General features: G+C 41.5%; 1 protein-coding gene and 1 long non-coding RNA gene across 4 annotated transcripts; one reads left to right on the top strand and one right to left on the bottom strand.

The window, feature by feature from the left end:
- The first annotated feature begins 36,142 nt into the window (after window positions 1-36,142).
- Window positions 36,143-136,350, top strand: LOC128791632 (uncharacterized). 2 transcript variants are annotated; one of them, XR_008432098.1, is made up of 3 exons: window positions 36,143-36,222; window positions 134,515-134,636; window positions 136,214-136,350. It is a non-coding gene; the product is annotated as an uncharacterized LOC128791632 (long non-coding RNA). The 2 variants fall into 2 exon arrangements; XR_008432097.1 differs by lacking the exon at window positions 36,143-36,222 and adding an exon at window positions 36,318-36,694.
- Window positions 84,195-85,602, bottom strand: LOC128791631 (uncharacterized). Of its 2 annotated transcripts, none has more exons than XM_053949425.1 (3): window positions 85,581-85,602; window positions 85,042-85,470; window positions 84,195-84,960 (listed from the first exon to the last, which is right to left on the bottom strand). In XM_053949425.1, the coding sequence occupies exons 1-3, from the start codon at window positions 85,585-85,587 to the stop codon at window positions 84,314-84,316; spliced, it is 1,083 nt and encodes a 360-aa protein (XP_053805400.1). In that variant the 5' UTR covers window positions 85,588-85,602; the 3' UTR covers window positions 84,195-84,313. The 2 variants fall into 2 exon arrangements, with proteins under 2 accessions (XP_053805400.1, XP_053805401.1); XM_053949426.1 differs by having other exon boundaries at window positions 84,195-84,957.
- Window positions 136,351-144,179: the final 7,829 nt, after the last annotated feature.

The raw sequence follows: 144,179 nt of genomic DNA, 5'->3' as shown, positions 1-144,179 counted from the left end.
TAGTCTTCATTGTGTAAGGACTAAAAAAAAGTTTAAATCTTTCTGGAAGAGAGAAGGGTAGAATGCAATGGTAAAACAGCTTAGTCAGAAGATGGATGAGGCAACAGTAGCTTGATATTGATCTCTGTCCTTGACTTAGATAGGCACTGGCTGATAAAATATCCCTATTTTTCTAGGTGTCATCACATATTTCCAAAATACCCTACTTACCTGCTGGCTGCTCAGCCTTGGAAGCAAGGCCTGTTCTGCCTCTCAATGAGGCCTCTTTATCAGGCAGTACAATGGAGATGTTAAGCTAAACAAATGCAGCAGCATGACACTGCAGGCAAGTAAAAGGTTCTGTTTAACATACCAAGTATGAGTTTCCATTTCAGGGAAATGTGCCTTTTCAGATGACATAGTCTCAGCATTAAATACCACAGGTATCAATGATGCAGAAACATCATATCATTGTGGCCTTGCTGCAATCTGATACATCTATTCTGAGAAAATTTGCACAACATGTGAATGCAAATGCAGCTCCTGGGCCAAAAGAGGGAAAGGAGGAGGAAGAAGCCCCACTTCATGGTCATGTCTCATGCAACTCTTTGCCAAAACTTGGCTCCTTGGGTGCTGGCTATGCCTGCCAGAGCTGTCCCTAACCTATGGCCTCCCAGCCCTTGAGTGGGATGGGAGACTGCAGAGCCTCTGTACCTCATTCAGCACCCCAGTTCTCATGGTGAAGGGAAATTCAACAAACCCTCTCCAGGAAAAAAATGGTGCCTTCATGTAATGTGTTTGAAAGATCTTCAGTGACACTGTTACCTAGGTAGTGCAGCAAATAAATTAGCAATATTGCTGTAAGACAACCTGACAAACAAGACCCTACTTAAAATTCTAATGGGTGTAAATATGAACGCAAAGGAAATTAGTTCTTTAGGATGTCTGTCTCTATTTCCTAGAAATCAGTAATACATGGCCCATCATGGAAAGCATTAATCTGTGTTTGACCTTGCCTCTCCCCAGAACTGGTTCTGCATCTGCAGACAGGAATTGAAGTGTGAACAAGAGTTCACACACATGGTCACTGTTTGGCAGATCCTTTATCTTACTGTTCTGTCACTAAGGTAAAGTTGCCTTAATTTATGGATATAATTTTGTAGTACTGGTAATTTTAGTTGGTTGCAGCAAGAGAAAGTCTTTATCTTCTGTAATTTTTCATATTTTTGGCTTTTTAAGAAATGCTGTTTCTGATTAGCATGATTTATGTCAATGAAGTTAGTAATTTGATTAACTTGGGTGGTTGGAAGGCTCTTAAAAGTACAGGACCTTCAGGAATTCTAAACCTAATCATTGTCTACACTCAGAACATTCTTTGTATTTAATACCACACTTGCTAGGTAGTTTGTTTTCTGTATCAGCATGCCAAGATTGCAGGCCTTCAATCTTTATGATATGGACAATCTCCCCTTTACTTCAATGCACCCTTGTCCCCTGGAAACAACATGGTACTATTCAGTGCTGGGGCATTGGTTCCTCAGCAGTGTGTTGTAAGGAGCTTCAGTGGGATCTCAGTGGTATCGCATCACTAGTGACAAAAAATCACTGCCAGAAGGTTGCCAGGTATTTAGCTAAAAAATACCCCACCTTCCTTTGATTCCTTAATGTGCCTTGATACTGAAAGACCGCATAAAATGACTAAGTTTATATTTAAGTATTGTTACATTTTTCATTTGTTGGTAGGCACAGAAGGTAAAACATATCAGCTTTGGCAATCTTATTTTAATGTATTTTCTTCAGCTGTTTTAAATGCTAACTCTTTACTAAGGAAAGAGCTGTTCCTTACAAGTCTAGGCAGAATGGAAGCTTAGCAGTAATTTAATATTTTCTTTTGATTTTTGTGCAAACCTTTAAATGGGTTTTCACTGCTCCCATTGTGAATGCTCCCAAAAGTTTATTTCCAGTAGCATTAAGACTGTTGTTACCTTTCATTATTTATAGGCAGATAATTTTTGCTTATCTGGTTATGAAATTAAGCTGGGCTCAAAGCACAACAGTTTGGTTTCTTCTGTTTCAAAGACACTCTCAGGTAACTTTTTTAATGCCAATTACACAATCTGTGCAGATATAAAACTTGATGGTGCAGTTCTTGATGCAGTAGAAGTGAACAGAAACTTCCTTTCCTTGGAGGCTTCTATAAAAAACTCCCCAGAAAACAGATCAATATCTACATTCCCATCTTTTTCTTGTATCGCTAGAGGTTGTGTTAAGAGTGAAAATTACGTCTGAAAGTAAACATATCAAAATGCACAGCCTAGCATTTTATACCTGGAAATACCTTTTTAGACAATTACGTTAATAAACGACCCCTTATTTTGCCTTTACTGCTCTTTTTTCTGATTAAACTGCACATGGAAGTTTGGTCTTCTTTATTTCTTGGATTGCCACAAGTGGCAGGTTACAAAGATGGATATTCTCTCCAATGGAAATTCTTTATTTTAGTTTCCTCAGCAAACATGTATGTCAACAAACTGACTGGGAAAGGTGCTGTTCTTTCCTTCCTGGCTTGCTAATAGTTTGCAAGACCAAATTTCTTTTTCTGGGCAAGAAATTTCCCAGTGGGAGTCTATTCTCCTACCACTTACCAGGTAGAAGTGATATATTTTTAATTCTTCTATAATAATTTACACTAGCACATGCATTGCAGTTTGTTGGAAATCTCTCTGGTAGGGCCATGGCTTTGCCTTACCTCAGAGACATTCCGGCTGGTGTTCCTTAAATTACTCTTCTTGAAATTCCAGATGTTTTTAGTTATTTTGAAATATATTCCATCTTATTTTTTTTTTGAAAGACCAAGCCATTCACTTGCATTGTTTGCACAATACCACTTCCAATGGACATTGGACTTTTCCTACCACTTGCATCTTAATTAAATACTAGGAATTTATGAAGGATGATGTTTTTATCCAGTGAAATTATTCAAACTGTTGATGGTGATTATTTATGAAGCCACCTTTGAATTAATCTGATTTTTTGAGCATCAACAATTGTTTTAGTAATAAAAAAATATTAACTCCTGCTCATATAAATAAATCTTTAAAAGACACTTATTTGGAAATCTGTGATATAGGAGAAAATGTTCTTACATGAAACATTTTCTGAAAAATAGATATGTACTGCCTCTGTTCTGATAACAATTTCCCTCTGCTGCTGATTCAGATCTGCAAAGGCTTGATGCAGCACTGCAGGCTATGAAATTACTTTGTCTTACAACAAATTATTCAGAAACTTTGTATTAGGTGGAAGACAGCCAAGTCTGTTCTGGCTTGAGTCTATTCTGTGAGCTTCTTGTATGTTAGAGCTGCGAGGAAATAAACTCCTTTTCTTGGCATTTTAGCTTCTGCCTACACTGAATTTCTCAGTGTGACTCCATGAGTACTTTTTGGCAGGGGAATGCACCTACATGGGACAGGAGAGCATCTTAAGGTGTTGTCTCTTCTCCTCCTGTTCCTCATCCTGGTCAGGATGCAGGAAGTGGCACAGCACAGACAACAGTCCCTCATATCTCCCGTGCTGGACTGCTGCAGTATTCTCATGCTCTAGTTCCTTCAACTAAATCAACCTTTCAAACATATGCTTCTTACACTAGCTGTAGCTAATCTTGACCTGCCGTTGTCAGGGCTTCCATTACTGTGGAAAGGACCATGTCCACCAGGAATGTTGTGTTTGCCAGTGATTGGTGCCTTTGTGCTGGAAGGCGCAGCGGAGCCTGTGTAGACAGAGCTTTCTGTGCTGGACACTGCTCTAGTCCAGCCCATGGCAAAAGACAAAGTTGGCCTGGCAGATCCGAGCCAGCTCCTCACTGGTTTGGAAACTGCTGGACCAGCCAGCTGGCTGCTGTAGTCAAAAAGTTTCTGTTAGGTTTCCCCCGCACATCTTTTTTGTCCTCAGACTATGAAGCCAGTACTACTCAGATTAGTTCATTGCAACAGGATCTTGTTCACTTACTGGGGCTTACTCCTGGCAGAAGCTTCCTCTAGTTTTGATCCAGTTAGCTAAGCTCAAGGCAAGATATTTAGGACATTTCTGAGTGTTTGTGGCATTTTCTGAGTGTTTTCTGATGTTTCATCCTGGATTTATGGAGACTACACTAATGCATTTAATGGCTTAGGGTAAGATTGCCACCATCCTGACCCAGCAGTCAAGTGTGGAAATGAGCCTGGCTCATGTCTCAACCAGGGTGACACTGTTATCTGAGTGTTATGCTGGGATGACAGTGGTTTAGATCTTCTCTGTTTCAGTGTGACTGGTTACCTTATGAATTCAGAGCAAGTCCACTCGGCCAGTGAGCTGAAAGACAGCTGGGATGTACTTCCTGTGCAGAGACCTGTCCCTGTTTCCTTACTGTGACTGCCCCAGGATAGCATCTGCTTCATTGACAATCTCAAATATTTGATACCACCTGCCTTTGATCTAGACATTGTGATGAACATTCTTACCTGATCTTCATTCACTCTGTTCTTTTTCTTGGGACAAGAGAGGGGCTCAGAAAGTCTTCTGCAGCAAAGATTTTCTTCCCCCAGAGAGGTAAGCAGGTCTGCTAGTTCAGTGAAGCTTGTGTATGGCCAGGATCCATGCAGTGGAACTGTCACTGTCATTCTGGGTGGCCTCACTCTCCATAGCTGACTTTTGGAGCTGTCCAGTGCTGTTTCTAGGCCAGTGTTATACCCCTAACCCATTAGATCACCACTCCATGCTCCACCCTGTAATCCCTGCAACCTTCTGTCTTCAGCTGGGCACTTATTGCTGAGCAGCGGCATCGTGAGTTTTGTGAACATGTAAGTGACATTTTTTGGTTTGGATCTGTCCAGTTCCCTCATCTAGAGACCAGCAAGGCCTGTGACTTTAGATTAGCAAATAGGGAGCAGACCCAGAAAGGTGATTAAGGTCACAGATGACTGATACCAACCCATGGGGGTTTTGCACCAAAACAAAACTTGCAGAGCACTCAAAGTTTCAGATCCACACTGAAGCACTAAAATAGGTGAGATTTTTTTTTTTTCAAGTGGTGACAATCTTTTCTTACTCCTTGTATGAACAACAGTTGCACAACTTCTCAAAACTTAGGTCAGCTCTTTAGGTTTTGGAATACCAATAGGAACAACAACAGGGCTGCAGGCTGGGGACAGTGTAGCTGGACAGTGCCCAGGCAGAAAGGGACCTGGGGGTACTGGTCCACAGCTGGCTGAACACGAGCCAGCAGTGTGCTCTGGTGGCCAAGAAGGCCAATGTCACCTGGCCTGGATCAGGAATGGTGTGGCCAGCAGGAGCAGGGAGGTCATTCTTCCCCTGTACTGGGCACTGGCGAGGCCAAACCCTGAGTGCTGTGTCCAGCTCTGGCCCCTCAGTTTGGGAGGGACGTTGAGATGCTGGAGCGCATCCAGAGGAGGCAGCGAGGCTGGAGAGGGGCTGGGAACACAAACCCTGTGAGGAATGGCTGAGGGAGCTGGGGGTGTTCAGCCTGGAGAAAAGGAGACTCAGAGGTGACCTTGTCACTCTCTACAACTTCCTGAAAGGCAGTTGTGGTCAGGTGAGGGGTTGGCCTCTTTCTCCAGGCAACCACTGACAGAACAAGAGGACACAGTCTTAAGCTGTGCCAGGGGAAGTTTAGGCTAGATTCTAGAAAAAAAATTCTTCACAGCAAGAGTGATTTGGCACTGGAATCATCTGCCCAGAGAGGTGGTGGTGTCCGTCTTCCTGGATGTGTTTAAAAAAACAATTGATGAAGAATTTAGTGCCATAGTTTAGGTGATAAAAATATGTTAGGTTACAGGTTGGACTTGATGATCTCAAAGATCTTTTCCAGTCTAGTTTCTTCTGTGATTCTGTGATTTTTTAATTTTTAATTTTTTAAAAATCTTCTCCAATGTTTTTTTTTAAATTTTATTTTTCCATAACTAATGGGATTTGAATGACATGTTCTGTAGCTTCCTTGATGTTCTTTAGAGGACAATTCAAAGAGGAGGAAAGTGGGAATGGCTCTACTGTTTCATTTACTGATCACTATTACAGGGAACTGGAAAATGAGAATGGGCGCCTGCAATACAATGAGCAAGTCAAAATACTAACAGAAACAACCAGCTATTATTACGTAAAGTAATTGTCATTCACTCCAGCGCTTGCACAGTGAATGCAAAATAAATCCATCTTTGACATCCCATCAGTATTGCTGCATAGACAATTTGTCAGATTATTAAAAATAGTGCTACCTTCAAGCTGGCATTGGGGTATCCCCATAGAGAGGGTTAATGCTTAATCAAATGCTTTCACATTAGAGAAGGTCTCTGTTAATCAGTAATGAAATGGTTTATAAAATTGATTGGTTGTTTTTAACCCAGTGTTTTTTTGTTTTTTTTTTAATGGCAAATAAAACACCGTATAGTATATTCTTACACTAATTTACTGCAGTTCTGCCATGGTGTGGTAAAATGGAACAGGATTAGCAATGTTATATTGGGAATTAGCAAATGCATTATTGTAACTGGTTTCCATTGCTCCAGAAGGAAGACGTCCACATTGCTAATTCCAGTAATTTCTAAAGTCAGTAACGCCAGGAGTGGAATGCAAAGGAATCTTCCTGTGTAGATGATCTGAGCTGTACTTCCTTTCCCAGAAAGCTCTAAGAATTCACAGATTATGAGACAGTTCCATATAAAACCAATCTCCAACCCTCAAATCCTCCAGTGTTCCTTAGCAGCACTGAAATTATTAGGAAGCCCTTCAATCTTTTATCTCAGTTTAAGGCCAAATGAAAATCCAGGACAGGGGTTTGGAGTTTTTCTGTAGATCCATGCTAGTGGCTGGTGTGGGTACCCCAAAGATGAGCTGTCTGCTTTGTGCCTGGGATATGCTTGTGGCTCACCAGCTCCTCTTGTGACACAATAATTCAGCATGGTATTTTGTTTGAGACTGGCAAGCACAGCTGGGATTCAGCAATCCTGGAGAATCCTACAAAACAAATACTTTTGTGCATATAGTGGTTGGCTTTGTTCTGCTCTCACAAATGAACCTGAGGGACTCCAGTAATGTCAAGAAGTGTAGTGAAAACAGAATTAAATCATAACTGCATAGATTATGTTCAGTTCACAATGGGAATTACACTGGCAATTGTGCAGAGTTAATGAAGAAAGATGAACTATCATGGGACCCCTGGGGCAGGAGGGAGTTGTCCATGGGAAAGCTGCAGGAAATGGCAGGATAGGGGCTGGAAAAGAGAACAATGAAGCAAGGACTGATGGATGGAAAAAGCTAATCTTGAAAAGTTGTTTGGGAAAGCAAACAACTACACAGTTGGGAAAACTACACAGAAGCTGTTCCTCATACCGGGAACATACCAACAGTTGAATGTCTCTGTGGTCTTGTGTTTGCACACTTGGTGTTGCAGTTCAGAACTTGAAAAAAATTAAGGCTTCAGGCTCATATGAAAAGGTGGTATTTCATGGCTTCATTTCCATAGCCAGGGAACAAAATCCTGACACATCATTTTGCCTAGATGTCTGTTGTTGTCACAATGAAAGGCAAGATCTACTTTACGAGAAATCCAAGAAAAGTTAATCTGTGGAATGAAGTGTGTGTGTAGAAAGAGAGATGTGTGTCTAAGCCAGGCTACATGTATATAAAATATCATATGTGTGTTTATACAAATCTGATTTCACCATTTTCTACAGCTTTTATCTAAATTGGAATTTGATTGTATTTTCCTTTGCCATAAAGATCCAAGCTGTTGTTTGTTTGGCCATACAGATTCTTCAACACACTGGCTGGCAGTATCCCTGTATGCTTCACAGAAATGTCTCTGCTTCTCTACATGATGCAGATTGTCAAGTCTAGTAAAGTTTCTTGGGAATCATTGAGTTTATCTGTGCCTTGCAACCATCTTTGGTGTCTGGTCTTTCCTGACTACCTCTCTGCAATAAAAACAACCCAGTTTGTGCACTTGCCAGCACATGGCTCCCCTTCCTCTGTTTTCTTTACCAGAGTGAAATGCAGTTGGTTATTTTTTTTTTTTTTCTGGATACAGGTGATCCTTTCATCTGCACTGTTTGAGCAGATATTTGCTTTTCACTAAAATGTAGATGTTCTTTACAAGAATAATTATTCCTTCCTTATATTCCCAGTAAACAGTAAACCTTGAGTTAGCGACAAATGAAAGTGTTGAGGTGAGCACTGTCCGGGAGTGCATGGGAAATGTGACACTCAACACGTGCAGGAGTCCAAGTACGCTCAGTTTAAAATTCCTCATTGATGTTTCTTAGGGAAACTGAAGAAAAGCAGAACAAAGCTTTCATGAGATTTATTTCCTAGCCAGCTTTACTGCTATTTCTGTACTTCCAGAAGTAGTTGGAATTTGGCTCAGCAGTAGGAATTAAGTTTTGGTTGCAGAGAAAAAATTCCCACCTGAAATGAGTGTACCATAAAAAGCCTGATGGGATAATGTAATTGATTGTGTTAAAAGTTGCATAACTTTTGGGTTAAGAGTATATATGCACCCCCATAACACAAGCCTTTTACGCTCATTCATGCTTGGGTAAGGGAAGCTGTAGACTACATCTTGCAAGAGACCCCTCTTTCCCTCATTTCCCTTTTTTTTTTTTTTTTTTTTTTTTTTTTTTCCCAATGTCCTTGTACAGCCATATCATAGAATCCCAGAATCCCAAACTGGTTTGGGTGGGAAGGGACCTTAAAGCCCATCCAGTCCCACCCCCTGCCATGGGCAGGGACACCTCCCATTATCCCAGGCTGCTCCAAGCCTTGTCCAACCTGGCCTTGGACACTGCCAGGGATCCAGGGGCAACCACAGCCAGGGCCCGTGCCAGGGCCTGCCCATCCTTCCAGGGAGCAATTCCTTCCCAAAATTCCATCCGTCCCTGCCCTCTGGCAGTGGAAGCCATTCCCTGTATCCTGTCCCTCCACCCCTTGTCCCAAGTCCCTCTCCAGCTCTCCTGGAGCCCCTTTAGGCTCTGAGGTCTCCCTGGAGCCTTCTCTTCTCTGCTGAGCACCCCCAGCTCTCCCAGCCTGGCTCCAGAGCAGAGGGGCTCCAGCCCTTGGAGCAACTCCATGACCTCCTCTGGACTCACTCCCACAGCTCCATGTCCTTCCACTGCTGAGGACCCCAGACCTGGCTGCTGTATGCACTCCCAAAATTCATCTCATGTTTTGATTCAGAAATCCTTTTAAACAAAATATCTGTTTTAAAAACTATTAAAAAGTTGTTCTAATTAATGGAAAGGGGGGACTTGTAGGCAAAACCCCACCAAGAATCCCTTTTTCTGCAATTTTCTTATTTCTTTCTTATTCCAAATGAGAGTAAGTTATGTCATTGAACAAGATTCCTACCTTAAATATATTTTTTATAGAAACCCCTAATTGTTCTACAATGTAAACTGGTCTCCAACATTTTATCAGCATTTAATGAAAAAATAGTTGTAGGGTTTTGTGATGTGAGGAATAAGTTAATAAAAAATGCCCCTTCAGTCCAAAATAGCAATTAATTTGAATTAAAACATTGCATATAAACACTTCTCACACTGATGCTTTTTGTAGTCTGTTATTAGGGCATTTTGAGACTGAAATAATTAATTTTGCCTTCTTCTTTAGCGGCAATGATTGTCAAAATAATTACCTACAAATTATTTTACTATTTCATTTAATGAAAATCAGATTTTTTCTTTTTACCAAGACAAACAAACTTTCATAATTTAATTTCCTGCAATACACAAATTTTGGTTTTCAGCATCTCTGCTCACTAGGCTTTAAATATATGAGCTTCTCAAGTTATAGAAGCTGGTATTTATCCTTCCCAAAGTCTGGATCCGGAGCAAGGTGCCTGCTCCTGATTCATGGTTAGAGACTAACTTTCATGGGAATTTGATTAGTCTGTGTGTGAAACCCATTTTCCTAGCTGTGAATCTGCTGGTTGAGCTAAAGCTGGTCCTGAGTCACCTGTTGCTGGTTGTGGGGTTTGAGGTAGTGACCAGGTAACAGCTCTGATATTTCTGAATAAAAGAGCATAAATGCATTTCCTTCACAAACTCCTGAGAGCTGGGGACTCTTCCTTTTTATTCTCATAGCGTATGGGAATGGCTCATTTTTGACTGGGGCTTATGCCAATATAAGAAATATCAAGATCTGTGGTGGCCAAGGTGGAAATCAACTGAAATTACTATTTAAGAAAGCAAAGTAAAAATCCTACATTTGGAAAGAACTTCTGATCCTCAACAGTTGAATTTTAAGAGACATGAAATACAGTTTTGTTTGAGCCAGCAAAGCAAAGCAACATGAGAGCACATTTCAACGTCTATTTTCTACGCTGATCTAAGTGAAAACTGCTGATTGCCATGTTTGTTCCAAGCAGGGATGTGCCACAGTTGCCTTAAATTTTCTTGCAAACAATGAATTGCTACTGATGGCATTGCTGGTACTACTACAGCTATTACCATATATTTAGACAAACTCATTATCAGCATTATGGATGATAACACTCAGTAAGAGCTATCAGCCTACCCAGAGAACAAAGGGAAATAGTTAAGCACACAGAAGTTATTTTTATGGAGAGTAGTTTTAAAAAGCAGTCATGCATATTGCACTGTTTGCATGCAGGTCCTGAGCCAGTGGGATGGAGCCACATCTGAAGAGTGTATTTGCCTATATGGAATAATTCCAGATAAGAAAAAAGTAACCTGTGAAAGGACATGGTTAATTTCAGTGTCTTATCTCTGATCAGTTCTTGCTACTAGATTCTATCCATGTATTTAAATTTCCTTAAGTTCATCACATAGAGTACAATTTATGTCTTAAAGAAGTTCTTAGCTGTCACTGAGAAGTGGGTGAGCAGTGAAGGGAAGATTTTCCTGTTTGGCAGCAGGAGAGTTACATCTGTTTTAAGGCTGCCACAGAGCTCGTGTGTGTAGAGCTACAGCTGGAGACCAGATGGGAAAGGCTTGAAGTCAAGGATTTCCACCTTTGTAGGGGAACATCTCTGTGGGCAGCAAGATGTGGTCACCCATCCTGATCTACAAAAACCATGACTGGGTTTTGTAGTCAAACACTCAGCCAGGGAACAGGAAGGAGGGATCTATCCCCATGAGAAACTGTGTGTTTGGGCGTGCCTTTACATAAATATGTCCTGGTTTAAACTTTTCCCTCTGTGTCAATGTGCCCCTTTTTGCTTTGGGGCACACCTGAGCCATTGAGCTGTACATTGGTCATCTCTCTGAGTTCTTCAGCAGTTTTTGAGTTTGGTGAGAGATGTCCTTAAAAGACAACCAACCCCAAATATCTGAAGCTAGGGGACTGATAACATGCCTAAAGTGGAGTATGGAGCCCTCCACCTCCCCTGGCAGTTCTCAGGTAGCACTCTTGGGAGCTCCTTGGTCTGAAGGGTCATGAGACCATCCTGTCAAGGGCCTGGTGCTGCCTGGCACAAAGCCAGCTTTGACTGTCTGTGTCACCTCTGTGCCAGCCCTTGTCCTTGTGCTGGAGGGGACTGAGTCAGCTTTCTGTCTGTTTTGGCTAACTTGGCTCCTAGCCCAGCCCTGCCTGGCTGTTGTGGCAGCAGCACCAGCTCAACCCTGAGCTTGTGGTAAGTACAGCAGAGTAATGATTACAGGCATATAGAAAGAGTCCTGCTGCTGTCACTCTGAGTACTACTGGGGAAACTGAACTGCCTCTTCAAGGGCCTCCAGTGCTGCACTGGGCTCTTGGCAGTACTGAGCAACCCAGCCCCTCTCTTACACAGCTCACACACGTTTGAATGTGACACAATAGTGCAAAGAGCCATAACTCCAGCTTGGCACAAAATGGAAAAACTTAACTTTAAAAGGAGTTTTCCAAACCCTGCAGAACTTGTAAACCTCTTTGTTCACTTGTTCACATTTGCTTTGGCCTCCTTGTTTTATTTAATTTAGGGGCAGCTGCAGAATGCAATTAAGAAAGACACCATAAAGGCTGCCTTTATTGCTGCCTTTTGATTTTTCAGAACTCCCGGCAGGCAAGTGGGGCATCCAGATGGGTGAAATCTGCAGGGAACATTCTGAAAATCTCATATGACAGGGAATAAGTGTGAATTTCAGGAAGCAAAATGGTCAGAATAAATATGCAGCTATATAAGCTCTTATTTGAGGGCAATTTTATAGTGCTGTACTTTCAATTTTGCCTGGAATTTTTCTGGAATGGTTTTCAACATCAAAAGTATAGGGAAGCACATGGTTATCTCTTTCAAGGAGAAGCCTCCACCCTTCAAAAGGAGGCTCAGCCTTCAGTAATTTGATCCTAAATAAGCATGTAATTATAGATTTCAATATTAAACTCTTTCACAAAAGCCCCCTTTTCCATGAGAAGGCTGCAGAGCTGGGCTTTGACATCCATGGCTCAGTGACTGTAGGACAACCAGCATTTTCAATTAACCCCAGAGCTTTCAGCAGAACTGGCTTCTTATATTATTCCTGTCCCAGCTAGCACAAGTTTTTCTGAGAAACTTAAATGGTATCTCAAGTACTGCAGAAAGGGTTTGCTTGCAGACCTTTGAAAACAGTAACAAAATCTTCATTGAAGATACTTGTTTCCTCTCTGGGTCAGAAGCAGGAGCAGCTTCATCTGTGTAAAAGAAGAAAGAGTCAGTACCACGTCATCAGGCTGCAGCTTTCAGGTATATACCCTATCTGAAATATAGACAAAAAATTGCCTTCCCCCCCACCCCCCATTATCCTCTACCTGATGCCATGACAGGCAGCACCATAGCCACCTTCTGGGGGGTCCCTCACTGCCACGGCTACACTGAACACAGCCCGGGAGGCTCTGTGAGGAGGGATTTATTGCAGTGTGCTCAAGTTTCAATTGTCCTGCACTGCACCTGGCTTCTGCTCACTTGCATCTAGGGGTACCCAAAAATAGCAAGCTGTTTGAAAAGCACAAGCTATGCCCCTCAGGATGAATTGCTTTTAAATTTGGGTGTATTTAATTGTATGTCAAGTGTTTTATTACATAATATTGCATTTTTGCAGAGCAGGAAAAAATGTAGGGAAAATCCTTAAACTTCCTAAGTTGTTGCATTTTGATGCAGTCATGCAGAGTTCAGTATCTTGAGCAGATTTGCTTTTTCCTGTATGCTGTATTTATATTTTAATTATCCTAATGAAATTATCCTCCATGCTTTTATTTTGATTTTATCCTTTAAAAAGACAGGCTATATATTCAACTGGTATAAAGTGGTGGATGGTGCTTCACAGCACCAGAACACTTTGCCCACAGTGTGCTGATGTAGGCAGCTGCTCTTCTGAATTTGAACACTCTTTTTGAATAGAAGCTTGGCAAAAATGACAAAGTAAGGCTGAAAGGAGTTAAGGATCATCAAGACCTAATCAAAGAGAAACTGGAGGGAGAGGGAAAATAACCCCAGAAGGATGATCACTGTGACAAGCTCTCTATCCATCTGTACTGGCTTTTTCTCTGAGCACATCCCAGCAGAAGCTCCCACAAAACTTCCTCTGACATCTGCAGTCTGTGGTGCTGATCAGGGCTCAAAGCAAGAGCTCCTGTTGGGCTCATAGCTGTGGGAGCAGCAGCAGGGTAAGATCCCTTCACAGCATGGCCCCACATGGAAAAAGCATGGTGTCTTAGGTTACAATGCAAGATATAACCAAAATTCTATCACCATCTTCATAAGGTGTTAAAAACAGGTGGGCCAGTGTTCTTTATCTCTTCTATGACACATCCCTCGTAACTCTTTTTAGGGGGATAGCTTCTCTTAATGGGCCATCGAGTCTTACTGCGTGAGTCATAAATTACATCATCCCATTGTGAGCTGCTGTGCCCAGGGGGAGGAGCCAAGCATTCCTTTTTGGATATAATCTGAGGTTTGGAACCACATGGGCAGCCTTACCCACTGGATTCCCACAGGACAAGAGCTACACAACCACCACTGGACCTTCAGAGGAGACCAGACCCTTCTACAGGATCACTGCTTCAACAGAACTACGTCTATCACTTCCATAGGACTGCCACCATTTAATGGGCCTGCTACCACCACCCTGACCAACAGGGTGTCAGGTTGTATCCTGACTGTCAGTTTAAGCCAGTGTTTCCTGTCTCTGTTTTAATTTTCCTATTAAGTTGTGGATCTGACTTGGAATGTCTCACTGGTTTGCTTTCAAACTAGTACACATGGGAACACAGCTTGTGTATTTAATATGTGACAGACAAACCAGCAATCTAGAACTTGGAGTCCTTGCAGGAGGCAACTGGGGCTTCTTTTCTGTCCCTTCCCTCTATGTGTGAAAAAAACCATATACTTACAATGTTTTCCTCTTTTGAAGATGGAAATTATCATTGACTAGATAAATTCAAAGGGAATTCCTCCCTTGACTGAAGTGTTTACAGCCTAATTGCCAGAAGAATTTGAAGAAGCAGTTCAGCTGTGTTTTGGACTGATGACTAAGTAATGGAAGTGGGATTAAGGCAATTTTACTAGATGGAGACAGCAGTCCCCAGCAGTTCAGTGAGCAGAGAAGGGCAGTTTCAGCACTGAAGCACACTGAAGGCTGGCTGCTCTGTACAATTTGAGTGCTGAAAGCAGAGAATTTTCATTATTTTCATCTTTTACTTTCATTGAGGGAAATTCACAATATTTAACATTTTTCTAGGAGATTTCTGTTGAAGGCCATGTCTTTGCTTCTTGTTATTGTCAATAGGCCTCTAAGTGGGGGTTTGATGAAGGCATCTGAAGTGGGATAGAGGTGCTAGAGGGGGAAATGAGTGTAAGGAGAGACACGAGAATACAGCTGAGGGATTAGATGGTCTCTTGGAGCAGGAGCAGGCTTTGGAAGGGTTTAGCCTCAGGCCACCCAGCAGAGGGGATGCTGTCCTCACAATAAGACACAGGACAACAGATGGGACTTCAGGAATATAACCCCAAAATTTTGCTGTGGTAAAGTTTCTCCCTGTGTTAGAACCTTCAGAAGTGGCGAGGATAAGCACACACGTCAGTGCATCCCAAAAGACTGTTCTGCAGAATGGATGCTGGTGCTCAGGATGCTATGTGGTGCAAAACTGGGTACCCTTGCACAAGAGAGAAGGGGGAATAGTAGGAGGGAATGATTGAGACAGTGAGTGATAGAAACACCAGGATGGGATGTTCTCAGTGGCCTTCCAAAATTCAGGTTGTCATTGTACTAAGTAATGGCATGTTTTTGTGCAGTGATAAATATTGCTCTTCTGAATGCTATGCTCTCTTCACTGATTTATTACAAGTTGTATCAATGACCTGTCTTTCATAATTAAGTTGACATGTTCTTCAGTGCCCTTGGCAAGGGTTACTCAAAATAATGCAACCTAAAATAGCATATCTCAGTCTCCAGGGCTGAAATTTGCCTGCTAATGCTCTCCCAGTGATGTCCTTGAGTGGTGACTGGAGGTAAAATGCTGTGGGAAGAAATGGCAGTGTGTTGGTTGGAAATAGCTCTGCATTTCTGTAGTTAAAGTTCCAGGGCATAGCTATAGTTTTGTTTCTTTTTCCAACCAAAAACTGCAGCAGATTGTTGGAGATAAAATAATGACAAGGTAGTAAAATCCCAGCAAAGTAATTGGTGAGGGATAGCTTGCCATTAACAAATAATGTTGTAGCATATAGCTGCAAACCTCCTCATGTTCAGCAGGGAGAAATAAAAAAGAACACAAAAAGTAAAAGGGATCATTAATTGAGTGAAGAGAAACAAAAGTGTTCACAAACATTACAGGGGAGGAAAGAATAGAAAGTTAAGGAAAGGAAAATAATTATATGAGAAATCTATAGACAAATTTTGGGTTGTGTCGGATCAGTCCCATATCTATTCATGTTTCCTGAAGAAAGCCCAATCCTACACTGAAAGAAACATGAACACAGAGTTGTTCACAACAGCCCTCTAAAAGAGAAAAGATGTTTTTCACTAAGCTGCTGTTTCAGTACCCAAAGGAGCTGAACCCAGTTTCTGACCTCTTAAAATTTCCCAAGTCACCTTGAGCCAAGGCTTGAACCCCTCTTGTCGGAGGGTTTAATGACACATTCCTGTGCAGAAGGGGCTGTGAGTGGATTGATGGTGAGCACTGGCTGGGAATTTTTTAGGAGCTTGTTTGCATGGCAGGAGCAGGGCTGTGAGCCTCAGCTTCCCCAGTGACAGACTCCTGGCCTGGTACAGCCGGGACATTGCTGCTCTTGGCCTTCGTCCCTGCCAGACCTATTAACTACACAGTGATCAGCCAGGTTACTAATTAGGGGCCAGCTGGTTGGGCAGTTTGGGCTGGTGACAGCAAAGGCAGCAGAGCTCATTGAAGGCTCATTCCCAGGGAGAGAGGAGCTGTGTCCTGCCCTGTGCCTCCCTCTTCCCCCTGCCTATTGTCCCCTGCGTTACACTGACCCTAGGTCCCTTTCACCCTGCCATGAGCCAGTTCAGTGACATACAAGAAAGTTATTTGTGGTTTTTTTTCCTCTTTTGCCTGATTGTTGTTTTCCATCATGTTAGTGCATCCAGGCAGAGCTTTGCTCTGAGCTAGAGCCAACAGAAGGCAGCAGCAACAGCAAGCAGGCAGGAGGAGAGACTGGGAAGGAGGGACGCCCTTTTTGGCAGCAAAGCTGATACCTTCTCATCATGTCCTGTGGAGCCAAACTCTGCCAATCATTCAATTAAATGGTTCTACTACAAAGGATGTGGGTGAAAGGCAGAAGAATAATACTGTGAGCGAGAACAAAATGAGATAAAATACTATCCTGGAAGCATTCCAGCTCTGTGCTATGTAAACGTCACACTTTGCAACCCTGGCATCACCTTCCTGGTGCATGAATAATGAACTGCTTGCCATTTGCACAGTCTGTCCCAGATTTGGCTCACCTCACAGTAGCTAACGAAAAGTCAAGCCTCTAGTGCCAAGGTTGTACTACTGGCTTCCTTTAGAGATAGAAAAAAGGGTCAGGCACACCTAGGCAGTGATTTATGCAGCCTGGCTGGAGAGGGGATTTGTCCCTCTCTGGAGGTGCCAGAGGAGCCTGTCCATTGCCCTTTTTCGGGGGGAGGCTCCTCTCATTTAATGCACTCTTGCATCCAACTGGGATCACCGTCAGCTGGGCTCTCTTGCTTGGAGAAAAACTGCCAAGCATGCTGCTCATCATCCCCATCCCTTGGTGAAGGCTGCAGTGCCTCCTCTGCTCCCAGGGAGGACCAGGGCTCCAGACACTGAGTTGTTGAGAAACTTGTTCAGGAACTTGTCATCTCTCCTGGCAGGGGTAAGCAGTCCTCCCACATGGATGAATCACACCTCGAGGGAGTGATGATGAGTAAAGTCTGGTGTTATTCCAGGGAGTGTGGGTGTCCTGGGGCACCTGTGTCACCAATTCCAGCCTTACGTGGGTGTCTCCGAAATCCAAAGGGCACAGACCACACATGTGCTGAGGCTGGGGAGGCACCTGTGGCCCTCCTGGCAGCTTCAGTCTGATGGAATGAGTCATCTCCTCTTAGTGTGTTTTCAGCATGGGGCAGGGAGGGTTTACTCCATACTCCTTATTTTCACAGTATTGATCTTGTCTGTTCTGGGACACTCCTGCCCCGCTTTCCTTATGTGTCCCCAAAAAGGAGGATGCTGTGGGATCCCCCCCCAAAAAGGGGGATGTCCTGCTGGGAGGATTAGGGAGCGTCTGGGGCCACAGCCCCTGCACAGAACATTGCCCCCCATTAGGGTCTGGTGGTGTCCTTGGAAAGTACAAGTGGTGGAGTTTGGGGGAGGGCTGAATGGGTAATATTGGTCAATAAAAGATAAAAATTTGGGTTATAAGTTTTATTTCTGTGCCACTTAAAATTGCAAATGTACTTTTCTGTAATGATTATTTTAAGATAGCCCCACTGCTCCAGGGATCTCCTCATTATCTGAGTGTATTTTATCCAAATCCATCCCCAGGATGGCTGGTGCAAGGGCTCACAACAGAAAAAGTAATGAGAATATAAATGGAGATGTGAAATATCCACATGAGAAATCCAGATGCAATTGAGTTCTCAACAGCATACAGGTTATTTATTCTGGCATGTGAACAATGACCTGATCTGCTATAGGGTAAAGTTCTAAATTATAATCTGTTACCAGAATGCTCTAAAAGCTTAGGGTTGGTAGCACACACATAACTTACTATGAGGAGGAGGTATTGCCACATGGAAATGGAAATAAAAATGGGCAGGGCAGGAAATGTGGATGAAATCAGGAACTTGACAAAAAAGCAAACCAAACCTTTGGTTACAAGACAGTACATTTCTGAGATACCATATAGGGAACCATTCTTTTGAGCCATGATTTGGATACCAGACAAGTTAGAACTAACTTTTATTTTGGCAGTGGATATGATGATAAAATATTTTAGGGTTTGAATTATATTTAAAATTTAATTGTGTAGAGGATTCAGAACACAACAAATAGTAAATAATTCTAGATGGTATGAGGATTTTCGTTATCAAGGCTGAAAATTATTCAGAAAGCAATTCTTTCCTTCTCAGATTATTTCCCCAAAAATCACAGAGTGAACCTGGCAAGGCTTGATATAGGAAAACAGAAAATTACCAAGAGGCATTAGTACAGTTGATGTGAATAAATAATTCTGTTTGCATTTTGGGGATATAATATTCTTGACTGAACTATCGGAGCTTGAGATATTTGGGCCTTTCATATGTATATTCGCATGTGTCATTCTGTTGTTGCAGATAAACAAGCCTGGAGTTCTTTGCATGTACAATGATGTTATTATCAGTTCTGTGATAAGACCAAATGAAAGCACTTTCTTTCTTTCCTCTTGATACAGCTTGGCAGCCAAAACGTCCTTGGGATTAGCAAACCTGAAAATAGGTTCCTGCAATTTTGTGCAAAGGAAAAGAAGAGACGAAGGTTAAAGGATGAAATGAGCTTTCTGGTGTGAGGGGTTAGCAAAACCCCAGGTCCAGCTGCGGAGGGGAGGAAAAATGATGAATTCGTTTATCAAGTGTTGGTAATTGATGCTCAAATTCACAGAATCACAGAATGACGTAGGTTGGAAAAGACCTTTGTGGGAGGGGTTCCTGCTCTCCCTTGGGAGGCAGCAACAGTTTAGAAAAGGTTGCCAATCAACTGCTGCCCTCCACCCCAGTTGAGCTGTCCATCAATGTTTAGCATACTCCCCGGTTCCAGAAAGTTCAGTTATTCTGTTGTCCCCATTGGCCCCTGTTAGAATACCACTCCTCCTCTGTACCCCAATTGGTTCTCTGTATGTCACCCCACTCTGTCTCCCCCCTTTACCCGTTGCCCATTGGTTATTTTGTACCCTAACCACTCCTACTCCTTTGCCCTTAATACCCAGCCCCGCCTTCCCTCGGGGCTTCTGGAGCTTGCTCCCTCCTAGAGAGCTTGTGTCCCTTCCCTCCTTCTCCTGTTCCTGCGCCTCTCCTGAAATAAAGCCTCTAGGAATACAGCCTCTCCAGAGTCCTCCTGTCCTTCCGGTGGAGCTATCCGGGTCCCGCCACCTCCCCCCCACGGACCAGTCCTCTGAGGGTTTTCCCCCGGACTGGCTGGGCACCCGGGTGAAGCCCAGAGGATTTATAATTTAATACAGACCTTTAAGATCATCTAGTCCAACCTATGACCTCCTCATCAACTAAACCATGGCACTGGGTGCCATGTTCAGGTTCAGTGAGTCTGCAACCTCCCTGAGCAGATGATTCAAGTGTTCAATTGCTCTTTCTGTGAAGAATTTTCTCATGATGTCTAACCTAAACTTCTCCTGGTGCACCTTAAGACAGTCCTCTCATTCTGTCAGTGGTTGCCTGAGAGAAGAGACTACACTTGATTACAACTGCCTTTCAGGAAGTTGTAGAGAGTGATAAGACCACCTCTGAGTCTCCTTTTCTCCAGGCTGAACACCCCCAGCTCCCTCAGCTGTTCCTCACAGGGTTCATGTTTCCAGCCCCTCACCAGCCTCCTTGCCTCTTCTGTGTCTTCCAGTGTCTCAACATCCCTCCCAAACTGAGGGGCCAGACCTGGACACAGTACTCAAGGTGTGCCCTCACCAGTGCCCAGTACAGGTGAGGGATGACCTTCCTGCTCCTGCTGGCCACACCATTCCCGATCCAGGCCAGGTGACATTGGCCTTCTTGGCCACTTGGGCACACTGAAGGGAGGGAACAGAACACCACCTGTGCTCCTTGACCCAAAGCCCTGAAGTGCCTTTTAATTGCCCTGGTGCTCATCTTTTCAGTCTCATCACTGCCAGCCTGGAGTATCAGCAGTGGGTGATGATCAGAGGGCTGAATCAGCCCAGGGAGTCTCCTGGTGACATCCCATACCCGGGCCCCAGGGAGGCAGCAGACCTCCCTGTAGGATGGGTCTGGTTGATGTATGGGGCCCTCTGTTCCCCTCAGAAGAGAGTCACCCACTATGATTACCCTTCTTTTCTTTTTAATGTCAGAAGTGGTGATCTGTCTGACAGATAAAGCGTAATTGGGAGGCTCACTGGGCAGATGATTTTCTTCTGTGTCATCTGGCTGACCCTCTAGATCCAGCGGCTCACACCTGTTTTGAAGTGGCACCTGGGTGGGTGATGGGGGTTGGGAGGAATTTTTATTACCTCCCCGAGGAGGGGCCCATTTCCACTCCCCTTCATCAGCTAGGTCTCCTCCTTCAGCCTGGTGGTAGGAGGCATGGGAGTCCTCTGACACTTGTTGGGCTTCTCTCAGGGATGGAAGGGTGAAACTCCACCAGTCTATTTCCCTCTCACTTTCTCTAATACTCCTTAATCTTTCTACTTCCTCCTTAAGCTTGGCTACCAGACAGAGGAGATTATTCACCTGTTCTCACCACACACAGGCGTCTTTTGCACCATCCCCTGGTACTACTGAGAGGTTCAGAGACTCCTTGCAGGAAGGGGTCTGGACAGACGTGTCCTCCTTGGAGAGTTCTGTTTGGCTTGGTACACTTTTACTAGCTATAGCTTTTGATCATTTAGAGACCACTGCCGGAAAGAAAAAAAAGAAACCTCCAACCAAAATCCCAAAATCAAACTAAATAAAATAAAAACACCACTAGCAGGAGGATGCCTACAACCCTGCCTGCACAAACTGCTGGGCCATGCTCCTGTTTACTCACTCCCTAAAGCCTTCTTGGAATCACACCTCTGACGGCTGGAGGAAGCCCCACCCTACACCTGAACAGCTAGCGAGAACAAGGGAAGCACCTGCTCCAGCAGAAAGAATAACCTCCATGTGCTTGCCAAGTGCTGTGCTGCTGCAGGGTCCTTTAAGGATTCAGCTGAAATTTCCTTGCAGCGCAGTGCAGAAATCATGAGCTGAAAAAGCAGCCAGAGTGTCTGATGCTCAATGCTGGACCGTTAATAGCTGTGATGGAGATCAGGATCTTTAGGACTCAGTTTGGGTGCAGATACCTCTGACAGTACTCTGCCAGCTTATAAAATCAATCTGGATAAGGACAGTCTCCACACAAGAAGCCATGTATTTGGAAGAACATTAGCAGATAAAACACCTTTTTTTCAGCACCTGTGAGAGCTAGCAAGGATGCCAACATCTTTGCTAAGCCTCCTGCCCCTGCTTATGGCTGTACAACCTCTTTCTCAGGCCCCCTTACTTTTCCTCTGGCTTAGATAAAGATTGAGATTTATGGAAAAAATCTATTTATCTCCAGTGCTCAGTGAAGGGAATGACTTTTAGTTTAGTTTAGTTTGGTGGGTTTTTTCATTTGTTTGTGGGGGTTTTCTTGTGTGGGTCTTTTTTTATTTTATTTTATTTTTTTGTTTTAATTGTTGTTTTGAGTCCATGATAAAAATTCTGGAAATGCAAAGATCAGGTTGGATCATCAAGTTTGAAACCTTAAGCCCTGAGAAGAGATCTTGGAAACAAGGAGAAGTAGATGGAGCCAAGGAACGACAGCACTTAAATTAAGCAGATATTGATTTCACTGAAATGAACATCAAGTTTTAATGATCTGAGAGATAAATATTGACTGAAGCATCCTCATGTGTTCCCTAACCTGTGCTGTTGTTTTTCCCCTGAAACAGGTTTCCTTCTTTGCCCTTGTCCCTTCCCAGAGAATATCTTACTTCAGTTGCTCTAAACTGTGCTGTTTTTGCAAAGCCAGCATTGTTTTCCACCTTGCTGTTGTAAACATCAGAGACAGGAAAAATGGCTGTGACTTAATAAAACAATAAAGCCCTGTGCCCAAACAGCTATTAACAAACAAAAAAGGTGCTTGGAAATCTAAACAACCTGTTACAAAGTAATAACAAAAGGCTCTGCAGCACAGCCAAATTCTTGGCTCCTCTTACAGAGAAAATCTTTTTAAGAAATGTGAAATTGCACTTTGAGGAAGTGACAGTTTCTGATTTTTTTGAGTAAAAAATTATTACCTAATTCCTAATGCTGTCTAAAATATTTTATTGAACTGATCCTTTATTACTTTGATGTAAATGCCAGTTTACAAGGGCACAGAAGCTTTGCAAGTAGTGGAGAAATGAAAATTTGGAGGGAAGGAGCAAAACAGCCAATATGGGCCAATAGTGAAACAATTTTGAACTATAAGGGTACGCCTCTGTGTTAAAGGGATGAAATTCAAACATTTCAAAGCTCAAAGAGCAGCTTCGTGATTGCAGCATGTTCATCTGGGTCAAGTGCAAGCTCCAGGTGAGGAAAGAGGGCTTTTGCTATGGATCTTGTATGTAATTTAGACTGAAATATTTAGACTTGTACAAATTTCTGAAATACTTCTCAGAATTTATAATGCTTAAGGTTCTGCATGCTGCACACGAAAAACTGCCCAGGAAGGCAAATGAGTGAGGATCATATGGTAACACAAATGGAAGGAGGAAGAGACAAGTGGCTACAAATCCTCTCCAGGCAAGTTCTTGGCTTTTGAAACACTAAATCATTTTATTTCCCACTGAAAACAACCTCACATTGGATTTAAGCAATCATGCAATGTGGAGACAGAGAGCCCCCAATGATTTTCTCCCTGTGGATCAGAGGTAAGTCTGATCCTTGTGTGTCTGAAATTGCCAGTTTGGGTAGCTAAGGAGAAAAGCCAAGTGGAATTTAGACCTACATTATGATAACTTAGAGAGATTTCACAGTGACCTAATTCTGAAATTGCTTATCAGTTAATTTCACCCTGAGGAAGTGAAGACAAATGGCCCAGAGGGAAAGCAGTGGTTCACAGCAAGCTCCTGTCAGCAGCAGATTGCCAAGGAAGAATGAGTTTGGGTTCATTGGCTCTTTCAGATTGAAACACAAGTTTTGAGTAGAAAGTCCAGAATAACAGAACCACTTGAATGTGGGGTAAAAATGCCTGCCAGCAAGAGGAATCAAACTGGGTTTGGAAAGAGCCTGAGGTGGGAAGGGCCCAGTGAGGTGTCAGAGAAGCTCTGTCCATCAGGAAATAGGGAATAGGTGTGTTTTTAATGGCTAACCAGCTATTTGTACAGAGCTTTTCAAAATCAGCTTTTTGAAAACCTGAGATTGTTTGGGAAGAAAAATTGTGACAAATAAACATTCTGCTTTCAACTCCCCCAATTACCAATTGCTGTCTTTCAGCACTGTAGTCATCCCTGATGTGAAAGCCCCACAACAATTTTCTTTTAATATCATTTTTGTCAGAAATATTTTCTTTATGTAAAGGAAAAAAAAATCTGCTTTTCTATATTGTTCAGAGAGCATCCAGTATGTTCCTGTGTTCACCATGAGCACTTTTTCTGGTATAATTATTGTGATGATGCACAGCTCTGTGTGTTCTTTTGGAAAAGGCTTATCAGAAAATGCTATTCAAGCAAAGGGAAGGAATCCTACTTAAAACTCACTGGGATTTTCCAGGCAGTTTTTTTGTTTGATTGGCATATTTAATGTCCCCAGGTACAGCATTGGCCTTGTAAATGAGAAGCCTGCATTAATAGAAATGACCTAACAACCTGGGGACTGGGGAAGCATTCAGGCTGGCAGCAAATGTGGTAAAAGAGCTACAGTTTTAGAAGAACCATGACATCCTAAGATTATGAGATTCCTGAAACAGACAGTATTCTTAAGCATGGTCACACTATGATGAGCTGGGAATCATTCCCATTACCTTCTCAAAATTCCTTTGCCAGATGTAAGAATGGCTGGGTTCTGTGTATCTTGCAGAATTGAACGAACATTTTTCTTATCACCAGGTATTTGTACTGTATTTTCCCCTTAGATTTCATAAAAATAGCCCTGAAGGACAAGTTTTTATTCCTCTCAAAATTATCCAGATTCTTGGAGTTTCCCAAGCTTCTAAAAAATCTTCAAGGATTTTCTCCCTCTCCTCTCAACATTCACTTAGAATTCCACCTGCTGAAAAAAATCCCAATCAGTGCACAGGGCAGTGCCAGCAGACAGAGCCAAGCTGCTGCAGCTCCTCTCCAAGGATACAGGATCAGGCCAGGCCAAGCTGAAAGTCATTGCCAGTGACTTTGAGTTGCAGATATTTTTCTTTCTCCTGGCTAAAAAACGTGTGGTGATTGCTTGAGGCCCTCTGTGCAGGTAGGGTTTCTCTCCTTGTGGAAAGCTCTGTGTGTGTGTGTGCAATTGCCTTGAGATGGGGACACTTGAGATGGAGCCCGCCTGGCATAGGACCTGTGGTGATACAGCCTGAAGAGCACACAATCATTGCCTTCTTTCCTTCTTCTGACTTTGTCCTTACTGGCTATTTTTTTCTATTCTCAAGCTCTCCATTTTCTGTGGAGATAAACAGAGGTTTTCACCTGAGGTGGTCTTCCAGTCAACTGGAGAGAAAAACTACAAGAACAGACTGGAGGCCCAGGTGATCCCAAAAATCATAGGGTTTATCTTCATTTGTGATGACTGCATACATGCAGTGCTCAGAAAATTAAGGGCTCCCAGCAAATTTATATCATAGCTGTTTATTTTATTGTGCTTGTTCTTCAGCTGTCTAAAGCTGCATTGTTTAAACAATTCAATAATTTAATTTGCTTTTCCTTCAGCTTCCTGCTTCTTCCTTGCAGCACATTTCTGGATAGGGAAAGGACAAAAGGAAAAGTGCTACGGAGGAACATGTGACTGAACAAATTGACAGCCCAGGGAAACAGCAATAAGATGGGAGTAGACGTGGATCTCGAGGAAAGAGAGAATATTGTGAGTAGATTATTATGGAGACTATGACAAATTTCTCAGCAAGTCAGTAGACATTTATAAGTTGTTAATTAGTGATTAAATAATTATTTTAAAGCAGAATGTAAATTGAATTGGTTTCTTTGCAAGTAGCAAAATTTAGAAGATGAAATACTTTTAAATGAGGCATTAAAGCTACAACACTGATTCTGCCCATCACCTTGGGATCCTGGGTATTAGATTCTGCCTTTCTTTCACAAACTGCTGGGTTGTGTCAGATGCGGTTTTGGCTCTGTTTTGATGTAGGACAACACAGATGCTTTGAATACACAGTCATAAATAGGATATGAAAGTAATGGAAGGACTAATTTGTAACTTGATATTGCAAGGGAATACCTCGTGATATACTATAACCCTGTTAGTAAGTTAAATGAAATTTGACTCATGAAAATTGCTGTGTAAATCAATAGAGAAAATTAAAATCAAACCTCACTTTGAAAGTTTGAAATATCACATTTATTTCTCACTTCCTCTTGGTGTTATTCACAATCTCATACTATCCTGAGAGAAAATAAAACAACTCAGAAAGAGAGGAGTTCTTCCGCAATTCTGGTTCTCCAGAACAACAGGAATCTTTCAAAGAAATCCTCTTCCTATGAGAATTTGAATACAATTTGCAGCCCTTCAAAGAGAGAGGTATTTTGAAAAAGATTTCAGTTAGAACCTGGGCAGCCAGGCACTTTTCTGCTTGGCAGCTCTCTTGTGACTGATCTCTGCAAAACGTCAGAAGTACAGATGTAATAAGATTTATTTCAGGAAATGTATCTGTTTGTATTCATTCTGGCTCTTTAGGGGATCCCAGCAAATGTTACAGGTAAGGATATTATTGGAGGGAAAGGACCTTGTGGCTGCACAGTATGCTCTAAGATCTAGCATGTTTTAATAACATTTGCATAAAAAATATCCACAGCCAAAATCAATGTCCACATTTTTAAACAGTGATCCACCTGCATCCCAACTTAATTGTTTTATACAAGTAGATGCTATGGTTTTTTTTTAGTCATCCAAGCCAGTAATATTTGCAAGCTAGTTTTGCTATTGGTTTTATTGACTGTTCTTCCAGAATTTTTCCCTTGGTAAGTTTATTATTGTTCCTTATGTGCTTATCTATTAAAATAGTGCATGAACTTAGAGCATGAGGATATGGCTTTGCTTTATGTTTTCTGGAGGTGACAGCAGCCTGTGCACTGGGATTTACTGAGCACACATGCATGGAGTGTCCCTGGGGAGCTCCACCACGATGGCTGTGCACAGGTTGGCTCAGCAGTTTCAGTTTTTCCAGGAGTCCAGAGGCAGAGTTGCATTTTTTGGCTTTATAGCACAACTTCTGCTGTTACAGACAGCAAAAAGAGAAAAGGCAATTGTGTTATTTGTCTGGAAAAAGTGGCTGAGCTACATCTTCTCTGTGCCCTTATGCTGACAAAATTTTGTGAGATCTATCTTGAAATTAAGATGGGTCTGAATACACTCTTGAATTTTAACTTATTGTTTGATACTCTACTATAAAAAGATATATTGGAGCTACCAAGTCATCATACTGCAGTTATCTCTTGTATTGTAGGAGTTTTCAGCTGAAACTCTCAGGAAGAACAAACTGTATTTGAAGCTAATGGCTCTTTTTATCACTGTAAGTCACATACAGCTGAACGTCAGCTGCTTGGATAAGACCACACAGCTCACAGGTCTGCTCTTACAAATGGAAGAACTAAAGAGCAATCTCATATCTCATTCTTTGAACCTCTGGTACCATGCTTATAATTTTGTTAAAAGTTTTATAACAGTATTTCTCTCTTGCCTATGTCTTCTTCCAAAGGAAATGCTCTCTGAGGTGCTGCAGTGCTAATCCTCATCACACAATCTGTCCAAGATGATTTCTGGTGCTTAAACACAACCCTGGAAAACCAAGTTAAATTAGTTCAAGTAAATATAACTAAACAGTGCTATTTCAGAATATTGAGATCTATGAATGGAATACTGACATTAAATCCTGACAATTAAAACACTCACATGCAAGCTGTAAGGAATTTGTAAGACTGCTACAGCTTGAAAAAAAGAGGAGATGGTCTCTTTGGAACAGTGAAATCTCTGCTTTAGCTGAGGATTATAAGTGGACCAGGCTTACGTTTCCTTTTAATATCAGTAAAGGACTGTTTAGCCATAGTTCTTTATTCCACTAATGTTTTCACTGTAGGAATATTTGAGATTTCCTCATTCTTGCATATGTATGAATCTAGTGTCAGTCAAATCTCCAACAATACCAGACACAAAACATTTCAGATACGCTGACATGAATCATTAACCTGTTTAGTAATTTTAAAAAGGTCTTTTGAGTTTCTTAATCCAGCTGTATCATTCATTGTTACTAGCTCCACCTAGTATATATATGTGCATGAAGCTCTTTTTATGAAAAAATTCCAAAAGAATTTGCAATTTTAGATGACCTAAAGGTAGAGTTTTCTTAATTTGAATTTCCTAAATAGAGGGAATTCGGTTGCTTTCTAATATGGAATTCCTTGCTGTTGCAATGCCAAAATTGGAGGCACCAGATGACTTTTAGACTGTAGAAGTTAATGAAGAACAAGTTTTGTTATCTGTTGAAAATAAATAGATCTTAAAAGTTTTCTTTATTTCTACTTGAATGGAAACTCTGGAATCAGAATAGAAAAGGAATTAAACCAGAAATTACATTACTTGCACGGTTCTGTGAGAATCGGTGTTGAATTAGGCTAGTCTTTTGATTTGTTTAATTCCTGGCTCTGTTAGCAGGAAAAGGACTTTCCTCTTGGTGTAGGTGATGCCCACTGCCAATTTCCATAGTCTAATTCCTTCCTTGCAGCATATCTGGGAGTCCCCTGCTTCTGTTGTGTGGCTGATGAGGCCAGTGTTACAGAAGGGGACACACAGTGCTCCCTGGAAAAGCTGAATTTTGGGAGGGGCACTGTTCCAGGCTCTTCCTCAGAGCTGCCTTTGGGAGGGGAAGATGGAGTACAGAGGAGTTTAAGGACAGCGGTGTGAGGAGAAGCTGATATTCTGTCAATTGACTTAATAAAAATGATATTAAATATTACCAGAGGAGAAAGTGAAAAAGTGTCGTGTAGTTTAGTAGGAATAAGCGTTTACTCTGTGCAATCATTACTTAATGAGCAGATATAGGAAAATGCCCATTTTGTGTATGCAGCTGTAGTTCCACCCACAAAGTGAAGTGAAGGAGCTGTAGGCTTTGAAATGTCAATTAAAGTTTTCAATTAGTGTGTGTAGATGGGAAATGGATGTTTATTAGTCATAAAATAACACATTAATGATTCTCTGGTGATACTGAAAAATCTCTTCGTATCAGAGTGTGTAATATTCCAGTCACTAATTCTACCTTATAGGGCTCAGAAATACAATGTGTCTTTCTGGAGGCTCTTGTCCCTGTCCATTGACAATTTAGGAAGCCAAAGTATGTGCCTCAGTCTTACTGGTTCATTTCAGGATGGTGAAACTTAGGGAGCTCAGGGAGGTAAGTCCTTGCTCTCCATGATGCAGATCCTTAGATGCTGTCAAGCTACCAAATAGATTTTAAAGTGAAGATTGAGGCCAAACTTCTTGTTAGTGTGTCTACCATGGCAAATCTGGATCTCCTGTTAAGCAGCCTGCTCACTGCTTGGGTATGGAGTTAAGCAGCCCCTACACTTTAGAATCATTTGTAGTTTTACTGGGCTCAGTTTAAAGCTTTTCCTTTTTGCTTTCTCTCTGTTTTTTTCTTTGCTTTCAACTTCTGTTTCCCTCATTTCTTGATGATGGAGTTGTGCCACATCATTAACTGTAAGAAGTATGTCTGCAAATGTTCAAAGAATGATGGTTTTTATTAGGCTGTCACCCCAGCCATGTTGAGGAGGCCATCTTTAATATATTATTGATGCTCCAAACCATTATTTTTAATAGCATGGTGCACTAGGAGAATGCTGCCAGTGGAATGGAAGCACAGATGAAGAAGAGTTCTGGAGCAATAATCCAGTAGGAAGTCAGTCTCAGAAGCATCTCTGGTTGAACATGTGCACTCTTTTACTTTGAGCCATTGACTGTGGAGGAAGGATTTACTGCTGGAAATGTAGGATAATTTGACAACTTGTAATTAATTTTTGTATTGGTAAATATCACATGGATAGAACTTGACATGATAAATGTTTGCTCTTTGTCAGACTTAGCTAAATGAATTCCCTGTGGCAGTCTGGCATCAGACATGGTAGGCACATGGCTTTGTAAGTATTTCATGCATTATTTCCTCCTTTGGCAGCATTTTTGGTTTGGATTTTAGTTTGTTTTTCTTTTTCCTCACCCATAAGTCTGAAAAGTTAGTGCTTACAGTTCCTGTAGGTAATTCCAAATCTAGAGTTACATTATGCCACCAAATAACTAAGCTTTATCTCCTAGGAATGAACCAATTTTTGGTACTTGAAAGCATAAATTTCCAAACATCTTCCTTGGCAGCATAAAGGTTGGAGTGGTCTCTGCCCTATGGGGGATTCATGATGTGCTGCTTCCACACTGACATCTCAAAACCTGCCAGAGGCCCAAAGGGGAGGCAGATAATCCCCTGAGATGGTGAAAATATCATAAAAGAGATGTGCTGAAATTTGCATCTTCGTGCCCAAATTAAGGCTTCTGTGGTCTTATTTAGCTCACCTCTTGCAAGGTGAAAACAGTGTTGAACATGGTTATTTACATTCATGTGTTGTAAGTACAGTCAAAGAAACTCTGCAGCCTGACATTACCCAGAGGAAATGAATCTGTTTCTCTCTTGTTTTGTGTTTTCAAGGAGAAATTCAGTGTTCTGCCTTGAGCTTTTCCTCAAGATCTCTCCCAAAGGGCCCCCAGCTGTCTGGGGCTCTGTGTCTGCACGTGAAAGGCGAAGTGAATGGGATATGACAGACTCCGATGCTTGAGCTAAAAAAACCCAAAGACATAGCAAATTCCAGCATTAAGAAAGGATGCCAGAGGACAATTTTAGGCCAGGCTGGAGAATTTTGCATATCATGGTCTCTAATAACTCCTACAAAGAGAGCAAGAGGGAATTCCTGAAAGAACATGACAAAATAAGCAGGTGAATGTCAATGTTGATGTTGCTTTTCTGTCAAATTGGCAGGGCAGAAGACAGGTGTTAGCACAGGGGTGGGTTATTCAGCTCAGGCTCAGGATGTGATTGCTTTAGGCCTTTGTTTCTTGGGCTGCCTTGTGATTCCACCTGACTCTTTCCAAAGCCTCAGCACAAACCAGTGCCCTCCCTCAGAGCTCCCTTTGTGCCAGCTCTTCCTCCAGTCAGGGACGTACCAGCTCTGCCCCCTGGTTCCAGCCCACCTTTCTCCACATTGGATTAATGGCTTGGTCAAGGCTGGGATTTTTTGTCTTGTGGGACAGATCAAGGACTTAGTGCAGAACTCACTTGATTTCCAAAATAAAAATATAAGTATTTTTTCTGCTGGTCACTGCAGCTGAAAGGCTAATTTTACCTCTGAAAGTCTTACCATTCACCTGTAAATCTGCTGTGGTCCCCTGGACTCTGTTCAGTTGTTAGTAGTATTTATATTATATATTATACCCAATTATTTAAAATGTCTTTTTTACCTTGTCACAGCAAAACCAAAACAAAGCCAAAAAAAAAAAAAACCTAAAAACCAAAAAAGAAAAACCAGCAAGAAAATATTTCATAGGTATTTTATATATAAAATACAGAGTTCTAAATCATGCTGTTACTTTTTTTTTCTTTTTCATGCTTGTCAATAAGCATGATATTTGTAACTTCTTTCCTTTTATTTCCCATCCTTAAACTCAGTCCCAGCAGCTTGTTGTAGATGAGAAGTGAAATTAGAGCAAAGTTCTTGGTGGCTGAAAAAGAGCAGAAAATCCTGTAAATAATAGCTCTTCATTGACTGAAGTCAAGAGGCAATTTCAAGAAGTCTCTGATGTTCCTAATTAACTGTGTCCTTTACGAACCTGGAAGCTAAAGGCAAATAATGTAAAAGGAAAACAGCTGAAAATCCTTGTGAGTCTCCAGTCCTCAAAAAGAAAGCAGCCTTCACTCCCTCACCACTGCACATCCTGACCCACTGCTCTCATTTTCTTTGGGCTTCTATATAAAATTATGGAATATTAATTATAACTGTTATCCACTGAGAGAGTGACTTCTTGCCAGGGTGGTGAAGGAAAGCATCCTTACCAAAAGAGCAAAGCATTTCTTGCTGATTGTTCTACTGGTTTAAACTTAGTGCTCTGTAAAAATGGCAAGAGTATGCCAAAGCAAATCTGGAAATGGCAGGTTTTTTCATAGAATAGACATTCTCTCCTATGACAAGCTCTGGTCCTGAGATACAGAATCCTTACAGGTAAATAAATGAGAAGGGGAAAAAAACATGGAAAGAAAAACATGGATTGTATGGCATTTATTGCAGGTCTCAGGGCTTTTCTTAATGTACTGAATTATAGGCAAATGAAGTTTTGGATTGCATTGCTTTCTCATATGGTATATGTATCACTTGCATGAAAGATGCTCTGCGAATGTATCATCAACTTTGGCCTTTACTTTTGCTGAAAACTAAAATCATCTTTAATTGTGTACGCACATATGCTTGTCAGCATGTATTGGGAGCAGTTCTCAAACTGCAGCATATGACATGCTGTAGGAGATTCTTCATGGAAACTAACCCAAAATGACCCAAATACTTGTGGGAGCCACTTCTCCTTCCCTTGCCCATGGAGTCCATAGCACACAGGAGGCTGGTCCAGTTCCATGGCACATCAGCAGTCCCTGCCCTTAAATCTGACCCAGCTGAAATGACCTCCTTTAATGAGGGTGCCAGGGCTGAAACTTGAGGAATTATCTAGCAGAAGGTTGAAAAATCAGAGAGAAAAATTGGATCTTTCCTAACAAACTGCTTCCAGTTGCAGCACTGCTGCTTTCCTGCATTTGTATGGCCCATTGATCTTACAGGGGATTGATGTTTTAATTGCTGTGTATTCATTTTCCTGTCTTCCCCTCCAAAGGAAGCTGCTGCTGCTTTGCCTAAGGAATTTCAGTCTTTCAGCAGAGGCACTTGGTTGTGCTGTCAGAGTTCCTTACCTGCTCTGTCTCTGGTGCCCGAGCTGCAGGAAACCAGCTCAAGCATTTGCATCTATGGCATGGTTAATCTGAAAATATTAATTTAGATAAGAAGGGAAATGTTTACATGGAGAATGCATCAGCTGCCACATGTGAAGTGATTTTGGTGAAATGTCAGGGAAGGGGCAGTATTTTTGATTTCTTTGAAGTGATCTAAATCTTTAAGTGAGGGTCTTCCAGTTTTACCTTCTTCACTCTTACCCTTGAGAAAGTCAACACGGAATTTCTGATAGATGAACCAGAAAGTCACAATAAAATGATGTTGGACTTTTTTTTTTTTTTTTTTTTTTTTTTTTTTTTGTTAGGATGATGACTTGCACTGAAAGTATCAGCCAAGTTGTAGGGGTTTGAATGGGTGACATCAGTTACAAAATTTCTCTTTTTCATGTTTCTAATTCTGAAATGTTTAATTTTTTCCACAATTACTCTGTTTTTCTTTTCCCCCATTATTTTCTCTTTTTATCCATGGCATGAAGTGTTACTGGTTACCTTTTCACTTGTAAGCTCTGCTAGTACAGAGCTGTACATTGAAACTGGTACTGTAGCTGCAAGACTGTGGTGGATTTATATCTGTCATCTTGCCTGAACTGTCTGGGTCAGGAAGAAACAACTTGAGAGGTGTAGATAAAGTTTACTACTTTTTCCTTCAGAGCAGTGTCATTCCAGGGACTTCTCTGGACCTTACTGACAGAAGATTTGCCTGAGAGGTTGTGTGGTCTTGAAACATGGTTCTTGATTCATACCTGGAGCTAGCAATACATAAATTCTGAATACTAAAATTCTTTTTTTTTTTTTTTTCCTTTAAAAAGGGCTTTAATTTTGGAAAAGTACTGTTGGTGGTTGGGCAGAACTGCTTCTCCTTCCACCAATTCTTTGACATGTGTAAGACAACAAATGGACAGAATATAGCCTAGGAAGAAGCTGCTCCTGTCACTTATTGTCTATCACAGCTTTTGCCTTTTTTCCTTGTATTTTATTTTTAGTAATTTCCTATGAAAAATGGCTTAGTATAGCCTATATAGCCCTTCCTCAGATTCATAACACTTAAGAACTATTTGAAAGCATACTGAATATCACCTTTGTTTGACTGCATTAAAGAGCTGCTTTAAAGCCAAAAGTCTTTTGATAGTAAGACAGGAAAGTAAAGCACATCTGTTTTGGGAAAAACACCATATTTATGTAACTGTCATTAATCATGCAGGAAATAATGGGCTGTGAGGAACTAATGAAAAATGTTTTGGAGATGCTTTGTATACAAATGAAAAGGTTTGCATGATAACACAAAGATAAAGCGAATTTCATAAAACATCTCACAGTCTGAATAAATAGTCATAAATCAACTGCAGTGCTAAGCAAAGGTAATAACTACACTAATCCTTCTCATCACATACTGAGAACTGATTTCTTTATTTGACTTTTAGAATTTTAACATATGTAATAATTTTGTGCACTCATGGAAAATATGTATGGAAAGGATTACCAGGTGACTAGTCAATTAACTTGGGGCTTGTGGTCAGATAATTAAATGTTGTTTTGAAAAGTAGTAATAAAACCAAATCTAAGGAGAACAGGAAAAACTTTGGGACGCAGTGTGTCTGAGGTGACCTTTCAAATCAAGGGAAGAGAGGAGGAAAAGCCACCATCAAGCAAAGCACAAACATCCTGCTGTTCTGCCAGTTGTTGGGGGTGATTTAGAGAACACAGACACCAATGGAAAGAATGGTCTTATTTTGCTATGAGTATAAAGGCAACTCAAAATTAAAATGATACATTGAATAAAACTACCTGCTTGGCTTTAGCAACAAGGAAAAATAAGCAAGGTAATGCACGTAATTATTGCTATGTGAGAAAAAGAATAGTGATTAAGAAATCACCAATTGCCCAAATACTCCACCATGATCCAGAGTCCATGTTCTCTGGGGAGCCCTGTTTTGCAGCGAGGACCTGGAGAACTCTTCCCAGCAACTGGGAAAATCTTGCACATTGTGTTCATCCATAGGTGAGGTCTCCTAATTCATCCTGAAAGTGGGTCCAGCTTTTATAGGCCAAAATTAGGAAGTTGAAGTGACCTGATTATATTTTTAGCACAGAAATTCCTGTATCTGATGGCACACTTCCCAACCAGCCTGGGCCCAGGCCTTGGCTCGGAGGGTTTTCTCCTAAAATACCCTACAAACAAGCCTCTATTCTTGTTAGTTTGGAAAGATTCTTAAAATTATACCTTTCTTGCAGATAACTACACAAGGTTATACAGAGCTAGCATAAGCATCTTTGTCATCTCATTTTAGCTAAATAATACTTATGGTGTTAATCACACAGTGCCCAGGACTCATCTTGTAAGTCAACTCTGGATGAGGCCATCACTGCACAGTGTGGTGATCAAAAAAGAGGAGATAAAAATCAGTGATCAAAACAGTTATTCCTTCCCACCCACTGCCTTTGGACAAAGGGAATTCTTCTGCTTTTCTTAATGTTAGAAATTTTGTTGGGGTTTTGTTGTCATAAGATTAGGGACGGCAGAAGCAACAACACTTGACTCCATGTTCAGAAGGCACAAGAACGAACTTTATTAGAACTTCACATTTTTATAGGCAAGATAGTTCACCCAGAACCTGATTGATTCTTAACATCTGTCACACCATTTGTTAATTAGGGACACCATCTTTCCATAACATCACATAGAACACGTTCCACATGTTCACAAACACCAGCTGCAGAGACTTAAGATAAGAATTGTTTTAATTCCTTCTCTGAGCATTTCCAGCACTTTCCCCAGGATGATGCCTGGGAAAGCTATTTGTTTCTCTCTCTGACTAAACTGTTGCATCCACAGTGTTTTATTTCTTTTGCTTTGCATCTGTCTTAATTCTTGTGCAGCTGTACGTGTGGCCCTTCCCTGCTCGTGTGCCGTCCATCCTGGGCACAGAGAGCTGCTCATTCCTGCAGCCTGTCACCTAACAGAGCTGGGGCAGTGTCCTCTCCTCCTGCTGCTCCTCAGGCTCAGCAGGCCCAATTCTGCCATCTCTCTGACCTCCCCAACCCTCTGTACATGCCTGCATGGGGACATTTCCTTCCCACCAGGAATTAAAATTGCAATTTTAATTTCTGTTCTGAGGATATTAATTGCACCTGGAGCTGCATCCAACACTGAGTTTTTATGTGCTCATAAATATTCTGCAACTGCCAATGTTGCTGAGATCTTGCTGGAACCTTCTCAAGAGTACCCATCTAATAAGTTTCCTTGGATGGAAGTACTTTCAGAAGCCTGCCAGAGTCTGTTTAATGGGAAAGATTTAATAACATGGAGCAATTTGTGAGGCAGACAAATTAACAATGTGCATTAATTTCTATTTGCATGCCAAGTATGTGCCAACATTAAAATCCCTTAACAATAAGGTTGTTTTTCCACCTCCATAAAGGCAATTATTACCCACATTATGTTGCACTGAACTCTCAGTACCCAGACAACTTTACACTTGTGGAATGCTTCTGTTACTTAAAGGTCTAAAAATTTCTGATAATTTGTGCTGGGGAAAAAAAAAGGGAAATATCTGATCATATACAAAACTTTTGAGCTTATGGTGTAGTAACATTGTGTAATACATGGAAACAGTGTCTGACAACTCTAAACAAAAACAGTGTTGCTGTGATCTTAACCAGGAGTAAAATTTTATCACAGCAACAAATTTTCCTAAGAAGAAGTGAAGCAAGTTCATAATTGTAAATTAAATTGTTTAAACTTGTTTGGCTGCTAAAATCTTTGGATTAGCAATCAAGGGAGAACATGTAGAGCACTAGGAAAGTAAGCTCCTTTGAGCTGTTTGCCATGAGATTAGAAGAGAGGCCATGGAACCGGGGAAGGTAAGCATACAGAGTAGTGCTGTGCTACCTTATAAAGCTGATGTTTTCAAAACCCAGCAATTGCTTCCATCTACATGTGTATGGTGTTTGTCGTGGGGACAGGACATTTTCATGCTTATTATCCCAATCGTGGTTTCTGTTCCCTGCTCTCAGTTTGTTTTGTCTATAGCTTCGTACTTCCCGCCCCCCCCCGGCTCGCTTTTTGGGCTTGCTGCTTGGCTTTTGCTTGCTGCTTTTGCTCGCTGCTGGCTGCCTGCTTTGCTAGCTCTGTTTTCCTTTCTTTTTTCTTTGCTTTTCGCTTGCTTGTTTTTTTCGCCATTTTTTTCCTTTTTCCCCGGTTTCTGTTGTTCCCTTTCCCCCCCCCACCCCGAAGATATCGGACTTACTCTGGGCAGGAGCTCCCCTGGGCTCTGCGAGAGAAGCTGCGTACCCTCTGCGGCAAAGAGAGATACAGCTCAACCCCCTTGGACTGGTGAAAACATCTGTGGTCATCTCGGGCTATTTCTCTTGTGCTGGGGAGTGTTTTTTGTTGTTCCTTAATAAACAAGTTTTTTCCACTTCCCCTCTGAAGAAATTCCTCCCGAACCCGGTGGTGGGGGAAGTTGCGGAGGGTTTTGTTTCCTATAAGGGGCTCCTTTGGAGATGTTTTCCTCTAATTTGTCCTAAACCAGGGCAGTATTTTAATTTAGATAACAAATTTGCTTGTAGCTTCTAAGGGTCCTTTACAGAAGTTTTGTATTACTAAGAATGCTCTTGATTTTCAGGGTTTTCTTCCTACTGAGCTATGTATTGTTTCCACAAAAGTAAATTATTTAGCAGCTTATCTTCAGGGCAGGTGAAATGGCAAAGAGGTAAGTTCATCCATCACGCACAGTGATGCTTTGCAGGTATATGTAAACACCCTTGTCGGCATTTCTGTGGCTCAGGGTTTCCTGGCACAGCTGTACTGTAGCAGGAGTGTTGCTCTGCTGGCCAGGAGCAACATGGGGCATTGAACCACCTCTCATTCCCAAGCACCACTGAAGCTTTTCTGGGTGCCCTGGAGCAGAGCACTCCCTGTAGTGCCAGATTTTAGGGAAGTCTTTACCTGTCTTTTTTCAGGGCTGCTGTTGACAGAGCACCTCAAAGCAGCTCTCTCTCTGCATTTTCTGCCTTGTGCTTAGGGCTGTGGCCACTGAGGGTCTTTGGGGATTCTCCTGCCAGGAACAGGCATAGTTCAGACATATCCCTGGAGGCTTGGCTTGTCCCCTGTCATGGTGTACTGGGAATAAAGTCCTGCTTTTTGCTTTTGAATATTACAAGAAATGCTGGACCTCGTGGTATCCAGGGCACATCAGCCTCCTTCCTTCCGTGCAGGGCTGCTCTGGGTGTTGGAGCATCTCTGTCTGTGTGCAGTGGGGCCAGACTGGCCCCCAAGCAAGCCTCAGGGCAGGGCTTGTGCTTCACCTTTTCAGATGTCCCCCTTGGCTTGGCAGAGAGCCCGTGTTTGTGTGCTGAGCACAGCCAAGATGTGGTGGGGCATCCTCAGAACCCAGCCCCTTCTGCCTGACCTTTTGTTTAAATGTTTGGCTCCAGACACTTCAGCAGCTGATATAATTTCAAACTAAAACTGGCAACTGGCATCCAGCTCCTCATTTCTGTCCTTTTCAGGAACTCTCTGCCTGTTACAGCTACAAGTGCTGATGTTGTATTTACCTGCTCCTCATTAAATGCTTCTAGGAGGAAGCAATCGCCAAAGCCCACTTTTCTTCTCTACACTATAATTGGATTACAAATTTAGGCAAAGTATCCTCCCTCAGCCTTTTCCCCCAGTGGATGCAAAACTCAGACCCTGGTGAATCCTTGCTGATGATTCTGCACCTTAGAGCAGTGGTTTTTCATATTTCTTTACAGTTTCCTCTAGAATACTAACTTAATTCTTTTGCCTTCTGCAGGAACTTCTGGTTATGCATTTGAACTCCACAGGTCTTTTAACATTCACCCTATGGAAATAGTTCAGCCCTACAGTTAAGAATTATTTCTCCTTGAAATTTTGTTCACAAGGTGTTTTCACTTTTTTGGACATTCTGTTTCTTGTTTCATAGGTGTCAGTGATATATCTCCTATTTTTTCTTTTGCAAAAAAAAATTACATCTTTAAAAAAAAGATTTGTAGGGAGATATTTTTTGGAAGAAGTTTGTATGTGTTCAGCCATCTTATTCAGTGTATTTTATCAGCTGAGATAAGGAGGTTTTTGCTGTGGCAAATCCAAACTGGTTGGGAACTTCTGTGTTCAGAATCAGTATGTTCAGTGGTAAAGTAACTGAAGGAAATCCTAAAGGATGTTATGGATTTTGTGGTACTGAATGTGTAGCCAGAATCTAATCTGCTCTTCTAAAGGTGTCATCAGTAGATAAGGGCAAAGTGGAACAATACTGAGTTGATTAATCATATTTGAAACTGAAATAAAGCTGAAATATCAGCTTTATACACACCCCCCCACCTTCACATATACAAAAATGCTTTAACTGAGAAGAACATCCAGGTGTTTGCTCCTATTGCCAGAGAAAAGTAGTTCAGGACTGATCTGTGTCAGATCAGCCTGAGCCAAAGACCGTGCTCAAGATCTTTCACGCTTGAGCATTTCTATTGCCCCTATAATTTTCAATATACATTTATTCCTTTATCTTTCTACAACATTAATAATTATATTATATCTCCTATGATGCTCTAAGAACAAAAATTATCCTTCTCTGGCTGACTTGGGAAGCTTATTTTCTCTCCAAGGGTTCTTGAAACTCAAAGCCAGAGGTTTGCTCTCCAGCAGTTTTAATGAGGGATTGTGGAGAACAACACATTGTCAGGCTTTGCAGCCACATTTAGTTTACTCCTCTCCCTAAGTTTGGATAAATGGGCAGATGTTCAGCTGCAGTGAATTGGCACAGTTTTGTTTCAATGGATGCATTTACCCCGTGTGAATGTTGAGCTCCAATAATTAGCTTAAACCATGTTTAACTGTTAGGGTAACCTTGGATTTGCTTTCCTTGCAAAAAATTGAATTTCTGTTAGGTGAAATATTAGTGGCAAATGTGCTCCGAAGAGTATAAATATGAATTTGAGTCTGCTCATATAGACCTTACGTACATTCATTATGTAAATTACATCTATCTGCTAAGGGAATAGATAAAGTGCTGTGTGACCCTGAAGACAGTGCAGATGGCACGTAAAAGACAGCAACTAATTGAAATATCAGTTCTGGTCAAAAAAATTGCAGGCAGAACATATGCTGAGCTATGTTCCAGTAAAATTCTGGGTAACAAGCCTAGGGAGAAAGTTTGCAAGGAGCCAAGAGGCATAGCATTTCTCCAGAAGAGTGAGATCATTCATTCATCTGAATTGGGAATGTGCCTGGGAACATTTCTTCAGGGGATAGTGCAAGCAGAGGTTCTGCCCATGAAGGATGCTTCACATCCTGCCAACACTGGAACAGACTGGGGGAAGGAAGGAGCAGTCTCTAGGCCCTGGCTTAGTGTGCTGGACTGGGACAGGCGGTTGGAAATATAGGACTCCCCTGGACACAGGAATACATGTAGCTTAGCAGACTAGATATAATATCCTCTTTATTGTCTGAAGAATTAATAGTCTACAGCATGTCACATCATTTCCTCAACTTGGGAAAGTCTGCCCAGAGAAATTGCTGATGTTTTCTCATCCCCTTACAGCAGCAAGGTAAAAATCAAACCCATTTGCTCAAACTGCAGCCCTTAAAAATTACAATTCCAAATGATACAGGTTAATGGGCAGTAGAAAGCCATTGAGAATACCAAGAATTTCAAAACCAGCTTATAAAAAGCACAAGAAAATGTAGTCCAGGATAGGGAAGGATGAATGGGTATGCTAGCAACCCACAAAGAGAACTGCAACCTGGGCTGATCCCACATTGTAGGCAGCAGGTTGAGAGGGCATTCTGCCCCTCTACTCCACTCAGGTGAGATCCTACCTGCTCTGAGGCCCCAGCACAGGAGGACCTGGAGCTGCTGGAGCAAGTCCAGAGGAGGTCATGGAGTTGCTCCAAGGGCTGCAGCACCTCTGCTCTGGAGCCAGGCTGGGAGATCTGGGGCTGCTCACCTGGAGAGGAGAAGGCTCCAGGGAGTGCTCAGAGCCCCTGCCAGAGCCTAAAGGGGCTCCAGGAGAGCTGGAGAGGGACTGGGGACAAGGGATGGAGGGACAGGACACAGGGAATGGCTCCAAGTGCCAGAGGGCAGGGATGGATGGGGATATTGGGAAGGAATTGTTCCCTGGGAGGGTGGGCAGGCCCTGGCACAGGGTGCCCAGAGCAGCTGTGGCTGCCCCTGGATCCCTGGCAGTGCCCAAGGTCAGGTTGGACTTTAGGGCTTGGAGCAACCTGGGATGGTGGAAGGTGTCCCTGCCCATGGCAGAGCAGAGGAACTGGATGGGTTTAAGGTCCCTTCCAGCCTAAACTGTCTATGATTCTGCGATATTGCCGACCTCAATTTGGATTTGCTTGTCCCCCCAGGAAAACTGTCAGAGCTAAGCAGCTGTCTGAGGGGAGTTACTAACAGGGTTCTCTTTGGGCAGCTTTAGCACAGACAAAATTTGGGAATGCAGCCCAAGCTTCAAGAGCCTGTAGACAAAAAGGAACATCTGTGCACGTCTGCCTGGCTGGAAAGCTGAGGTTTGTGTGCTACTGTTGCCCTACCACCAGGCAGGCCAAACATGGGTGCTCTCTGTAATGATTTTAAGGAGAACAGGTATTTTCATGTGGCTGCTGTGTTAAAACTGTCTCATAATATAGATGTTGGATCCTGTCTTGAATCTTCTAAAAATCAAAGAATCAAACCACTCACATAATGTGGTTTTTCCAGTGTTTAATTTTAATCCTCATGAAGAAAAAAATCTTCCTGATTGCAGGTAGTTTCAGCCTCCCGCAGTTTCAACTTTTACTGCTATTTTTGACTGGAAAGCTACCTAATCTGATGTTATTTTCCCATGGAATCTGTCATTATGTGTTTTAAGCTGTTGTAAACCATAACAAGGTAACCTCTGTGGCTCCGTTCTTGAATAAGCCAAACAGCTTGAGCTTCCCAGAAGTTTCAGTGTGATGATTTCCAGAGTGTTTCACACATCTTTTAAAATTATTAGTATTATTTTTTTTTCTAAAACACACACTGAAAAAGGAGCTGCAGGACTTCATAATATCTTTTGCAGAAGTAATATACTTCTTTTACCAATCTGCTGCTGCTCTGGTTATATTTTAAATAAAATCAGTTTGAGTGTTATTCTGCAAGGTAATTACTGATTCACATCTGGCAAGGATCCTAAAGAGTCCTCAGGGTATGGAGTCTGTTTTATGGGGTGGAGGATCTTTCTTTTATTAGCACGAAATGATGTTAATCACTTCCTAATACTCATTTAAGTATTGACATTAGTCCTCTCACTTCTCCTCATGACTGATTTCTGTTTTGTAAGACTTCCTTTTTAGAGGGTTATGGTCCAGATTAATGACAACATCGAAATTAGGAAGGTGAGATCTTTGTAGCTCTAGGTTTCAGAGTGCAGGAGACCAATAGAATGTGTTGTTGCTGGGTCAGAACGTGCTGGGGTATCTAATAGACACAGTTAGGAAATACAGGCAAGAAGGGATCATGCACAGAATAAGTACCAAAAAAGAAAGAAAGAACAGCTGCTTCCACAGTCCTTCTAGAGAGGATACTGCTGGCATTTCTGCAAAAGGAGATGCAGGAGATGAATTACAACAAGTGTGAGATGGGCAGGAGGAGGAGGCTTAGGGAGCAAAAAAGGGCAACTGCTTGGGTTTTGGGGAGTTCTTTTTGCTGTAGGCCAGGGAGCTGAGTACCACAGGGCTTCTGAGAGGTAGGGAAAGGATGCTGGGGGCTGTGCATCAACAATCAAGGCTGAAGAAAATGAAGAAGGTTATGGCAGCACAGGTTCTTCTCAAGTTGTTTGAATAATTTCATGCTTGCACTGGAGAAGTTCATATGCAAGTCTTTCCTAGGAGAAAAGGACCCATTTACTCATAGGTTACAAAAAGACACGAGCACAAATGTGTCTTTTTTTTTTTTTTTTTTGTTAAAATATTCAAAATGTTTTATATTTCATAAGAGTTTTATTTTTTTAGTGAGGGCATTTAGTATTTGGAGGAAATTAGTATTTGAAAGTAAAGGCAAGTTAAGAAGTTTCAGCTAAAAATTGGTTTTGACAGATTTTTTTTGAATAGTAAATAATTCTTTCATATAATCATTGGCTTCTCAGAACAAAGATTAAGTACTAGAAAAGGCTTGTGGAAGCATAACTTTTTCTCTCCTTTTTGGGGGCAGATTTTTTGCTAGCAAGAGTCCCTGGAATGATCAACTTCTCTGCCCTGAGGTGAATTCTTACACAAAGGAGTCAGCAGGATTGGGTAGACTCAGTGGTCCAGAAAAGCTATTAGCCGGAGAAGATAGCTTGATTATGTTTTTCAGCTTCAGTACACTTCTGAAAAGTGTTGGAAATGGCAGAAAATGGGATGTTTAGATTCTTTGCAAACAAGGATGCCAGGAGCCGTTGCTGGGTGTTATCTGCAGAGATGGTTGGGAGAGAATGTCTGAAAAAAGGAATCTTTGAGACTTCCTGGAGCAGCGTTTGCCAACTAAAAAGAGTTTTCATGTTGGATGTCCCATGTGAAATAACTCTCCAGAGGGTATTAATTGGAAATCATGTTAGCAATCACAGGCAGGGTGAGCTGGATGTGTCCCAGTGCCCCAGGCCAAGACATGGAGGGCTCAGCCTTCAAGCAGAAAACAGGAGACACTTTCTCTGTGTGCTGGCACCTGCATATCCCAGTGGTATCTGTGATAGTAACACACAGTGTCCAGGTGTTGTGGCAGTCATTTACTCACAGAGTGAGGGTTTCTGTGTTCATAAACAAGAAAAGCAAGAAGGCAGTAGGCTGGGGGAGAGGGTTGGGGGAAGAAGTGACCTTGTGCATTAGTCTCCAAAGCAGAGCCCCAGCAGCCTGTGCCTGGGCAGGTCACTTCAGCCCAGGGAAGGCAGCTGGCTCCAGCCCAGAGCTCAAGTAACTTTGTGCTGCCCCAAACTGCCTGCACAGTCCTTGAGCAAGTTTTCATCATTGCCCCTAAACCCAATTTTTCTTCTTTGATCTCATTCAGCTCTTGGCACCTGGCCATTGGTGTGCAGTTCTCCTGGGTCTCCTGTATTATCCTGCATCCCACTTTTAAGGCCATATTTATAATCTTGTTCATTTATGTCTGCTCTGCATCCTTGCCCTGGTTTTCCTGGTCTCAGCACTATTCCCTGCTCCCGTTTCTCTGCACCACATCGTTAGGCTGGCACTGTTAATGGTCCTTCTGCACAGTATAACTACTCACTATCACTGTCCATTTCAAAGTTATGGTTGCACCACATGATTATACAATGCAAGCAAAGCATAAAAAGCTACTTAGTCATTTAAAAATTGCTGTTACAGCTAAAGGAACTGAAATTCCAGGCAGGCCTGGAAAAACCTGGAGAAAGCAAGTTTCTGTCATCAGGCTTTGCAGTGACCCTGTGGCTGGGGACTGCTGATGGCATTACTGTATGTGGGGTAAGGGGCTCCCTTGCCTCTGGGCATCTCCATCAGGAACCATTCCCATGGCTGTTGGTGTTTAAAAAAGAGAAGCTCTTTCCCCTTTGCTAAGTCCCTTCCCTCTGACTGCTGGGGCAGCTTGCATCTCTCCAGGTTTGCAACAAGAGATCTTCCCAGTTTTTGTGCGTCATATAAAACGGGGACTCTTACAGTGTTTTTGGTAAAGAAAGATCAACCTTTTGCCACTGATCTTTTTTATATTCAAAATGGGGAGCATCACTCCATTAAACCTCACAAAACAGGAGCAGCTTTTATAAGCTGCCTGCTATGTACTCAGTGAATTGGACAACAAAATATTTCCTCCTTCAGCTCTTTCCTCCTATTTTCCCACATCTATCACTGATACACTTTCCCCTGGTCCTGGGACCATGCTGGACACTTCTCTGGTTGCACAAGAGTTTTACAGATCCTAGAGCAGTGCAGAGGTTTGTTTTGTTGTAGCATTACCTATGTGTGTGCTTACAGTGCACACCCACTAAACCAATGATTTGCTGTCACTGATTTTTTAGAGGGAAGTGCTTGTAAATCCCACAGGCCTGTGAGTGTCCACAGCCCCCAGGGTAAGTGTGTTGCATCCTGGGGTTTGGGTTTAGATTAGGGTTTATTATTTATGTTAGATAGGTCAAGTTCTGTAATCCTGCACACCTCCCGTGTTTCCCCTCCCCGCAGTTGTTTGCTCCTAGCTGTGTGCTATTGGAGCTTACCCCAATCACTCAGGCGGACACTCCCCATCCTTGCCAGAGAGTTCCCTGCCAATCTCCCTTATGCCGCATCCCCACTAGCCCTGGGACCCAGGAACCGCCCCAGCGCCCTCTTGGTTGGTCGCTGTTGCTGGCGTCACCGCCACGGCAGCCGCCCCTATTGGCCGGCAGGCCGTGGATCCTCTCGCCCCACCCCTCCATAAAATCCTACCCCGCCGGCAGCCAGGTGCCATTTTCTCTCATGCGAGTGCCTTGAGCGGTTGTGTCTTTCAGCTAACTGTGCCATGTGACCAATAAACCGTTCCTGCCAAGCACAGAGTAAATGGACAATTCCTTACTTCTTTGCCGGATCCCTAGCGCACGGTAACAGAGACTGGCCAGCCCACGCGCCCGAGACACGGAGCCGTGTCCGGGAACCTGCGGCAGCAAACCCCGGCAGCACGTGGAAGCTACGCCACAGCCGGGCTCCCAAGAGCCGTGTGCAGCTGGGGAAAACAAAAGCAAACGCCGCATAAGTGAGAAGTTTTCTTGTGTGGAAGTTCAGTGTCCTGCACAGAGTAAGGAGTTTTGGGTTCCAAACTTGGCCAATCTTTCAAAAGCTCCTGCCCCTTCGGCAGAACATGAGTAAATTTATATATTTATAATTTATATATATATATATATATATTACATCCTGTTAGCCTGAATAAGATCAGAATGAGCTCAACAAGATGCACAGCTACAGAAACCAGCAACCACCTGCAAACATTTTTGTCCATCCAGAATGAGTCAAAATTTACTTGCAAGTTCTTTGTTTTGGGAAATGCATTTGTTTTTCCTCAGCAGAAAAGGATGTCTTAAATCAATTTGATGCTTTAATTCTACTGTGAGTCTAACTGGAGATTTGATGTCAAGATCTCCCTTAAAATGCAAGTTAGTTGGAGACAGCTTTAGTTACCAATAGCTAGCAGGTAGGAAATTATGAACTTGGATGCCAGTATAATGATGTGGTCAAAAAACAGGTTATTTTTTTCAGAATGAAAGGCAATGTTATGTCATCAGCTGGCTCTTTTTACCTAGCATGGGGATAAAAAATTAAAACCTTTGTCTTTATAGGAGCCATAAAGCTACTGAAGATAAATGATGAAAGAAGGTATTTTTACTGCTTGGTTTTTTTCCCCCAGATTCACATTTTTAAATGTTCTGCTATAGTTGAACTTAAACTGCTTTTTATTGCTCATGGAATTGCCCTCAAAACATCAATTTCATCCAGCACTGATTTTACATCTGTCCATCTGTGTGATTTTTTTTAAGTAATGAGCTAAATTGAGGCCAATACATGTATCATAAACAGCAATGCTTTTAATTCTGGTCTTCATTTGCCTTCAGTTTCATGTGCTCCTAGCCCTCTAGAAGCACTCTGCTATCTATATATATTCTATATATATTACAAATCTTTATAAACAAATAGCTAGACAGAAGATACATCTCAAAGAGGCAATACTGCAGCCATAGTTAATGGGCAGAGCCTGGGAACAGTCAGGAGGAATACTGCTCCATTTCAACTATGGATGAGAGGATCTTCAAGTAAATCAGATCTCAATAAACAGGAAGCTGCTTAAAAGCCTCATAAACAATGCATTAATGGGAAGAAGATTGCTGTGGAGCAAACAATTAACCAGAGACAGAGCTGAAAAGTAGTTAATGACACAGGCATAATAATCACGACTTCTAATGACAACAAAATCAGAAAGACAATACTGTCTTCCCATGGAGCAAGGCTTTCTGGCATGGATATATTTAAAATTCATATTGTATTATTTTAATACACAATTTTTAGAATGGAGTCTAGTTGTGCAAGGATCTTTCTCTGCTGTTATGATAGCAAAGAAACCCACCAAAATTCAAATTTCAAAAGCTGCAAAACCCCCCATTAATTTACCAGAACTGTAGGAAGATAAATCCTCAGTGTCTGGCTTTCTCATGACCTCTTTTCCATCCAATATACTGGGTCTTTTACATGTCCCCTTAGTTATTCTTTATAAACTTAAACATAAAAAAATACATGTGCTTCTCTGAAATCTGTCTAAGAAGGGTTTCATGAGACAGGAATATCAATAACAGCTTTAAATGCTGATGGCTTGGAATGCTGGATGGAAATTCACATATATTCTTCAAAGGAAATAGTAAGTGAGTCAACAATAACAATAACAATAATAATAACAGTAATAATAATAATAACAACAATAAAACTGATAATATAACTTTCATTGTTGTTATTATTATTTCATGTATTGTTCTGTGAGAGGGAAACGAGGGAAACAGCTTTTCTGTCTCCTAGAGGTGTCCTCCTGGTGCAGATGTGTACTGTGATTTGACCCAAAAAGGATGTGCTAAAAAAACAGTTGGCTTTTAAAAAATAAATTAAAGAGAAATTGGAAATACAGGTAGATTCCCATAGATAGGAAAATGGAATTTTAAAATCTCAATTGCCTGAAGCAGAAAAATGTCTTCAAGAAAAATTAGATCTTTTTATAAGCCAGTCACCCTCTGGGAACAGCCAGTCAAATTCACAAATCAACCCATTATGAGGATTCTGAGATTTGGGATGATGATGTCTGGGATTATAGTGGTGAGAATTTTATTGCCACCTCTGACATATTCCCTGACTCTTTCCCTTTTTGGCTGTTAATTAAGACTGAAGTTACTAATGAGGGTGAATATGGCAGTGCATACAAGTCCTTGGTGTCCTGCAGAACTGGCTGAACTGCAGGAGTATCCAAAGCATTTGGAAGAATCCAGGATGGAATGTGTGTACCAGAATACACGTGGCAAATTTGTCTGACTGGGGAAGATTGATTTTTATGGAGTGAGGAAGAAATGGAGGTATTTTGGGATCCTCCTAAGTTTTTAACCAGACATCATGATTATTCTTTAACTGCATGGGTGGTATATTGGGCAGGAGGGACAGGGGAGGATAAGGGAGATCCAGTGCTTTTTAAAACTGCTGGACTCTCTGATCTCTGGCTTCTGTGCAGGATGAAATATGGGAGGTTTGTGTTTAAAACACCACAGCTCCTAAGCATTCCACAGCAAGTATTCCTGTCTGGCTTTTTGGGGAAAAAGAGTTAACTAAGGTTGAAGTGCTTGTGGGGGCCACCCAAACACAACTTTTAGGATTTGATTTACTTTATGGGTGCACCTGGAAACTTCTGTGTGGAACGTTATGGAGTTTCACAGTGAGACGTACTGGTTTCCTGGGGGTACAAACTGAATCCAAATGTGAGGCAATTCAGGCTCTGAAAAGTTCACCAGTCTATTGAGATATCAGCACTGTTGCCTTTTTCTAAAATATCTAATGTAGAACAGTATCCCCTGCCAGAAGCAGCACTTAAAGGGACTGATGAAAGGGTTGGCAGATTCCTTAAAAAGAAGCATTGTTAAAAGGATTCGTCTACCTTTGAATTTAATTGTGTGTAAAGAAGCTTGCTTGTTTTATAGTTGTCTACTGGTTTTTTGAATGGCAACACAGACCCATTAACAGTTGCAGTACTTAATATTGCAAATTTAACAGCCGTGGATAGCAGTACTAGATACAAAGTATATGTTCTTTAGGGTTCCCTTAACAAGGGGAGGACAAAGAGGAATTTGCCTTTCCCTGGGAAGGTTTATAGTATCCCCTTAACAGGCTCCCTCAGGGTTATAAACCTTCACCCACTGCTGCTCATGCTGCATCTGCTGAGTTGTTACCATCTCACTCCTCCCAGATGTGAAACTGTACCAACATATGGATGACATCTAATTGGAGGAGATTCCTGTGAAGAAGTGGAAGAAGCAACATGAGCCATATGGGAAACATTACATGAAGAAATTGAAATTCCATCTGAAAAATGCCAAGGACCAAGTAAAGAAGTAAAATTTGGCCACTTGGATAGCAGGCAGTGCAATAGTTCCTACAGACACTTTAAAAGCAATGTACAGCAATGAACAAATACAATATAACAAAGAATTACAACAAGCTAATGGGAACTTCAGGATACTGGAGAAAACATGCTTGGTGTTTCTATCATTGCTCTTTACTCTGAGCAGTGCAGCAAACTGAGAAGATACATCAGAAACAAACTGTACAGTCTGTACAAACCAGAGAACCATTTAATTTGCTGGAGTCTATTTTAAAGAGGTCTTCTTTCCCAGAATGAGTTGCACAAAAATCCAAAGTCAGGAAATGGAATGCCTCCTTAATGGCAGCTGCCAGAGGAAGAGATTAAGATAAGGACCAACTGAAGTTTCTGAATTACAAATTACATTCAAGGCAGATCCATTAACATTACACAATCTTTCAAACCCTCACCAACTTTAGATGCCCCTCCCCTTACTGAAGACATGCCAACAGAAGATACTTGGGTCACTGATGCCTCAGCAAAGACGGTAAGTGGTAAATGGCAGTACAAGAGTGTTGTATTAAACATCAGCACAAACAAACAAGTAATAGAAGAGGGTGAAGGTAGTGCACAAGTAGGAGAGTTAAAAGCAGCTGTTTGAGCAGCTCAGAATGGAGTAAAAATAATCTACGTGGACTCCGTGCTGTTGGGACTGGTGCTACCCAGTGAGTCTGCCAATAGGAATTACTGAATTGGGAAGCAAAATCTTCCATCTGGAGAGCTCAATATTGGAAATTATTAAATATAGCAAGAAAAAATGCCATACAGAATGGAATGGATCAAAGCCCATGCCAAGGATAACAAACCAGGCACAAACTGGAAGGGTTGCCATGTTCCTCCTTCAGCAGTTTCTGCTAAAATAGGGAGTTGCACCAATGCAGTGCTGTGTGCAGACAGAGGAGAGGGATTGAGTAGAGAAGGAACAGATAGCAGGCTCACTGGACATCAATTTGTCAGAATTCAATCTTCATTGAATCTGTCTTTTGATTTGAATGCTATGTGGATTTGGTCTGTTTGTTGCTAGGGTTTTATTTTAGTGTTGTTTGTTTGTTTGGGGTTTTAGGGGATTTTTTTGTGTGAAGTTGGTTGGTTGGTTGGTTTTGGGTATTTTTGTTTGCCCTCCCTCCCCTTCCCCAGCCCCCCATCCTTTTGTCTGGAAGGAGAAAAGCTGCAAGGGACTCAACTTGCATTAGGGGAAGAGTTCATCAAGTCAAACACCATCAGGACCATCTCAGCCATCAGGAATGTCATTTCCTATTTTGATTCACAGTGGTTTTTGCTGTAGACAGGTGAGCAGAGGAGTGTTTGAACACTGGTCCTCTATCTGAGTATTTCTAGATTCTGTGACAGTGATCACCTGACCTGTGGTCATTGCAAACTCTAAAGCAGTTAATCCTTAACTCCGGCATCTTTAGATAGATAAATCGTATTTTCCAGAGTTTTAACTCAGTTAAGTGGGTCTTGGTAAACCCAGCTATTTTCAAGTTGAGATGACCAGGTTGGTCAGGGCTTGAAGCAGCCTGGTCTAGTGGGAGGTGTCCCTACCCATGGCAGGGGGTTGGAACAAGATGACCTTTATGGTTCTTTCCAACACAAACTAATCCTGATTACTGAAACTCAGAAACATAGAGGGGGAAAAAAGAGTGTTTATTAAAAATATAGTATAATTTATGTGATTAAAGTACTTGCAACAGAGAAATGGGTGAAAATATCTATGTGCCACAGCAGCGGCTGCTGTGCAGTGGGGCTGGGAGAGGTCTGGGCTGAACCTGGGTGTTTTCAGCTCTTTTACAAACTGATGTACAAAGGAGAAAGCTATCCTCTGGCCTTGAGGCCATGGGGAACAGCATCAACACCACTAATGAGCTTTGTTTCAGGTCACTGTGCAGGGGGATGCAGGTTAAAGAATTGAACCTCTCTCTCAAGATAGAATTCCAGTTTAAACAAAATAAAAGTTCTGTGAGCTCTTCATGAATTCAATAAATGCTGGAATAGGGGAATGTTGTAGGTACAAATTTTGTGGTAATTGGGAGTGGGGCTGGAGCCTCATCCCTAATTGGCCACAGCTGTGCAAAGCAGGTGACTGACACTGAAGGTGATGAGCCATGGAGTGCCCAGGTGCACTGACCAATCCCAAAGGGAACAGAGGGCTCACAGGTGCAGTGCATCAACATGAGGGCATAAAAGGTAGGGCTAAAGAACAAGAAGGGCAGATGCTTGCAGCCTTCTGAAATGGTGTGGTGTTATTCTGTGTGGATTGAAGCCTTCGTGGCTGTCTCAACTGTGACAGAATACTACGGAGGTACTCTTTCAGTTCTCTTAAGGGATTTTCCCATATCTTGATTAATGTAGAAGGGAAAATGCTAAAGAAGTCACTTCCCTGTAATTCTCAGTGGAGAACAATGTGTCAGTGAGTGTATCTGGTAATTGAGTCATGGGGGAACAGCAGTGAAAGGTGCTCTGGCACATCCAGGGATGACTTTCAGTGCAGCAATTCCAATATTTGGCAGGTTAGTTTGAAGGGTCCTGTTGCCCTTATTTTCAGCTGCCTAGCCAATTTTGGGTATTGCTGGCAATAATAGAAATCTTTGCCTTTGATGTATTCTGTGATAGCTCTGTAGAAGAGCTGCTCTGGCTGGTCCTGACAGTAACAACTTGTTCTCTGTGAGGGAAATATTGTGTTGAAGTTAATCTACTCCCTCTGTGTTGGAGTCCAGGACATCCCTCTGGCTGCCCTGGCTGTCTCGAGACCCTGGCATGAAGTCAAAAACACCTGTGGAAAACTGCCAACTCTGGATGAGGAATTACAAGTCACAAGGATTTTAGTAGTGTGATATTTGAACTAACACAGGGTGAAAAAGAAGAATTTGGGGATTTTTAGAATAGGGTTCAAGGGGGTAGAAGATGGAGGAATCTGGGTGTGTCCTAGCCTTCTTCTCCTTTGTCTTGTCCTCCATGTCTCGGTGTGGTGGTGACACTTTTCTATTGGTTTAATGTAGAGATTCACTGTCTAACATAGATGATGGGAATTGGTGAAGAAATTGTAAACATACACATGTAGTTTTGAGTATATAATATGGGAGCCGCCCAGGACTCGAGGCCAGACTGCTATGGCTTCTGTACTAGGCGGACCACGGCAGTTCAGAGAAAGAACATATAGATAAGAAGCAATAAACAACCTTGAAAGCACAGTCGGAAGCATTCCAGGCTCCTTCTTTGGCTGTGTTCGGGCTAAGGAAGCAAGAACTCTTTATGATCTCTCTTGGGGGCACACTGACATAGGAACCCTGAGAGAAATCCACTCCCTTTGAAGTCAGAGTGTCCTGTCTCATTTGCTCACAGCTCCAGCCTTCTCTTAGCCCGGGAATCTCTGGCTGCCAAGCTGCTGCTTTAGTCTTCCCTGGCTAAGGATACTGCCAGTATTCCCTGCCTAATACCTGAGATGTGACACATTCCAAAAGACCCCTTTACTCTGTCATATGCTGTAATGGCCAGTTGCAAAAGATAAGATCCATTCTAGTAGCCTCAACATCAATCCTGATTGAGCTATTTTAATTCCAAAGTGGATTATTTTAGCTAATCACTCCTTTTTATTTCTCCCATAAATGTTTCTAGTAGCTTTTGAAGTCTTGTTGTTTTAATTCAGTGCTTCTGAAGTTGGTTATGAGCAGCTAGCAATCCTGGCCAAGCCCTTTTAAATAAATGTGTTAGAAAAGCATTTACTCTGCTCCAGTGATGTTGAATTACTGTTTAAATAGAGCAAATTAGATCTAAGACTTAATCTCTCATCAGTATCCTCCCATGTGACAGTGTCAGCTCAGGATTGCTTTAGTCATTGCAATTTCAATAACAATTGTATTTGGCAAGAAGGGCTCCATTTCTTTGCAGAAGAGTTCAGACCCTTGGATTTCCTTTATCAGTTGGTCCATTTGCATATTAAATTGGTGCTCTTGGTAATGCTGAGCCCCAAGGAGAGGTGGTTTGGCTGCAAGATCAGCACTCCTGATGGATGAGATGGTTTGTTGTCACAACGAAAGGAATGAGCTTTTAAAGAGAAGTGTGTTCAGTTTTACTTTCCTAAAGAAATAGGTGGCATAAAATAAATTATAGGATCATTCGGAAAGGATTTTCCATGGAGTACACTTAAGATTTCTCCCAAACTTTAAATAGCCACTTTGCTACTCCTAGTCCATGGCTGTATTTCTGAAATACACAGGAGTGTTGTGCCTTTGGTTAAATCTTTATGGCATTGTGGCTTTGCTGAAGTGAGGGGGGTCAAGAAAGCAGGCAGGTTGTATGTTCATCCTGGTATTTTTTTAGTTATGCTCTCACCTCCCACCCATATTCTTAGAAATGTTGCAGCTCTGGGAAAGTCTGGAAGACATAGGAGCAAAAAGCTATCAGGTAATTCACCCTGATGCATCATTTTCTGTGAGTGTTACCAGATATCTTCTGACATTTTGTGGGGAATTTCAAGTGATGGCCAGAAATAAACTGAGTGTTCATGTATGGGCTCAGAAATTTCTGTATATCAAGGAGATGAGTGTCTTGGTCACCCCAAGACAATGAGAAACCTCTAGCCAGATCCAATGACAGCTCCGTAGGCTCTTTCATCCATCATTTCATGACCTGCAACTATGTAGGAGAAAAGGAAGTGCAGCAGGTTGGATAGAAACTTCATCTTGAGCACCTTCTGCTGCAAAACACCCCTCAAAGTCCTGCATACAGTCTATGGTGAAAGAACAAAAGCCCCATTAGGATGTTTGTGCCCTGCATGGGAAACAGAAGGGATGAAGGATGTTACCAATGCCATGGGCAGCTGCACAGCAGGGAAAGTGTGAGGCAGATTCCTGCCTGATTCCCAGTGGCCCAGGCAATGGAGGCAAATAAAACCAGTTCAGTGTTTCTGCCAGTCCTTAATTCCACACCCCAGAAGGCAAATCTATTCTTGGGAGCATGGGCAAGATAACCTACCCAAACACCTGAGGATGTGCCTACAGGGGGGAGACCCAGCCAGTCTCCTGGAAGGGAGAAGTCAAACAGCCCCAACCAGCCATGGCAATTGAATTGCACAGTAGAGGGGATGGTAAGGAAGCAGGGACAGAGGTGGAGAGGAAATAAATTGAATGTCTCTAGCCTTTATTTGGTTAAGGACCTCTTTCCTACTTATAGGGAAATGTATTTGACTTGGATCAGAAGGGTTTCCTGCTGTTCCTGCCCCTCTTCCACCCTGCTTCTTGTGCAAGTTTGTGCCAGTTTTGTGTTACCTTTTTACAATGCCCTGGCCACTGCTGGCTGTCATGTCAATAATCTGCTTCTGAACAGATGCACTTCTGAAAGGAGCAAAACCCCACAGGAAGTGGGTTTGCTTGGACCAAGTAAGCTGTCACTGAATTACTGAGCAGCAGCAAGAGCTGTTAGGAAAGGAAAATATCTCCCAAGCAGCAGGAAGAAGAGTGTTTGTTTCTTTCCTTAGTTGTGTGTCCAGATTTCCTCGTTCTTCTGCTTTGTGCTCCCCTTTAAGCCTTTATGTCTGCAATCCCTGGTGCCCACTGTGCCACTTCCCTAGCTCTGAGGGGAGAGCACAGGACCTGCTGTTGGTGTGTTTTGCCTGTCACTCTGTTGTGTTTTTCCTTCACTAAAACAGGGAGATGCTCTCTGAGCGGCCAAGCTGAGCAATCTGATACGCTGGCTACTCTGTCAGACTGTAAACTGGGCCTTTTTAGGTACTAATTATTCTCTGTCAAATTGTTTAGTTTTGTTTTCTCCTTTCACTGGAAACAAATGTGTGGATTTCCACAAGCAATACAGTGGCACAGCAGAGACATGTTCTGATAACAGCATCTGCCACAGCTTGCTGGGATCTTTCCAGATGGATTTTCAAAGTACCAAATGAAGTTGTGCCTCTTGGTTGTCCCACACAGGTGGGATCAGTCATTTCACTCAGAGAAATATTTTGCTTCAGTTTCTAACCCATATAATACAAATTTATGGAACTGAAACCAGGTATTTGCAAAATATCTGTGTTGGACTTGGGCTGAAGATAAAAAGAATTTAAAGTATTCTGGGATTGGAGAACTTCACAGTCACCTAACAAACAATTTGTTCACAAAAAAACCCTCTCAAGGCAGAATTCACTTACTAATTAGTGACAGAGCTCTTGTATAACTTTGCCTCTGTGGGAACAGTGTGGGTAATGAATTGGTCATATGAGACTTTTTTGCCTTGATCTATCATTTAATGGGTTTGCCCTGAAAGCTGTTGCTCTCAAGGACTGATGAAAAGCAGTACTGTTAGGCACTGAAATTTATAAACCAATTTACATTGTGGAAGGAATAGCGGTTTTCCACTGAGTTAATGGTTAATTATCTGAGATCTTTTGTCCATTATTTCCTGTAACTGAATTGGTTTGTCACTTCTGTTAATTAATTAGACAAAAGAAAAAATATCAAGAGCTCTATTGCTCAAATTAGTGTCAGCTGTGGGTTTAGTGCATGGTTTATTGCCCCATGAGCACATGCAAGGCCAGTGTGGGCTCAGAAGCTGAGCCACTGAGGAAAGAGGAAATAGGAAATGAGACTTTTCAGGCTTGGGCAGATCAGGAACACCTGAATGTCTCCAGCTGCAGAGAAGTCCTGTTCCTTTAGCATTGTGGCCTTAAATACATCAGCACTGGGAAATGTCTTAGCAGTGACTATGCTTGGCTTTAAAGGGACTTATTTTGGGCTTGGGTGCCAGTGGTGATGTGAGGTTTGCCAAGGTTACCAGGAGCCCTCAGTGATGTGCACTGACATTCACACAGGAAGGAGGAAGCAACAAACTGAGTAAAAAAACCAATTTTGGAAAATGGACTTTCAAATATATTTGGATTATGATTTTCTTACCTTTCTTCCCTGACACTTGAGAGCTCCATAAGAGTGATTTAGGAAACTATTTCTCCAGGACACATAGGCTGTGTATACCTCTTTCTCTCCACCAACCATACAGTTAGGAGGGATATTTCATTAAGAAAAAAACACGGAGTGCAGAAGAGACATTGCTCTATTTTTTCTGCAAGAACATTTTTTTTAACCTTCTTTTCCTGTGAGTGACAAGGATGCAGAGCATGAGGCAGAGATGTGGGAACCTATCCCCACTTCCTCTCTTCACCCAGCCTCAGATTGTTCCTCCTTTGCCTCCAAAACCTGCTGGAAGGAGCCCCAAGGGGCAGTGAGGAAAAATGGGCTTGTCTGGGCTGCACTCCATTTCATTTGGGCTATAAAACTGTCTGGTAGGGTTAAGTGAATTCACTATTTTCCTTTTGGAAAGGAAGGGGAGCTGAGCTGGCTTGGTGACTGTCTGTTTTGTACAGCTGTGATGTAAAGGCTCTGGAGGGATGGCAGCACTCCTGTGCATCAGGGAAAACAGCAATGCTGCTACTCCAGATCCCTATGGACTACCTAATTCCAGCCATTTTTATAGGACATGATGCTAAAAAAGAGGCAGACACTTGCAGTCTCTTATTCCACAGTGTGTCTAACCCTGCTCCTGAATGCTAAATGGTGAGATCTCTGTAACGTATGGAAACAGCAAGGACAGTCAGTGCCAGGCAGCGTGGGAGAGTCTGCTGGCAAGGCTTATATATAAACAGTATCCTGGGGTTTTGGGGGAACTTCTATAGCCCCCTGATTTTCAGCTTTATTTCCCTGCCTGCCAGTCTGTGTAATGCTTACAGTATATAACAGTGGATTTACTACTTTTTTTTTTTGTCTTAGAAAATAGGAATCTAAGGAAGAATAATAGGGTACATCCCATTTTCTTAAATGTTTGCTTTTTAATGAATGGGAGGATAGAATAGAAGCCCAGACATGATTCTCAGTAAATAAGTACCACTGTGCTGTGAATAGTATGGTTGTAATCAGGCTCTGTACCCATCATTTACAGAAATGGTGGGAAAGAGGAAAGTTTGAAATGTTAACTAAAACATGGGAATACACAGCAGTGTTTAAGAAAGCAGATGGTAAAGCATGAAAGGAGAACTCCATTGAATCTAGTAGCTTTTTTTGAATGAGTAATCTGGAAAGAATACATGATTTCTGTATTCAGAAATTGTCTCTAGAAGCCTTATTCCAACTTAGAATTGGGTGCATTTTAGGTCTTTAAATAAACCTCACCGCTAGGGCTCTGGATTATTCTCCTGGATACATAATATATTAGGGTATTTCACATTTAAAAAGAAGCCTCAGACTAAGCTTTTTATTGTCCTTCAAGTATTGCTACTGCTATTCATTGAGAAACCACGGTGAAATAATATCCTTTTCTCTTTTTATTTTTTATTCTTTGACTCTGTTCAATTTTTTTCCTTCATATTTACTTTTCTCCCTCCTGGTCTTGGTTCCACAGTTGTTTCAGGAGGGTTTGTAGTGATTTCAGGTATGAAAAACACCAGCCTTGATCCTTAACGAAGCATGTCAGACCACTATGATGAGCCTGGGAAGCAAAAAATGCTCTTTTATCCCCCAGCAACTGGCATCCCTTAGACTTGCTGAGAAGGAGATATCCAGTGAATTTAATATCAGTAGCTGGATGTATTTGTTATGAACTTGTCCAGCTGTGGTTTTCAGCAGTTTTAGCTGTCCTGGAATCAAAACTCCTTGTTTGCTTCATTCCCAGTGACAGATGAGAGACTGGGAAATGTCAATAGTGTGGTCCCTCCAACTGATGATCTAACTCGAGCTGAAACTGAACTGGGGTGGGTGGCCAGGCCTTTAAATGAAGGCAAGGAGAGCCTTGCTGGTCTGGAGACACACCTGAATTGGAAGTTAGGGACTGTCAATCTAAACCAGGCATGGGACTGGAGAGGGATCCACAATGAACAGGTAGCAAAGGTACTACAGGTACTAAACTGAGGGACAGAGTTTGCTTTTTCTTACCAGTGCAGGCTGATGAGGTGTTCTCATTCGTGGTACAACATTATTCAGGGAGAAGGTGGCCCAGGAGGATCTGCTTCCTGAGACAGGCAGGCAGGCTCCTTTGGTGAAGGGTTTTCACCTGCAATGCTCAGGTGCTACCCGGTCTCTAATACCTGTTCTTCCTGCTGCAGCAGGAGGCTCTCAGAGGGAATGGGCTTGGGGCTGGGAAGAACTGTGTTAAGGACTGTACTGGGTTTGCATGGCCTGGTTTGATGCCATCCTGTAGGTGCTGTGTGATGGTACTCAGTATAAACTGCTCCGTGACCTTGCCAAGTACCAAGGTCAGGCTGACTGGCCAGTAGTTTCCCTAATGCTCCTTCCAGCCCTTCTTGTGGATGGGTGTCACACTGGCCAGCTTCCAGTCATCTGGATCCTTATCAGTGAGCCAGGACTGTTGATGGAGCGCAGCTTCACAAGCTCATCTGCCAGCTCCCTCATCATCCTGGGATGGAGCCCCTCTGGTCCCATAGATTTGTGAGCATCTGAGTGGCTCAGCACTGAACTCCCGGCTGCACGTTGCCCTCTTCCTTTCCCCACTGGCTGAGGTACTAGGAAGGTGCAGCCCTCCCAAACCACCTAGCACATATTCCCCCCTTGTATATTTAATTTCCCCCAAAATTCAGAAGGTCAAGTTTGTACTGACCCATTTGTCTATTTCAGCACCCAAACTGTCTGGGCCTGGTAACAAACCTGCTGCCCAAAGTCAGTAGAGACATTGACCCATTTCAAAGAGGGACCTATCAAATTGTTTGTATAGATATTAGCATACATCTTCCTTCTCAATTTGAAATATCGTGCACCTAGTTTTTGAGATAAAAGACTTGACAACAGCAGTGACTGGTAAAATTAATCTAGAGTTCACACATGCTGAGAGTATCAGATTTTCATTTTATGACTAATTCTGACAACAAAAGCAACATTTTGAATTGTAACTAAAACATGCATGTATTTTTAGGCACATATTAGCTGTCTATGAAATAGCTTTTCTCTCTTCTCCTAGTAAGCTAATGAATGCCTTAGGGCATTTTAGATTTTGCTGGAAGCCCGGTTGGCATGGCAGTGGTTGGGACTTGCCTTGTGTTTTGCTCAGGGATATGCGTAGTGGCTTTGTTCAGATTGCAAATAAAGATACGTTTTTCAGGTTATTATTGCAGCACATGATTTATTAGCTGAGAATTGAGCTGTAATGTCTCTGCTCCCCCTGCTATCAGTACCGGGCTGCCAGCACTGACTGCAGAACAGCTCAGCCCCGCTGGAGAGGTTTGGTGCCTGACTCAGCTACTGGTGGCACAGCACCTCTTCAGCTGGAGCAACATGGGCTGTCCTTGGGACATTCATGCCTGGGGGTATTCCTGCCACTTCTCCCCTTCCTACCTGGGCATGTAAGCAGTGCCTCTCTTCTGCAGAGCCAGCATTGGGACTGCCTGTTGTATTCTCTCCAGAAAATAGTGAGGAGAGGCAGTGCTGGCAGGGTGACAGATCTCCCTTTCTGGGCTGGGTTTCCTGGCTCTGTGCTAGAGGAACAACAGTGTGAGAATGAAAACACCTCCCGTGGCTCCAAGAGGTGTCTTTCTCCACTCACACATACTCCTCTCATCTTTCAAAGTCCCTGCTGGGAAGGAGCGCTCTCCTTTGAGAGAATTTTTCCTTTTAACAGGTATCACACCCTCAGCTGGTTGGCTCCTGGCTGTGATCTTTGTTGCAGTATTTCTCAGGAGCAAAATCAATGCCCTACCTGCCTGCCATTGTCAGAAGTTTAGTTGTTTGTCTCTGCAGCTCCCAGATTGAGCTGTCAGCACTAGCAGCCACAAAGTCAGCCTCTTTGGGTGATTAGAGGAGCTGCTGTGAGATCAGAGCATCAACAAACAGGACACTGATGCCATTTTAGAGGCAGGTACTGGCAACAAATACAGAAATCCTGCCCTCCAGAGAGATGAGAATCCCAGTGAAAAAGAAATTCCAGAAATTCAAAAGTGCCTTAAAAAAAAAATGCCACTAATATGTTGGACCTTTTAGCAGCAGTCTTATAAGTTATTAATTCCTAATAAGCTTTTGCCTCTGATGAACAATATGTTATTTTGAGGCTGAAGTAATGCAATGTAGTTTCTGGCTGCATTAAAATATGGGCATGGGAGATCAGATGTGCCTGCTAAAGGTGATGTTGGCATGCCATAGAGTAGACTTTCTACCAGAGAGAGATTTCACTTTGGTTCAGACATCTGTGTGTGGCAATGGGTAATATCAAGAGCTATTGTTTTTATTATATGGTTCACACAGTAAGTATAATTGTAGTTGAATTGTTAGTAATATCACAGGGCTACTATATTAAGTAGCTGTTGTTGTTTTTAGGCATGTGACTCTCACAAGGATCTATTTAAGTGTGCCAGGACTGTCGCTGCCTACAAAGGTTTCCAGTCTAAGGGAGCAAGATAAAGCAGCCAAAACAAGGAGCTGAGCCAACAGGCAAAGGAATGCACATGGCCAAGCCCTCAGCTGCAGGAGTGAGGAAGGAGAGAGCTCTGAAGAGTCTGTGAGGTCATGGAAAGAGGTGTGGATAAGTCAGAGTAGCAGAAAGTGAAGTGCTGCAGGCTTGGCTGTATTAGGAGTGCTGGTGTGATGGAAATAGAAGGTTCATAGGTGTATTGGCCATTTTGCTGCCCAGAGCTCTGAGTCATGGCACATGGCTCAAAGGGGAAATTCCATGTTTGCTAGGATCTCCTACTTGGTTGACCAGTTGAGTTGTAATCCAAGCTGCCAAAACTTGTTTGGCCAAAGATCCTGGACAATCCCAGTCTGCCAGAGAGGCCAAAACACCATCTGCACATAGGTATATATTTGAGACCTTCTGTGGAAATGCTCAATTTGAAAGCAGAATCAAAGATGAACTTCTGGGGTATAAACAGAAAGATTTTGCACATTGCAAATTGTTCTCCAGAGAAGCGTCTTCAGTGATGATCTGAAGTGTGCACTGGTGGATGATTGTCTTGCACCACACCTAGAGAGAATTCAACCATGAGAATGGAATCACATTTCTATTAATTAAAATTATGCGCCTGCTTTTGTGCTTGGATATCCTGTTCTGGCCTGTGATTAAGCTGTTCAGTATTAGGGCATGAATATTGACTCATACCAGCAATCATTTGTGTAGCATCTCGCCTCTGGAAGATGTACATCCCATTCTTCATTGCCTTGTGTAATGAGCCAGGCCCATAACTTTCTGGGTGATGTATGAAAATAACAGTGGGTTTGGAATGGGTTATTTGTGCTATTGCTCATTTTCTGTGACTGGGTGGCATTTGCAGAAGCATGGAGACTTGAGACAGTCATCTCAGAAATGTCAAGAAATTTTCTGTCTGTTGTGAGATATTTACTGGTGGGAATGATTGTGTCAAATCACTGTTACAATGAGAGTAACTCGACTTCTGAATGTCTCTTCCAACCTGAGTTTTCTTGTGATTAAAAAAAAAAAAATTATTCTGACTTCAAAAATACTCACCAGCATGGAAGTCAGAATTCTGTCAGATCACAACAACAATGGTAAAACAATTTGGGCTACTCAGTACTCTGCAGCACTCCTAAATTTTACAGGACATGCAAAAATTAAGAATCTACAGAATAAGAGATTGTGTAGTAAAGTGTACAGATTCTGCAGAGGGACCTGGTAAAGCCCAGAAAGCTTGGCTTGGGCAACTCACTGCCTGTTGTGTCCAACCATGATGTTCTGATGGTCTTTAGATGATTGAAAATGTATAATACTATAGTGCTTAAAATAAATGAAAAATTACACAAGAAATAATGTCACAGGGAATCTTAGCACGAGTTACACAAGGTAGAATATGGTCCAGTGAAGTGAGATTTGCTGTATGTCACAAGCTCCAGCTGAGTCCACCAACAAAGTCTTTGACCTTGAAAGAGTTATTACATTATTCAGTGCAGAAATGGGCTTTCACCCTCTTTTGCCTCCTTGTTTTTGATTTTTTTTTTTTTTTTGGCAGGGAGAGCACTGTGCTCAGTGCTGAAGTGCTCAGTGTGTGCAGCAGCACTGAGCCAGGCTGAGCTGTAGGGCAGAATAATGGCACTCCAGACAACTCTAAGTAAAAGTTACATTTCAGGACCTGCGCCTTGCATTATTTGCATCCATCTCTCCAAGCCTGATACAAAGCGTGGCACATCTCAGAGTCCTGCTGAAAAATAGAATGTAATTGTCAAATTGATACTGGCTTGTATTATCAAGGAAATGGTGATATACACAGATGAATCAGATGTATCTCATTGCCTCACAAACAGGCATAAATTCCCACTTTTTTTTTTTTCAGCTGTTCTCAGGAAAATACAGCTCTGAACAGGGTTTTGGTTTATGATCATTTCTCCTGAGTGCCTGCTGTTTGTGAATTGCCTCTCTTGGGGAGTACCAAACAGGGGTTTGTTTGTATTAAATTCAGGGAGGAATCCTGGGGCTGTGCAGTGGAGTGGTCCTGGATGGACACAGCACCTTTACATCCCAGGACAGGGTAAGTGGGGGGCTGCTCCCTGGGCTTCGTCACACTGCTCTGCCATGGATCCCACCTCCCTTTTGACAGAGGTTCTCCCCTCGCTTTTTGAAACGTGGCAATGAGGATGGTTTGAGAACTGCTGGGATGAATTGAAGCTCTGTTTCCTACAAAACACAGTGCTGCCACATGCAGGTTGTCCTCTGTACTTTGCCAAATCCTGTCCAGATTATTAAAAACTTCTGTGACTGCTGTAATCCACCCATTTCCCTGGCCTCTTTCAACTGCTCCCAAGCCCCTGATTCCCTTCTGCACTCACTTGGTGTGTGTGGAGCCCCACCAGCTCACTGGCTCTTGTATTTTAGCCCAGTTTCTTGAAGCAGGGCCTGCTGCCTCTGTACATGTCAATAAATCCCACTTATTAGGGCTTTTTACTTCCAATGTGGTGTACTTTTATGCAGTGCAGACTGCATTACTCTGGGGGCCGTTCTGGCACTTCTCTAGTTCAAGTTCTCTAGTTCACTTCTGTTTCAAGGCTGGCTTATTGCTGTGCTCAGGGCTCCCTCAAGTAGGGAACCTGTCCCTGCAGCATCCTCTTACTGGGATGATAAACTTTGATAGCAGTTGATAAAGTTACAGGTGGGCAATAGTGCAAGAGCCTTCAAGAATTTTCTTTTTAAAGAAGCCATTTTTAACTTTGCTGATGAAACTCATCTTTCCACTGGCAGCTTAAATACCAGCTTCATGGTGAAGTCCCATCTCTTAAATCTAAGCAAAGACTATAATGGATAACTGTAAACTTACAGAGATTTACCCTTAATGTTTCAGTCGCAGAATTTTTTGATTTGTGTTTTTTCAATTACGTTTTAATTTCTACATTTCTCTATGGATAAAAAAATTACAGCAAGAATTATTTCAGGTTTCACCCCAGTTATTTTTTAGACTAGATACGCTATTGCTTTTTTTTTTTTTTTACTTTTTTAAATTTAAGAAAACTACAAAATCTTGACTGATTATGTTCTAGTTGAAAACCAATGATATAGTAGCACATAGAATTCCTAAATCTCCATCTGGAATTCCTAAATCCTCAGAGATGTCACATTTGATTGTTCAAATATGCTGCTGTTGATCTTGTGCAACCATATAGGTTTTCCCGTATGATCTAAAAAAAATCAGACAAACTACAAGTGGGGAGTGTATTATCAGGGGAGAAAACTCATATTTTTCTATTTATAAATAGTATTAATTCTGTTATTTTTAAGCAACAACAGTAGCTGTCATCCTTCATGATGTGATGTTTGCTTACTAGTGAAACTAGGAATGTTCAGGAAAGCACAGAAGTAATTATGGGACTAAAAATCTAAATATATTTGTCCAGCTGTTGTTTGCTTTATTTTGTGGAATGGAATCTTTGTGGCAGGCCATGGACTGTTGATAGGCACTCCTCTTTGTACCTTTACTTTGGGTGCAGACCTTTCATATCCCCTTCTCCAGGCAGGGGGCTGGGGGTGTGTTCTGGGTGTCTTTTAGTGGTGCGCGCTCAAATGAAGTCAACTATCACCTCGCACAACATCATAAATCCCACCTTAGGTTCCAACACCATGGATTTTTGGATTTACTGATGCTTGCACTCCGAATGAGGTGGTCATTCCTCTAGTGTCATTCCACTAGAGCACCCTGGTCAGAATTGCCTTTTTTACAGGGAAATCCAAGATAACTATCTCTGTAATTAAATGTGCTCCTGCTTTCTTAATAGCTGTAAACCAGCCACTTTGCTGTTGTAATTGCTGAGCAGCATTTAAGAATGCTCTGTTCTCACCTGATGTGCATCTTCAGGAGAGGTATATTAGGAAGGAAAACAAAAAACAAGTTACTGTTTAACCATGATAAATACATGTATTAAGTATGTGATTGTCTGTCTTAAATCAGTTTCCTAGAAAATTAAAGCAAAACTCCAGAAATATTAATGCCAAATACACAATGCTCCAAAGAAGACCCAGCAGTAGGAAGAATTATTTTAGTAGACTTTCTTTTCTTCTCATTTTTCTCCTTTGTAGTCACTTGCTGGTATTGAAACAGGTCACTTCTATTCATAAATACATAGTTTCATTTTTCTGGGATGCAGGCAATTGCATTTATTTCCAAGATAACCAGGATAGTTTGCCAGTATGACCTTTTTTTGTGTGTGTTCAGTTTTCCAGTACAGACTTTATTGCATTGGCTGCTCTTGATTCCCATGTGAAAACAAAGATGCTGCTGCTTATTGACTGTGGGTTGTCATATTGAAGGTTGTTATATGCTACAATACATTTAGTTGTGTAGTACAACAAAATGTTTACCTGTTCTTACACAGTCATTTTAGGCAGTAAATATCCCCTTTAGCCTGATAAATGCTACTTCTGCCTGATTTGTTTCCTCTCAAGATCCTGTCTTTGCTTTCAGTGACTGAATAGCATAGCTTTGTTGATAATTTCTTTTGTCATTTTTGCCCTGATTCTTTCAATTTTGAATCACAATAGTCTCTGTTAATATATGTGTAGATCATTTTCTCAGCAGGCTGATTCCTTTTTCTTCTTTCTCTGATGTCAAATATTATGTTTTCCCATAAATGTCTCTTATCCCTTGACATTTTGTTAATCACTTTGAGGTACCCTCTCAGTTGTTTTTGTTGGTTGCTTGTTTTGGCTTTGTTTTTAAAAGCTTCAAATATTAAAGGTCTAATTCTGCTCCTGGTGATGCTTTCACATATTTTTCCTTTGACTATTATGGTGGTGTAAACCTTGAGCCTTCAGACTTTGTCTTGCTACAATGTATGGTTTCTTCCTATGGGCCTAAATGCAGGTTGTACTTTGGAGTACACTATAGATAAGTAAGGCAAAAAAACAAGGCAGACAGGGAAAACCCTGTGAGGGAGCACAAAACAAGCACCTGACCTTCCTGAAATACAAGGGAAGAGAAAATCTGCCAGGAAAACCAGAGACTAAGTAGATGATTGTGGTACCAAACCAAGCTATTAAAAGGCCAGACCACCCTGTCAATGATTTCTGCTCTTTTGTTCACTGTGGCATTGTCTGAGGACAGCCTTTGCTCCAGAACCTTTCTTTAGGATGAGGATTCCTCATGGAAATTAGTGTAGGAATAAATGGTGGTTCTTCCCATAGACAGGCCATCAGTAGGAAGAGTGGCTTGTGGTGGGATGTGTGTTGCTCAATGTGCCCCAGGGGACCCAAAAGCAGCAGGGAGGTGGCAGGTTTCACTGCAGATACTGCATTTTTTGGCACAGGGAAAGTGAAGGCTGACATTAAAAAATCCAGTGCTGATCACTGTAAACGAGAAAAGTAACAGGTGAAATCCAGAAAAATACAATGTGAGGTACATGGGGGTAGGAGGAGGAGGAGTAATCCTGAGCTCCTCTTTCAGCTGAGCACTTTAACTCAGGAGCAAGATTTGGGGTAAGAAGGATTAGCTGAATTCTTCAGGGAAAAAAAAAAACCAAAAAAAAACCAAAAAAACCCAAACACCCTGGATCTGCTTGGGTTTAGAAAGAGGAATGAAAATAAACCAGAAAACATCATTATGACATTGCATGATGGTGCTTCTGCATCTTGAATATTGCATGTAGCTCTGGCCCCATCTTCATAAACCCACAACAGAATTGGAAAAGGCTCATAAAAGTGCAGCCTGAATGATCAAATGTACTGAACAGGCTCCATAAAGGAAACAAATGGGACTCTCTCTCCTGAACAAATGCCTGAAGAGGTCTAGGAAACTGGGAGGTGAAGATATCTTCCTGGTCAGCATCCAGCAGGAACCAAATGAAACTCAAGGGCTCTGGGTCAAAACAGAAAGGTTGTTCTTCACTAAGTTGGTGGTAAAACTTTGGAATATCATAAGACGTAGATTCCAGAAATTTCCAACTGTAAAAACCCCTAGGAAATGAGCTGGTTTTATTAATGGAAAAAATTCTTTCACATATTAAATAGAAATAGACTGGGTGGTTCAGTATGTCCCACCAATGCCTCTAGTCCTGCTGGAAGCTGGAAAAGTGCTTCAGGGCAGGGCTAGTTGATTATCCTGGGATTACCCTGTTTTCACATGCTTCCCTAGGAGTTGCCCTTGGACATTGCAGTTACAGGCTGTTAGGCTGGATAGACCTTGTTCTTCCTTTTGTTGTTTTGTGGCAGGGACAACTTTTTGCCCTCCTGTATTTAATGATGCGTGCTTTGAGGGGTGTGTTTATTAAGTAGTGTTTTGCCATGTTATGGAAGCGCATGTGACCACATATATATTACTATATATATGACTTGAAATATATGAATGGGTTGAAATCCATGTATCTCAAAAGACAGGAGGAGATGCTCTGGATTCATACCAATAAGCCACCTCCCTCCCACATGTGCTGTGGCTGCTGCAACTGGCCAAGTACCAAGTAAACTCTCAATGTATGGCAAAGAAGGGTTGGAATGTCTGGAGTTCACAGCTGAGAATCTCTGATTAAGAATCAAGGGACAAACAATGTGGATATAGGATAACCTCATTTTTGTATAATGTTTTTTTCCTTTGGACACCCTGCTAGTTTATGATTTGTAGAGCAAGATTATGTCCAGACTACAGCTGCTGATGACTGCAGCACATTTCTTTCTCGGGTGACTCAGTTTGCTGAAATTGAAAGTGTTATGCTGTTCATACTTAATTGAATGGCAGTGAGAAAAGTGAGAAAATGCTTTTTCTGGAGCATGTTGTGTAAATAACATTTAGAGACCCTGATAGTCTTGATTTCACTCCTTTTGCTGGAAGACTTTGGGAAGCTCTTCACCAGCTGACCCTTTAGGAGGCCTAAGCCTGGCTGAGCAAACATGATAGCATAAACCACTTGCTGGTGCAAATAACAGTCTCTGGAGCTGCACAGATGATCTGTTTACAACCTGGCTGTTGGTGAAGTTCACTGACACTGCAGCTCAGCTCAGCTGTGAGGAAAAGCCCAGAGAGGATACAAGTTGTAACCTTCAATATTTTTGTTTTCACCTCCTCTGTGGCTTCTTTTCATTAGCTCACTTAAAGGTTAAAAGAAGAGTTAATTCAAATGGCAATGCCTCTCTTCATGAGAGAATCTGAGGTCAGGACAGCTGCTCCTGCTCACCTATCAGCGCCAAGGCTTTTCCTATTGTCAGCAGATTGTGGCCACTGGGAAGTGGGTTGTCTTCTTGGAGCACCCCACAGGACAGAAATGAAGATGCCATAACCTACCCATTAGATGATGTTTGAAAATTCCTGGAAAGATCCGTTTGGATGCAGAGATTATTACACTGCTAATTTGAGTGACATCGCAAGTAGAATAAGTGTTTAATCTCTAATTCCAGAAGATAATTGTGTTTTATTCTTGAAGTGTTTTGTGCCATTACCAAAGGCTGCAAATATTTAGAATTATAGACTGGTCTGGGGTTGTGAAAGATCTTTAAAGGTCATCTAATCCATCACCATCCTGCAATGTGCAGGAAACCATAAGCCAAAGTCAATAGTATGGATTTTATTTAACAGTAAATGAGAAACAGTGTCACCTTTATCTTGTCTCAAACTGCTCACCAGTCCAAAGTTCCAGGCAGGCATATTCAGGGAGGGCTGGGCTTTGGTGATCACAGCTTTTTACACAGTTTTGCCATAATGGGCAAAAAGTCCTTCATAAGTGTTTAAGCCATTAACCAAACCATTTCAGTCTCTCACAGTCCTCTCAAAAGCATTTTGTGAAGGATGTGTATTTCCAAGTGTTACCTGTCATCACAGTTGGCTCCTCAGCATAGCACTGATAGGCAGAGCTACACAGGCTGTCAGCAGCCTTTCACTGTGTTATCAGGGACCCTACTGCTCATCCTTACCCACACAGACCCAACACACCTGCACTGCTCTCTGTGGGGTTTGGTTCTGACGTGTGCACAAAGCAGTTTTTGTGTCTGCAGACTCCTACACAGAAGATGTGGTAATGTGTGTACTTTTATTCGCTTGTCTATCTTTTCTTTCCTGAAGGTTTTTGTTGTTTCAAGGCCTAGAAAACCCAAACAAAACAGCAAAACACCTTACCTGACGCCCCAGGATTCTTCTGTAGAAAGCCCAAACCACAGCTTTTATGTAGCGGTTCAGTCCCTGCCTAAGTGCAGGAGGGCACCTGCAGTTACATCTGTTCACCCTCTTGGTTTGGGCAGAGAGCTCTCACCTTTATTGCACGTTTAAACACCCACAAAATCAATCTCCTCTGGCCTTCTCCTGAGCAGTCCTTTTGTTGTTGCAGTGTTTGTTTAGCATGCTATGGATCAAGGAGGAGCCTTAGCACTGCAGGAATGTCCACAGGTGTGCACGTTTCTATTCTTCCACCTCCCACAGGAAGGATAGATTCTTCCACACACAGGCATTGTAGTTCTGTCACAAACTGTGGAGAGCCCTGTGGTCCCACTCCCACCTGGGGATCCCTACTGCTAATACCATGCCAGTGCCATGGTTTCTATTCCATCTATGCAGATTTGCTTCTGGTTTTAAACATCTATCCTGTGTCCAAGAATTTAGATCTTGGTTGCTGTCACCACGTGCGTAAAGAATATCCTGATGTCAGGAAGGTGTTTTACCTCTGTGCAGGTGTGAAGGTATCCCATAAACCTGACATGTACAGCTTGATACACTACTTGCATGTGATGGAATTCTGCCTAAAACCTGTTCAGAAAAAATAACCTTCTAATCCAAAGAGAAGGGCTGATGACAAACTGCATGTTCTGTAGACTTTGGGCAGTGCTTTCCCTCCAGAGCCATCTCCTCCTGAGCAGGATGCAGCACCTCCAATGGAGTGGTCAGTCTGGGCACTCACATCTGCACTGCCATGCTCATCCTTTCATTTAATTTATTCACATTACTTCTCTCTAGTCTGCCCCCTTCTTGGCTGAGCTAGCACCCTGAATGCACAAGAGACTTGTTTCCTTTAATGAAGCCTTCCTTTTCAGTTAAAAAAGAGGCTATTCAAATTCATTCTTTTGTGAAAAAAATAGGGATATTGCAGTCTCAGCATGGGAAGGCCTGAGTTCTACCCCCTCACACTGGAGAGTTCTAGACCTCACACTGGATGGAGAGATCTTAATGATCTTCCTGCTTTTTTCACCTTTGATGGCTTCAAAAGTTTGGCTCCTTGGGAGAAATTATGCTGATCTTTCTTTTCTCACATTATGATGCAAAAGTGAGGTGGCACCCTGGTCTTGTATCACCATGGTGCTGAGTGTATGTTTCAATAACTTTTCCCACTAAAAATATTTTAAAAATTAAGCAGATTTATTGCAGCATGTTTTGTAGTAAGAAATGGAGCTGTTGAGCAGATTGAGAGGAAATTTTATCACTCCAAGGGATGTAATTTTCAGTGCATCTTCTCCCATCCCTTCCTGTCTGTGTTAAACCAGCTCTTTAATTACTTGCAAACCTACAGCATCAAGTGAAGGATGTGAAGCCCTTTGAGTGTAGCTGTGGCTGCAGGTTTCATGTTCTCATCTCTGGTTCAGTTATTCAGCATTCCAGCATGTTCCTACTTCAAAGTGAGGTATGTGTATGTGCAAGGAGTGTAGAGAGGCCTAGAAATCCTTTCTCCTTCTATTTATTGCATGGAAGGTCATTGCTGATGATGCTGACAGACACAACATTTGTGTCTCTCACACTGAAGCTGCAGTGGAAGCCCACACAAGTCACTGGGGGAAAGCAAAACAGTGGAAGGAGAGTGCTATGCGATGGCTGTAAGAAGAAAGGAGGCTATGCTGGCATCTTAGCTGGAAATGCAGCAGCAGTTCAGAGTCCTTTGGAGCCTTTAACAAAAAGATAAAATTTAAATGGTACTTGAGAGGGAGTGGAATTGCCTGACTCACAGACTGGAGTTCTCCCTTCCTTCCAAGTCATTTCTAACCTTCAATATAGACACATCTTTTAAAAGGTGGCAAAAGAGATGGCGAACAAGTGAAAACAAATCTAAAAATAATCCAAATTATCACATATGTTCTGAATGGCAGTGACTCTCCTGCTGAGAAAGATGACCCACAACATGATTTGATTCCTCCGTGTGCTGCCAGGGGCCAGGCCCTGAGATCAGAAGCAGAGGTCTTTGGTCTACACGTAGAGAATAAGAAAAGATTGATGTAGAAAGACAAACCCACTAGACCTGCATGGGTTTTTACTGTCTTTTGAAAGGTGCTTAAGTCATTACTGTAATGTTCACACCTCTCTACTGGCTTAAGCCAAAGGTCTGTAGCCTGTTATGCTCTTTTCTACACAGGCAAAGAAGAGTGGAAAAATAGGGATGTCATGTAGTGATGATTCCTTAAGATCCTGGCTTATCTCCTGAAAATGTGTGCTTCAGGCACTTCTGAACCAAATATTGTGTCTCTTTACTCGATAGACCTCAAGGGGTTTTCCTTCCTTTAATTTGCAGGATATATTTTGGAGCTCTGTCAGTTTTTTACAGCCACCGCATCCTGTGGTGAAGAGCTTTGCAGCTTCACTCTGCACAGTATAGAGAAATTTTCCTTGTGTTTTAATCCTGTGATTTAAAAATGAATTTCTATTATATAATGCCTCACTCTTTGAAAAGAGAGTGAACACTTCTGTTGGTTACACTAAAATTGTTATTATAGAACCTGTTGTCAGCTTTTTCCCCAGATGGAAAAGTGTGCCTGTTCAGTAATCCTTCCCACAAAATCCATTCCATGCCTTTGATCAGACTTCTTGTTTGCCCCTTGCTCTTTCTAAATTCATGGTATGTTTCTGCAGATAGGTGCTTTGGAATTGCTAACAGCACTCATCATGCAGGTACATTGCATATTGATGTGTGGAACTGTGATGTTTTCCCTGTTCTGTTCTGCCCCTTTCCTAATAACTTGGAGCATTCAATTCTCTTTTCTGACCTTTACAGAGCACCCTGCTCAAGATCAGATGGAGCAGCATGTATGACATATTCTAACCCCAGTGTCCCAGCTGGCTCAGAACCTGCCATTGCTTACATTGATCTATGATTGCATTTATGCATGATGTAACATTCCTCTATGATGAATTTCTTCTGCTCCTTCTCCCCACACTCACTCAGTGTTGCAGAACTGTGGTGCTGGTGTTCCCAGCCATATCCCATTGCTGACATCCCAGTGTTCTCAGCAGGCTCTGTCACTCCCTGAGCTGTGTGGCACAGCGTGTCACTTCCCAGTGCTCACCTTCCTGACAGCTCCTCAGCTAGGGGAAAACCTTCAGTCCCATGCAGTGCTTACTCTGTGATCTTTGGGGACAAACATGGGAGTTAATGATTACTTTTTGTTAAGGGAAAGGCTTTTAGTTTCGTTGCTTACCACAACACCTTTGAGCATTGCATTAAAGACACCTTAATAATTCCCTTTCCTTTCCTTACTTCCAGGCAGTGCTTTTGCCTGCTAGGAAGAAGTCAGCACCCTGTAACTTCTTGCCACTTGTAGTCTGTGGACAAGCCAGTTGTGTGCAGGCTCAGTGTGGGGCCTGGCAGCACAGGAGGAGCCTGCCTTGCACAGGCATTTTGCAATAGTTGCTCATAACCCTGGTCTGCTTTCACAGTGTCTGTCTTGTCATTGCATTCAGAAAGTATTTGTCCTCTTGACAGCAGTCATTAGATTGCAAAATTAGAAAATCAACATAAACAGGACATGAGCTGTCACACCAGTGGCAGGTTCCCAAAGTGGACTGAAAAACTGGGCAGCAGTGAATGTGTTGAGAACAGTTCTGTTATTGTCCCTGTGTTTGTATTTTAGTATGCAGCAAAGGTCAGTTCCACTCTGGGAGTTCTACTGAAATGTTTGTCTCTGGAATGGTGCCTGCAGATCACTGAGTGAGGACTGCATACAAAACTCCAACCCATGCAATAAGCAGTGCCTGCTCCCACCTCCAGTGGCAGCTCTGAGCTAGGCTGCAATTCACACTCCCTGTGCCCTGGAAGGACTCTGTATTGAAGAAGGAAATGAGAAGGGGGCTGATGACCAGGGCTCTTTTTACAGCAGGTGTTCTGAAGGGTGAGACCGTATTCTCCTGATCTGTGGTGGAGGACTCAGCAGGTGTTTTCAAACTAGAGAGTTTACAGCTCCTGGAAGGTGGGAGTTGTTATTCATCACTCCTTTGTAGATGAAATGAAGGCAGTGCTGGAAAAGCCACATTGCAATTTATCACAGAACTGTGGGGCTACCCCAGCACAAATGGGTGTTTTCAACAGCCCTCCATGGAGCAAAGTGTGGGGATGTGGCAGGGACAGAGCTGTGACATGGAAGCACTTTCAGAAATCACATCAATTGAGCATACAAGGTTTCACAGCAAATCCAAGAGCTGGGGAGTGAGGACAGGCCTTCTGCAAAGAAAGGTTTGCCTGAGCAGGGAGATGACACTGGAAGTTTATTTTCAGATAAACTTCAGCTGGTATGGAGTGGCTGGGAAGGTGTCTTGTAGAGGTTAGTTTTTAGTAAAGACTTCTTTTCCTGTGCCGTATTTGAGGGAGAAAGGAAATTGTCAGAGAAAATGTATCCCTGTACAATGAATATTTAGTACCAGAAGGCATCTGCCATGCTAAAAATTTGCCAGAAAGAATTTCCACAGTACTGTTATAAAACACTTATGTAACAGTTTTTGTGGTCATTGACAACTAGAGGTTTTCTTGTTGAATCATGATGTTTACTAAATATTAAGTACTTGTCCTGTACTATGATTTCTTTGCTCTGAATCACTCTCATAGTAAAATTTTGTAAGCAAGATCCCTACCCTGTGCTTAACTTTTAGTTTTATTATTTAAAGACTTCATGATTTCTACTTAGAAGTTACATTGAAATTCTGGGTACTTGCTGGCAGAAGTTGTTTATTTGAATAGTTGTACCAATATTAGACAAGATTCCTTGAAAATATGAGATCAAAGTTTCAAAAGGATTCCAATAAAACCAGAACTGAAAACCTGGAGAAATCAGTGCTGGGGAAGTGAGGAAGATGGAAGACAGCCAAATGAACTGGAAGTTTCATTATTTTTCACTTTTATTATTTTGGTACAGGTCTTAGACTACTTGGAGCTTTCTCTTAATGCTCTACTTCCAGGAGTCCTGTGATTCCCGTGGAGTCCTGTGATTGGCAGAAAAGCAGATCTTAATTAAAAGTACTTCAGGACCTCATTGATTGAAAAAAATTGAAATCACAAGAAAAGATGGTATTTCAATAGCATAAACGTAAAGATGGAAGTGCTAGAAGGCAAATAATGTATTGCTTTGGAAAATGTGACTTGAAAGGTGTTAATGCTTACTTTTAAATATATTTCAGACTTGTTTTGACTGACAGTTTTTTGCTTAAACTTACCGTTTTCTTGGAGAAACTCTTAATGTTTTCTTTAATGTTTTAACTTACTTCAAGTTTTACATTAACAGAACTATAAATACCTGAATTCCCAAACGTTTAGAGTCTTACACTGAATTAGAGAAATTTCTGCCAGTGAAATGAACACATGAATGTTCAGGCAATATTCTATGAATGTCTGCAGGTGGAAGCATAAGCAAGTAGGAAGGACTCCTAAGATCACTGAATAAGTCCAAAGCTCAGTCACAGGACACAAGGAGCTTAGTTACCAGCACTGTGTTGGCTTTCCACAGGAGGGATATTGATATTCTATCTCTGAAATTCTCTTCCATGGTTTTCTGGGCTTGGAAGCCATTCCATCTTCTAAACTAGGGAGACAGGTCTTCATAAACTCCCATTTCCTATGGAGAGAGGGAAGTTTAAAGAAGGAGCAAAATTAATTGTTCCCCAAGGAAAGCAAAGCTCCATCTCTCATGCCAAGAGGGACAGTGGCTTCCTCTTCTACAAAGCACACAGCCCTGATTATCTGAGGTCTGAAGAGGTTCATGAGGATAAAGGTTCTTAATTACAGTGGTATCACCTGGTTACCTGAGCTGGCCTCTGCCTTTGGCGCTCTAGGAATGGTACAAGACTGAGAGCTCACCTTTCTTTCCAAATTACCTTCTCTTGTCCTTTTAATGGCTCCTCAGGGAGAACAGTGAGGCCCTGGCACAGGCTGCCCAGCTGTGGCTGCCCCTGGATCTCTGGAAGTGTCCAAGGCCAGGTTGGCCTGGGCTTGGAGCAGCCTGGGATAGAAGGTGTTTGTGCTCATGGCAGGGGGTGGGACTGGATAGGCTTTAAGGTCCTTTCCAACCTAAAGTGTTATGGGATTCTACAATCATTCATTGTTTATATAAAGCTTTTTCTGAAGCTGAAGGGAAGGTATTTGCGTAGATTGGCAGAAAATATTTTGTTGCAAATCATCCTGTGTCACCGTACGTTAGCTGTGTCTGCATCAGAGGAGCCTTAAGCCCTGCTAGCTCCAAATCCAAACAGTATAAGGGGAGCAGTGGCCTCAGTGCTGTCACAGCCTGAAAGAGCTGGCTTTTGCCTCAGAGGAATGAGCTCCATTATTTTCTGCAGCAGGTGTTTTCAAATGCCAGGGCCCTTAGAATTTCCATTTTATTCATTGCCTGTTGATTTGATCAAATGCAAACTCCAGTCCGTGTTACAGTTAATTCATTAGTTGGCTGTGGCTTTAGTTCAAAACTTAATTTGGTTAGCAAGGTTCAATTTTAGTCAGTCTTGTTCCTTCTTTTTATGCAGTTACCTACTAATTTTTAGTGGAATTGACAAGGAGATAGGAATTATTTTCTCTCAGTTGTAAGAATGGGCTATGCTGAGGTCAGGAGGAGGCCAAGGGAGGCATCTGAAAGTTTCCGGCTCCCCAGTTCTCTGTCACAGTTAATCTGTGGCTCAAGAAATCAGCATATCATGTGGATATGCTGTGGAGGTAGAATATTTGACTCCCAGCTTGAAATACAAACACATCACAGCAGGTCCTGTACATACAAATGCATCCTGTGTGAGAATAAGTGGCCATAATCCAAGTACTAGGGAGGAAAGAAAGGCCACCTTGGGCAAATCTGTGTCTTCATTCAGTAGTTTTCTCATACTTCTGAGGAGGTAGAATGAATAAGTTTATTTTCCTGTGAGCTCTTCTCCTGGTACTGTTGCTTCCCAATGTGCCAACTGCATCAATTCTCAGTTCAGCACAGACAAAACAAGAGTAGTAAATAGCAAGATATGCTGCAGATGGAAAGATCCAAAGTCACAGATCCTATGCATGAAGCAGTTTCTCATTTTAAGTAGTGGGAAATTTTCATTGATCTGAATGGGGGTCACAAGTTAACTCCACAAATCTGTACCTGCTTAACCCCCCAAATTTCCATCTGCTCAGAATGCTCCTATATAATTCTTTAGAAATTAATGACTGATCTGTAGTATTGTAAGGTCTCCTTGAGTTGAATACAGGCCTGTGTAGTGCATAGCAGTGGGAACAGGTGGGGTAAAGTGTCCTTCAGCAATGCTATTTCCCACTTGAATCAATGAATTTTTACAGTTAACTTGACAAAAAACATCATATTTCTTTAGGGCTTTTATATGCATAGAGCTAAAAGGAGCCTCATCCACGTTGCTTCAGTTTGTCCAGGCAATATGTATTGATCTTGGTGGTTTTAATGAAAGCAGATGAGCTGTTTTATTTAACAATTCAAGTGCCTGCCTGTTCCTCCCTGGGTTTCTGTAAAGCTTGCAGTGGGTCACAGGTGGGAGGAAGGGGAATAAGCCTCTCTGTTATTTCCTTACCTTGCTGGGGTCAGCCTAGGGGCTCCATCAGGCTGATCTGGTATACAGTCACTGCCTGTGGAAGGGAGGGATTATGCAGGCCAGGAAGGATCGGGCTGAAATTCAGAAGGGAGGTCTCTGGGGAAGAGTCGAAGGACTTTCAAGTGAAATGGTCTGCTTGATTGCACCTCTGAGGAGATGAGGAGCAGGAGCAGAGGCTGGGAAAGGCAGTAGGAGGAACACAGACGTGTTTTCCACCCAGCTGCTGTAACTGGAGGTGATGGTGGAGACACCTTGGTGGGAGTGAGAAGGGGCTCAGGGGACAATTGTGTTTGGGTTTAGTTTGTCAGTGTTGCAGTGGAAGAGGCTGTCTGTCCCCAGAGCATGGGCACGGCCCCATGCAGGTTGGCCTGACGGATGGTGGCAAACCCAGCTCTGAACTGTGCCCAGTGCCTTTGCCTCCAGTCAGGGCTGCCAGGAGGCTGCAGCCAGGAGCAAGTGGGAGGTGAGCTTGCACTCACCTGTTTATCTGGAAAAAGCAGGTGGTTCTGAGCTGCTGTGCGCTGCTTGGACAGCAGAAATGCAAAGGCTGCTGCAGGGCAAGAGCTGATGAAGGCTACCTGCAACAGAAGGGGCTGTTTTCCACAGTGCTGCAGATGTGGAAGGAAGTAAAGGCATTCCATGAAAACTCATCCCCTACTGACCAAGCAGCACCCCTGAAGCAAACACTCACGGGGTTTTGTAGCCAATGCAGCACCTAAACTTGAATGGCACAATGATATTTTGGTGTTAAATATGCCATTTTTTCTTTGTCTTTGCTGGCACAGTGTCTGATCAATGAGGAAATGGAAGGCAGCTGAAGATAGAAAGGAATATCTTTGCTACCAACTGCAAATGTTTTTCCTGTTTTTTATTAGAACTATCTCTCTACAATAGAAGATGAACTTTTTAATATTTCATGGTTTTTTTTTTTTAGGATTGATGCTATATACTTTACATTCCACATCAAGTTTTCTTGGGTTAATGCTAGTCAGAAACTTTACAGAGGATAAGGTCTTTATCTGTCATTTTACACTGTCACACTGCTCAGGGAAACAGGTTGTTAATGTGAGAGCTCAGGAGAGAGGTGCAATTAATATTCTTGCAGAATATTTGAGATACTATGTAGTAATTTAAGATATAGATCTTTTACACATCTGTTTTCCATTAAAAAAAAGACTTAACAAAACAAAAGGGTCTTTAAAGTACTGGGAGAAATAAAATGTGTAAATATTTGAAGACTTACAAAACATGGATTTATTGATGAAACTAGAAACATGAATCTATGAACACTAATCAGTAAAATAATTTAGCTTTTGTACTGTTAAAAAAATACTGTAAAACTCAAAGAAGTGACAGACTGATGAAAGACAGGTACTGTGTTAGTTTTCAACAGCAATTCAAAAAAAGAAAACCAAGGGAAAAAATGAACCCCAAAGCAAAACAAACAAACACAGGAAGAAAATTAGGCCTGATAGTTACTCTCTTACTAATTAAAAAAGATTTTATGGTACAAGAATCTATAGAATATTTCAAAGGCAAACTCAGCATAAATTAGAACATTATTTATAAAGAATAAGTACTGGAATTAACATACATGTTCTTACTAATAGCTGCCAAAATGCTTTTGAAGAATGAGCATTTGAACTTGTTTTGTGCTGAATCAAAATTGATTTATTAGCTGTAGAAGAAATCTCTCTTTTTAAAATTTAAACAACTATAAATCTCTAGTAATAAAGCTTGCTAGAAGGATATGAGCTTGCTGACTTTTAAAAAATCTTTGAAATACTACATGACACCTAGACGAAATTCAGTGCAATGACTGGTGTGAAGCTGTTGTGCATTCATTTGATTTTTCTGTATTTTGGATAAAGGGGGAAAGGCATTAAAAAGGCCCAGGTGTATCTGGGCACTTGTTGAACAACATAGAATTCTACAAGTCCCATTGTGATCAGGCTAACCTGTCTGTTTTCTTGTTCTATGGATAAATTATTCTGATTTCATAAGTAGAATTGATTTGAAAAAAAGCTACAACCAACTTTTTTTTTTTTTTTTTAAGAATAAGAACCTTAAGTATCACAAAAACAAGTCCTTGAATTCACTGTTTTTGCTCTTGGCTGGCATTATTTTCCTGTGAAAAGTAATCATGACTTGGTTTGTAGGATTTAATGCAATATACAGTTAATTGCTATGGAACTGAAGATTTTCCTCATGTATCCCTGTAGTATTTCAGCCTCAGAATTATCAGCCATGATAATTTTAATTTAAATGGCCTTAGAAAAGTACTTTGGTCTGCTGTCAAGATACTCCTGAAATGCAGAATATTTCATATGGCCTTATGCAGCAGGCTCTGTGATAAGACATTAGAGCATTATCTGAGTTTCATCAGGACTTGAGAGAAATACTGCTAGGTATGGCAGAGAATTATGGAAACTGAAAAGGATTAAAGAGGTACTGTAGAGAAAAGGCTTTCACTTGAATTCAGAAATCATGCACTTTCATATAACAAACACTTACTTTTAAATTCACTGCTGTGAGACCAAATTACACTGCAAAGCATTTCTAAGAGGTTCTTTTCCCAGGTTTTTTTTTTTTTTTTTTTGACTAATATTTCAGTAGTATGCCAATTTCTCTTTGGTGAGCTCCTGGTGAGCTATTAAAGATCTCATTTCTCTTCTTTTTCTGACCCACTGCCTGCTGCAAACTGAACTCTGTCATCAAGTGAGCGTCAGTTTTCTTCACTGTGGTGGTCAGTAATTTTTCTTGGTATCCTTTGCCCTTCATCAGTTGGAAATTGTGTCATCTATGCCCTCTCATAAGGAAATCTGGTGTGCTGTTTCAGCACCAAGGAACAGAAATCCTGGTGAGCAGAGTTATTTCTCCAGACAGATGTGGCCAGTGGGGTAACATTGGTGTTCCCCACAAAGCAAGTCTTCCTTCAGGCTTGGGACAGGTGGAATACCCTTGACAGAGACTCGTGAGGCTGCAGAGGAGGGGAAATCCTGCACCTGATTCAAGCCTTCCCTTGCCAGGCAGTTCTGGGTTTGCACTGATGCCACGTTGTACCCTGTGCCACTGCAGCCATTTGGTTCAGGAAGCACTTTGCTTCCAAGTATCTTCCATATTTGGGTGTTCTGTGGCAGTTCTTAAACTGCAGGATAAGCAAAGAGCTCCTTTTTTCCTGCAAGTTGGTGAAATGAGCTAATTTTGATGTTAATTTGGAGATGTTTGTAAAAGGCAGTTAATCGATATGGCTTGTACTGAGTAACAGAACTGACAGTGACAACTGGTGCTGTATGGAATACCTGATTCTCTTTTAATTACATATTTATTTCCTGTGTTCCATAAAGCAGACTTTACAGGCTTGCTTCCTTGGCTTAATTCCCTGTGGATGAAGGAAAATCAATACAAATGGAGGCCCAGTTTTGCAAATATCTGTATTTGGGTTCAGTGTAGTTAGTCAAATTCCTAATAATTTTGAAGAACAGAATTATTCCTAATAATCTGGAATTTTCTTTCATGTAGAAAGAGAGACTGGATAATTTATTTTTATCTCATAGGTGTCATTGCCTATGAAGACCACAGCCATGATTAAGTATTAATTATACTGCTGGAGGTAACTGCAGGGGGTAAGAGGCTTGAAATATTGGCTTTTCAGCAAAAGCAATGTTTTATATATGACATATTTACTATGAAAAGGATTCTTCTAGAACAAGCTTTGCAGAGAGACAGTGCTCAAAGTCAAAGTTTCTTGACTTTGATATTTGTAAAAAAAAAAAACCCACATTTTTTTTGTTTATACTTTTAGTTTTCCTTTTATATTCAGGTATGCTGTTTTGGAAAGTGGCAGTTTTAGGATTCAGAAATCAGGTTGAATCAATCTTCAGTTATGATGTGTCACTACAGGTGAGCTCTGGTCCCTGTATTGTGAAACCTTATTGTATTTTGAATAAGCACTGAATGGGAGCACCTGCAGCAAGCCAGGATCTGGTAAAGCTGTAAGAACTTGGGTGAGGTGGGGCCATCCTGAGCTTTCCTTTGGCTGTGACTCCTCCTGAGCTTTTGACTGGGATTGTTCTGCTCAATGTGCAACACTCCAGAGCCATGTGGGCCTGCTGGAAATCGGTGCTGATGTTTAAAACTCTCTGAAAACATTCATCATCTCCAAAAGCCCAGATTGAAGGAGGTGCAATAATGCTTAAACAATAGCTTGTGGTCAGATCACGGCTCACTGGTTCATATCTGCATTACAAAAGGAAGCGTGAACAGAGGACAGTGTTGATACTCCGTGACTGTGCTCTCCATGCTCCTTTTGGGAGTACTGGGATCATCCTGTAAGTGGTGAGAAAGTCAGTGGTGAAATACATGGAATGCCAAACCTGCGTTCCGTTTTCTGGAAGCTGATTTTGGAGGACTTCCTTGTTGTCTCTGAGGTCACCACCTTTACATAACTGGTAGGTAAGTGGTGTCAGGGAGGTGAGTGGTGTGTTTAGTCTCACAGGCAACATCATAGGAAATTAAACTGCTACAAATTCAGGCCAAATGTAGTTCATTGCCATGATACAGAGTATTTGAAGGGAAGGTAACAAAGGAAGAAATTTTGAGGGTTTAGGTAGGTTTGCAGTTGAAAATCCCCACTTTAATATTTTGCTTGCCTTGCCAATGAGCTCCTTTGGAACTAGAAGTTCTTGTTTTGCAGGTGGTCGTGGGGAACTGTTGTGGGTGGTGCTCAGGGGGCTTCCTATGTTGGTGTGACCCACATGTGAGGTCTCACAGCTCTGAATGCTACAGCTCCTGGTGACCTGGCTTGTGACCAAGGTTCCACAGGCCATAGAAGTGGCTGTGACTGTTACTAATTTAACCTTGAGGAATTTTCACATGGATTAATAGCGTTTTGCAAGGTAAAAAGTCACTGTTTTCCTGAAAGTACCAAACAGTATGTTTCCTGTTGGCATTTGTGGGGATTTTAATGAGCTCAAACCATGCAGTATTCTTCAATTAACTTTGATTATACTTCTGTATAATTTATTTTGAACAATAACTGGAAAATTAGTTTTAATTTAGGAAACAATTGGAGCTCACTGTGTCTTGACCTCCTATACACTTGTGTAATTTTAATGAAGACAGGATTGAATTTTATTAGGGATGAGACAAATGCACTTGGGAACAGAATCTGTCTTTCCTCCCCAAAAATGGCAGTAAGAATGGTTGTGATGAAACTAGACAAAAACAATGGAAAATGAATATTTTCATTATTGTAAGATTTTATGTAAGAGTGAGCAATCAGATGTTAATAGAAATAGAAACCTTTGGAGGCATCTGCACTGTGTGTTAATGTTTCATCACATATCACATTTTCTTTTATGCCTGATAGACGGCATTTCTGTGCTGCTGGGGAGCAGGAAGGACAGCTGGAATGGCAAATAAAAAAAAAAGGAGGGATGGTGTTTTCTCAGGGTCCTGATGCTCAGTGTAGCACATCTGGTCCACTGGGGTCATTCAGAGATATATTTAATAAAAGTCTATAGAATGTGCACAGCTTTCAGAAGGTGTTTTCATTCACTGTTTTTTGCAGCTACTGTTTCTTCTGTTTCATAAGGAAACTTTGGATTCTTTGAGTTCCACTTGAAATTCTCTGGTCTTGTCAGTGCTGTAGGGGCTGATGTTCATCATAGCCAGCTGGCATTTGCACACCCAAAATTTCTCTAAAAGACACTTTTTTTGGTCTTTTTTTTTTTTTCCTTTCATTAGGAAAGATTCTAAGACATAAGAGGCAGTGTAAACCTCTAAAAATATCATCAGATAAAAGGATTTTAGAGGATAAAAACCTCTAAAATTCTCATCAGAGGCAGTATAAACCTCTAAAAATATCTGGATGCTTTCTACATGGAAAGCAACAGAGTAGTGAAATAGATGTCATTGTGTGTTTGGGACATGCACTTTGGGGACATAGCTATGTTTTGATAAGTGATTTGTGGTTTTGGGAGAAGGGAAGCGACAAGGCAGGTTGAAAAAGATGCCATGTGTGTCATTCCTGAGAGGGAGAGCAGTGTTCCTATAGTGTGTAAACTCGCTCTAGATCTTTTAGTGCTATTATGATGGGAAAAATGTGCTTTTATGCACAGGTCTAAAAATTTTTAGAAACCCTTTACAGTATCTCTGTTCTGAAAGGACTGTTTTAGATCTGAGACTGTTTTATTGGTCAGAAATTCATTTCAGGTCTAAGCTTATCTCTTGGGGCCTGTTTTTTTTTAAATTAATTGTACATCATACCTTAACCCATTGATTAAAACTCAGAACAAAGTATGTCACCATGTGAAATGGCATTCCAGCTGTACTTTGCTTAGTGGGCAGCTGCAGGTTGCCTCTGGACTCACTTCAGGTGAGCTCCTGCAAAGGCCAGGGACAGTTCCTGGGATGGTCTGGTGCAGAGGCTCAGGGTTTGTCTGTTAACTCAAAAATAAAAAAAAAGAAAAATCAATTTTAACAATAAAGAACTTGCAAGTGGGGCCCTAGAGAGTGGTATGCTGTACTTGATCCTTAATTTCACAGAGCGGTTCTGAATTTTTGATCATGCAGCCTGAGTTCTTGTTAAAATATATAAATTTTGGTGCTGATATTCTAAGGAAATATGGGTGCTTTTCCAGCATATGCTATCCAATCATAGATGCACATTTGCAAGAGAATTTTTTCTCACTGCTGCATTGCAAGACAAATTCCTAGCAATTCCTTTGAAAACTATACATCAGAACTAGTTTGCTGTGGATGTTGGATCTGTAAATCCTGTGGCCTGTAAGCCTCTTGGAATGTAGGCTTTCTGGGTGGGGGATCATCCAGGTGCTTTGCAGCAGTGACTGTGGTTGCCTTAGGAACTTGCTTGCAAAAAGGTAAATTAGAAGAAAGCAGAATGCCCAGCTAGAGAGCAAACGTGATACCTGAGGCTCATGGTCTTTTTCAGCAGCGTGCTGCTGTTTAAAGACCGTGTAGTCTTTGTGGATAGTTGATTTCTGTTATAAATGTGATGACTTAAAAAGATAATTAGTTGTCTGGTATGAGCTTGGAATTGTCCCCACCTTTTGGGAGAAGAGTGATTATTACAGCATTTAGTTTAGACAGATTCCTACCTTATTTTCCCTCACTCTAACATGTGTTTCCTCCCAGTCACTACAAGAACAAATTTCATCTTTGGGAGAGGGACTCAGAATCCTTCTTCTTGTGTTTTAGAATGTCATAATAGAAGGAGCTGAGGAAGAGGGCAATGGTCAATGCAAGAAGAACATTTTCTCCTCCTTGAAGAAAAGTCTGTTTTCCATCAGCATGCATGAGGTATTTGGATAATGCCTTAAGAACATACTTGAACTTGAATTGGCCAGGCCAGGTCAAGCTGGACTAAATGACCACTTGCAGGTCCCTTCCAACTAAAATAGCAGTAGCTTTTCGTTCTTCTCAGTAGCAATATAATTATTTTGTGTTCCTATTACAAGAAACATTATTTATTTACTTAAACTTAATGAATCAACATCCACCTCAGTAACAACTCTAAGCAACATCTGGATTTATCCAGTGGTAGGAATACAGTTTGTCCTTGTCTGTACTCCTTCTACCTGTCTCTGAAGTATAGCAGATAGCCAACTTTTTGAAACAGTTATTTTAAGCCAGATTCAGTTTCCTTTGGCTACAGCAAATGATTCTTGCCTGCTTGGCATCTTCCTTTAATTTGGATTTCTTGTTTTTAGCAAAATGGGGTGACAGAACATAGGCCAGTGGAAGATTTACTTTCTGAAACTGTCTCGAGCTGTTCTCTCTCTCACCCTGCCTACTAAATAACCCAGAATGGTTTGGGATAGAAGGGACCTTAAAGGTCACCTCATTCCAACCCCTCTGCCATGGCAGGGATATCTTCAACCAGACCAGGCTGCTCCAAGCCCCATCCAGCCTGGCCTTGAATACCCCTTACAGAGACCCCATCAAAGGGAGCTATGTCCTAAAGAGGCTGGGAGAGGGAGCATGGCTGAGACAGCTGACCTGAACTGGCTGGAGGGATATTCTGTACCACAGAAAATCCTGCCCAATACAGAAAATGTGGAGAGCTGGCTGAGGGGGACAGAGCTGACAGAGCCAGCCAGGATGCCCTGCAGAGAGGGTTGGTCCCTTTAGAGATGAAAAATTGCCCTGTGGCAAATGAGAAATCCCTATGGCAGCACTTGGGGCATTTCAACATCCCCAACAGAACCATCCCACAGTGTTCCATCTCATCTACTCCCTGCCAAGGAAAGGTTTCCCTGCCTGAGGCAGGTCCCTTTTTCCCTGTCCTCTGGCAGCCAAACAAAGTGGGCAGCTCAGCATGTGCCCATCACTGCACTCCCTTCTCCTGGTGACTCCGTGGTGCTGGTCCTGCTGCTTGGTGCTCTGAGGACTCTGACCAATTCCCCCACAGATGTGATGTCCCCATAGCTATCCTCTTGGTCATCATCCCCAGCCCAGCCTGGCAGAGGCTGCCCTTAGGCATCACCCCCCTCCCACTGTGAATATGACCCCTGGCAGACAAATGAGCTGCAAAACAAGTCTTTAATGACTAAATAGGAATGAGGAGTGTGGGAGAGGGCAGGGGCTGGGGGTCTGAATGCAGGTCACTGGCTCAACGTGTCTCCTGGCCTGGGTGCTGCTGTCACCGCTGTCGTCTTTTTCTCTCTGGCCGGGCCATGCTCCTGCGGGAAGGTCTCTTAGCTCGTGGGGGTACTGGCTGGTGCAGAGCTCTTGGCCTGGCTGCTGCCAGCTCTCTTGCTTTGGGGTTCACACGGATAGTGATGACACTGGATGGCTGCCTCTGCAGTGCCTCCTCCTCCATCTGGGCCATGTGGGGTGGGTGAGGCTGGGAAGCAGTGAGTGCACTGGCAGAAGGGGTCAGGTTGGGGATGGCAGGGATGGCGTCCTGGCCGTTCCTTTGCTGTGCCTCCACAATCGGCTCCTTGGGATGGTCATCTTCCAGCAGGCATTCACAGAATTCAAGGAGCTCATCGAGGTCCTCAGCTGTCAAGCTGGGGACATTGGCGGCCAAGATGGCGTCCTCATTGTCCGCTTGCTGTGCCAACTCTGCTTGCTTGTCAAGGCAGCCACTGTCCTCCAGGTACTCAGAGAGTTCTTCCAGGAGAGCGTCCAAGGTGGGGCTGTTGGGGCTGTTGAGGTTGGTGTCCTCGCTCACCGTGGTGTCAAGCCAGGCAAACAGATGGGTGTTGGTGCTGTCCCCTGCCTGCTCAGGAATGGCCTCTGTGGTGGCAGCAGGTCCCTCTCCAGGCAGATCTGTTGTCACCACTTCTGAAAATGGAACCACAAGAGATTGAAGCTTTCCTCAGCTTGTCTGCTGAGGGGTGGGCTTTGCCACCACCCAAAACTTACCTTTGGGCTCCATCGTAGTTGTGCCAGCTGGTAGAGCCAGGGCAGGTTGATGGTGGATGTGGAACATACTAGAGCCTAAGGGGTAAAGGGCCTCTTCCTGGACCACAGCTCTTGGCTGCTGGGGCAGCAGTGTCCCCATCACCACCTGCTGTACCCAGCCATAGGCAGGGGGACAGACAGCAGCCCCGAGGGGCAGCTGTACCAGCTGGGGAAGATGCACCACAGGGGGAAGATGCACCAGCTGCCCCAGGGCCCCTGGGCCTCCCTGCCTGGTGGTGACTGGGACCAGCTGGTGGGAGCCACTGTGGAGCTGGACAGGCCCAGAGGACAGTGGCAGCCTGGGGACAGACGGCAGATCCCAGGCAGCTCCCAGGGAAGGGAAGCTCACGCCAGGCACCTTCACCACTGTCACCTGGAGAGGGAACCTTGCTGTTGAGGGAAGCAGAGAGGGGTGATGGAGTGAGATACTGGCAGGCAGAGCCACCTGGGGGTACCTGGAGGGCAGGAGTCCTAGGAGGAGCAGGACACTGCTGCTGTACCTGCCATGGTGCCTGGGGAGCCTGGGGGTTGCTTGGGACAAACACCTCTCAGGGGGTTCTGTCACCAAGGCAACTGTTGGGGCAAACTGTTCTGCAGTTCCATTGCCATAGTTGTTCCCAGCAATACCTGCTCCAGCCAGTGCAGTGGTGGAATGAGAGCCGCTCCCCCATTAGTGCCCACAGCCTCCAGCCTGACGGTGACAGCAGCAGATGTGGGTGTGCCCTGGCATGGCCAGAAGCCCCCTGTCCCCTGCCAGGCCTTTCCCCATGGCCAGCACCAAAGCTGCTGCGGGCTCCAGAACAGCCTCCTGGGAATGCCCCATTGTTCCCAAAGGGAACTGTTCCCCGTGGGACGGCGCAGGCCCCCCTCTGGGCCCAGCGCAGGGAGAGCTGCCCCTTGCCCACTCACCTGCCGGGGATCCATCAGCCGTTCTGGCAGTTGCAGGTTCCAGTTCCACATCCAAGGCAGTTGGAGAGCCCCTGCCCTGGTCCCACGGCCTGGCCACCCCAAACACCCGTGGGATACACCGGGCACCATCCTGCTGCTGCTCGGGAATGTGGGAATGGCTCCAGGCCCACTGAGGGCAGCCAGGAGCTTCCAAAGCAGCCGTTCCTTCCCCTCCTGGTGGGGCTGACACTGGGCTGGGTCTGTTCCTCAAATGATCCTAAAGAGGATTTTCCTGTGGGAACAGCTATCCATATGGAATTGGCGGAGGGTTCTGAGAGGAATGTGACCCAGGTCCAAACTCATTTCTGTCCAGTTTTCAGAGCTGCTGAACACAATTCTGCCTGAAGTAAAACACAGGCTTTGGTGGTCAATTGCTCTGAAGATGACCACAGAACTGGTAACAGATCTCATTATGTCCTAGGCTGCTGCTGTTAGAAATTGGGTTTAAAGTGGTGTGGAAAGACATTTCAGCATCATCTTTCTGCAAACATTTGATCAAAATGCTGTGGTATATTATGATAAATTAAGTTCTGTTTTATTTACATCTTAATTTCATACCTTTAATGGAATTAATTTTTAAGTGGATCTCAGGGTTTCAATCACTCAAAGTGTGATTTAAACACACTTTAAACAGCCAGAATATAGTAGGTTTTTGGTCTGATCTGCCATTTGGGAAAAAAAATGGAGGATGAGTTGTAAAATACCTTGGGAAGTGTAGATAATTTTGTTTTTTGGTGTTCTGGATGGTATATTGGATAAATCCTGTGGTGGTTTGGTGCAGAAAACCAAGTTCAGATTTCTGCTGTGCCTTTGAACTCTCAAGATGGTTTGATGCTTTATTTCATGACAGAAAAGGAGTTTTGAGTTTTTGGTGGGGTGTGTTCCAGTGGGGTTTTAAAATATATTTTTAGTCTAATTCTTTATTACTCTTAAATCTTGTACCTTTTTCAAGTGGCTACAGTAGTCTAGTCTAGGTCAGCTGCCTGTGCCAGCTGGCAAGGCGGAGTCCCTACAGTGCCTGGAGTGCCTGGTGTGAGGATTACTGACCTCGTGGGAGCTCTGGGGTTTGTGTGATGGGGGTGGATCGTGGTGGGGAGCTGCTCTCAAATCCTTCCTCCGGCTGCTGTGATGGCTGCTGGGTGTTTCCGATGGCTCCCTGTCCCAGTGTCTGCAGAGAGCTGCTGGGATTCTCAGTGTGCATGGCAGGTCAGCACCTGAGAGCAGCAGATCTCACCACCAGCTGCTGCAGACTCTGCACAGCACCAGAACCAAATTCTTTGAAAATTGTGGTTGACCACATCTTCATAAGTAATAGCTGTCTGTGCTTAATGGCTCATAAGTGTCAAAACTTAGCTACTGAACACTTGCCAAGTATACAGAAAAATGCAGAGAACACTTTGGAGGAGGTTTTGTGCAGCTATGGGTCTGCAGGTTTTTTACATTTTATTTTCTTGGCTTTTGATTTTGTTGTTTTTTTTCTTACAGCCAAAGCTCTGTAAAAAGGGTCTGGAGCACAGGCCTTATAAACAACAGCTGAGGGAGGTGGGGGAGCTCAGCCTGGAGAAAAGGAGGCTCAGGGGGGACCTTGTGGCTCTGCACAACTCCCTGACAGGAGGGGACAGCCAGGGGGGGTCGGGCTCTGCTGCCAGGGAACAGGGACAGGCCAAGGGGAAACGGCCTCAAGCTGTGCCAGGAGAGGCTCAGGTTGGATGTTAGGGAATTTCTTTCCTTGTGATGAGGGTTGTAAAGCATTTGCATGGGCTGCCCGGGGCAGTGGTGGAGTCTGGAATGCCTGGAAATGTGCCAAAAAATGTGTGGATGTGGCACTTAGGGACATGGCTAGATGGTCGACATGGTGGTGCTGGTTGGTGGTTGGACTTGATGACCTGCAAGGTCTTTTCCAACCTTAAGGATTCTGTGTTGATTCTAAAAAGATATTCAGTTCTATCACTCTACAAAGGCAATGTTTGGATGGTTTAGAGTTATTATTGGAAACACTTCCTTTGATTTGTGGAGGTGAGGAGTGGCAAGTGCTCAAACATCTTTGAAACCCAAATCTGGCAGTCTGAATATCATTAGAAATTACTCTGATTTTCCAACATCTCATAATAAATTCATTTGGTTTCATAACTGACAGTACTGTAGAAGTCCATCATGAAGACACAACTTTGTAGGAACCCTCATATATTGTTTCACTGAGTTGCACATCAAAATTCATAACTGTCAAAAACTGTGAACCACAGAACTTACTCTGACATCAGGTTGTGAGCCAAAATATATCCAACTGCCATGTACTTTTTCTGGGAATGAGAAAAAAGGCTGCCTGCTGCATTTTGCAAAGATCATCTTTGATGGTGAGCTCACAGTGAGATTGTGTACGTGTATGAAATATTGGACTTTAGGATGTTGTTTCCTAGTGTTGAAGAAAGCAACAATGGCATAAAAACTGTATCTAAAGAGCTGCAGGTTTTGGAGGAAAAGTAATGTTAAATTGTAAAGCAAGTTGATAAGGAAATAATGCAAGTTTTTAACATCAGACCTACAACACTGTATTTAGAGTATTTGAGTTTGTAACTTAGGATTTAGAAATGTGAGTATAGTATAATTTTTCTTTCCTACCTAGATCTCTGCCTTCTCTTTCAATTCCAATGCTGGAATTTGTTAGGAGCCTCTAAAATTGCACAGCATCCTATTTTAAAAACTGAGCTTCTGGACCAACTTCAGGAAAAGATTTGTCTGTGAAGCTACAAAATAGATTGAATAAACTAAACTCTCTCCAAAAGAGCAAAAGGAGTACTCAGTCAAACAGAAATGCAGCAGGAAGTGGTCTTTAACAGCACATCATCAAGTTAGGCAAATTAAATATTTTATTCTTTTTTCCTCTTGCCTCTAGGCAGCTTTATTCTTCCCCTTTGTTTCCCTTCTCTGATTCTTCTAGTCCTAAAACTTAATTTTTCATGTCAGTGTTAAAAGCTTTTTGTAACAGCTCTGATTGTATGTTGTGTGCCTGTCTCTGTAACATTGAGGCAAACAATTCTAAATAATGTGAAAGAGTAGTGTGTAACACCTTGTCTTACCTGAGTGGTCTTCACTGTGTTGTGGGGATTTCAGGTTTTGTAGAACTGTAACAGTTAGCAGAGCAAGGCCATAAGTAAAAACACTCTCAAAGAGAAAAGGGATAAAGGAAGTAAGTTATTTGGCAGAGATAATATTGTGCATTGTTTGCAGATGGCTTCTTACACGGAAAAAAAGTGAGTAACTTAAAGTTACAGCCTCCAGGCTTGCCTACTTCTTCTAAAAAGACAAATACTATTGTGGTTCACTCAGCTGCAGATAGTTTATTTGGTTAATAAACTGAAGTGTATCCAAAACTCTGGTTCAAAGAACAAGCAAGCTGACCTCCCTTTGTCCCCCCCCTAAAGCCAAGCAAACTAAGATGTTCATGAACAGTTGCCAGGAAACCATTTATAATATTTTTGAATCTATTGTGATTTCTGCAAATATTTTGATTATTGCAGTGCCTGGGTACTAGTTTTCTAAATGTAAATGTTATGCCTTAATTAGGTACCATTAAGCATTTTTCCCCAAACACACAGATTAAGCATTTTAATATGCTTTTCTAATTGCATTAAAAAGAAAAAGATCAAGCTGTAAAACTGCCTGGAGTCAGTTCTGTGTGTACCCACACATGTAGCTCTCATTAATGTCAGAGTTAAGTGTAGAGGAAAAGAGAATTAAACCTGGGATGCACCCAATTAAAATGTGTGTAGGTGTTGAAACTTAAATCTATGTTGGTTAGTGGAGGAATGCCTGAAGAATAAGGTCTGGTGTAGATCCAAGGCACAATAATATTTTCCCAAACTCTGCATGTTTGGGATTCATCCTACTTCCCTTCAGGCATGTTCATGGGAGGCTGAACAAGTGCCTTTCATTCTCCATTTTCCCTTGGGGATGCGCCTGCCCAGGAATTGGAGCAGCAGGGCACTGGCACAGGTAGTGTCACCTTGGCAGCTTTGGGCAGGTGAACTTGATGCCTTGAGAAGGCTGGCCTAGAAGAGAGGCTGGACAGAGCTAAAGAATAAAGTAGTGATTTATTAAAATGATCTCCTCAATGGTTCCACCTTGGGCAGCACAAGAGCCCAGCCAGGGCTGCACCCAAGATGAACCAAAATGGTCACAAAATGCACGACCGCTCACGGGGTCTCTCACTTTGGTCAGTTCTGCTCCATTTGCACATTGGAGTTAATTGTCCAATTACAGCTTCAGGTTATGAAGTCCCATCCTGCTTGTTTTTCTCTCTTCACTCCATGTTGTTTATGCTCTTGGGCCTGAGATCTGGATTGACTGTTCCTGGTCCCAAGCTAGAGAAGGAATTGTTTCATCGCCCAGAGAGCAGAGCTTGCCATCCCCTAATATGAAGCTCAGAAGTGCTCACTAAAGCAGCACAGAATCTGAAAAATATAAAAGCTAAAACCTGAGGCATTAAACTCCTTTCCTAGTCAGGGGCATTACTCCTTGCCCAGACTGAGACCAGGTTTTCCTGCATGTTGTTCAATGTCTCCCTGTTACGTTTGTGCTCAGGTGAAGTGCTGACTGTGCATTTCAGTAGGGGAAACAAAGCACATACTTACATTCAGAAGCTGCAGCTGAGTCCCTCAGAGACAAAGGTGTGCTTCATCTCCCACTTCCATGAGATCTGAAAGCCCAAAATCATTGCTGGGCTTGTGCTGATGGTATAATCTTGTGAATGCAGTGGGTAACAGATCATGTGTCTTCTGTAATATCTCCTCCAGATATTAGAATCCAGTGGCTTTTGAATCCTCACTAGATTCTTTAAAAACAATAAATAAAGCTTTTTAGACAGGATTAGGTTTGCAAATTCAAAATCAGGGGTTCTGTCTATCAGAGTAAGGCTTGTTGCAAATGCTGAGTGAGCCAACTAAAGGCCAGGAAGGAGCCTATAACAGGACTTAGATCTACACCAAGAATTTTGGTTATTGGAAAAAAAAAATAATTACACCTTACCAAAGTAGTTAGAATTTGTCACACAAGAAAATAGCCAGTTCAGAAAGAAGCTGAAGAAAGGTAGGCTTTTAGAAGAAATTCAGATTTTCTCCTTTTCATGAGGAGTCCAGAATACTGTCTATCTTCTCAGGCTTGCTGGTGTAAGTGAAGTAGAAGTTTACAGATGATACCCAAAGCTCTTCAGCAAACATAGAATATATATCCCAGCATCTTGACAAAGTTGTGCTGAGTGCAAAGGGTGAGCAAAATGCCTGACACAGCTCGATATTAGACCCTGCAAAAAGTACAGGCAAAGGGAGTTATCCTGGTATCAGGAACAGGCCATCAGCTGGATGTTCTGGACTACTTTTTGTTGCTATTTATTAGTTTCCAAGACCACTGCTGCCATTTACAAGGTTCTGCAGCACTGGTAGTATCTGCACCGGAGGAGAAGAATGGTCAGACGAGAAATATGTGGAGTCTGCAGCTGGTGAGCTGAGCTTTGGGGCAGGAAGGCAGTGGCTGAAAATCTGAGCTCATTGAGGCAGGCTTTTTAACTGAAGACTAAGACAGATTAAGGCCAGCATTTGGATGTAAGTTTGACTGTTTCATGAACTAAGTAGGAGAACCAGCCAAATGGATTTATTGTCCTGTGTTAGTGGGATGGAAAAGAAAGGAGCTTTTTGCTTTCATGTAGAGAGGAGGAAAAAAAGGATAGAAAAAACAATACCTCTTCCTGCCCACCAGGGAAGAAATCTGAAAGAGCATTCAGGACAGCAATTTTTGGGTCAAGAAATCGGGCAAATACTCTTAGAAAAGTGAAACAAGTCTTTATTTGTGTTCAGTATCTGGCCACAAGCTGTGTCTGGTAGCCAAGCTGGAGCATTAGCAATATCTAGTAGGCTTTGTTCAGTGCTTGTGTGTGTCTCAAAATCACACCAGTCATCTTACAGTGAAATGGAGCAATGCTAGTATCTGAGGAGGCTGAACAAGGAGCTGGGGACAAGAGCAGGAGCAAAGAAATTGATGGATGACTCCAATTTGTCCAGGGAAGAATTACTGTTACAGAGCAAGAGAGTGAGTGAAACAAAAGCTGGAGAACTAACAAGAGAGTTTACTGATATAAGATATTGCAGGTAGTTTTAGGTTAATAAGCTTATTTAGTAGTCAAGAAGATAACCAAAATTGTTCACTTGGTAAATGGAGTAACATTTGTCTGGTGCAGGTTTGAGTCCTGCTCTGTGAACTTGTTTGGAAATGTGAAATACCATGACAGTTTTCTAAGAAACCAGGAATCTTCATTCAAGAAACATCAGTCCTGAAGGCAAAAGAATGACAACCTGCCCAAAGCACAGCTTGGCAGGTGCTGGGATGGATCCAGGCAGAGTGTTACCTACACTTCTATATCACAGAGTATCCAGTATCTGCCCTGCCAGCTGCAGGCTTAGCAAGAACCTCTGTTCTAACCTGGCTCTGCATCCACCCCAGTAGAATATCAGGTTAGCGTGGAAGAATGTAATTACCAGTAACACTTGTGTCTTGGTGCAGGATGTTCCAGAGGAACAGAGGTTTAACACAGCTTTGCCAGCTGGTTCAGCTGATGTGTGGGATCCCCGTGGTTTGTACACTGTGTCACGAGGTAGGAGTGGTGGCTGTGGCTCACTCCCAAGAAGCTGAGAGGAACAGTACCTGGAAATCCATGGCCTTTGGAATGGTACAGGAATGATGTCTCATTCTAATTGTACACATGTTGACACCTTGCCATGAGTATTTAAGGTTGTCAGTGGCAGGTTGTCACTTCACCTGTGGTGTGGGAGCTGAGGCCTTCTCTGCTCTGCCCAGTGCTTGGGCCAGGCTGCAGAGATGAGGTGGTGCTGATAATGAGTTTCAGTGAAAACAGTTCTGAATTCTCCACTAGATTATGAAATAGAGGGACTGAAAACCTGCACAAGGCAGTTTTATTGTTTAATCAAATAAAGCTGTGCCCTAAAAAAAATGGAAGTGTAACTATCAGTCCTTTTCTGTCTTCAAAAACCAAATTAGAGCAATTTTCAATAGACAGGGTTATTTTAGGTAGTTATAGGCAGGATCTTTTGTTAAAGAAAATGTTAAAAAAGAGAAAATAACATCATGTAAGGACCGTGACCACCTCCCCTCCATTCTTCTGCTTGTTTGGAGGTGCACTTTAATCAGACTCAAAAGACAGAGAATAAAGGAAGATAAAAATACACTGTCATAGAACAATGTGAATTTCATACTTTTATTAAGTGGAGCTTGCACAAAATCTGGATATTTCCATTTTCATATTAAAAAATATTTTGAAATCTTAGATGGATATAAATAGCATCTACCTTTTTGTGTTGGAGCTTGCTGAGGTATCATAAACTGCTGCTGCCCTCTCTATTCTTTGCTTTTCACATAACCAGGCAAATGGTTAACTCACTGCCTTTCAAATGTATTTAATTATTCCATTTTGGTATGCTAGTGTTTGATGCTGATGCTTTAAATAGTAGTGGACACATTTTGTGTTGTTTCCCTTTAGGTCATTAGCATTTAATCTAACTGCAAGTACATATAGAACTGACATTTATTTGCCATGGCCAGTTTAAACTGTCTGTTGCCCCATTGTTTCTTTTATTAACAAGGAACTAAAATAATCTTAAAAAATGCATAAACCAGTAAAGCTTACTGTTAGCAAAGTCTCCCATGCGCTTCCACTAGGATATTGTTATTTATAAAGCAAAGCAACCCATCAAATCATATTTTTTTTGCTTCAGTTTAAAGTGCAGTTAAGTAATGCAGTAAATATTAAATCCATTGATGTATGTTTTACATTTTATCATATTCAAAGTGATCCATGCACAATTAGGTTTGTTTGAATTAAAGCCTAAGAATTATTGTGTTCATTTAAATGCATTACTGTCTATTAAGGAAAAAAATCAGAGACAACCTAATGCTTTCTCATTCTTTCTATGTAGTTAATTTAATGCCTAATAAAATTATATGTTTTTCTAATTTTTACAAATAGCAGTTTATGACTTAGGCCCTATGTTTGCTCACTGAGCTGAAGCAAGCCTGGAAATGGATCCCTGGAAGTATAAGATGAGGTTTTCTATAATTTTGAAACACCAGTTTATTTGTTTATTTTCTAAACAATCTGCTGAGTCAGCTGTCTGTAAGTTAACTTAGTGAAACAAGTGACTTGGTTTGCTGCAGACTGATTTTGGGGACTCGGTGCTTGGGAATGCTGTCAAACAGACTTTGTGACTGATGCCTTAAGTTTTAGCTTTTCTATGTTTCAAATTCTGTGCTGCTTTAGTGTGCACTTCTGAGCGTCACATTAAGTGTTGGTAAGCTCTCTTCACAGAGTAGGGAGACAAAACAATTCCTTCTCTAGCTGGGGACCAAGGACAAATGATCCAAATTTCAGGCCCAAGAGCACAAACAAGGTGGGATGAAGAGAGAAAAACAAGAAGGATGGGAGTTCACGGGCTAAAGCTGGAATTGCACAATTAACTCCAATATGCAAATGGAGCAGAACTTCTAAAAGTGAGAGACCCTGTGAGCGGTCGTGCATTTTGTGACCCTTTTGGTTCATCTTGGGTGCAGCCCTGGCTGGGCTCTTGTGCTGCCCAAGGTGGAGTCATTGAGGAGATCCTTTTAATAAATCCCTACTTTATTCTTTAACTGTGTCTAAGCCTCTGTTCTAGGGCAGCCTTCTCAAGGCATTAGGTCTGGTGACCACAAAGGGACAGAAGGCATCTGGAAAACCCCCTGGACCACAGGAACACCGAGCTGCTTTGTGCAGCCTGAGTTCTGCTGGGTTCAGGGGGACTAAGGGTCCTTGGGGCTCAGCAGGGACAAAACTGGACCAGGACTTGCCAATGTCATGGCTGGCAGATATCTGTGGTGAGTCAAACCTCTGCCGTGCTCCAAGGGGTTGAATTCCAAACAAGCACTGCTGGGGTAAGACCCTGGCTCCAGGAGTGCCCTGAGCATTATGCCAGAGAACCAAGTGTGTGATGGCTCTGTAGCCAGACTGACTCACACACACATGGTTCCTTGTATGAACAACTCAAATTCTAAGGAATGTCTCATTCCCTCCAGGAAATATGTGTTTTTCAGAACACATATGTTTTAGAACAAATATGTTTTTGAGGAGATAGCACAGTGCCGCTTTGAACGTCGTCACAGGAGAGGAGGGGAAATATAGAAGAAGGTAATTCTATTTTTTTAACCTTGTGGGCTATCACCAGTTCTGTTTCCTCCTCTGTTATTTAACAGTTACTTGTGAAATTGGAAAGGCTGGAGGGACTGCTGTGGGATCAACATTTATGCATCAATTTTGTAAACAGTTTTAAACAGAGTAACATGCTGCGTGTTCCAGTGCTCCCACGCCGTGGTTTTAAAATCTTTTGCCTCTGTTTTAACAGTAAAATCTTTTCTGAGAATGGAATTAAGAAGTATTTGGCAGTAAGGAATTCTCTTCACCCCTCCTCCCAGTTTGTTTCCTGAGAAATTTCCCTGTTAATCATGATGCAAGAGAATAAGATTTACCCTTAATAAAAACCAGATTCATTGCCCAGTTCTATTGGTATATTCACCACAGATTTATTATTTTTCCTGCAAAAACAAAAGAACCATATTTTTCTTCTAAAATAAACTAACAAAATAGCTTTCCATAAATAGGAAAGGCATTCAGAGCTGTTCATTTAAACTTATGCAGCAAAAGACAGATGAATCCATCTAATCTTTTGGCAATTAAAAATGAATATTACATTAATTAGAAAAATTTCTCAAATGAATTATTCTGAAATTGAAATAATGATCAATTTTCAAGGAATACTAGAGTATTCCTTTAAAATGTATCTATTTTTGATTACTTGATGTATTTTTAATAGACTGCATTCTAAAAATATAAAAAAAGCACATAATTTCTAGAAGAATTGAGACATTGCCATTTATTCCCATTTCTCTGCTACAGAATATGTGAGAATTTGTGAGGTGCATTATTTACTCTGGTTTCAGACACTGTATTTTGGTCATTTCTCCATCCCTGGATTCTGGTCCATTTTGAAGATTGTATCCAACAGGAGGTGATGGCAGCTGTTGGGTTCATTCACAAATTCTAGCTGGATGTGTGCTATCAAGAAATGAGGGGAAGGGAGGTCATTTCCCTACATCTGATACTGTCAGGATTTTAGTGTCTATTAAGTTCAATTCCATGTGGAAATAACACATTAGCTTGACTACATCTCTTGACTAAATCCTTTTTTAAGAAAATACATGATAAAAATAGAATGAGTAACATCATAATTGGGAATTTCTGCTCACATTTCAGGAAAGGAGAAATACAGCCATTTAATAGACTGTGACCTTTAAGAAGTTCAAAATACTGCTTGAGGCAGCACTACTGTTCTTCTGAACCTTACATTTTTAAATTTATGGATGAGGGCCCTGAGAGGGGACACTCAGGTGCTGCTTGGGAATGTCCCCACTACTGTCACTGTCATGATTTATAACTGTGGATGGATTTCTCCAGTGTCCAATTCCTTGTGAACCCAGTTGTATTTCTGCCTTCTCTCTGCCATGCTGTGACAAAGATTTTATGATTTTAATTGTGTGTTCTGAAAAAGTAGTTAATTTTATTTTTGCTCCTGGTGGTTACAGTGGGTGTCTTATAGCTCTTGTATCTTGAGAAATAGCAAATAATGATTTCCTGTTCCCCTTTTGTCCACTACCATAATTTTATTGGCCTTTACAGTATTCCTCACTGTTTTCCTTCGTGTTACAGGGACAAAATTTGTGTAGTTGCTCCCAGACCTGCAGTTGTCCCATTCCTGTCCATGTGGGTTGTCTCTACCTTATTTCAGCCTTTCTCTGAACGCAACGGCGGTGCCAACCTTGTATCTCTCCCTGCAGTGCAAAAAAGGATGGGGTTTTCCAAGGTCTCCTCACAGGAATGGGGTTGGTTTTGCTCAGACAAATGGAAGCTTGCTGCAAAAGGAGCTTTCCAATTTACCAAACAACTTGTAGGTTTAGACCAATGTTACTGAATGGCTCCAGCAGGCAGAAAATAGTCTTTCCTGGACTAAACTATCCAGTTCTAAGTGTTTTTTTTTCTTTTGTGAGCCAAATGCATGGAGAGGAGGGACCACTAGACTCAGAGAGAGATACCTAATGTTGAGGAAAAATAGGTTTATGTGACTTATTCTGGGGGAGGGCCTCTCATTTGCTAATGTTGAGGGCCGGAATTGCAAATATGTTTGTTAAATACAAATGGGGCCCAATTTTCTGCTTTGAGGAAAATGTCTGAACCAGTAGCATGTCTTCTCTGATACTTGGGAGCAGAAAGAAGAAGGGAGTTGGCTCCAAACTCTCAGTGATATTTAATATAACTTTTTCCTAGGATGGTTTATTGAGGTTGATCTAGTCCATTAAGGTTTCATTCCATTCTTGTCCAACTTTTTTAAACCCAATCCCTATACTAACCTTAATTCAAGGATCAAAATTTTCAGGAGGTAATCCTATTTGACTTCTGATAATCCCATGTTGAGGCACACAGTGCAGTAAAGGCTTGTAGGAAAGGGGTGTGGAACAACAACTCAATTTAGTCGCTGGGGATATGTGCAATATGCTCTTAGAGTATTGGCTTTAAAGTGGAAGACTTTAATGTTGAATGGCCCTTGTAAGAGCAGTTTACAGATCTGAAATTGGATTTTTTCAGGAAAATATCCACATAAAAGTTTTTTTCAATATCACTCTTCCCTCAAAAAGGGAGTGAAAAAAGGCAATTTCTCTTCTTTCTGCATTTTAAGTCTTATGATAAGTCACAAAGAACTTAATTAGCAGCCGTACATGTGAGACAGGGACCATAGGCTCAATTTCCATAATTTCCAGACAGCATTATCTGTATGGAAAGAGGTAACATCACACTCTTCAGTGGTGCTGGAGCACAAAGCAAGGCAAGAAGTTTTCTCCTTTTATTCCAACTCCAAGATCTGTTGATCTTCCTCTAAGCTCTATAAAATAATTTAATTTTAAAATATATATATGTTTTACTCACTTCCAATGCTACCTAAGAAACAAGTGATGTAAATAGCATATCTTTTTCAAATTAAAAGATTAGTCTGGTGGGCTGGCTTGATGCTGTGTCTTTCATGGGCAGGTGTGTGGCCATGCAAATAATAAAGTAGTTCCTTGGGGCCTGCAGGTGTGTGGGTCAGACATTTGAACTCTCAGTTCATGTAGAAACATTTTTGTGTTAAACCATTGAGCTTTAAATGCTGCACAGAGCATGCAGTGAGATGGAAAAACTCCTCAGGCTACAGTGTGGACTCAATGAGACTTTTTAAAGTCTCCTTATTTAGATGAAAAATATTTTGAAATTTCAATAATTTGATATTGCTGTAAATTTGCCAACAGCTGCTGTAAACTCTCATTCTAATGACACATAATCAATTTTCTCTCTAATGCAAAGTAACAGAATTGAGGTGTAAATGCTCGTTATTTATAAACAGCTCAGCACATCACAAATGTTCTCTTTCTTATTTAACATAATTTTTCATTGCCCTGACTGCTGATCCCTCATCCTAGTCTCTCCTGGCTAGTGATTTGGGAAAGAGGAAAGAATCAGGAACTATATCCCATTTCTTTAGTGTTCTCTAACCTTGGGTGGTCTCAGCCAGCATTTCTGTCCTGAAATGATTACATTTGTCCCCTGTAAACTTCCTCTGAACTAAGTTGTCTGTGATACATCCTAATAACATTTAATTAAAGCCTGATGGGCATTCACTTGCTGAACTTCTCGTACTTTTTGACAAATTATCTTTTTCCCCTCTCCTCTTTTTATTTTGAATTGTGATTCTCAAAATAATTCCTGTGAGTATTTAGTATAGATGTTGACCATATCTATGCAGGGGAGACTTCATAGGAACATTCTAAACATTCATTTTTTCTTAAGTCCCAGCCTCTAATAATTTGTGGCCCACTGACTTTCTGAGCCAGAGGCAACAGTTTGATAGCTATGAATCCTTGGATGGTTTTTTATTGCATGACTTTAAGCAGATGCTTTGTAAAAGGTTCATGGTCCTGAGGTAAGGACCCAGTCACCTGGTGTGACATGGACACACATTTCCTTTTGTTTCTCCTGGACTGGAGCTTAATTGGTTACCTACCTCTTCCTTCTTGCATTGGAAGAGGCTGTGATCAGTAATTCCCTCATTTTCTCCACAGTAATTATAGTTTCTCAAATGTAATTTGAGATAACTGCAGAGTTGAACTTTTTTGCTTGAATATCATTGGATTTACCTAATTTCCAGAAGTTTATTTTTTTAGAGACCTGTTCTCTAAAATTTGCAATTGGTAAAAACCAAGTATTACATATATATGTATGTATACATATATTCCTGCTCCAAAGGAAAGCAGCTATGTATCTCAAAGTAGGAAACATGGTTTTGTTGTGTGATGTTTCAGGAATAAGCACCCAGTTGTTTAGGACAAATCTGTTTGTCATTACAGGACTTAAGGAGTAAAGAAAAGTGCTGTGGTGCAATTTATGAGTCATAGGTGTGCATTTCCTCTTATGTTAGTGCTACTAAATTAGTTTCTGACTTAATATTAATCTTTATAGTGATTATACTCTTTATCTAAACATCAGATAAAATGGAAAAATCCCTTTTTGATTGTGATTTTGGCCTCTCAAGTTGCTGATATGTATGAATTATTTTTTATTTAGTAAACAGTCATTTGAAAAATGAGCTATATGGCATATTCTCACTTCAAAATTTGCATTCTCTTCCCTAGTTATGACACTGAGGGTGATGTTTATGCTTTTTTATTTCCTAAGTAGTTTCTAGGTAACTTCATTGTTCCTATTACCAGCTCTTTGTCACATAATCAAATCTAAATAGGAATAAAGTGACCAGGGAAGAGAAAAGGGATGACTAGAAGCTGACTAACTATTAGTGCTGGTTCCAAAATATCTTTTGTTTAATTTTTCATTACTTATTCAGTAAAGAAGGACTGGGCAAGATAAAAGTGTAATTTTTTTCATGGGTATTAATTTATCTCATAGGGCTTTGGAGCTCATCTCCTTGAAATATTTTACTTATGGTTCTTTCCTCACTTCTTTTTTTTTTTTTTTTTTCAGGTTTCTGCTGTATTTTTAAGTTTGCATTCATTTTCTTGTAAAAATTTTCTCCATGTTCCCTGGCAAAACATAGGGAAAAAGTGGAATTTATGGCTTTTCAAAATGGTGAAATCTTCACAATCTCAAGTGTGAGCCAAGTCAGCTGAACAATATTTTGCTTTTAAAAAAATTGGGGGGGGGGATTTTTTAATTACTCTGCACTTATGTTTTATTACTCTGCATTTATTTCAGTATTTCTGTTTTCTTAAGTGTGGATGGACATTCCTTATAACTGGCCAGCCATAGCTTTCTTGGTGTTTTTTTTTGTTTTGCTTTGGTTTTTTTTTAATGGACTAGGTCTTGGTTTCTATGTTCTTCCTTCATAAAACCCCCACCCTGCTCTTTGGTGTGTTCCTGATTTCAGAAGCAATATTCAGGAATGGCAGAGTGCAAAGCTGACACACAGAAATGGGGAACTTCTTGGAGTTTTCTGGAAAAAGCAGCCCTTGAAGTGTCACTCAAATACCCATCACTCACCAGCTGCAAGTGCAGAGCCTGTCACTCCAAATCCACACAGTGCTGAGCCTGTGCTCCTTGGAATAAACAAGTGTGTGTTTACTGAGGTGGGTTCATATTGGCTTTGGCACCTTCTCTGTGAGTTGTTAACTGGTCACGGTGTTTCTGCAGCATCTTGTAATTGATTGCACAATTTATAGAGTACATTATACCAATTATAAGGAATGGTATTTTTGTTTGATCAAATAAAGTTTGCTGCATATAATTCAGAAGCTGTGAAAATTTCCATTTCAGCACTAAACCATTAAAGCTTGGTGTAGAATGATCTTTAGTAATTAATTTTTAGATAATTTTTCCATTCAACCGCTCAATCAATGGTAAAATGATGGCATAAAAGAGAGTTATGATTATTGTGTAATAAAATGCTTTAAATTGTGGGATTTTAAAAGTGGCAGTTGCAATAACAATCAGAAAAGGGCTGAGAACAGTAAGGAGAACTGGGATAAGATTGAAAATGACTCCTGGCTGAGAGTGGATAAACCAGGGTGGCACTTGGTGCTGGGAGGAGCTGTCCCTGCTGTCACACTGAGTGTCCAGGAGCAGCACAGACCTGGTGGGCAAGGCCAGCCCCGAGTCCTGCTCTTGCCATGGGAGCAGGATCTGTTGGCATTGTGCTCTTCCGTGCTCTCTGCTCAGGGACCAGGCTGGTTTGGCCACCTGTGGATGCACAGAGGTGAACAATGAGCTGTGCTTGTGTTAAGTGCCTCCTATTCCTCAGTGGGGGCCTCTGGCTGGATTTTGGGAAGGGCTCTGTGCTGGGTGCCAGTCCTTATGCCTGCCAAGATAGATATCCATATTTTCCATTTTTCTGTTTGGGTTTCTTCTTCTTGGGTCTGTCTGTTCAATTAGGCCTCTACATTTCTCTTTGTGAAGAGCCAGCTTAGTCTGCAGCAGCATTGTTCTGCTGGGTGTCTATTCCAAAGCCTTACTGGAGGTTCCTAAATAAAACCCAATTAACATTGGAACCCGTGAGATTCCATGTTGAGACCGTTCCCTTGTGACAATTCTTTTGTTCACATTCCATCCACATTAAAATCAGACCAAACTGGCATGAAATGTCTAAGCAGTGCACAGATTTTTGCTGCCTGTTACATCTGCTTTGGTTGCCCCACCAACTATTTTTGTAATAAATGATGAATTAAGATGAGTTTATTTGCCTTCAGCCCTTATTCTCTCTGGCTTTATAGCACTTTCTTCCTTAATATTTCCATTTCTCCTTTAAGAAAAGCTCCAGACTTATCTTCCCTCACTCATCTGATACTCAAGTTACAATTCTTTCAGAGTCTTGAAACCTTTAGTAAAATATTGTGATTTTGGAAATGATTTCTACTTACTAAAAAGGAGCATTGAACAACAAAGTAAGCAAATACAATATGGACAGTAAACAAGTTACAAGGTGTTGTAAATTGATTTAAGTCCTGATTCTGCAATAATTTACATGTGTACTGTCTAATTTTGTTAGGCCAGTTTTTTACAAAAACCTGATGGTAAGATAATCTACTTGTCTGAAAAATTACTGGGTACAGATTTCTCTCCGTTAATGTTTCTCAAAAAAAAAAATTAATCTAAAACCAAAAGCAGCATTGCCAAGATAACATTTCTCACTGGGTGTCTGTGTTCCCCATTTGCTCAGGATAGTTGAATGTCCAGTAAAATAGCTGAAATATCATATTTGAGTATTATCTTTTGCCATGAGCTATTTCTCACAATGAAATTTAGTAACTTCAGATCCTGAAATAAGGCCAGAAGTTGTGGTAATTAAATTATGAAACTAGCCTATTTCCTGTTCTTTAGAAAGTGGTGTTTTCTGTCACTGAGGTGCTCTGGCCTTCCACTTCACTCCAGCAAGTTTTTAGTGCAGTATAGAAAATGATAGGCAATAGAGATTTACTAGGAGTTTTGCTGTAATTGGGAGTTTTAATAATTTTCATCTTTACTTTCAAATCTCTGATTTATATTTATTGAATAACTCTTGGTTTTGCTTGCACCATATGTAGTTTGTGAGGCATAAGCTTTAGAAGGTAGGCAGTGGGAAGGAAAAGCATTGCTGTTTCTTTAAAGCAAGCAAGGAAGCCCATTCAACTGCAAATCAATACATATTTTTCTTATTATAGAATCTCTGTTTAGGTGGTGCACGTACTGTAAAAGGGTAGCAATGGGAGTTAATATACTTTAGAATGTGCTGCTTAAGTTCCATGCAGAAAACAGCTGTTATTCAGCAACAAACAAACTGCTTTTTGCAGGATGAGAAAGACAATTAAATAGTAGCTGTAATAGCAAAAGAAAGCAATATTGAGATAGCAAAAACATTGCCAAAGCAAAAAATTTCATTTACAAGAACACCTTCCTATTTTAATCCTACATATAAGTATCTAGATTATCCTAAGAAAAGGCTCTATTACCAAATTTTGGCTTCTCCATGTCTTTGCAAGCTCCTCTTTTCATGGTGGTGACTGTTAAGCCACAGTATCTGAAAGTCTGAGTTCAGCACTGGAAAACACTCATGGAACCACTCAAGGAAATACATTCACATTTCTCTTCCTTCCTTGTTTGATTTTTTTTTTTAAAGAATATTCTCATGGTACCAGTGCTTACAAAATCAGGTCAGAAGGGGGCCAAATTCTGCTAGAAGATGTAAAAACATGTATGAAAACAATCTTTCTACTGAATGCTCATGGTTTTTTTTATAATTTACACAGAAATATATCTTCTGGGTACCATCCTCCAAAATAAAAATACAGCTTCAACAAAATGTCAGAGAGCAAAGAAAATCAAGTCCAGAGTTACTGGTCCCATGTGACATTCACATTCTCTGTACAGAGAGACATAATTCTGTGTCTCAGGATTTCTTGGAGAAGCACAAAGAGAAGAAGAGAAAATAATCTTTATCTCTGCTCCTTTGTTTTCCCCATGTGGAATGTGGTGTGGAGATTGTTTACCTGAAGTGATTGCTGGATTGGATTCTGGTGAAGGTTGTTTGGGTTCAATGACCAATCGGATCCAGCTGTGTCTCGGGCTCTCAGCAGAGAGTCACCAGTTTGTTAGTTAGATAGGTAAGTAAGAAGTATGTAGAATAGTATAGTACCTCTTTAAATAGTATATTAATGTAATACAGTTTTAATAAAGCTATCCTTCAGCCTTCTGATCTGGAGACAGATATCATAATTTCTTCCCTGGCCAGGGTTTGCCGCATTTTACTATAGCCCCATCTGTTCTAATAATGACAGGCATCCTTGAAGGGCTCTTGAGCAAATCTCATCAGGATTGCCTGGTGAGAAGTGTGACAGTCCTGTACTGAAGGAGAGCAGTGTGTAAACAACGTTGTTAATTAAAACATGGCATTTCCAACTGTAACTTGGATTGGGACAAGACCTGTTTGGCTGGAGGTTTTCATCTTCAAAATCCCATTATTTTTCTCTGAAGATGTCTCTGGTTTAGTAGTTACTGCTAAGGAAAACAGAAAAGGGAGCTGTGGTATATGCAAATGATTTGTCATAGCAAATTAATCAGAAATGGCAGAAACTATTTTAATTGAGGTGGTTTTTTTTTTGTTGTTGTTGTTTTTTTTTTTTGTTTTGTTTTGTTTTGTTTTTTTTCGTTGGTTGAAATTGAAACGGAGGTAAGAAATGTAATCCCTGTGAGAAAAAGATGTGATTTCTTTGGGAATGCTCAGTAGAGTTAGCTGCTGTTTAATAGTCTGTTCTGATATGTTGGTGGTGAAGAGAGGAAGCCTTTATCTGCTATTAAACTGTGATCCCAAGATTGAAAGGACATTGATACAAGATGAGCAGTGATAGAACAGCAGGATTAAAGGGTGACATCAAGGTCATCAAGGATTCATAACATCAGCTTCAGCCTGATGTGGTGATGTATCATCATACACTCATGCATGGTTTGTGTTGTGCATACGGCCAGATCCCAGGGGTTTTGTTTGAATGCCAGTTTTAGCTAATGTTGGTTTAGTGTTGCTGTGTTTCTTCTGCAGTTCCTGACATTTTTCAAACACAGATTGCAGATCCCGTGTCTATTCTGATCAGAGACGGAGTTACTGATCTCTTTTTCAGGGATGTTTTTAGGATTTCCTGTAATGCTTCAACTTTGCAACTCCTTTTCTGTAACAGCACCTGCAGGTAGTGCGTTTGGGGTTTTTTGGTTTTTTTTTTTTTTTTTTTTTTTTTTTTTTTTTTTTTGTTCATCCAAACACTGTGAAATGGCCTTTCTCTTTCTTATAGTGCTAAAAGCCCTGACAGATCTCCGTGTTGGGTCTTTAACAATGTTTTTTGACACGTTGCTGAAGCTGTGCTACATAAACTACCCTGAGCTATGGAGGAAATAAATGTTTAAAGATACACACAGTGACAGTGATGGTTTTTTATTTGCTTGAGCAGACACGTCAGGCTATTTTATTGATTTGGAAGTCTCCTTGTAGGTTGCTAGCAGTTTCAGGACTTCAGGCTAGTGCTATACGAGTCCACAGTAAAGAAAGTGTTATTTAAACCTTACATGTGGAGGTAGCAGTAGTTGCCAAGGCCCTGTTGCACTCTCATGGATCAGGAATCGTGTTGAGATGAATTTGTTTACTGTCAGTTTAGGTTGTCTCCTGAGGAAATTATTAATACTGGCTGTATATGTGAGCTAAATGCAAAAGGAAATTGCATAATGGAAAACTAAGGCTGAAATTTTCAGGGAATTTTTAAGATTAAAGAAATATTCCCATTCAAGAAAATGTTGTAAACAGAGGAAGGGACAAAAATTGGACTGTGGTACTATTTTCATAATTTTCATTGTATAGGGTTTTAGATGCAGCCTCCAAAAGTGGCATGGATAATTTTTTTCTGTCTAGATGAGAGATGACATATCACAGGTTTGTAGGGGGAGATATTTCCCAGGGGAAGATATTTCCAAGTGGGAATGGCCCTGAGATGGAGGGCAGGTTTAGATTAGATATACAGAAGGAATTGTTCCCTGGGAGGGTGGGCAGGCCCTGCCACAGGGTGTCCAGAGAAGCTGTGGCTGCCCCTGGATCCCTGGAAGTGCCCAAGGCCAGCCTGGGTGGGGCTTGGAGAAAAATGGGATAGTGGAAGGTGTCCCTGCCCATGGCAGGGGGTGGCACTGGATGGGCTTGAAGGTCCCTTCCAACACAAACCATTCTAGGATTCTGTGACAGTGCAGAAAATGTGGCTGCCAGAAGTGACTGTTAACTGGGATCCATACCTCTGGGCATTATCAGGTGTGATTGCAGATGATAATTGCATTATCTTTTCTAAACAGGTTTTAGAAAGATTTTGGTATTTTGGGCTCTGGAGAGTTAATTAATTATGAAAAAGATTCTTTGACAAACTTAAACAGGCCAGATGCATGCTTCTGTTTGACACTGGTTGTACAGCAACTAAGATATGGTTTCTGTACAGGAGTTTCTGACTGGGTAATCATCCTGCTATAGTCGATAAAATCCAGAGTTCTTCCACAAAACACACGCCAATAGAAGAGCTGATGACGTTATCACAGTACTTGTAGTGTTTGTAGAAATGACCAAAGGCAGGAGTTAAAATTTCTGTCACAGAGTCTTATGAGATTGTTTCTGGTCAGGGGCATTCTGCTAGAGGAAGCAGAAAATACCTTGGAATTGTCCCACAAATTATGAAAGACACATTCTGTATCAGAGCTGTGGAATGAAATTGGCTGTGTGGGAGCCAGAGGGTTGTGTGAGGTCAGAGAAGGGGACTGGCAGGCACAAAATGTGACCATGGCCGGCTTGGAGCACTTGTTCTCACTCCCTGAGAGCAGCTGAGGTTTGTATGATGTTAATGATCCAATAAACTGGAATAGGCATCAGAAAATTATAAGATGATCTAAATTCCATCTCCAAGAACATAATTTTGGCCTGAACCAGTAGGTATTTAGTAGCTGGCTGTGGCATCCTGACAAAATGGACAAGGAACTTCCCTATTCATTGGCATGTTAGGAACCTCCTGAAATAATGAGAACTGCTTCTCCATTAGGAACTCTCCCTGGTGTTTTACATAGTTGTACTCTAGAACACTCGGAACATTTGCTTCCAGAGCAGTGTGAGGGGTCCAGCAGCACAAGCTGTGCGAGTCCCCCATGTCCTGGTGTGGGATGTTGGTGAGAAGGAGAAGGGCTTCCTTATGCTGCATTTTTCCAGGTATCACTGAAAGCCTGAACAGGAGTTCTATCTTAGTAATAAGGGCAGTTTTCTTGCATTCATAAATAGAAAGATGAAAGGTCAGATATGGAATAAATCCCTACTGATTCAGCAAAAGTAACCTTTATTTTATTATGTTCATACTTTCTCAAATTAGCTGTCTCAATAACCATGAATTTTTGAATCTCCTTGTAAATTATTTCTCATGGAGAACCTAAGTAGAAGTTGCAATTACAAATCCGAAGCTTTCTCCAGGATGGAGCAAACCAGTCTAAACCAACCATGAAAAACTAATATTTTGGTGAAGGACACACTCTGTTTTCCTGAGTGTGATAATTCCTTTTTAAATCACTCAGAAGTCACTTAATTCCTTTAAGTCACAGGCTTAAAATGACCCCAATATCTGTAGCCAGAGACATCTTTTTTTTTTCCCTCAAAATAATGTAATACTTGCCTACATTGGAGCTTGAGTAATATGACAAGTAACAAACCCAGTTGGATTTTGATGGATGTTATAGGATTCAAAATTAGAAAAAGCACTTTCACTTGTAACCCAAAGAATTTCTCAATGTTTGAGAAATATGGGATCTACCAGACTTATGTCTCAAAAGTCACCCTTCAGAGAAGAAATGGACTTTAATACGGAAAGAACCCCTGGTCTTACTCTAATTATCACATAAATTGAAACATTTCCTATCTTGCCTACCCAACTGAGAGGCCAGCAACAGTTAATAAGCTATATGTAGATGTAAATTAGTAATACAATTTAAATTAAATTGTATTTCTTTCATTTTTAATAGACAATGTCATTTTATGGAATAATCACATTTTGCAGTTAGCAAATTGGAGACACGTCAGATTAAACATGCTCTAAAGTAATATTGAAACTAAGTATTCTCATTAAATAGAGCAGTGGGGAGGTGATTCAGGGTCTGAGGCACTCTCTAAGGTAATGTCTAAGTTAACTCTTAAAAAAACAAGTGAGAGCTCAAGTTCAGTTCTTCACACATTGCAATATTTTATGAAAATGTGATGTGGGAGCATCTACTTCAGCTATATAAGAAAGCCCCCTGATGACTGCAGTTGCAATTAAGTTGAAATAGACAGACCATTTTCAGTATTTCACATAGATAAACCAAATAAATATTCCACTGAACTAGAAATACTTGAATGCAAAATAACATTTTTTTTCAAGTGCATTCTGCATTTAGTCCATTATTTATGGAGTCATGGGAATGGTGTGACTTACACAATGGAATAGGTTATGGGATGTCCTCAGGACCTAGGGAGGTTTAACTGTTGCTGTCAGAGTGTGCTCCAAGTTGTCCATTTTGCTCCAGTTGGATTCTCTTGAAGCAATACCAGAAATCAGAGCTTGGAACCATTGGTTCTCATGCAGCTGGTCCAGGGAATGAGGGGCGCAGTGGTGCCCTCCTTTGTCTGTCCCCTCCAGAGCTCCTCTCCAGTTTCATGTAGATGATCTGAGGTTGCTGAAAGCTTTCTTTGTTGCCAGACTTTCTTTGGTAAGATCTTGAGCATTGTGGGCTGTGTATATTCCAAATAAATACTCCAGTGCTCCTCATAGAGGCTGAAAAAATGCTGCTCTGAGATGGTTCTTCAGGTACTTTTCAAAAAGCACACAGCTCCAGCTGGGAAACTGCAACAGGATGTCCAGGCAAGGCAGGCCTATGTCTGGGACACCATCCATCCGTCCCTCCCAAGGATATCTGTGATATTATAAACTGAGTCATTACAAAAGACTAAATTAGGAATTCTTGCTCAGTGCTCACTTGCTCTCTCTAAAGACAAAACACAGAGCAATCATTACAGGGAGAAGGTTAATTGCAGACCTTATTATTGCAGGTTTTTATGTTTGTCTTGCTTTGTGACTAGCCCAGTGTTTAGGCAGAGTTGGTGCTGCAGGTACAGTTTGGTTTGAGATGAATTTTCCAGCCCTGGATTCATGGCTGCCTTTTGTGAGAAAGGATCAGTTTGGGATCTAAGGGTGTTTGAGCCCAGTTTCTGTGGATTAAGTTGCTGTTCTTTGTTCTGTTCTTGTGTGGGAGGGCTGTTTATGTTCTCTGGAGCGCTGCAAGCACTTGATGTCCTGTTTTCAAAGTCTTAACTTTTTCAATTAAAGTTCTTAGAATCTCTAATTATCTTGTCCACTTTTCCCCCTTTTTTTTTTTCTTTGTAGGGTGAGGCAGAGACTAGCCATATTACTGGAGATTAAGGACAGGGATGGGCTGGCTTTATTTGAAGCAGAAGACTGCACACCATTGCTGTCACTGATGCAAAGGCATAAAGTCTAAGATCTTTGTCTCAATGTTGCTGCTTAATAGGCCTGACTCGCACCCCTCCTGAAGCAAAACCTTATTTTCAAGTCTTCTTTTTGCTGTGGCAGCTGAGTTCTAGTGGTGTGTTGAAGGAACCCATACCCTTTTGTTATCAAATTTAATCAGTGACATTCAATTTGTTGTCAGACCTGCTAAAATCAATTTTAAAGTGTTAAGTCATAGGGCTAATGTTAGCATTGGAGACCCAGAGCTGTGGTATGCCATGTATTGTGATATATAAAAGGATCTAGAGAATGCAAGTACAAGTGTGAACTCCGATTTCGTGTTTTAAATACCTAATTAACCTATAGTCCTCTCTTTGTTTTTTGTTTGGTTTTTTTTTTTTTTTTGCTGCACTACTTCAGACAATTAGTTGATGATAAGTGTTTCACTTCTAATTTAACTTTTAAAATTACTATTGTCAACTGTCAGTACTGAACATTCATACTATAGCTATGGAATTTTTATTTTATTTTTGCTTTCTGATTTTTTGAGCCTTTCAATTATCATATTGAATTTAAGGGAGTTCTAGAGTGAATATTCTTTACACAAAGCTTCCTGATGTCCCTTCCCTTAAAATGATGGAAACACTGTCAGTTTTTAGAGGGATAGGTCACTCTGTGATGGCAGCAGTGTTTGCCTTAACTTGGCTCAGTGAATGTCTATATTAGCTTTTTCACCACTATGTTTTCCAGTTGAACTGCTCAACTCATTTTGAACAGATAAATTGTGCATTTTAAAGTAAAATCATGGCATGGAACTTACTGGCTTACACTGGGGAGTACTAGCTCCCACATGGGAGAATCTGTAAAAATAAGCTGCCATGCTTCACAAAATTATTTTCAACCTTGTGCACTGCACAGAATTATTTTCCTCAAGAATTTGCATTTTTAAAGCCTTGCTTTAATCATAAATACTTTCTGAAAATATTATGAAGCCTTCCAGGTGGTTTGAAGCTACTTTTGTTTAGTAATTCTGCAGAGTAGTTTCAGGATCTCTATCAGGAGAGATGGTTTCAAGAATTAATATACGTTGTATTGTGATTCTGTGACAAAAAGCCCCAACTCAGAAGGGGCATTTTAGCCCAAAGGTAACCTTGGTTTGAGAAAAAAAAATCCTCCTTTGGGTTGTGGAGAAGCAGAACATGCAGTAAATTGCTGTGGTACTCATCTCCTTGCAAGAAATAAATGTGTTACAGTAGCATCAGACTGAAATACAGTTGGAGCATGGGGGCACATGTTCATAATTCAGTTAAACCGAAAGAAAGCCGAGTCATTCTAATAAACCATTTTAGGAGTTGTTCTTCTGTATCTCTAAATATTCATGCAAGAACTGGTAATCTGCAGTTCTCTTGTAGCTGGTGATCAGAAAGAGCTCCTTCAGGGACCTGATGTGCCACCCATGCTCTGCTGCCAGGCATGGGCTACAGCAATGATGTCTCAGGTTTTAGCTTTTGTATTTTTCAGATTCTGTGCTGCTTCAGTGTGTAATTGTGAGCTTCACATTAGGGGACAGTGAGGTCTCTTCACAGAGTAGGGAGACAAAACAATTCCTTCTCTAGCTGGGGACCAAGGACAAATGATCCAAATTTCAGGCCCAAGAGCATAAATAAAGTGTACTGAAGAGAGAAAAACAAGCAGGATGGGACTTCATAACCTAAAGCTGTAATTGGACAATTAACTCCCATATGCAAATGGAGCAGAACTTCTAAAAGTGAGAGACCCCATGAGCGGTCGTGTTTTTTGTGACCATTTTGGTTCATCTTGGGTGTAGCCCTGGCTGGGCTCTTGTGCTGCCCAAGGTGGATCCATTGAGGAGATCCTTTTAATAAATCACTGCTTTACTCTTTAGCTTTGTCTAGCCTCTGTTCTAGCCTTTACAAAGCATCAGCAACACTGCCACAAAATGTTGTTCTTCTCATTAGCTGTGCTGAACTCTTACTGTATGCCACAGTTTTTGTTTATCCTTAGTGAGTAGGTGATAGGCCTTTAGTTTGTCCAACTGGATGATTGTTTCTTCATAAGCAAATATTTGTTTGGCACTTTAAAGCGTAATTTTTAGCAGAACTGTGAGGACTAGATCTGTAGTTTGATGTGATATTTTTATACAATTATTTTATTAGCTCGAGAAAAACAGAAGTTCATGCCTTTTTTTTTTGTGCATTTTTAAGTCTCTCATTAATTAAAAATACTAATTACTTTTTCCATTACAGTAATGGATTGTACAGTAATTGAATCAAAGGGCATTTTATATAACACAATTATGACTTTGTGAATCAAGGCTAGAGAGGTTAAAGATTAGCTTCTAATGCATTAAAAATTTCTATTGGTTTGGGTTTTTTGTTTTTTTTTTTTTTTTTTTTTAATGTTAAGGGGGTAAATATTAAAAGTAGTATGTGTAACATTATGAATTTTATTAGTTCTGTCATTTTAGACCTTGCCAAGTTCTTACTCAGTTTGGAGAAATTATTTTTGAAAATCAGTCACTCCTTTGGATGAGTGGACACCAGTAGCCACAGCTGACACTATGAAATTGGAATCTTAGGCCTTGGTTTTTCCTGGTTGCAGCTGGGCTGGCGGACAGCTGTAGAGGTCCACAGTTATTATTTTATTCAGGGGAAGACAGCCTCATTTCTTCCCCAAAAGCCCTGCATAAGTGTGTTCTTGGTGAGGAAAATAATAAAGGCTAATGTTTCTTAGGCTGTAATTTAGTACAGGGGAGTAGATGACATATCACCTTTGTCCAGGGGAAGGAGGACAGCATTTGAATGGCCTCCTTCCTTCCAAAGGTGGCAAGAACTTGGGAGGAGAAGGATTCCCAGGCCAGGAACATAGGTAGGACTGACTGTGTCCATCCTGGCATGTGGGAGGGTGCCACAGGATTAGATATGTTTTGGGGAGGTTATTTTTGTCTGCCACTGCTCTGGGCTCTTGACCTGAATTGGCATCAGCAGCAGATGAAGTACACCTGGTTTCACTTTCTCCAAATGTCTGTTCCTGTGTTCTGAGACCTCTCCCTTGGCTGATCTAAGGGTGGTGAGGGGGGACTGAGGGCATTCTCCTCAAACCCCAATCCTGTGTGAACTGAAATGGTAATCTAGATGCACTGTAATTATATATGCACACTGTAGTGTGCATATATAGATAGATAGATACATATCTGTATGTTTATAAATATGTACATATGTAAGGGTAAACATGTATGTGTACATATATGTGTGTGTATTTATCTCTCCAGACAAAGGAGAACTTTTTAAACTCTCAGTTGCTAGCAGAAATTTTATGGCAGAAAGATTGCTTCTGAACTGCTTCCAATTCTTCTTTTAAAGTTTTCTGCATTTAAGCAGTTGTGCTTTTAGCTGAGCTGGATGGAAGCAAGTTAAGTGGCCTAGTGGGAAAAGCAGTGCAGAACTGTAGCCTGGAACAGCGAGCGAAGGAAAACCTTTGTCAAGTGAGATCACAGGAGTGACAGCTTTATTCCTGCCTGGGTTTAGTGTACAACAGACCTCAGAAACTGGACAAGAGAGAGATAAGGACAGAAAAGTGTATCAATCGTAGATTCTGAAAATAGCTTCAAGGGTGTGCTCTATGCTTAATCAGAGCTCAATGCCTCCCTTGAACTGAATCCTAGTAAAGACATGGGTGGTATCTAATGACTGCTGATATCTTAAGAGTTGCCCTTTGCTGTTATCCCTTAAGCGTTTTTGTGGACATGGAGTGTGGAAAATGAAAAGCAACTCTGCTTCCTGGTTTCCTGCCTTTCTGTGAACCCAAGTACTGTAACACAGGAATTACAGCAACTTGCATTCTTCTGGAAAATCCTGGAAAAGGGCCTTATTGTCTTCTGGACCACAGCTGATTATTAAGACCAGTCAGGGCTAATTAGCCCTAAGCGTGGTACTCTTACTACTAAATTACAATTTACTTGGCATGAGAAGGATACCTTGGTATTGTTGCACTAAGGAGCAAAGCAGTTGCAGTAAGAGCCTTTGCTGTGTGAGTTTGTCACAACACCTCAGGTGTCACAACACCTGCCTGGTGCTCTGGTGCCTTGTTTACAAACTGTGTTTCACTCCACATGATACAAACTAAGATTAAGTAGAAGAGATGTCAATGGCTCTAGAAGAAGAAATAGAGTCAACCTGTGTATTAATTTGCCTTCCTAAAAATTAATTGACATGCTTGGTGTTTGCTCTTCCCTGGACTGGCATGCTGCTTTAGGGCTCCATAAAGTGAAAGCTTGTCTGTGACAAAGAGTGACAGTCTTTAGTGAGTGACGGGTGGGACTGGAGATGCAGAAATCATAGCCCTTCTTGGCCACAGACTCCTGCCTGGCTTGACTTTCTGTTGGAATGCATTCCATCCCAGTCAACAGTAATGGATCTCATTTAACCACAGTGGTGTTAAAAGTTGGCTCCCTGACCTAAACTGCCCATCTGGGTCCTCTTTATAGTCGACAGGGAGAGATTGGTGTGTGCACAGAGTGATGAATTGTACTTGAAGACAGAATTGTTTTGGATTGTGGAGGTCCCTGCAACCAATTTAGACCAGACAAGTTTTAAATTATTGCAGTTAGGAGAGATGAATGTTTCCCGTGGTCTTTCTGTGGACTTCGAAGTGGTTTAGAGCAGGGACCTGCTTCAAAGTGGTTTAGAGCACTCTTTTCTCTCTTTTGTCAAGTTTCTATACCTGGGGAGATAAGGTTCTTCTTACCACAGAAATTTACTATTAATAAACTAAAAAGTAAAAATTGTTCATTTAGGTTTGTTTTGGTTTATAAAACAAATAGTAAATCAGAAAACATGGGGAACATCCAGCTTTGCTGGTGTCCTGCTTATTGATGAAGTGCTATAATGTATGTGAGAGCACAAGGAAGAGAGAAAACACAAGTTCAGTATCAGTTTTCAGCACCAGGCTAGGTTCCCCTGAGCTTGCATTTGAAACTGTAATAATTTCACTCCCATGCCCCTTTTCGGGTGCAAAATGAATTAAAATCTCTGTAGAGCTTTGCACTAGAACAGCAGCTCTGCTAGGAAATCTGCAGAGGATTCAGAAGCTGGTTTTCAGCTTACTGGTTAATGGTTGCTCATTTTGGGATCATTTCTCACAAATTCACCCTCATTAAATAAAGCCTTGTTCTTGCTGCTGGCTTTTCCAACTTTTCCTCAAGTCAGTCATTCCATTATAAAGAACAAATGCTACCTGTTATAAATAAACTTGTTTCAGTAGGCGGGAGTAATAATGGGTAAATTGTGTCAAATGAGTTGTAAGTAATTACTGATTAATGTAACAAAGTCTTAATATAATGAATTGTTAAATTGTTAATGTAGTGAATAGTTGTGAGTTACAAAGTTAAATATGTTCTGTTGGTTAAGTGAGTGTGCATAGTTGTCACAAAGTTAAATATGTATTATTAGTTAAGTGGGTGTGCATAGTTGCCTATCAGGGGGAGGAGGCCAGGTGCATCATCAGAGTGGTATCATCAGTTCAGCCTGCGATTGGAGAAATAGACCAACCAATGGTGCCTCGTAGTTCAGGAATGATTGGCCAGGAATGCACCATCTTATAAACCAACCAAAGACCAGAAAGGGAGCCAATCAACGAGAGGATCAAGAACGCACCAATCAGCAGCCTCCAGAGACTTTAACAACCCCGGGTGCTGGCCACCCGGGGTCTTTCCGCGGACTTTGTATCCACGGAAACACCCTGTGCCTGTGCACAGTTACTGTTGCGCATTGTTACTCTCTGGCTTGCCACTGAGGTCCTGGGCTTATCCGGGGACCTCGTCCTCAGCTGTCTGTGATTTTAATAAACAGGCCCAGACTTTTTAACACTCTGGCTCCGATTCGCCTGTTTTTAACACTACCAACTGTCAGTTCTGAAAATAATGGCTAAATTTGAAAGGAGAGACCATGATGAAACTTTTCCTTAACCTGCTTAGTGATGGTTGTATTCCACAGAGCACTGAATTTAAGGGGTTTTTCATTGATTTTTAAAAAACTTGGTCCTGTTTCTTATTCTTGTCCTACTCGTATGCAGTACTGGCCTAGCTCAGAAGAGGATAATTCAAGTTTTAATGATCTTTTTAGACAAAATGAGGGAATTTAATTAGATTAACATCCCAGTGATACTTCTGTGATGGAACATGTCAAAATCCAGACATACAGAATTTTGCTGGCCCTACATGGAAGGAAAGGAACTTCTCTATCAAAGAACCTGTTAAATTGTAGTCCACAGAGAAAAGGTTGTGCTGAAATAATTCTACATGGATAGATAAGACATAAATACTCCAATTTTAAGTTTTTCCCCACAAATCCATAGTTGAATTTTACGTCAAATCTGTAGTTGGTAAAGATTGCAATGGGAAAGGTGGGGGGGGGGGGGAAGAAGTATTTTTGGTTATTAGCAATGGGGAAGAAGGGTAAAATAGATTGATTTGATCTTGGAATTGCTGTCCTGTCTCGGGTATGTTGGAAATCCAAAGGGCTCTTTAAATGGAATTGGAAGTCTCAATTTTGCAGTGCAGAAAACAAGAGCATGAGGCAGATTGGACAATAAGGCATCACTCAAAGAAAACTCTGAGAAAATATGGAGCTTGAAAACTCTAGTGGATTTCTTCATTTTTTTTTCTGAGTGGGATAGGAAATAAAGTAGATAGATTACTGGCTTACAGGTTGATAATAAAGCGGCCAAAGCAGGTGGTGTGAATGATAAAGAAAAAGAGAAGGTTTATGCATAGCTCATTAACTACAGTTTGTCATTCGTTTGCAGATTTTTATGAGAAATTCTGCAACAAATAAAAGTCCAAGTTAAAAAATTAGGCAGAATTTAAGGAGGCTAAAATCGGCCCAATTAAGACAAATATATAATACACTGTTGACTCAGAAACTTAATGTTTTACAGTAAATGTAAATGTTTATCAGTTTCTTGCAAGTCTCAAAGGTAATAAAAAAATGTTAGTTGCTTACCCTTTGATATATAAAATAAAACCTAGTGTTTCTTTTAGAAAGTTTTAATGACTAAACTAAATGTGTGAACTTAAGTGAAAGTAATTTTACTTTACAGAATTTCAAAGCAAATTTATTTCCTTTGTTCTCATTTATTCTTACTTCAGTGGAATTCCCTAACACTCAACAAACACTTGAACATGTGTCCCCAAGGGTTTGCCTGGGACTGTTTGTGACATAGAGAGGAAGGGATACTGGAGCAGCTCCTTCTTGTGTCTCTGGGGTTCTGCTGGACTGGGAAAAATGGTGTTTTATGGGTTTTTTTTTACTCAGTAGTTGATTGCTTTGCTTCAGGGATTGTTTCTGCAGAAATTCTGCAGTTGTCCTGCCTGAAGGAGCCGATAGGAAAGATAGAGTGTTGGAGGTTAGGATTTTTCCTTTTTTTTTTTTTTTTTTTTTTTTAATATTTCTCTCAGGGAATTTTCTCCCATTTGTTGCCTAAAAGATGGTAATGACGATACTTAAGACAAAAGATGTGGCTGAGAGGAAGAGGGGGAGGTGTGCAGCTGGCTGCAGTCTCCTAGCTCGGGGGCCTTCTGTTGGGCAGTGCAGAGATACTGCAAGATTTTGGTTGGGGGCTGAAGGACTGGGCTCTGCTCCTCGCTCGCTCTTGCTTTCAGATTGGAGGGGAGATGGCCAGGCTGTGGTTGCTGTGGGAAGAATTTGCTGACACCGAGGAGTTCTGTCTTACTGCTTCTCCTACTGTAAGAGCGGCTGCTGGACATTTTCAAAACGTGATCTCACTGAAAAGGACCCTCACCCTCCACTCAGGTGCCTGAGAGGAAAACTCAGGACCCTTTCCCCTACTCCCTCTGAAGGAGTGTCTGCCAGCTGGTTTTGGGAGCCTGGCTGCTGCTTTTTAGTAAAAAAACCCAAAACCAGCCCCTGCTCTTTCTGCTTTTTTTTTTTAATACACTTTAGCCCAAAATCCTGTGTCCACTGTGACCCCCTGTTGCCTCTGTCACTGTTTGGGGCTTAGTGCTGCACTTAGATTCACCACCCCCAGAGGTCTGCTCGCTTCTTCCATTCCAGCTGCTGTTCCGAGGTCCCTGCTAGAGCTCATTTTGCCATCCAGAGGAGCACTGTGCCCGGCTGGCCCTGGGGGTCCATGAAGGCAGCCCCTTCTCCATCCCTTCTGCTGGCTGTGCCCGCCATTACCGCGTGAGGGGAACGGGGCGGAGCTCACGCCACAGCGCCCCCTGCAGGCGCAGGGGCCGTGCCCGGCCAGGAGCCAGCAGCGCCCCTGCTGGCTGTGACCGGAACTGCACAAAGGGGAAAGTGCCGCGGCCGAGAGCGGCTGGGACTGGGTTTGTGCTCTGGTTGGTGCTGCTGCCCTGGCTGGGGTTTGTTTGCCTTGTTATACATACACATACTAGTAAAGAACTGCCATTCCTTTACACACAGCTTTGCCTGAAAGCCCCTTAAATTCAAAGTTATATTAACTCAAAGCTAAGGGGCTCATACTTTCCATTCCAAGGGAGGTTCCAGGCTTCCTTGGCAGATATCTGTCTTTTAAACCAGGATGTGGAGAAAGATGTTCTGGAAGGGCCTAGTGTGCCAGGGCACTGGGAATGGCTTCCCACTGCCAGAGGGCAGGGTTAGATGGGATATTGGGAAAGAATGTGAGGGTGGTGAGGCCCTGGCACAGAGAAGCTGTGGCTGCTCCTGGATGCTTGGAAGAGTTCAAGGACAGGTTGAACAGGGCGTGGAGCACCTTGGGACAGTGGAAAGTGTCCCTGCCCATGCCAGGGGATGGCACTGGATAGGCTTTAAAGTCCCTTCCAACCCAAACCATTCCCTGATTCTGTGAATTTGTAGAGATGTAGCAAATGGGATAAAAGACTAAGATTTTTCCCCAAGGAGAGGGTTTTCATCATGTATTATCTTCATCGAAAAATCCCCTTTCTCTATTAAAAATTTTCATTTCTGTGCCAGAGGACTCTGTTCAGGCTTCCCTGTTACAATAATCAGGTGTCCTATTGAATAGTATACTTTTGTCTGGATTCTCTTTATCAGCTGCATCACTTTGGAATTATTTCCCAGAGGTTACTACAGCCTCTGTTATTCTTGGGTGTGTGTCTAGAGACCATGTCGAACACTGTATGATTTTCCTGCAGCTGAGGGATTTACATGCAGCTCACTCTGAAGCTGTGCAAACACCTGCCTTGGCAGCTCACCTGCTACAGAGAGAAGCCTGATGGAAGTGAACTGCTCTGTGCTCAGCCTGGCAGCTTTCCAGAGACAGGGCTGGATACTAATTAAACCTAAGTAAGAAGTGAAGTGTGCTGCTGGGAGCTGCTGCCCTTCAGGAAGATGGGGTAATTGGTGATGTGTGTGGTGTTGGTTTGGAGCCCAGGGCTCCCTTCTGTGGGGCTGTGCCTCCCAAGCAGCCCTGCAGCAGCTCCACAGTGGCTTGCACTGGTTCCACTGTTTATGCTTCTCTAAGGCCTCAAACAACTCAGAAGGGTTTTGAATTGGCTTACGGTTGTTCATACACCCTGGGTTAGACACTCAGGAGAAAAACCCACAAGATATTCTCAAGAGGTCAAAAAAAAAAAAAAAAGAAAAAAAAAAAAAAAAAAAAAAAGGAGAACTTTTACAAAAGGTTAATGGAACATTTAACCAACATCAAACACTTCTCAAAGCATTAACTTGCCTGATCCAACCTAGCAACTTCTAAGCCCCCTCAATCTTAAATTGCTAAAAAAATTCAGAGAAGATGGAATTAGAAGAAAGAGAAAAAGACAGAAATGTATAATAATGGTTTGGATCTCAATTTAAAGGCAGAATTCTACTTTTTGTCTTGTCTGATTAATACTGCACTTAGAGCTACCTCCATGCAAATGCATAAAGATACTAAAGTCTTTATGGCTGTGCCAAAAAAAAATGAAGGACTTCTGATAAACTATCCAGTTTAGTCTTATTTTAGAAGAAAACATTGGGAGAGAATGTGCAACATATGCATGTTATGTGGAGAAGGGTTAATTTATGTGACTGTAAGGAACAAGAAGGTGATGGGGATATTTCTGGCTTGTATTTCCAGTGCTTCTAATTGCTCTCAGAGTACAGACTAAGGACTTATAAAAACTAATTTGAATCAAGTACTCGATTGAAATGGAAAGAAAAAAAAAAGACATTTTGGTTAAATAGGAATGTGTAGGAATTTGTGTCCAAATTGGTTAGTTTGAAGCTCTCAAACTCATAAGCAATGTCACAAAAGTATTGTAAAAATTATGGGACTACCATACAGAACTCTGGGATTAATAATTAAAATCTTTAATCCCTAAAAAGCCAGGAACTTCTGTAGATTGAATTAAAAAGACAAATTATTTACTACTTTTCTTTTGGTGGAGATAAAGCTGTAATTCTCTTGTTATTTTCCTGTTGATACCATCCCCCATAGTAACACGGTTTTGGACAGGAGTGTATAAATTCTCAATTTTCTGGGGCAAGGAATATCACAGGAGCTTGGAAATGGGGCACTGCAGGAGAAAGCACCTCTCAGCTGTTACCTGATAAACCTTTTTGTATTTACCATCAAAACTATAGACTATTTAGTGCCATAAGTATATACTGTTGGCATTTTTAGCTGCTTTCATTGCTTCTTGAAAGGCGATCAGTGTAAAAGAGCTGCAGTATTTTGCATGAGCGGCTTTTTGATTAAAAAGTCAAATATTGATATAATCCTTGATAAAAATCAGTGAGGACTGATAATTCCCACTAATGCTCTCTTAATTTTTCAGGAGAGAAAACATAATTTGCTCTTAATGAAACTTGTCAACAGTCTGCGAAATAGTTGTTTAATTAAGATAACACAAAATCTCGTTCACGATTACCTTGATTAGGAGAGATATCATTGTTCTCCAGTAATTTATTTTTTCCTCAAAACCACTTTTAAATACTGAGTAGTTACAGGATTTGTATCATATAGCTTAAGTTCAGTGGCATGTACAGAGTCAGATCACTGACTCTGTACTTCTTAAATGAGTATGCCATTCTGCAGAGATTAAAATAAAACTACTCTTATGAAATTATCCTTTCTAGGCTGCTGTAATGGTTTCTTTTGTTCTTCATCACGCCTGTGCCATTTCTAATTGCCAGGAGGTTTGGGTTCTATGAAGAGTCATTGTCTCACTTTTTATTTTCTTATTTCTTTTCCTGAAGATATATTAAACCTCCAGCTCTTGAAGTTGACTTCAATTTATACTTTGGTTCCTATAACAGTGTTTGATAAATCATTGTCCACAGATGTTGTCTGCATTAATTGCTTAATTTTCCAACTAATGGATTGAAATTTGAACAGCTGTACTGGTTTTTAATCAAAGAGGGGAAGAGAAAAAGTAGTCACAGGGTAGCTGAAGCCGGCTTGTGACAGGATTGAGAGCACTCACCTTTCCTTTCTAATTAGTCTCTGCAGGTCCCTGGGGGCTGAGGCTTTGGGAAGTGTTTAGAAAGGCAAGATGTGAGCAGCAAAACCAGAGGGATGGGAAAGGATCAAGCAGAAGATGCTTGGATCTAGAATAAATTGAAAGTTTCCTAATTGGAGCTGAGGAAACACCTTGAATCCTTGGTGAGCATGGCTGAAGCCCTCCTGCAGTGCCATGGATGACTAAAGGGGTTCCAGGAGCACCCCTCATGACCCACAATGTTTGCACCTTTCTTTTCTGACTTTCTTTGTTATTTTGGTAAAGTACAAGGCTATACAGCCTGGTAGCTATATTTCCAGGCAAGAAATGCTCATTCAAGCCCGAGTTATCTTAAAACTCATTGTCTCATATTACCCTGTCTTTCTGGGTATTATTCATTATCAGTTTTTTAGCTTTGCTTTCCTTTTCTCCCACATTTTATGGGGTTAGGTCCACATGAAAAATTCCCATTGATGGTTTAGCGAATGCTTGTCTCTGTCCTTGCTCACCCTTGTGGTAATCCTTGCTCAGATGATTGCCAATTAAAGATATTTTCTGAGCTTGCCAAAGCTGAACATCGGAGAGCTTTCCTAGCTCCTGGCTCCAGGAGAACTGAAGTCTTTCATGTTGCCATCTGCTTTCCACTTGTCAATTCTCGTTGGAAACCATTGAGGCACGTGTGCTTGCTTGCAGCTATTTTGAAGAGATTTGCATTTATCAGTGTAATCTAATTAGGTCCTTTTATTAGGGGTGAACATTTAAATGCCTGCAGAAATAAAATTAACAATTATCTTTTTTTTTATTCTAATGCATTGTAATAGGTGTAATCTATTAGCAAAAACATTCCAGGTCATGCGTGTACTTCATCTCCTGGAGCAGCAAATGATGTAATTGCTGTTCTTTTCCTTTTGTGATGAATCCATCTGATAAGAGTTCTTTGCTAGTAATTTCTTTGATCTGTGTATTTTCCTTTTCTGGTCATAATTTTTCCATGAACAGTTCCATTTTATTGACTTTATCCATTACATAAGGTATTTCCCCAGTGATTTCTGCAAACAATATTTAGCTTCTAATTATTTCACACACAGCTGAGCGATTTCAATAGTATGTTTTCCAAGTGCCGCCAGATTAAGCCAGCATGCCAAAGGGCTCGGGGTGCTCATTCTCTGCTCCAGCTAAAGTTAGCAGAGTGCAAGTTCTATTGTGATTTTACAGCCTCTGTAGCATGACTGGAGGAAGGAGCCTTATTGTTCCTAAAATGAATTTCTCAAAATCTGAGGATTTTTGTCTAAGTGGAAAAAGAAAAAAAAAATAGATATTATTATTTAAAACAAACTCTCTTTAAAGCTTGCATTCATAGCCAGGATGTGATCCATAGGAAATCTGGTTAAAAAGGCCAATTATTAGAATTATTTTAGAAAACAGAAGAAACTGAGAAGATAAAGAACAACTGCTGAACTGGGTTAACTCTACTGTCCTCTTAACTTATATTGAACTTTTACATAATTTCAGTTAGTGTTACCATTTTTAATGAGGAAAAAAGACCTTCAAATTAATTTTAACAGATTAGAGAAAAAAGTGTTTTTTCCTAATTACCCAAACTTTGTTCATATCCATAGTCCATTAAGAGAACAACAGTACTTCTGATATTTCTGTGACAAAAGCTGTATTGAACAATACCAAAAAGAGAAAAGTACTTCAGAATTACAGAATATTGTTCATCAGCTAAGTGCATTTCCAGTTACATTGGATTGGTCACAGAATAACACAATAATTTTTAAATCCTATTTAAAGCAAAAGACTTCGGTGATCAAAGTGTCGAGAAAACTGCAAGAGATCATTCCTCTCAGTTTGCTAAAAAGTAAAAGCCCTGTTGAGCATTTAGCTTACTTAAAAAGTTTTGCATTATTTTCCGAGTATATCTGTACAATTTTACTTTCTGCATGAAGAACATTGCAGTGCCTGTGTGACCAGAGAGTTAAAAATAAAAGAATATCAAAAAGTAGATTATTAGGAAGGCAGGGAAGCACTGGTGAGATTGATTCAACAAAGTATGCTCTTTGTCCATAGGTAATGCTGTCAAACAGACTAAAATGACTGTTATCTTTTGGAGGAAATTAAATTATTCAAGGGCTGGATGAACAGTGGCTGAGATATAATATTATAATATTTCTGAAAGGATATCCCCTTTGCAATTTTGTTACTTTTTAAAATATGCATTATACTTAAACTGGGTGTTTATGCAGAGCTCTGTGATGTTCATGTCCCCATTACTTTATTTTTTTTTTTGGTGTACATCTGTGAGAATATTTAACAGTGAATTTTCATTAACTGGAGGCAGTTGGTGATAAAGAAATATTTACCATAATTTTTAAAAAAATCTCATTCCACTTCAGTGTTTGCAATTGGTGAACTCTCATTTTTTCAAAATAATTTACCTTTCTATGAAATTCTATAGTCCTATGGAGCTGATTTTTTTCTACTAGATTTCATCCTGTTTCCTTGTAACAGCAAAGATTTCCAGTACCTTCAAAATATTCCTTAGAATATTTTCTAAGTTGACCTCTGAGTTTGTGTCATACTAGATTTAAGTATCCCTCCTCTTAGGCCATGATAATTAATGAAAATAATTATTAGGGGAAATTTGAGGACTCAATTCAGCCTCTGGTCAGTATCTATGTACACAACAATTCCTAATTAAGGAGCATTTTTTCTCAATCATTTTACCACGTCTTTATGTTCTTGTGTTAAATCTGATCTTTTTAGTTATAACGAAAATCCTGCAGGGCTCCAGGTGAGAAAATCTGTTTGGTTTTTAGTGGCATACAACTGAATAGATGTTACCTAGAGTAATTTTACACGTGTCTCTCTGACTATAAATACTTCCTTAAAAACATACATTTAATCTTCCCTTCCTCGGTCTAAGGGAATTGAAAGCCATATGTCCTGCTTGCTTGGAAGTTACAGGTAGTAAAGACTTCCTGGGGGCCAAAGGCGCTCACTGTGCACTTGCAAAGTTGAGGTCCTGTCCCAGGGCTTCATGAGGAGATTCTGGGTGGGGCTTCTACCTGCAAAGCAGGGATGAGAGAGCAGGAGAAGCAGTCTTGTCTTCCAGATAGCACACCTGGTACATCTACCTGGAAAACTCAATAGCCAGCCTGGAAATAGTTGCTGGAATCCAATCCTCTGTCCTAGTACTTTTGTGTAGACTTCTCCAGGTGAGAACCCAGATCACAGCACAGTATTTTGGAAGAGAAGCTTTATCCAAGCTTTTGAGAGAGACTTCTGGGCTCTGGATCAGAACACATGGAGGTGTTTGTGCTGGGGCAGTGCCTGGCATGGTGTTGATGCCTTCTGTCTAGTGCTCAGGGGCTTTGGATCCTCCTTGTCAGAAAATTTTGCAGTCTGGCTCTTAAAGTCTGTTCTAAAAATGGGGAATCTCATTTTCTTTGGTTTTCACTCCTTTGATACAGTATGTGTTAGATCGCTGAGCTCCTTTGCAGGTTGTTCAAAAGCTAAAGTGATATCTTGGCCATATGTCTAAGGTAAAACAGCGTGGGGTTTTTTTTTGGTTTTTTTTTTTTTTTTTTTTTTTTTTTTGGTTTTTTTTTTTTTTTAATGGGGGATTGTTTGGAAATTAATTTTAGTTAAACATCAATGTTCAGTTGCAGTACCTGACTGACAGGATGAGATCCTTGAACACTGGGAATAGCCCGCAGAAGGAGCAAGGGGATATTGTTTTTGAGCAAGTGTTGGTGATGCTATTGCTGAAATATGTTGTTTTATTTTAAAATACATACTTTGAAAAGGCCGGCCTTTTTTTTTAACATTTATTGCTTAGCTTCATCCCAGAATTTCCTGACACAGGTCTTTTTTCTCTTAGCAGTTCTTGGAAAGCTGGGTTTATTATGAATTGTTCTCTTCCCTCTCTGTGTATTGAGATAACACCTATTCAAAAGCTTGGGTGTCTTTCTGAGAATCAGAATATAATTTTTCTTATGTCAGCCTCTGGGTGATAGAAGCCATTTTGCCAATGACTTTAACAGTAGGAAGGAGTAGGCTGAAATCACAAGGAATCCCTCTTTACAGTGGTGCTTTACACAGCATTTGGTTCAGCAGCCATGCAGACTTTAGTGTATAATAAACTACTACCAATCACTACATCACTGGAGAAATCAAAGCAACTCAATTAAGAGAAAAATAAATGTCATACATGTATTTGGAAAAAAGATTATATATTTTTAGCAGATTTTTCTTTTCTTTGTGGGTTGTCATTTTTTTTCATTTTAAGTGAGCTTTGTGCCACTTCTACACTTAGGCTGGTGCAATATCTAACTAAGCCCATGATATCCTGAAATACTGGCAAATGCAAGGCAATACTTTACTTGCTCACACAAACAACTCATTGTGAAACTTTTTTTTTTTTTTTTTTTTTTTTTTTTTGTTTTGTTTTGTTTTGTTTTCCTTTAATAGCAATCCCACTCCTATTTTGGCTTCATTAAGCAGCATTATGTCTTGTTGACTTGCACTTCAGCACAGGAACCACTGTGTTGGATATTCTTATTTCCATGAATTCTGTGTCAACATCTGCAGCTTCAGAAACTTGTTCAAACAGAGCAGTAGCCTTTGCTACCATAACATAGTTGTGTGCTGCCCTGTAGGTGAGGAGTACATCTTCTCAGAAGATGAGAATTTCATTTCCTTTCTGCTACCCTGCTGTAGTCCTACAGAGAAGGGAATTCTCTGTATTCAGTTATGGAAGCTCCTCAAGTATCTCTGGGAAAACTATGGAGCAGATATAATCTCTCAGCAGTTGTATTTCTGCATCAGCAATACAAGTGGTACATAGAAGTCTTTGTCCATATCCACTGTTAAAAGCAAAGCTGTTTCCTGGCTCAGGTAAATATCCCCAGAGATTGGGATTCCTTATTTCTGGGTTCTCACCTCGTGGAGGCTGCTGGGGGTGCTGCACGGGGCCTTTGTGAGCAGGGGCCATTGCCCACCTGTTGTGTGATGTGACACATACCTGTTAATTGGTCCCTTGTCACAGGCTCTGGGTATGATCTTGTGAGGGATTAATGTCCAAATGCGCCGTGGGTGTGGATGGGTGGCTCTGGAGGACCCTTCAGAGGTCAGCTGAGTACACACAACCATTTGTGTTGTGCTTCTGGGTACCAACCTCCTTTGCATACTAAAAAAAGCAGCCAAATATAATGGCAAAAATGACAGCAGCTTCCTGGAGTGCTTGAGGAAGTTGCTACATCTGGCAATGCCTGCTGAGAGGGAAGGTTGAATAGTAATGAAGGAAATGGATTCTAAATGCTTCCTGATAGGGAACGTCTGTGAGTGAAATGCTGACAGCAGACACGTGCCTGGAGTCACTGCTGACACTAAGGAGAGCTGCAGGCAGGCATCTGAGGCCAGAGTTGAGTCAATATTTCTCCTCGTGGTGTCTGTGTGAGCTTGTCACTGTTTATCCTGTTAACCCTTTGGCCAGATGATTGCAGAAATGCTGTGTCCTGTCAATACCTGACAGCAGGCAGGCTTTGAATCGTGTATACACAGTTATCTTTTGAACTGGTAGCCTCTCTGATTTATTTGCTGCCACCTCTGACATGTTTTAAAATCATGTCTGAGTTATATTTCTTCTGCGAGCTATATCAGGGCTTACCTGTTCTGTGGCTCCATGTTTTCTTTCACTTATGCCTTACCTCAATCATTCAGCTTCACTAACATGCAAATCACTATTTTGGCTTCATTTTCATTAAACTTGTGCCCATGTTATAAAATAAGGTGTAAATTTTCTGCTAAACCAGATGCTAGGCAGAGTTAGATGCACTTGTTTAGAATGAAACTGCAATCTCATTAAATCACAGCATTAATTTTCTTGCTGCCAGCTATGACAAGCAATGAGGAATCCATCGTCTGCTTTTCAGCCAAAGCCTTGTATGGCTGATTTGTAAATGCTCAGGTGAAGTTCCAGAGCAAATGAACATTGGTGAGCTCTTGCCAGAAATGTGAAATTTATCTGTTCACTACTCAGGCTCCATGATGGGACCACAAGTCAAACATCACCTGGTTTTCTTTTGGTGTGAGATAGACTGGGCACTGGAACTATTTCAAACCTAAGGAGATAAATAGTCAAATAAAGGTAAGTGAGGGAGCTAGTTCAGCCAGAACCAGAAGTACCTAATCCCCTAACCGCAGTTGACATTTTTAGTGCAGAAAAACATATGATTAAGGAGCAGTGCCTATGAAATACTTTCTGTGGACTGGTGCTCAAGTTCACAGCCTGATAGATGAGACATTCTGGTTTTTATCCCACATCTTGAATACTGGAAACATTGAGCCCTTTTTGTAATGCTTCTCTGTACTTTCCAAAGGAGAAAAGCCTTGGAGTACAGTGACTCTGACTTCCTGGGCTTTGAGACATAGAAAACAGCTACTGTCAAACTGCATTATTTTAGCAGGAATAGCTGAGGTTTAAGTATGTTGTTTTTAACTGGGACCATGAGTGGGATCACGGATAGGTTTCTGTGTTGCTGAGAATCTTTGGGGACAGAATACAGGAGGGACTTCTGCCTCCTCTGTACTGTGTTCCATAGTTACCTGAAAACCAAAACTCAATTTCAAATGTTGAAAATGTTGGATGTTCCCACATCTCTCATGGCACAGCTTTACTGAATAGCTGCTGATTGTGTGTGTATATCAGTGATTGGAACTGGTGTTTCACCTGTGGCAGTTGGATAGAAGGAGTCAATGTCAGGCAAGTGTCACTCTATATTTCCATGGGATACTTGCAGTATTCTGGTCACTCAAGTCACCTGCTGCAGGCAGAAATAGGAAAAATGCAATGAAGGCTAAGAAAAATATAACAGCTTCTACACAGGGGAAAAGCTAATCTGGATTGTTACCCTGGAAAAAAACAGTGAGTAAGAGGAGAGATGAAAATGGTCTAGAAACTCATTATGAGAGGAAAGAGAGGAGATGATTTATTTGAAGATGGCTTCTCACTGTTGCTTGGAGTTAACACATGTGGGCAACCTGGTAAAATTATCAAGCATGAGGCTTAAAGCAAATTAAACACCATGTTATTTTGACATGTCATAGTTACATCACATAATTCATGTCTGTGGGATATTCTAAGGCCTAAATAGAAACATAAAAGGAGGCCGAACATGCTCATGAGGTGCAGGTGAAAGAGATGTTTGTAGAGAACATGTGCAGTTGAATATTAAGCAGAGTGTTCTGTCCTTATGTTTTCAGCTTCAGAAACCCTCAGGCTACAGGTCTCAGGGAACAATAATTCTGTCCCTGTACTTGCCTTTGTTTTCCCTGGGTGGGCACTGCTGCCTGGAGCAGAGGTGGCAGCATGGCTGTATTCAGTGTGACAGGTCTCACTGGACCCACGTGGAAATGTACTGCTGCTTTAGGATCTCCCACCTAAGCAGACAAACCCCAAGGGGAGGGAATGCAGGGGGAAAGTGCTGTCTAGTGCCTCTACAAGAAAGAACTCCATGTCTGTTTGGAGAAATGTCTGTGGGTCTGTGAGGCTGGTTTTGGCTTTGGGCACAGGAAGACACTTCTGTTTGGTCTAACAGAAAGCAGGAGTATCTTACAAATCCATGAGGTTTTATGTCTGCAGATGAAATGAGAATAATTTGTGAGAGTTTTTCTTGTGAGAAATGACTTGATAAAGCCACTTTTCCTTTCAGTGATGAGTTGCCAGTTTAGATGTGTCCAAGCAGTCATTTTGGCATTACAGCTGATGCTCTTTAATAAAATTGAGTCCCACTTCTCAAGCTGATTATTCTGCTTGGCTTTAGGATATGTCCCCTTTGATTGGGTTAGTTTTAAAGTTATGCACCTCTTGGGCTTGGGCCACCAAATCACAGTAATTTTGAGTGGGGGTCTTGAGAGCTCTGCTATGCTGTTTGATTTAAATTAAATGCATTAAAAGTATTCTTCTTTCATTCTAAAAAGAGAAAAGTCTTGATTTCAATGAATTGAGAAAGTGAATTACCCACAGCTGGTAATGAATTGTCATTGTAGAGATGATAGAAACATAATCATGGGAAGCACTGCAGACGCTTCTCATTCTGCTGCAATTTTTCCTCAATTTGATTACTTCTTAATCTTTTGTATGAAAAATTGTAATGACAATGACAGTAAGACATAATTACGAGTCAGTAGGATTGTCCATAACACTTCTGCTACAGTTTTCTGCCTAGCAAAGCCAGTGGATTATTCCTCAGGTATCACCAAACCAGAAAATAACTGAGTTACACTGGCCACTGAATGAATGTCCTCAAGTACAAAGCTGGACATATGTTTCTTGTAGGTATGAGCTTGCTGTAAGAAGGTCTGCATTCGATGTTTTTATATGGCAAACTCTCTCCTTCCAGTAAATTCCCAGTAATCTTATGATATAAGAAAGTACTGGAGCATGTAAAGGATAAAATAATTTTATCTTGTACAAGCTATTGGCTATTTGTTAATTGTATTGCCCTCTAAAATATTCAAGACTATGCCAACTGAAGTTTCTCAGAATAAAATCAAATTTTAGACCTAAAAATGAGTGCTAATGTTGTAATTGGAATAGCTTAATGATAAGTTCCTTGATTTTGTATTTGGTTTTGTTTGCTTGTTGTGTCCTGACCTGCACACTTCCAGGGCAGGAAGGAGAAAGCATGTGCTTCCAGGAGAAGGCAGGCTGTACATTCTTTTTTCTGTCCTTTTGGAGAAGGCAGGAATCTCATCTCTTCTGCTGCGAGCTCTTTGAAATGAACTATTTGGTATAAATTCTCCAAAATATTACCAAATCAGTTTGGTGAGGTGAGGCACAAGCTTTGTGTGAGAGCATTTCAAAATTCTCATTTTCTATTTTTATTTTATATAAAGTATATTAAATATTTCTATTTGAATTTTCTTTTTGCTAAAATCAAAGGAAAAATATGAAATCCCTCAGCTTCTCATACAGCATGGAAAAGGATTTACATAAAAGGTACGAATGCTGTAAATAAATATTCCACAGCAATCAACTTTTTAGTCAGATTTGAGAACATTTCACTGTTTTTGGTTGAATGAAGGTGCACTTTTTAACTGAAGTTCTGTGGAACTGTTTCTAGTGGTGACATAATTTTCTCTTTTCAGCTCAGTCTAGAGATAGTATAGATTCATTTTTTTTTTTCCTTCTTCTTAGGAAATGGAAATTATTACTGTCCAGGCCCACTTTCACATCTCCAGTATAGGGAGGGTACTTAATATGCTCTTGTTTTCAGTAACTTTTTACCTTGGTGCTTAAGGGTAGGCAGGTTTGAAATCTCAAATGTGCCAGAGAAGGGCAAGTTAAAACCCCACACTGCGTCTTTGATGTCACAGGTTGGCCTGAAATGTCAATTTTACACATTAGGCTTTTGCATTGTTTTACCTCTTTAAAAGCAGGAATGTCTTTTCACCGATTCAGCTTTCCTAAAGGGGGTGGGGGGGTGTGTGGAATTTCAGCCACTTTTTTTATCAGTGTGGATCTGGGCCTGTGTTATACAGCGCTCAAGACAAACAATGGCTTTATGTCCCTTCTGTGGCTAGAGCAACACACACTGCTCTGAAGGACCAGCAAGGCAGGTTTTAAAGATGTGGAGCTGTGCTCATTTTGTGCCAGGCACGCCAGGGTTTGCTTACAGGAATTCTCAATAAAGAGCAAATTCAATGACATACAACTGAAGAGTTTGTACGTTCTCGTAAGAGTTTGCACAGTCCTCATAATGCTGTAGAGTACATTTGCCCTGTTGGGAAATCCTGTCTGGGAGAGACTGCAGGTCTTGATGCACATTTTCATTCTGTTGTTGATTCATCCCTCTCCAAACGGTTCATCCTCCTCAGTTTTTTCATAGATCATCCTAAGTGTAGTTTAAATAATTGCCTTGTGGCTGTTGAAAGCTCATGCTGAGACAACCACCACAGTGTGAGATTTTTATTGATCAGAGAGTATTGTTTGAAGCAGAAGGACTTGAATTAAGAGGGTTCTTTGTAGTAGAACAAATTCTCAAGAGTTCTCTCTCATATAAAGGGAGTACTTATTTTGGAATGTGGCTCAAAGCATTTTTCATGTTTTCAAGAGAAGCGTCTGTTGTGTGAATTAATGATTTTGATGATTTTAGCTTTCAGAAGATACCAGAAACCAAAATATTGGATTTGCGGGCTCTATGCTTGAAAGAAATAGGATATTTTGCTTTAATTTCCAGATCAATTGTATATTTCTGGGTTGTATCTGCTCTGGTACATGGTTTTAGTTAATATGTCTGAAAACTCCAGATTGAAGTGGGATTGTGTATGTGTAACTGTGCCAGGTTATCTGAGGTTTTTTGCGCTCCTTCCTCATACTAAGACAGATTCAATTTGATGGTAGTCCTCACATTTCTCATTTTTCCTCGTGCTCTTTTAAGTACAACTGTTCTCACCTGCCTCCTTCAGTCCCATAAATGTCTTGTACTCCAGCCAGGACTTGTCTTGCCTTTTCCTTTAGAGGAAGCTCACACAAATCTGTTGGAAAGTTTTTCCAGTGACAGATTTCAGAAACGGATAACAGAGCCTTCTTCAGGATGCTCTGGGGTGTCCTGTGTCCCAGGATTTTAACATGAAAGTCAGTGCAGATCATCTTGGCCTTTCCCATTTAAGAGAAGCAAACAGGTAAAGAGCTCTAGGAGAGAGGAGCCATGCAATAACACTGGCTGCTTGTCCCATGTTAGCCCTGGCTCGGAAGAAAAACCTGTACACTGCAGGCCTCTGCTTCTGTAGTTCTGAGTGTTTTGCAGTGAAGTGGCCAGTCCAGCAAAAATAACCCTGGCATGATTTGATTTCTTCCATTGTTGCTGTTTTCTGGAAGCAAAGGTCTGTTTCCCCAGGGGCTTAGAAGAGCCAGTGTCTTGTCTTGGAAGAGTTAACCCAATCTACTTGCATGAACCAACCACCAAAATACTACAACAGTCCCTTTGAACTTCCTGTATTTTTTGTGGAGGGACTGTATCTTCTGTCCTTTGGCACATCCTGCCTGCTGTCCTCTTTGCAGCCCCAGTGCACAGCAGGCAGGCATGGGAACACCTCTCCCTTCACCAGGCTGTTGATGAGCATGTTCTCAATGTGCTCTTAGCTGTAGGCAGGGAAAAGGAACAGTATAACAGAATCCTTGGCTTCCAGTTTAAAGCTGGAAAAATTGAGTTTCAGCTGTTCCTCCCAAGCCTCATAACAAGCTGAACAGGGGACATGAGGGCTGCTTTGTATGCATGAGCCTAGAGGGTCTTGTTCAGTGCAGCTGAAATTTGTGATGAACAGATCTTTACAACACGAATTCTAATGTCATAGCAGCTTTACGCTGAGTGGTTTAATTTCATGCCAGCTTTAGATAAGACATTTTTTTGTTTCGTTCCTGTGGTTATTCAATAGCCTGTTGTTAAAAGTCAGCACTCAGGTTTATGCCCACTGCAAGCCAGAAGCAGAAAACAATCCAGTAGTGCTACAGCAATGAGAAAGTTATCTTAATCTAAATTGTACAAGAAATAAGCACAATATTTGATGGGGACTCTGGTTATCTTTTCATGTCCTCCCAGCTTGTGCTCTTTGCTGTGACAGGAATTTATATATGAGGTTTAGAACTAAGAAATAATATTTAACTCTTCATGGTAATCCTTTCTAGAATCACACTTAGAAGAGAATTAATATTGTTACTGTTTCCCTTTCCTTCATCCATGTTAATGTCTTAAAATAGGAATTACCATGGAAGTTTCCATCCAGCTAAGATAGTTGAACTGCAGCTGTGGTAATACGTTTCCAGAACATACATCTTTCTTTTTATTCACTCAATCTTTATAAATTTCAGGGGTCCTATAGTTGTAAAGAAAGACTGTTTGGAACCAGTCTACACATTATCAAACACAAATTTTGCTACCAAGGATACAAGTGGGTGAATATTTACATACATAATTTTCCACAAAAGAGTCTTCCATGTCTTTCTTATGCATGGAAAGTTCATCCTTGATCATTTTTTGAAGATTCCCAGTACAGCTTTTTCATCCCTGTGCTTAGTGTACCTGCCTGGTGCCCCACAAAGTCTGGAATTACTCGGTATGCAGAGCAAGGAGGAAATGTGGAGTTGTTTATCCACCAGTATGTGCTGTTTGCATATATATATCAGAAAGGCAGGAGGCTCAGAAAACTAAAGAAAGCAACAGGACTTGCTCTGAGACACCTTTTGAGGCATGGTAGGGAATGAAGAAGTTTTTCCTCAGGATCTTTCCTCCCACTGTAAGAGCCTGAGTTCATCTTTAGAAGACTGGAGAGAGAGTCCTGATGCAGGAGCAGATGGAGATCAGGCCAAGCTGACTCTGCTCAGCTCTCTGATGAGCAATGGCTGACTGCTCCATTCCCCAGGGAGCTGGAGCACACCCTGTAGGGATGGAGGACTGGCTGCTGAGGAGGGGTTAATGCAGGGAGAGAGGGAAAGAGCTGGGAGTCCCTAGGCCCTGGTGTAGCATCCTCCTGTTTCCTTCCCTGGTCACTGACACCCTCCTGGAGCTCCTGGTGAACATCAGCACTCACTGTTTCTTTGTTACTGTGCCAGCAGGAGCTATCCTAAAACACAGTCCTGTAATTACCTGCCCATTGCACAGCTGTTTCAAGAAATTGCAGGGAGTGGGCTTGAAGTTTCTTTTTCCACCTTGCCTGCAAGTTCAGTGGCCAGAACCCTCAAAGGTGGGGTTCCTCTCTTGGGTACCAAATACCATTTGTAAAGCTTGGCTGCATGATCCTGTTGAAAGGTGTGGGCCATGAGCTTTGCCTAGCCTATTGTTACCATTTGGGAAATAGGTGCTTCAGGATTTAGCTGGCATTTAATCCCAGGAAACTTTGTAATATAAGAAATAGCATGTTGGATTTATGGGGAAGCTTTTGGTCTCCAACAATGTATTAGTATTTCCACTTAAGTAAGATTTAATTGTAAATGTGAAGCTGCTCATTAGCAGTAGACTGCTGTTGTAACAGAATAAATTGTCCAGCTGCATGAAATTTGTCCTCCATTATTTGCTTTACTCTCTTAAAAGTTTGTTTGTCTCTATAACCTTAATTATAACTTTTATGTCTTTGGAAGCTGTCTCTTTAAATAGCAGTTACCTTTCCTCACATCATGATTTGGGGGTTAAAAGTCCCGTTCCTGTTGTAAGATGCTAAGTACAGAAAACGGGGACCACAAATCACTGTTCTTTCTTCCTTAATATGCTCCTACCCATTCATTTGATTTCTGCACTTCTGAATTTTCTCAAAGTGTAAATCAAGTCAGCTTGCAACAGTGCTGCTCTTGATATTGTGCATTTGATCTGATTATAAGGCACTTAAGGTGTTAAGAAATTGAAATGATATTCCTTCACCCAGATCAAAGCCAAGCTAAAACACTCCAAGCCTTAAGCTGAGGTGCTGTGAAAAGTTGACCTTTAAAGTTTAAGTTGCAGCAAAACTATTTCTAAGCAGGTCTTAAAGCAGATGGTGGGAGACCAGAGATCTCCAGTTAAGAGCATTGATTTTCCGTCTGTCCCACAGAAGATTTTTTCCATGGTTGTGGGCCTCTTGAAGTGACATAGCCTGTTGTGTTTTGCAGTTCTTTCCTCACTGTGTCCAGGGTAGAACCATTCCTGAAGAAATTTGAGAATGGGGGCACTTCTGTGGCAGCTCTTGTGGCATTTTCAGAAATTTCCTGCAGCTTTCTTTCTTTTGGAGCAAGCCATATATCCCAAATCCTGCTAGAAAGCTTTAGTTTCAGCAGATTTAGTAGTTTGATGAAAAAATATTTAACCAGTTTTTTTCCTGACCCTTAGGTGTAGCTGCATCTTGGTGGGTGAGATGAACACAGAAAATGAGGAGGTCCTTTGGAGGCTGAGCTGCTGGGAACAGCCTGACTTGTGGGAGGAAATCTGATGCCAAAGGCTGGCTGTACCAGGTGGGTGAAGGTAATCCCTGAGCATCCAGTACTGCTGGATCTGCCACCTTTCCACTCCTTCTGCAACTGACCTGATTTGGGTGCTTAGATCTGAAAATTGTTTGAGAGCTGAGCTTTGGGACAATTTTGATTACCATGCTGGAGGTACATAATCTACCACCAAACTGTTCAGATTTAAGAATTTAGACTTTTACATTACAGCCTGAAAAATAAAGGTAAATTGCCAGGAGTTTAGTTTATTTGCATGCTCTGCTTGTTTTCTTTCTCCTTGGGTTAAATTCCTGTTAGAAGCAGGTGCCATTGCTTGGTTGCTGGCAGATGACATCAGAGGTAAGAATGGCTCTTCTTAAGGACTGCTGAGTTCTGCAGGGCAATCTGCATTAAAGGAATTCAGGGAGTTAACACTGGGGTTCCCATTGATTTAAAATTGGAGATGCAATGGACACCTGCCATTCACTAACTCATCCTGCTGGAGTTTTTCACACAACATAGACAGGAATGACAGCTACCCTTTTCCTCCAAAAGCCTCTGAATCACAAGAAATAAGAGACTGTGAGCAGTGAGTGCTCTGCCCAACAGGATTTTAGAGGCCTCTAACCTCTCTCATCTCGGTTTCTGTTTCCTGGCAGAAAGATGCTAATCTAGTCATCCCATGGTCTGACAAAGTTTCTTATCTCTGATTATTCTGACCCTTTCCATGCTTTTCCAATTCTGCTCTACTCCCTTGAGGTAAGAGGGTCAGAACCATAAGTATTGACTTATGGGAATTCCATTCTTTTCTAAGTTTTAAAACATTAATTCATTTTGCATTTTTGACTCTTGAGGTTTGACTCATATTGAACAGGCAGTTGCCAACACATCTGAGTTATAATCTTAAGATCTCAGTATCTTTGTTTTAAAAACCACATTTTTCAAAATAAATTCACAAATTTTCTTTGCTTTTAAGTTTTACTTTTTGGATTGTTAAGTAGGATGGTAGTGCATCATTTCCTGCAGGTAAATGTTACCTGTGGCATCTTTAAAGCAATCTTAGGAGAGAACATTTACAGGAATTTCTCAAATCAGAATTTTTGATCTTTTGAATAACATACCACAAAAGGACACAGAAGCCTGTTAGAGGAATATGTGAAATTTGACGTGCTGTCATTCTGAAATAAATAATTGATGTTGGCTGAAGAAGACAACCCATACCTACAGGTTTATTTTCCAGCTCCATTGCTATCTGCTTATGTTTTTGTCATGCTAGAAATAGGATTGCTTTTCTGCTTAGATTCCACTATTCCTTTGAACACATTTGTCCAGACTTCTTTTCTTTATGGACGCCATTCTTTATTTCTCTGTTCATTTCACTATAAGCATGGGTTTCATAATAGACATTGATGACTCAAGGAGCAGGTCCACTGCTGACAGGTGAGGTCTGATCTGAAGCACTTGTGTGGGGAGGGAAGAGGAGGAACAGGGAAGAGTGAGCTTGGATCTGATGCCTTAGGTTTTAGTTTTTATATTTTTCAGATTCTGTGCTGCTTTAGTGTGCAGCTCTGAGCTTCATATTAGGAGATGGTGAACTCTTTTCACAGAGCAGGAAGACAAAACAATTCCTTCTCTAGCTGGGGACCAAGGACAAATGATCCAAATTTTGGGCCCAAGAGCACAAACAACGTGGACTGAAGAGAGAAAAACAAGCAGGATGGGACTGCATGGGCTAAAGCTGTAATTGGACAATTAACTCCAATATGAAAATGGAACAGAACTTCTAAAAGTGAGAGGGCCCGTGAGCAGTCGTGCATTTTGGGACCCTTTTGGTTCATCTTGGGTGCAGCCCTGGCTGGGCTCTTGTGCTGCCCAAGGTGGAGTCATTGAGGAGATCCTTTTAATAAATCCCTGCTTTATTCTTTCACTCTGTCCAGCCTCTGTTCCAGGTCAGCCTTCATATGACATCAGATCAAATGACAAATGAGCAGGAATGTTTGTGTTGGCCATGTTCAGATGCTGTGGAAGGCTCTGCAGTTCTGGCTGGTCCCAGGAGAGGAAGTGCTCCCAGAGCTGCTCTTGTGCTCTGTGTGCAGCCAGCTGAACAGAGCCTGGCCATGCTGTTCTCTGTTCCTGGATTTGTAATGGGAACTCTGTGCGATCCCGTTAAAGCCAGGGTGTTGAAAGAAACAGAAGGAGCACAAAACAATGGCCAGGTGCAGTCAGATTAACTATTAGGATATGCTGGAGGAAATAAATGCTAGTGCCTGGCAATAAAGTCTCAGTGAACAGCTCTCTGTCTATTATTTCCAAACAGCGAGCTGAGCAGAATTTGGAACAGTTTGGTTGCAGACGGCGATGCAGACAACCCAGAGGTAATTGGATACTCTTCCTGTTAGGAAATGCAGATAGTGTTTTGCTCTGTGAAATGGTCCAGCCTATGACCCTTGTGGGTTTGCTTTGCTTTTCTAACAACAGAACTGGACCAGTGGGAGCTTAGCAGAAGGATATAGCCACAGAGAACAGTATTGCCCACGGCTTAAAATCTGTTCAAGGGAAATAATATCCAAAGAAAACCAATCAAAGAACTTTATATTGCTTGGGTCCATTAGGGCTAATTAGCAGCATTGGATGATAAAGTTTTGAAAGCCATGTTAGCCCATAGCTAATACTTGACAGCTGGCACAGGGAATATGGCAGGAGCTGTTCTCCCTTTCTGTAAGGGGAGGGAGTCCATAAAGTTGAAGTGTTTAGTAAGCAACTACATTAATTATTCGCTGCCTACTCTTGTAAGTAAAAAAAATCTTGGGATTATCTGGTCTCTGAGGAGAAGAGCATTGACAAATGAAGATTGTCTGGACAGTTGCAATTTTGTTTAAAGCTCCCTGCAATGAGCAGATGTTTGGACAGCTGAGAATTTTCATCTGAGCTTTCCTGAGGGGACTTTGTAGCCCAGTGTGTGCTGCAAGTCTGTGGGGACATATTTGCAGCAAAGCTTGAGGTTTTTCACCTTCCTCTGTACGTACCAAAAGGATGATAAAACTAAAACTAAACTAAACTTGTGTTTAGTAACTAACTTGTGTTTTGTAACTAAACTAAACTTTGTTTAGTTTAAAACTTCCCCTTTCTTGTGGGAGGGGTTCCTGCTCTCCCTTGGAAGGCAGCAACAGTGTAGAAAAGGTTGCCAACCAACTGCTGCCCTCCACCCCAGAAGAGCTGTCCATCAATGTTTAGCATACTCCCCAGTTCCAGAAAGTTCAGTTATTCTGTTACCCCCATTGGCCCCTGTTAGAATACCCCTCCTCCTCTGTACCCCGATTAGTTCTCTGTATGTCACCCCACTCTGTCTCCCCCCTTTACCCGTTGCCCGTTGGCTGTTTTGTACCCTAACCACTCCCACTTCTTTGCCCTTAATACCCAGCCCCGCCTTTCCTCGAGGCTTCCGGAGTTCGCTCCCTTCTGGAGAGTTCGTGCCCCTCGTTTCACCCTCCTGTTCCTGCGACGCTCCTGAAATAAAGCCTCTAGGAATAAAGCCACTTTGGAGCCCTCTCGTCCTTACGGTGGAGCTATCCGGGTCCCGCCACATCCTCCCCGCAGACCAGTCCTCTGAGGGTTTTCCCCCGGACAGGCTGGGCACCCGGGTGAAGCCCGGAGGACTTGTATTTTAACACACTTTCTATGTTGCAAATTTGTTTTTTAGAAACAGTCTCACTGACTAGAATGACATTGTCACTACCCCTTTTCAAAAGAAAGGAGGGAAATGTTGAAGTAGTCTAAACTTGCTATGAGCAACAAAATTAAGGCAAGAAGAGCACTTAAGTGCTCTTAAGTGGGGTTTCCATATGCTCCTTTGCACTCTGCACAATGAGGCCCAGAGAGAGTCAAGCCTTGGGGTGCTCACAAGGGAGGGCAGTGCTTTCACAGGAGGCAAAGAGCTTGAACTACTGCTTGAAGGGGGAATAGGACTCCAAAATCTGTATTGAGTTGACCTTCAAGATAAAGGTCTTCTTCCAGTTCCATGTGGGTCAGGAAAGACTTGTGTCTGTCATGCCTTCAATTCCTCTGATATCAACACCAGACAGGTTTCTCCATCTACCTGAAGCTCTCTGTGTGGGTAAAAATGAGATGAGCAGAAAGGGATGTTTTCTTAATGGTCAGACTAAAAGGGGAAATTATCTGCAGGAATTACTCCTGTCACACTCTGGAAGGACTGGTATTTTATGGGGTGGAGGCAGTGCTTAAGGGTGCACTATTAATGCTCTGTGTAGTAGACTGTAAGTGGAAGAGAAGTGCTCTGTCATTGTAGATAAAACATATAATTGGAAATATGAATAATACAGAGAGAGAGAGGCATTTTTAAAGTCAAGTCCACCATGTACCACAAGAAGCATCTCTTTTTCTATATGACTGTGCTTCTTTTCACAGTCACCCATAACATTTATCTTTCACTTTTCTTTTTAGATTTGCTTTCTTTGTAATACTCCATTTTCCCCAGCATGTTTTGAAAGCCCAACCTCTTAATTTAATGGACTCAAAAAGCTGCTTCTCTGAAGCAGCCTTTTTAGTTCCTGTTTACTACAGTCTTTGTATGCTTCAGTTTATGTTAGCTCTTTCTTTCCCATCCGCCATGTTCCCCATCTTTTTCATTCCCAGCTTGCCATGTTTTATTTCATGGGAAATAAATACATATCTGTTGTGATTGGGTCCATTCAGGTGTTTCTAGACCATCTGAAGATAAGTTTTAAGTTGTGCCAAATAGAAAGTTCATGCAAAATTGTTCAGTTTGGGTACATTTTGTCAGCACCTTTTCCTTCCTTCTTAAATTGTTTAAATCCATTAAATGTTCTAGAGGTTTAAAGATTAAAATATCTTAATATAGGCTGGAGATGTAAAAGCTTAAAGCAAATCCTCTCCAAGTTTATGAGCATAGCAAGAAGTTAATTAAAGTCAACCAAGAAAATACAAATGCTAGGGAAAAATAATCCACATTATGAAGAAATGCAAATTCAGGATTTGTAACTGTGAGTTTCCATGGGTGAGGTTGGGGCAGGCCCAAGTTAAAGTTTTTACCTTACCCTTCAAAGCAAATATTTTGTCATCACAGAAATGATGTGACATTGCAGCACACCACAACCCCTCTTTGCCACCCCTCTTTGCCTTAGAGTCCTTTGAATCTGAAGGTTTTACTGCCTGTCCAGTCCATGGTGCTGGAAAGAGCAGTTTGTGACCGTTCAAGGCTTTTGTTCAAGCAGAAGTGTTCTGGCACACCTATTTTGACATTGCTTTATTTCTGTCTATTATGTCTGTTTTATGTCCTCTGCCCATCCAAGCAGCTTTATTTCACTCCTGATGCCTACAGAAAGAGGGGTACTCTGAATTCCCAGAAAGATGGCTGAGAATACGTAAAGCTGGTGTGATACATCCCCAGTGTGACATACACAGCGCTCTGTTTAATGAGGTTATGTACTGTAAATGCAGTTTTTAAGAGGAAAAAACCTGGAAATTCTAACAGTACATGTAAATATTCATTTTAATGTCCCTGTTTAATCATTCAGTGAAGTTTTTAGTGCTAATTAACCATACCCACATAAGTAGGGAGTCATTTGAGGCCTCTTGGCAATCCCAAATCGAAGTCTGAGCAATTTGCAGAGCCAAAGCCTGAATATTCAGCTGTGCAGAGCCCAAGGTTTTCAGAGTTTGCTGTGGACTGTGTGTGGATCCCAGGTGCTGGAACACTACTGACTCTTTATATGCATCACAGGGAATCAAAATGGGAATAAGGGACTATCTGCAAATGCACTGATATGATTTAGTACCTGGGAACTTTTGTGTTGTCATCTAGAAGCTGCTAATCTTCATGGTGAAACTCTCTCAGAGAGGTCTTTCATCACTAATGCACAGAACCCCCATCCTAAATCATGGAATCATACAAGTTTTTACTTCTTCATAATTGGTTGGGATGAAATTGCTCTAGGGACAAGAATGTAATGTACAATTCAGAAATCTTCTCCCAAAGTTTGCAATAGATCTCAAAGTACTGTTTCTATATTTTTATCATTTTTTAGGACAAGCACATAGAAACATATCCAAAAAAGGAGCACAGTTTGAAAAAGCAGTAAGTCTAGAAATACATTCATTGCAACTTCAAACCCATTGTAGCTTGTATTGAGAAACACTTGAGTGTGTGTGGGCTGGCCCAGCAGCTGGATTGCAGTGAATTGTCATCCCTGATGTCCAACAGATTTGAAAGGGGGACAGGCCACATTTGAAATCTTCCCAAGCAGAGGTAACTAAACTCTAACCTGTTTCTGAGCAGTTCCAGCCTGTATGAAAACTATTACACCACTAAAATGCAAAGTCAGACTAGTTAATTCCAAATCCTGATCCCAGATTTTGTGTTTGACTCTGTAGTGCAGCTGCCTTCAAACGTAGCTGAGCAGTTGGAATCAAGAAGCTTTTAGGAAATTGCTTGATCACCTCTCACCTCATGAATGACTTGAACCAAAGTGGGCCAATAGCAAATACGTGAGCTTGACATTGCTACTCTTTTTCCCTCTTGTTTTTACCTTGAAAGAGCAGCAGGTCTGAAGTATTCAGGAGCTGCCAGAGGCAGTGTGGGAAGGCACAGTCCCTTTGCTGTTAATTACATCTCCCGGTTGAGACACTGTGACAGTGTTTGAGCATCGTCCTGCAAAATCAGACAGGAGAGTGAGAGCCACTCACACAGACCCTCCCAGTGCTGCAGCAGGCTCAGTTAGATTCAGTTTATCATGGATTAGATTATCTTCTGCAGAATCGCTGCCTGCCTAGTTGTTCTTGTCCCTGTATTTGCATCATGACTTATTCCTGTCCCAAGAGTAACCCTAACCCTTATCCTTACTGGAGTGATTTTCAGGATCTTTGAGTGATTCCTGATTTAAATCATGTCAGTAATAACAGTGGTCTGCTGAGCCACTGCCAGCATTGATTTAGATTTAATATGCAAATACACTATAATATACATTATAATATACACTGGTGCCATGATACACAGATACTTGCCCCAGAATTTCTTCTCTTGGATGAAGTTGTACAGGTTGTCCTCTAACTACTGTTTCAAAATCTTGGAGCTATGCTAGACTAGCAACAATTAGGAGTTGTTGAGGCCTTTTCTGTGTTGCCAGGGTTTATCAGCTTACTGGGATTTTGTAGAGAGCAGTGTGGAAAGAGGGAAGCTGCTGTGGCCATAATGACTAATAATAAAGAGCAGCAATGCAGTGTTTTGGTGCTTTGAGGCTGACTAGCTTGGAAAGCACTAGACAATTCTCTTTTACCTCATGAAAGTTCTTCTCAATTAACTTTTAAAATAAGCAGTGGTTTATAAATGTCAATTGCCCATCTTTAATTTGCTGTTAATACTGGAAAGTTATTGCCTCTGATTAAGATTGGTTGTAATGAAAACAAGCCTGTGCTTAACTTCCTACCGAGTGATCAGTTTTACTGTCTTAGATGTTGTCATTTTGCAGACGTCTAAAGGTTCAAGTTCTGCACATGTGATTTTATAAGCCACAAAATCATCTTGCAACTGAGTTTAAAATTGATTGAAACAGAATTAAAAGATGGAGGAGGAACAAAATAATGTCCAGAGTCTGTGTGAAAAGACAGGAAACTTCTGCTCTAGGAAATATCAAATTTAGAACTATTTGCTATTTAAATAGAAAAAGATGGGGGGGTGTGTTTGTGTGTAAAATAACTTAAAATCCCGGTACATATACTGTCTCAGAGAAGCATATTTTAGGATGCAGAGATGTGAAAAACTTAGCAGTATCTTTCTAATCCTAAATAAGAATGCAACCCTTCTCATTGTCCTTTTTAATAAAGAAGATGCTGAAACCTTCCAATAAAATCCCAAATTTTTTAATTCAACAGAATATAGGAGTAGATGACACGATTAGTCTTTCTCTACTTTTCCAATAAGATGTTGATTTTGAGTATTTGAATCTATCTTTAAAGACAGGCTTCCTGGGACCCGAGTCAGGGATGCCCTGTGTATATAAACCATAGATTATTAGGAAGGGATTAAATCACTTCCAATACAAAACACGAATCACTTGGCAGAAAGAAGCAGCTCTCAAGGCAACTGCATGAAAAGCCTTGAGACATATTAAAGACTAAATCCCTGGCATTTCAATCAAGTATGGCTGTAGTTTGGAATTTGATGTAAAGGGAGATTGATATTTTAGATGGTTCCACTGCTGAGCCCAGCTTCAGGCAGCCCAGGACAAATACTTTCCAAAGGAGGAACAAATTGTGCCAGCATTGCCAGGGATTGATGTGCTTGGTGGCAGATGTTGAGAGAGAACCTGTATACAATTCCTGGGGGGAGCAGGTACTCAACTGAGCATTTATTTCTTCCTGTAGAGCACAAAAGGCACAGTGGCAATGGGTGTTATCCCTGTGGCTGATCCGAGATTCCAGGCTGCATCCTGAGCCTCATGGCCCTTGCAAGCTGAGCCTTCTCTCGGATTTCTGAGCAGTATAAATGGATTTGATGGGCTGATCTGAGGCTGTTTCCTGTACCTCTGGTTCCAGGTTCTCTGATTCCTTGCAGCAGCCACAGGATTTCTCACCCTTGCCAGTGCTTTGTTCCTGCCTCTCAAGTTGTCAAACTGGCTACACAGGCAGTCAAACCTCATCCATTCTTGACAAAGTTTTAAATTATTTATTGCTAACCTCTTGCTGAAAATTAGGCTCCTTGTGTCTGTGCAGAGGAGAATGAAAATTGACACTTTACTGATTGCTAAAGAAGGCTTGAAATACAAACAGGAATTGCTGTTATGGACATGATGCAGTATAAACTGAATATTCCCTTTTCCCCTCCTAACCAGTGCCATTTCCCTGGCTACCATTCTCTTCTCCCCACACTTCCATGGTCTCTGGCCCTGTCACAGTCCTGCTTCACAGCTGCTACCAGTGTGCTTCTCTTAGGTGTCTCTGTGAGAAATAGAATTAATTATACACAACATAAACATACTCCTCAAGTACAGTCATGGAAATGGAAATACTCTGCATGGGGGAGGTGGCAATATGGGAAAAGGACTGTCCTGCATTTTAAGAGCCACAGAAGAAATTAGAAAGGAAAATTTTCCTGTAGTCCTTCAGAAGGTATTTAAGAGTAAGGAAATGACTAAAAAAATCTGATTTTAAATCAAGTGGGATTAAATGATAGTATCTGTTCAATTAGGTGGTATGAAGCAGATATGAAATAAAAAATCCAATTATATATGTGCCAAATTTTTTAGCTGTAATAGCAGTCCACAGGTGTGAAATAGTGGCTATGTATGCCACAGGATGCTGAGGAAATTTGGGAAATTACTTTCTCTCCCAGTCCTGCTGTGAACAGACACTGTTTTATTCCTCTTTAGTCATGCAAGCACATATAGAAATTAAATGGCTGATTTGTGTGAGGGTTGAATCACTAAGTATGTAAATTCATGTGCTTACCTGAGTGTAACTTGCTTAAAATCCCTAAGTCACACAATTTGTACATGATTGTACAGAAACTGTAAAATCAATAGACAGAAAAATATGATC

Source organism: Vidua chalybeata, chromosome 8, assembly GCF_026979565.1.
Source record: "Vidua chalybeata isolate OUT-0048 chromosome 8, bVidCha1 merged haplotype, whole genome shotgun sequence".
NCBI classification, from domain to species: Eukaryota; Metazoa; Chordata; class Aves; order Passeriformes; family Viduidae; genus Vidua; species Vidua chalybeata.
Note: the sequence above shows the minus strand (reverse complement) of the source record. Positions and strands in the feature narration are given on the sequence as shown.

Coding starts and splice junctions, on each gene's coding strand:
- LOC128791631 (XM_053949425.1), bottom strand. Junction 84,961..85,041: donor AACTACGATGGAGCCCAAAG/GTAAGTTTTGGG, acceptor TTCCATTTTCAG/AAGTGGTGACAACAGATCTG.